Here is a 137,399-nt window from a genome sequence, read left to right as displayed (position 1 = left end):
GTGCAAATGGTTGTTTGTTTCTATGTGCCCTGCGATTGGCTGGCGACCAGTTCAGGGTGTACCCCACCTCTCGCCCGAAGATAGCTGGGATAGGCTCCAGCACGCCCGCGACCCTGGTGAGGACAAGTGGTAAAGAAAATGGATGGATGGATGTTAATTGTAGAATTTTTTTTTTTTTTAATTCAAATTGGTGAAAAATATTAGTTTGCTCATTTCAAATGATGTGACGGGGCACTGAACTGAAATGTTTCATTTTGACAAAAGGATTTTCTTTAATTGAATACGATTTGTGCATGCATTGTGGGCATGGACAGAAGTAGCAATGCTGACATTGGTAAGAAAAATTACTAAACTTTGCATTTTAGGGACATTACGGTTAGTTTAAAGTCATTTATGTCTTTAAATATGTATCTGTCCTTGACTGAACATAATATGCAGCCCTTCAATCCAACTACCGTACTGGGGACGGGAGGAGTATCTACTTAAATGTAAATATAGCTCTCATATAAACCAGAAATACACCATAAAATGTTGTTAAATAGCAACAGTAAAAGCCTGTGCCTTGTGTGAAGCTTGTATGAGTGTGTGAATGTGTATGAACACTGAAACTCGCTAGCGTGTTTCTAAATTAAACAAAGCTAAGTTAGCAAGCGCAACAGTTTTGGCTTACACTGGTAATGTTTGTTCCAACATTCAAACATGGCTTACATGGGGGGGGGGGAAATCATTTTTATTGATTCGAAGCCAAAATATTAAATGTGACAGACTACTTCATATTTTTAAAGTTATGTTGTGTTTAATGTTTCCAGTGTGAATGTGTCATATACAAGGGTAGTTTTATTAGTATTCTTTCCTCACCTTCTGCTTTGTATCGACATCTAATTTGGACCAACACATGTTCATCTGTTTCCCCCCCCAAATATTTTTGGACCAGATTGTGGACAAAGAAGTGGGTGTCTGGAGAGGGTGCTCAGGAGGGGAGAAGGGGACGATGGGTGGGAGGCTGTTTATGGAGGTGAGTTTGAGGGGGCAAAGGTGGGGGTAGGATGTGTGTGTGTGTGTGTGTGTGCGTGTGTGTGTGTGTTTGCATCATCTGCATAAGGACATGCATGCACTCGTCTGCTGGTGAGACCATGTCTGTGTGCGCACTGCCAGCTTGTTCATTGGCCTGTGTGTGTGTTCGTGTTTGTGCGTACACGCGCGTGTGTGTGTGTGTTCTTTTGTTTTTCTCTGGGTTGCTGGGTGATGGGACCAGCTGGGAGGGCTGAAGCCATTCACTTCCCTTCTGCTACCCTGAAGGCAGCCAGCAGGGAGAGAGAGAAAAGAGGTCGGCAGACTGAAATAAGGGAAAAAAAGGAAAGAGGAAAAGGGAGCGAGAGTTTGTGTCGATGTTTATATCTCAAGGCAAAAGAGAACGTGAGCGAGGGAGTGATTCCAGTCACAGAAAAACGATGTGATGGCGAGAGCTCGAGAAGAAGCTCGTCATGAAGGAACTTGGTGTGACGCTGAGTGAGGGGTGGGCGTGGGGGGCGGGGGTAGCTAGATGAGTCGTGATAGAGCAGAGGAGCTGACTCAGGCAGTCTGCTTTGGCGTAGGAGGTAAAGCGTAATAGATGACCACCTATTTCACTGGATTACAGTAATCAGGTCACCACAAAGATAGAACACATCTGATTATGAAATCAACATTAACAGATTTTTGATGATAATCAGTATTTGCTTATTAAATTATTAAAACTGTTAACAGATCCTTTTAGATTATTCAGATTTAGACACCTTTATGGATTCCAGAGCAGGCAGTTAATTCGCGCCATTGATCAGTGTTATTAATCTGAATTGGCAAATACATTATATTGTAATATGATTACAATAAGTGAAGAGAAGCTGCTGAAGTTCTGATTGAAAAAGGAGAAAATTGGGCCATTTTGCAGCAATCCGTGCATCTTTAATACTACTTTGACAGGAGTCCCCAAGTGTTTAGAAGGGAATAATTATTGAAAGATTGAAGTAAATTGGTTAACATAACTCCAAAGTCCCACACCCTAGAGTCGCAAAATTTGGAACTCAACTAAACCTTTCGGGAAATCTCTCTAGGAGATCGCGGCACTGAAAGCTCTGTCACCAAAGTTTGGTGTTTGGGATGTTGGGCAGGCTAGTGTCAGATGACCACAGCTTCTGAGAATGGGTGTAGGCATGGAGGAGCCCAATGAGGTAAAGAGAAATTTGTTTGTAATTAGGAGAAGATTGAAGACTATGCACAGCTGGATTTGGAGACAGTGAAGGTGAATGAGGGACGGGGTGATGTGCTGACAGGGCTTTCGAGCGGGCGACGAACTCTCAGCAGTAGATTTAAGGACACATCGTAGCCTATCCAGGATATTGCTAAAAAACTCGGACTTGGTAAGGGATGTGGGATTGGAAAGATTAGTGCTCTTGAATAGCCCCTCAGATAAAGAATGGATGGAACAGCTGTGAGTGGTAATGGAGTTATTGATATTGTTAATACTGTATGTTGCTTACTGTAAACCACTGAATGTATCCTTAATGGTTTTATCAACAATATATAGTAATTTGAATAAATCTTCATTCGAGTGTGTTTATTTTAAGTCATACGAGTACTTCTACACGTACAGACGTGTCTCATGATGATAATGCTGTGAGGCCTAGAAAACATGAGACGATAATGCTGTCGGCCTGTGTGGATCCGCAGATAACTAAAATGCAATTTCAGTTATAAAATTTTATATAATGATTTATTTTGGTAATGCATTTTAAAACATTGCAGTTGGAAGAGAAATTCACACACACACGCACACATGCGCACGCAAACGCCACTGATTGTGATCATGAATCCGGCAGTGCAAAAAGAAATGCTCGGGAAGAATAGTTCCGTGTCCTTCTTGTGGTTTGGAAAGAAGAAGAGCACTGGTATTATCATGAAGCTGCCAGAGGGTGAGAAAAGGGAGAGACGATGGCAAAGCAGCTAAACTGTCGCTGCAGGCCCCTGAACTGCTCTGGCTGCTTCCTTGTTTTCTGACATGAGTCGCCACAAGATTAACGACCTTCCTGTTTTCAGCTCCAGTATCTCCCGCACAACAATTTTTTCAAGTCCACTTCCACATGTAGCAGAATGGATTGGAGGGTTCATATGCATTTATAAGAATAGCAGTAAAGCTTTCACTTTTACCAACAACTATTCTTTCCATGCCATTAACAGCACTTCTACGTGCTTATATGTCACCGATACTGGGTGTTAACAACTCTTTCCTCTTCTAGCAGTCCACAATCCTCAGTTGGCTCTCCTAATGTTCAGGTGAGTCACGGTTCAGATAACCTGTGACCTCAATTGCGATTAAACCAAGAGCCAAATCTCTGTAGCCATTCAACTCGTGAATGGTCCACGGTTTGTTTTTGTTCAAGTGCCTCCGGGTAGAAACAACTGGCATACATACCTATGTGCCTGCTACTCCTAAACTCCTACTAGAATGTGTTACACGCTCCACTTTGTTATGGAAGGCTCTGCACACAAGCATGCAGTCTACACACTGTAATCAAAGGCAAAATAAACAAAACAGACTTTTGAGCACTTTTAGATGGCAGTGTTACATAACTGATGTGTAACGCATAATGTTCACTACTTCAAATTTCCTGTTTGTTCAAACTATTCCCATAAGCAGTACTTTCCTCTTATGATTGGTTTTCAGTGCAGTCTGAAAATATTTCATGGAACTGGAGGGGAAGAGAAAAGGCATTAATGAAAGGAAGACAGTGCAAAAGTGAGTGTGTGAGAGAAAGAGACTTCTTTCCTGTAAGTCACCTGACAATGGAGGCGTTACATTGCCACGGGTAAACAACCCCCCCACCCTCTCTCTCGCGCTCTCTCTCTCTCTCTCTCTCTCTCTCTCTCTCTCTCTCTCTCTCTCTCTCTCTCTCTACGCGTTCCTGTATCAAGTTCATGTTAGAGAATGCAGGCTGAAAAGTTGTTTATCCTGTAATTTCTGCAGAGTATCCCAGTTTAGGTCTCTCTAAGCACTCTTCATTCAAGATCCAACACTATGTCGAACTTCCTCAAGCACTGCACGCTGTAGCCAAGATCGCTGATAGTGTTGGAGGCAATTTTCAACTGCAGTTTAACAGAAAGGCTTTACATTTGCAAATGTGAAGTTCATTAATTTGTTTCCAATAGTTCTTGGATAGCAGTGCAGCTTTTTTTTTACTGTGAGAGGTTACGTCAGGCGTTAGATAGACAGACAAAACAACTTGAAGGTTTAATCTATTATTATTTTGGGCCTTTTTATGATTGAAAGCATGGGATTAAGTTGACGCCAAAAGAAATATAGATCATTTCAAGATGATATACAGTAAATGCACGCTATATCGCGGTTCATCTTACATGCCCAATTTTTAAGCGATCGCTTTATTTTAAATGGGATTTTTCGGGGTACAGGCAAGTTAAAATTGAGAGTTGCGCGCCTTCAGTGTCGTTCCACGTTGTGCCCCGTGCTGATGCACGTAGATGCCACATGATTAAGAGAAGGTAGGAAGATGCAGAGAAGGACTACTACTAAACAGAAAGAATTTACTGTATGCCTGTGAATAATGTTGTTGTACTGTATGGTTGGTTGTACATGTTGATGTTTATGTTGGTGTTTAAACATACAATTTTGTTGTATCTGACGCTGCTCCATGTGTTAAAGTCGCAGTTGTTTGTTTATAATTACTGTAACATCTATACTAATGTCTGTTAGCCCATCTATGACATTTCACATGACACTGTATGATAGCTTTAAGCTAGCAGACATTTTTTAGTGTATGGTTTGGTTTAACATCCATCCATTTTCTACACCGCTTGTCTTCACTACGGTCACGGCTATGCTGGAGCCTATCCCAGCTAACTGCGGGCGAGAGGCGGGGTACACCCTGAAATGGTCACCAGCCAATCGCAGGGCACATGGAAACAGGGAAACAAAAAAACATTCGCACTCACATTTACGGGCAATTTAGAGTCTTCAATTCACCTAGCATGCATGTTTTTGGGATATGGGAGGAAACCGGAGTGCCCGGGGAAAACCCACGCAGGCACGGGGAGAACATGCAAACTCCACACAGGCGAGGGCGGGGATTGAACCCCGGTCAGATTAGAACCTGGGACCTCAGAACTGCGAGGCGTATGTTCTAACCAGTTGTTAACATTTTGGTCTTTAAAAATGAAAATGTTAAATTCTATTTTCTGTTATGTGAGTTTTTAGAGTACAGGGTGTAACACATCAACTTATTTGAGAAAAACAAAAAGAGTTTTGGAGAGAGAGTGACAACCAAAAGTACTACTCATATTTTACTAGTACTGTACTGGTAAGTAATACTTCAAACATTGTGTTTTAATAAGTTCAAGTGTATAATATGTTTAAGCGTATTTAAAACGTGGGAGTGGTAAAACTACTAAAATATTTTGATAAGTTCTCTCTATATTATGGTTTTCAAGGGAGCGTCTGGAACGTATCCCCCCCAATAAACAGTTGTTCACTGTATAGGCCTAATGAGCACAGAGTGCACATACAGGTACATGCAGCTTTGAAATATGTGCCAGTCTTAAAAATATGTTACAAAACTTGATACCGACCTACTTGTGTCTGCTGTTCAAGTTGACTGCTGTTGATACACGCCCGGGGCATTGGCACAATCACGAGCTTCTTTTGCAACGCCATCATAGTTTCAGCAAAATTATGTTAGTTCTTGTCATACAAGTGTTTATAATAATTTAATTACAATTAGTATTAAGTCAAAAAGTAAACAATACACCTTAATGAAATGCACCCATACGAGAGTAAAAATAAGTAACTGCGCTAATAACTACAGTTACTACAAAGGCATTTAGCATTTTTAACATTAACTGTCACACGAGTGGAAAAAGAAGTTAAATACTATGCATACAATGTAATGAAAAACATAACAAAACACTCAACCTCATAATGACGCATAGAGCAGCCTTGCAATGGGCGGGGTGTTAGCTGGCGGCTAGTGATATCATAATAATAAGTGATATCGTAACATTATATTATAATTGCATATTCTGCCCCTCCCGTGATGCATGAGCATCTGCCCCTCCCGTGATGCATGAGCCAATCGTGTTGCAGTGGGGCGTGTCCTGCCTAGAACATGACTGAGATTCCTAATAATGCGTCTATACATCATCACTCAGCGTGCCCGCTTGTCAAACAGGACAAACAGGTGGGACCTCAATGCCCAACACTAGTCGCAGAGCATCCAAATCAAGTTTTTTCCAAAAAGCTGGTTGATTCTGGATGCCAGACCACAAGCAGATTTGGTCGGAAGGCGGATAAAGAAAAGAGGAAGCACAAATGTTAGCAAGCATAAACCCATAACATAGATAGCTAAACATCACTTAACTGAACCAACTCTTCTGCTCAGGCAACCATGCGCCTACTGGCCTATCATCTCCCTCCTCATCATCTCCACCTAGCATACTGTAACACTAACCACTTTCACACTGCATTCCTGGTAAAATGGTGTTTCAGAGGTGTAACGGTCCAAATGGGAATTATTTTCCTGAAAATTTCAAAAACAATTGCTTTCAAAAGAAAAGGGAGATGGAAGCAAATCTGCAAAAGGGTGTAGAAAAGTGATGACGATTAATATCCAGTGGCACCTTGACTTGAGACTGCCCCAATTTACGACTTCGTTGAGTTACAAGCTGGCGCTTAGTCAATTTTTTGCTTTGTGTTGCGAGCCAAAATGTGGGTTACAATTTAAGAGCGAACTTCCGATAGGCTGCCGCTCAGATGAAGTGAAAATGAGGTAACTTGCAGGGAGTGTAATTCATTAGGCCACGCCCCTGGTAGGTACGTATCCAACACATGAATACTACAGTAGGCACTGTAATTACACATTATAAAACAAATTACTTATTTAAATTCTCTTTTATGATATTTCCATAGGTTAACAAAAATGATTTAGTTTTTTTTTTGGGGGGGGGGGGGGGGGCTGGAATGGTTTTATGCCATTTCAATTCATCTCATTGGGGAAATTTCATTCATGTAGTAAGTATCATGAGTTATGAGCCTGGTCATTGAAGGAATTAAAACCCAAGTCAAGGTACCACTTTGCTATTTTCAGTTTGCGTCGTTGAAGTGGTGGGGCCCGAAGAAGCATTTTTTTCCCCTCAGGCCCCCAAATCCCATCTGGCACTACTGGTCGGCAGCGAATATCCGGTGTTAAACTAAATTCACTCAGCGAGACAAGAATTAACGTGTGTAACGTGAGCTATAACTCTTTTTATTTTTGGCAATTTTGACAAACGCATGCCACAGACATTTTTTTAAGATATCGGGGAAAAAAAATCGTCTATTAAATGCGAGTCCACCGACTTTCCGGAGTATACAGCATTCTTCTTCTCCTTTCATATTCTTCTCTTAACAAGCCTCATTAAAAAGTGTTCTTTCAGGAGTGTCATAGTCACGCATTATATTATGTATCATATTATACTAGAGTGTAATGACTGGCTGACACCCCACTAGGTCTCAGTAGTGTGGGTGTACTTAGTTGTCCTGATATCATATCACATCTCATCAAACTAAAAACAAAATCTACCTTAATATGCAAAAACGACACATAGGTCAGTGAAAGATAATTTGCTTTTTCCATCTGTAGTTTTAAAAAGCCTACAAACTCAATAGACTTCATACAAACTACATATGTTCTTGTTCATTGTTGAATGTGCATTGCATGTAACATTCTAATCTGTGTTTGGTGTTCATGCAACAGCAGTTGCAGGAAACTATATAGTTTGTGAGCAGATATGACTAAAGTAGAAACACCGCAGGAGGTTTACTGACTTCTACTTCCTCTTTTTTTCGAAGTGTGTGAGACAACGTATTTGACAAGGATCTAGGAAGTGTTACTTTATTTGGAATTAGGGAAGATAGGGCTTGGGCTCCAGCACCCCGTGACCCTGAACAGGATAAGCGGTATTGAAAATGGATGGATGGATGGAAGATAGGGACTATGTAGGGCGAGGATGGCTGACCGGCGCTTTCCAGTTTTGTGTACGAGTGAGCGTGTAAAGCTTGAGGTACAATCTCCATGTTTTTTTACATTTTTTTATTAATTTCATTTTTTTTTAAATCACATATAATGATGGAAACATGCCGGTGCTTCTTAGAACCTATTAAATGAAATAAAGTTGAATGTATTGCTATAAAGTTTTCTTTTGCTGCATCATAGCAACAGCTTCAAGGCAAATTCTTCATTCACATTTGTAGTTTCAGTTCAAAACGTTTGCAACCTGTTTTTCTATTCTGCAGTGTGGCATTTGAAAATTATTCTCGTGGGAACTTTAAAAGCATCACATTTGATATCATCTATTCGTAATAATATTATTTCACAATTTGGCTTATTTTTCACTTCAGATCTTGTACTAAATACATTTACAACTTCCTGGCCATGTTTGTAAAAACTGATAAATGTATACGTTCATCGGAAGAAAGATCTGCGATTGGCTGGCGATCAGTTCAGGGTGTACCCCGCCTCTTGCCCGAAGTCAGCTGAGATAGGCGCACGCACACCCGTGACCCTAGTGAGGATAAGCGGTATGGAAAATGGATGGACGAAGAAACATTGCGTAATACTCATGTTTACAGATCAATATAGTGGAAAGCTTCAAATTTAAATGCCCTTAAAGTTGTGTTTCGGAATGCTAACAAAATTGCATCTAAAGTAAAAAAAGAAAAGAAAAGGTCATAGGTCAAACAGTCATCGTGTATGATGTCACATGAAACCATAGCACAGTGAGTTGGCTTTGAGGTATTTTCTTCTCTGATAGCATAATGGAAGGATAACTGTGTTATAAGAAAACGAGTGTGACCTTGGAAGCTGGAAATAGACATCACGCTCCTACCGCTCAGTAAAATGTTGCTAATGAGACAATGAGTCCACATAGAATCGAAGAACAGAATACACACTCCCATTTCTCATGGCATAATGTGAAGAGATCACCTTGCAAGCACACAAGGAGTTATGGCCAATTTGTTGATTTTAAGTTATAACTGTGGCGACCCCTAACGGGACAAGCCGAAAGGAAAAGAAGAAGAATACAACTTTAAGTCAAACGCCGCCATTTTGTATACGTTACACGTCAGCCACCCATTATCACAAAGGTACGTTTTATTTTACGGTAGCTGCTCTTTTATAGTTAACTTCTTTGTACACTGCATGGCAGGTAGGGATGTTAAAATGTGCAGTTCATAAAAGTTCTATAAAGATGACAGTTTTACTGCGGAACTGATCTGTTTTATATATTTGTATTACTTCCTATGGGACAAATATGGAGTATAAAAAACAATGAAAGCTGGCCAGTATCTTGCAACGGACGGTTATGTTCAAACTCAGAGGGTCCACTGTTTATGTTTGTTTATTTTTATGATTTATGTGTGTTACCTGGGGTAGTATGATACAGTGTATCAATTTGAGAGTGAAGATATGAGAGGAAAAAGAGTGATAGAGAGAGTGGGAATAAAAACAGATGGGTGGTTGGGGGGACAGCCCCCAAAGTCCCCCTTGTTCTTCACCCCAGCCTGACTCCCAGCCCCTCCTTCTCCTTTCCACCCCCAACCTCTCCCTCAATGTTGAGCTGTGACACTCCCTGTTTTATAGCATATGATTATCCGGTCCTCTTCACACATACTCCCCAAATCTATCTAAATTAAGGTTTTTTTTTTTTTTTTTTTTTGTATGTTAGAATGTCACTCAAAAGTGAATAAAATAATTTAAAACATATTCTAGATGTGTATATTTATGATAAACAACCATTTGAAAATGAATGTTTCTATCTGTGCGTCATTTTTCACATCTGATGCAAAGTTTCCACAATGGTCGTGTATATTGCAGATGCAATATACACGACCATTGTGGAAACTTTGCATCACACATATCTATGTGCAGATACGGTATTTACAACATGTCTCTCTCATCAGTCTGTGGTTGGAGACGTCGAACAGTTTAGTAATGTACCCCCACATTTCATATCATCCCTCCAATCCATCCATCCTGGGTCATCCTGTTGGGACTTGCTCAGAACACCTCAGAGAGGCCACCTCATCTACCCTATACTCCTGAAGCACTCCCCACAGGACTCCCAGAGGAACACTGTTGAACTCTTTCTCCAAGTCCACAAAGCTCATTTCGACTAGTTTGGCAACACCCGTGCCCTCTCCAGGACCCTGCTGAGGGTGTGGAGCTAGTGTGCTGTTCCACAGCCAGGGCGCAAATCACACGTCTCCTCCTGGTTCTGAGGTTTGACTTTCCAATGGAACGTCCCCTCCAGAACTCCTGAATAGACCTTACCAGGGAGGCTGAGGAGTGTGACCTGGCTAAAGAGCATACAAATAAACAGTAAGCTAGGGAAACTCAAGACATTTTGAAGGCAAAGAAAAGGAATGTATTTCAATGACCACGACAGTGGCAATGGCATGGTAGAACGTGGTTAGCCCACCTCCCTCACAGTCAGGCACTGTGTTTGAGTCTTAGCTTCTATGTGGAGTTTGCATGTTCTCCCAATGCTTGTGTGGGTCTTGTCCAGGTAATGATGATCTTAATCCAATAGAGTGCGCTTTCCACTCATTGAAGATGAAAGTGAAGGAAGCAAGACCCAGAAACAAGCATACAATGAAGTCCTAGCAAAGCATCCATGGAGAGGACGTTGGTGATGTCCATCAACTCCAGTCATTGAGCGCAATTTTTTTCTAAATGGTTATATTCACAGTTATATCAATTCTGTATTGGAAAATTGAGGTACAGACATAAACTGCCTGTACCCACTAATTGGTCAATTTTGTGAAGCCTTTGAATTAAAGCTGAAAGTCAACACTTCAGTCACATCTTCACGATTTTAATTCAAATCCATTGTGGTGGCGTATGAAGGAAAATTTATAGAAACGGCCAATGTCCAAAATCTTTTGGACCTAGTCATGCAAAAGAGAAAAAGGAAGAAAGAGGAGCAACCGTATTTCTCACCAAGGGGGAGATAAAAGAAGAGTCAGAGAAGTCAAGCTAAGGGGAGGGAGGGATGTTGTGGGTACAGCGCTCCAGTTGGTGTTGCTATGGCCCTGCCTTCCCTGCTCACTGAGCCATTTCCTGTTTTTGTCCTGAAATCTTTATTTAGCGCCATTCCTCCTCGCTGCTCAGCATTCATGACTTGACTTGAAGTCCAGAGGGATGAACACTGTAATAAAATGCGATCTTAGGCATTAGTTATTTGGTACTATAGTGACATTAAAACTATTGTTTGACAAGAGTTGCTTGCTTGAATTTTATTTTATTTAATTTTTTTTTTGACCAGTGACAAGGCTTTATAATTGGTAATTAATAAAAAATATCCCATATTTAAAATATGTTTTACGAAATCGACATAAACCTGATCCCGGATGCTGGTAGACCTCTGAGTTTGGGTCCTTAAAATGAGGATCTCTGTAATCCTTTCCACACTCAAAGTGTTACATCAAAAACCTTATTATTATTATTTTTTTTTAACTTTGCAGGCAATACTTGAAGTTGCATTGTGACATTCAAGTATACAAAAAAATTAACCACTGTTACCATCCATCCATTTTCTGAGCCGCTTCTCCTCACTAGGGTCGCGGGCGTGCTGGAGCCTATCCCAACTGTCATCGGGCAGGAGGCGGGGTACACCCTGAACTGGTTGCCAGCCAATCGCAGACCACTGTTACCTTCTAGTTGTGAAAATAATATAATGAATGTCAACCATTGGGAATTACATTTTGTAGATAAAAGAAATCTGTATATATTCCTCACTTTTCAGCTCTTCTCAGAACACCCGTCAGTGCGGCTGCTCCTTATTTTGGAATAAGCATTGCAAAAAAGAAAAAAAAGAAAGGAAAAAAAATAAAAAATAACACACACGCTGTGTGGAGTTCAAGTATCTATGCCAGCGAAGTATAGTGACATGCAGAACAATTTAATGTTCTTCCACTAGCTGGCAGAAGGTACAATTAGCTTCTTTAACCTTTGGAACCTTGGGTTACAAATTTAATTTGTTCCGTGACCCCCTTCTCAAACTGAAACATTTGCAAACCAAGTTAATGTTTCCCACTAAAATGAATGAAAATGCAATTAATCCGCTCCAGCTGCAGAAGGACATCATATTTACCTTATTTTGATCATTGTGTGGTTAAAAGTAAACACTGCAATATAGAAACGGGTGAAAACACAATTTATGATAATTAAATAACTGTGCCTTTGCCAGCAAATCACTGTGCAGTGTCTTTGCTTTTTTGTGTTCGGTAATATTTATGTTCACTGTGGTTACTGCTAGCCCTAAATTGCTGCCATGTCCCACAATACAGCGCAGCTTTTTTGTTGCATTTAGGGGACATTTCTTTTGGGGGGGGGCATGCAGTAGATACTTGATTATTTTTATGCGGCGCGAGAAAAAGCACTAAGTTCTGAACCTTCCACAGCCGTGCCAAGACTGAAAATAGTCTGTAACCCGAGGCAATTTTCCTTTGAAAAAATTGTTCATAAACCAGGTCGTTCGTAAACCGAGGTTCCACTGTATATTGAGACAGCAACATTATTCAACATATATACTTTTTGTAAAAAAAAATGTTTGGTGGTGTGCCAAGAGATTTTTATCATGAAAAATAGTATGCTCCTCGGCTGAATAAAGGTTGGGAAATACTTGCATAGAAAATGGATGGATGGGTCATTAGTTCCTATTTAGTCCCAGTAACAGTCCTTAAATGGTTAGTGGCAATATCTTCATTGTAGTCTCAAATTTCCCTAATGGGATTAATAAAGTACCATATACTGTATTTGTGTATCTAGCCTGGCATGCTCAGCGTTGTGAAATTGCGTGTAAATGAAAAAGTTCATTAGTTTACTGTCAGGCCACGTCCACACTGCAGGGCATGATGCCCAATTCCTATTTTTTCTTCAATCCAATCTTTTTATGTTGTCGTTCATATAACTGAAAACAAATGCGGCTTCTACTGTGAACGGAGCGCGCTCGTGACATCAGACGCATGCCCACAAAACAGGAATCACATTACGCATGTTCACAAATACGAGTCGCTGTGCTGACAGATGTAAATATGGCCCCTCGCGGAGGTCTTGCCATGACGCACTTGTGGCGATTTGAAGGTTTTTGTTGCAGCCGGAGCCAACATTTTCTTACATTTAATCAGTTGGAAAGCAACTTCTTTTCGCCACTGACTGTTTTCTGCTCTGTTTTGTCGAACAAGTGTGACGGTTTTCCCCGTTTGATGACCTTTGGGTCGGATGCGCGACCCGTGAGGGTCCATACTGCGCTCGCGTTGCACACATATCTGATTTATAGCCACATATGAAAGAGGCCTCAGTTGGACATGAAAAAAAATCTGAATTCTGCTGTTCACATTGACATATGACAAAATCAGGTGTTACATTGGGGGGGGAAATCTTAGAATTGACCTGCAGTTATGAACGTAGCCTCATTTTGGCTTTGACTAACATTAAGTGCAGAGGAAGGAACGAAAAAATGTTTTATACTGTCAGATCTCAGTGATAACTGGAGTTGCTATGCAACTTCCAAATATTTGTGGCATTGGCTAGCATGCCATTGTAGGAATTTGCACATAATACGATGATAATGTGGCTTTGTTGTGTTGCTTTTCTTTTCATGCTCTTTAAGAGCATGAGCTGCATAGTTTGCAAAATGTCTGTCGCACTTTTTACAAATGTGAGGCGTCACTGTGCACGTTTCATGTTTGCATGTTCCTCATATCAGTGCTAATGGGCAAACCCTGTGGTCCACTTTTCACCTCTTAACTTTAGTTGCTGAATAAAATCAAATAATCATATGAACAAAGACAAACCCTATAGTTCAGAGTTAATACTAGTTAATATTGTAGGAATAAGATTTGAGATTTTTTTTCTCATGCTAAATATTCCATGGAATAATTAGAATTCAGATGGAATCTAGTGAACATGGATGGATGGTTCTAAATATCCTGCTCAATAAAAAGTGTAATCCTTGTGACAATAGTCTTGGCCAAAGTCTGTCCTGAGAGAAGACGCCCTGTCTGGACAAATATGGAGATCAGCATTGTTCCTGTGAGTTTAACAGTTCAACGGTGAGTGTGCAGTGTGGGAGGTAGTACGTGCACACTTTCGGTGCCCCGTCTTGTGCCATCTCATGGCGCACTGCTTTTTTTTTTTTTTTTGTCTGTGCAGGCAGACAACTGCCTATGTGTAAGTTAAGTGGTCACCTGGCATCTGCTAATATGGGATTTGATTTATTGGCAACACAGTGACCACATCAATAACACAAAAGCCATCATCATACTTATAGTAAGAGCCAGTTTAAAACGCGATGGGGCGGAGGGGGTGGAATTGGGGGTGGAGTAAATGTAATGACGTCACATGCTTGGCAGCTGTTCCTGCTCTGCCTTCTCGTCCTCCTGTAAGTCTAGTTAGCCAGTGGCTTTTGACAACAGTACAAGGAATCTCTGCTGTGTAAATTTTTTTTATATCAAGCAGCAGTCAAAAAAAAACAATGGCAGTAATATTTGCCTAAGTGGTGGCCTCACAAATGTCTTTGTTATCCTCAGTCTGGAATTTTTAAAAGGTGACAGATGATGAGATTGGACACATGGAAAATGAAAACACATTGCCCTCAAACACATCACATATTGATCATGTATAGGCTATGTAAACAATGCAGAAGGTGCTTGCCTATTGGTCACTGACCTTTTTATGTCTATGAATCGTCTCCGGTTAACATTTGTGTATAATTATTGCTCATTCTACATTTCATGCGTGCCGTGCTATATCATAGGTCTTTTTGACCGCCTCTTTCCACTGGCGTCTCAGTTCAACGTCACAAATTAGGCAGTGTGCAGGCAGTTTCGAAATGTGTCCGACAGTCCGTGAAGGCAGCAGCGTTCCTACTCGCGAGGCACTTTCTCCCTCCTATCAGCGCCATTGTGTGACACAATCTCCAGCAGTGAGGACGCCTTGTTTTTTCTCCCCTTGTCGAGTGGACTCTTTAAATACCCCCATGTTTCTCTTCCAAACTCCGGCGGACCTGAACCCGGTAAGACATTTATTCTCACTTAAAATGCGTTATATCGCAAATCCACGCCAATGGTACTGTACAGAGAGCACCGCCGTGTTCCATACACTCCGGTATTTGTACTGAATAATAACTGACACGGGAATGTTGTCGTGTTCGTTAGTGTGGTGACTGATGGGACCCGAGAGGCGAGAAAAGTTGTCGTATTAATTGTCTCCCAGCCTCCCCCCGCCCCCCGCCCGGCACCCCCGGCACCCCCAGCTATACTTATATCGTCCTTCTGTCTCGATACTCCTAAAGAGCGAAGACAGCCGAGGCTGGCGCCGCCACTTTCTAGTTTATCACAGTCGAGAAAAGTGTTTGAACTTTTCCACTCGCCGAACCGTTTGTGTTTCGGCACCAGCGACCGATATCTTTCGCCAGCGCACCCTTGTAATTCCTATTGTAGCGTTGTCGGCCAGCAAAACTGCCCGTAGCGAAGTGTTTTAACGCGATTCGGTGGGACTGTCTCAGTCAATGGACGGGGAGGGGGGTCGGGGGGGGGGGGTAGGCACACACACACACACTCACTGGTTTGGAACTTGCGCCACAACACAGCAGCCCGGATAGAATGACTGCTCATTCTCAAGCGTCATATACTGTTGGCCGTGTCAAAGCTTGGTAGGTGTTCCCATCAGACCACCGAGTCTCGAGACTGAGACTTTTTCGAGGTGCTGCAGGACAGTCGTCGGAGTGCATGTCTCCATGCAGCTCACGTTCCATACAGAACACTGGCGACGGGCTATAATATCCACTTGTAGTAAACCTTACATGCATGTCATGTTGTATGAAAGACTTTTCTGTTGAGGTCAAAGAAGTGACCGTCTTCACTTTATACATCCCAGTGTAACTGTGAAGTTCAAAGCTTGAATCTTGGAGAAGTTTCAACAGTTTACTCATTTACAAAGGTGCCAAAATATGATGCTGCTTAATAAAAATATTTGGGGGGGCAACCAACATTTCCTAATTTGCTGTTGGTGTCCTACGGCACTAAAACAAGGAAGAATGTTGGAAAATAGTGAACGCTTAACAAGACTAGAACACAGCCTTTAAAATTTCCCTTTTTTCTTAGCTTTAGAAGAAACATAGGTGAGTGACAGCTTATTGTTATTTGTCTATCTCCAAGGCTTTAAAGCAATGATTCCCAACCACGGTAGTGTGGCACACTAGTGTGCCGTGAGAGATCATCAGGGGTGCCGCAGGAAATGATAAAATTTTCCTTAATTTGTCATAAAATTATTGTTTGTTAGAAATCTATCTGTGTGAACAATGTATAGTGACGGGCAGACCAATTAAATGCTCTTTCATTCGAGAGCAGAAAATACAATTAACCTATGTATCCACCTGTTGCCATTCATGCAACAGACTAAGTCATGGTCATGAGACAGGTGTACAGCAGAAATACCATAGTACTGAGAAACCTATTCTGCAATAGTAAATATAAGGTAGTATAATGCAGTAATAGTGTAGTTATAGAGCAGTATTAAAACTGTTGTACTGCAGTGGTAAGACAGGTATGCTGAATTATTAAAACAGGTATACTGCAGTAGTAAGGCAGGGACAGTGAGCAATAAGGCTGTAACTGGAGTAATATGGTTGGTATACTGAAATATTAAATCACGTATACTGCAGCAGGAAAACAGGTGTTAGATATTAAGACTCTTATGCTTGAGTAGTAAGGCATGTATACTGCAGTAGTCAGGCAGCTATTGAACAGAGAGATTGAAATTGTGCATTGTAGTAGTTCCTGGGGCAGTTGCTGGAAGTGTCAAGCTGTGTTTCTCCAATCAGAGGCTAGCAAGAAAGAGAGGAGTGCTCCACAGCATGCAGACACGTCTGCTGACCTAAATAAATCTGCTCAACTCTTTTTTTTTTTATTTTTTTTTTTCATTATACACATAATGTGTGTTTATGGAAAGAAACCCTTTAGTGATTTTGCGGCAATTATTGTGAATGAATGTCATTTTAAAAAACACTTTTTTGTTCAATGTTAATATACAGTACTCATGGTGCTCCATGCGCTTTCTGCTTAAATCAGAAACTGAAAAAAAAATATGAGATACATCTAGTCAACGTGGTTGATTGAAAACCCTCCAATCCTTGTGGCTGTCAACAGACGTCTATGTTGAAATCCATCCATCTTCCATCCATCCATCCATCCATTTTCTATACCCCTTATACTCATTATGGTCTTTCGTGTGTTGGAGCCTGTCCCACCTGACTTTGGGCGAGAGACGAGGTACACCCTGGACTGGTCACCAGCCAGTCACAGTGCTCATATACACAAACTACTATTCACACTCACATTCACACCTATGGATAGAGTCTTCAATGAACCAAACATGCATATTTCTGGAATGTGGGAGGAAGCCCGAGTCCCTGAAGAAAACCCACACAAGCACAGGGATCACATGCAAGCTCCATGCGGGAGGATCAACGCCCAGATTCGAACTCCTAACCTCAGAACTGTGAGGTGGATGTGCTAACCACTCACTGTGCTGGCCATTTTGAAATCTATCCTCGAAAATTCATAGGACATATTTGTGTTATTTTGAGTATAAATCACACAACCGTTTTAATTTAAACTAGCATATAGACAAAAAAAATACAAATTCTGTTGTACCTAAATAAATTTTATATTCACTTGTGAACATCTCTGTCCACTGTCTCCACATGAATGGGATTCTTCAGGTTGTCTAGTAGAAACTGTAGCGCTTTGTAACCGAGCCTGTCATTATGCAAGACACTGTAGTTTTGTGAATTCACTGTCTGATACGCAGCTGACCTCTGTCATGTGAATGTTATCATGATGAGATAGAGAAACAAACGCATACAAACACGCACACGCACGCATGCGCTCACGCACACATGCTCACGTGTGCGCGCGCGCACACACACACACAGCCAAAGAACACAAATATTGTTCAGGAAAAGGCTGTGTCAATATAATTTTAACTGTATACAGGGTACTTGTTTTGATAGGTCTATTACTTAATCCTGAATACATATTTGTAATTTTTGGTCACCAGAAATACTCACACAGTGGTACCTCAATTTACAAGTGACCCGACTTATGAGTTTTTCAAGACATGAGCCGTCGCTCAACTGATTTTTTTGCTTTGACTTGCGAGCAAAAATTCAAGGTATGTTAGCTAGATTGTTTAGTGAATAGTGAACAATTCTTAAATCATGAAGGCAAGTGCTTGCTTCTGTTTATTGCCACTCTCAGTTGAAGTTTATGGTCAAACTTAACATAAAACAAATAATTTAACTCATATTCAAAACAACCAGATAACTGCCTTAGGAACTCCGCTACCTTAACGGTAACACAGTGTAAAACGCCATAGCAGGGCTCATGAGTAGCATCAACGTTGGGGTGTTTGAACCCTTTTATCGACAGAACAAACGGTGTAGTAGCAAATGTCGACAGAAAATATAGTCTTACTCATAGAGATATATTCTTTATTCTCTGAGAAAAGTGACTAATTACTGCATCTTACTGAGCAGTTGTGACCGTCTCCTTTGTGTATATCTGTATGTCTGTATTATACTGCCCCCTGGTGGGCAAAGTGCACACACTGGAATAAGCCCCACAAAGAATTAATCATCCATCCATCCATTTTCTGAGCCGCTTCTCCTCACTAGGGTCGCGGGCGTGCTGGAGCCTATCCCAGCTGTCATCGGGCAGGAGGCGGGGTACACCCTGAACTGGTTGCCAGCCAATCACAGGGCACATAGAAACAAACAACCATTCGCACTCACAGTCATGCCTACGGGCAATTTAGAGTCTCCAATTAATGCATGTTTTTGGGATGTGGGAGGAAACCGGAGTGCCCGGAGAAAACCCACACACGCTCTGACGCTCTAACCAGTTTCCACCGTGCCGCCGGAATTAATCATATAAAGTGCTATTTTCTGATCAAAAAACACATTTCAAAAAATTTTGTTGACGTTTTTTTAAGAGACTAGAACGGATTAATGGAATTTCCATTAATGTAAATGAAAAAGATAATTTGATAAGGAGCATGGTCACGGAACGAATTAAACTCATAAATCAAGGCAGTACTGCACTGTATTTCATGATGAAACACTATGAGTGGAGTGGGTTTGTTCAGGAGACAACGACAAGAAGCTCATCCTCCTATTTTTTTCTGGAATGTGTTTACGAGGACCACATTGTGCGTCTCATTCACACACGCGCAGACGCACGCTTAGTTTAGTCTTCAGGTATTGAGCTGCACGTCTGAGTGCAAAGCAGCGCAGTTTGAGCGAAGTCATGACTGAATCCGCCACTCAATGTGTTATACTACATTCATCCACCTGCAGTAGTGTCATATGTGTGTTTGTCTGTCTTTACTTTGTGAATCCAGAGAACCTAAAATAGCCCAGTATACGCGAGGGGGAGGGGTGGATGTGTAGCACAGGCATGGAAACCAGGGTATCCGGTTACAGGATCATAATATCACTGCAGAGTCCATCCACTTGCACTGCACTACTGCACAATGCGTTCATACACACTCACTCCAGCTGAACACACTAAGGTATGTATGTATTGTATACAAATGATGTGTGTGCATGACATTTATTTACTGTATGTTCTGTTTGGTTTTATTTTTTATAAATTTAAGTTAAGAGTGGCCACCTAGGAGGCACGGTAGCCGACTGGTTAGAGCATCTGCCTCACAGTTCTGTGGACCGGGGTTCAATCCCCGGCCCTGCCTGTGTGGAGTTTGCATGTTCTCCCGCCGTGCCTGCGTGGGTTTTCTCCGGGCACTCCGGTTTCCTCCCACATCCCAAAAACATGCATGGTAGGTTAATTGACAACTCTAAATTGCCCGTAGGTGTGAATGTGAAGGGTTGTTTGTTTGTATGGGCCCTGCGATTGGGTGGCAACCTAGTGCGAACCAGTTTTACACCGTGCTGCCTACTTATAATCAGTTTATTGTTAATTGTTTTTTAGTGAGTCCTGCACACGTGATCGAGTGCACACAGTTTTAGAATATTAGTATTACAGTAATTCATTTTCATTTATTTTTATCTTAGCACCAAATACTAAGTGTAAAGTGTGTTTTCTGTGTACTATTTATTTAAAATTGATATATTTAATTTCAGCAGCAATCTTTTTTTAATGGTTTTATCACTTTAGGATAGAAAAGAAAAATAGAACAGCATTTCATTGACAAAGTATTCACGCCACAAACAAATTTAGAAAGAAATAAAATCAAGTACCTACACTTTAGGGATTTATCTGGAGTTTTGCGTGCATCTAGGCCTTAGCTGACATCATTTTAGTTTTTCTTCAGACCATTAACTAGTTGAGACTGAATAGACAGCTCCCGCGACCCTTGTGAGGATAAGCGGCTCAGATAATGGCTGGATGGATGAATAGACAACACTACTGCTGGTTGCCGCCAAGTAGTGCAGTCCATTTTGCCTTCCTTGCTTCAAGAAGCAATGATCTCAGTGGGTCCAATAATTGGTGATGTCAGAGATTTAAAAAAAAATAGTATAGAGTTCAGAAAACTGGTTAAATGAAAAAAAAAGCTCTTTAAGTTATAAAGCTTGTTTTATCCTTATTGAAGATTACCGCCAGCAAAACATTGCTACAAGGTAATCAGTTGTAGTATACAGTACTTATTTTTTTAATACAGCAAATTAAAGGTGACATATTATGCATTGGGCGGCACAGGGACCGAGTGGTTAGCACAACCGCTTCCCAGTTCTGAGTCACAGGGTGCCCAACTGAAGTATTTGGTATCTGTAAATGTGTTTGCATGAAAAAAAACAGACAGTACATTGCAAATATTTATTTGTGAACGGAAGGTTTGATATTTTTTTCCCAACACGACTGACTAGATGGCCCGTCAGAGCGTCCCAGCCGGCCAGCCTCACGCCGGTGTTCGTCTCCTCTGGGAAGACGCACACGCCTGCTTGGGCTCGAACCTCCGCTCCTTAGCGGAACCGAGTCTGCCAGCGGCGGACCTTGCGAGCCTGTGGTGAGGTCCGCCGCTATCACGCTCGATCGGTGATTCAAAGTTTTGCTTTTCAGTGTATTTTAATCCTCTTATTTCAAGCCTTGCATAACGCCGCATAATGACTGCTCTGTGAATGAAAAAATAAACGCCTACAGAGGTCTGTCACCCAATCACGTGTTCGTTAGCACAGCCACAGCCCCCTCCCCAAAAGAGTTCAAGGTATCTCTCGGAAGACCCTATCTGCCAGAAGGAATGAAATGCAGGTAATCCAAGGAGAACCTTCTGTACAATGGTAGTTTTTTTCAGTGGGGACACAGGGGGAACTCAAGCTACCAGGGTAGCGAGGGAAGTTCCTGCAAAGATTCCTACGTGGAAAAGGCCTTAGAGTGACCTTTGACCTACTATTTAAAAAAAAATAATGCAGGGTCCGAAAAATGCGGTATCGCATCACCAAATTCGACATAAAATGAGAGCTTTAGTGATGCATTTGTCAGTTTCCATCGCTACAATATGCAATGCATGTTTTGAAGCCTTTATTTCTTGTAACTCAACAATGAGAGCGTGGATTGATTGGAAGTAGAAGTCACTCGCTTTACGCCGCTGCTGTTGCAGCCGCTGTTTGCTTGAGTCGTCATTGTGTTTGGCTTCTGTCCATACGATGCGAAACACGCACAGTGCCTCACAGTGGCCAAGAGGTGAATCGAGTCAGCAGATTTCCTCAATCGATGTCGAATTGCGCTAAAAAACTGCCAGCCAAACTGCCAAAGGTGAGCACCGATTTAATAGTCTAAGGAGGGAGCCCTTCATCATCGACACATTGCCTAACTCTAAAACAACCGACTTGACATCGACAATTCTATTTTCCAGTTATCAGATGTTAACTGAGCTGGTAACACTGTTAGCTAATGATAATCTATGCTAACAGCGCATTTCTTTTTGATTGTGACATAGTAGTGGTTCCATACAGGGCCATTGTTAAAAATGGGGGATCTTTGTCCAGAGCCCCGATTAGCTGCCAAGTCAGGGGCGGAGAAATTTATGTGTGAGCGGTATTATTTAAATTACCCCACTTAAGTCACATTGGGGAAAAATTCTGAACAGTTTGTTCACAGACACATATTTGAAAATAGAGATGCTAACCAACTTATGAACATTAAAGTTATGAACATCTGGACATATGAACGGAGTGGCATGTTAATTTAAATTTTATTCACAATACTCTTCACAAGTTTTGAGTTGTGTGCCCTCAGTGTCGTAAAACATTTTGCTGCAACCCATGCCGGGAAGCACAAAAGTCTACTCCGCCAAATCCACGCTGCGCCATCCCGACAGCGTCAGTGTGATAACTCGATTGTCCTGTCGCTGTTCGGAACATTTCTTTGTGGGGTGTGTTTTTCTTGGTTTGTTTTTGTTTTTAGCAGAGATGGGCACTGCTTAGCCTCATGCTCAGACAAGAGAAGGGGAAGACAGGCTGGGGGAGACAGTAATAGTGAGACCTTTTCAGAGAGTTTAAGAAACATACCAATTTGCACCACATCTGTCAAACTAATAATGAAGGTAAACAATAGAAAAAATGGCCATCACGATAGAAACATTTCAAAATAGGAACTAACGGACAATTAAACATATGAACAGTCTTCTGGAATGTAACGAATGTTTAATTTTGAAAGTTTAGTAGCGTCTGGAGGTAGATAATAGTTTTTTTCTGTGTTGTGGGCGGGCACTCCAGCGAGCCAGCTATTTGTACATAAGCAATTACAAAGTACATATTCCACATGTAATTTAGACCCTTATTTGACCATTGTTGCCACAATTTAATCAGTTTGCTAACAAGCATTGGAAACCTTGTAAAAAAAAAATCAATATACAAACCCCTATTCCAATGAAGTTGGCATGTTGTGTAAAACATAAATAAAAACAGAATACAATGATTTGCACATTATTTTCAACCTATATTCAACTGAATATATAACAAAGACAAGATATTTAATGTTCAAACTGATAAACTTTATTGTTTTGTGGTAAATGTTCACTTATTTTGAATTTGATGCCTGCAACACGTTCCAGAAAAGATGAAACAGGGGCATGTTTACCACTGTGTTACATCATCTTTCCTTTTTACAACACTCAATAAGCATTTGGGAACTGAGGACACGAACTGTTGAAATTTTGTAGCTGGATTTTTGTTCCTATTCTTTCTTGATGTATAACTTCAGTTGCTCAACAGTCCGGGGTGTCCGTTGTCGTATTTTGCGCTTCTTAATGCGCCACACATTTTCAGTGGGAGACAGGTCTGGACTGCTGGCAGGTCAGTCTAGTACTCGCCCTCGAGGTTTTACTCCAAAGCCATGCCGTTGTAACATGTGCAGAGTGTGGCTTGGCATTGTATCTCTGAAATAAGCAGCGACGTCCCTCAGAAAGACGTTGCTTTAATGGCAGCATATGTTGTTCCAAAACCTGTATTTATCTTTCAGCATTAATGGTGCCTTCACAGATACACAATATACCCATGCCATGGGCACTAACACGCCCCCATACCATCACAGATACTGGCTTTTGAACTTGCCGCTGGTAACAATTCGGATGGTCCTTCTCCTCTATGGCCCGGAAGACACAACGTTCATGATTTAATAGTATTAGACTCAGAATCAGAACTTTCACTTTCAGAAAACAAAGTGGTATGTCACATTGTAATTTGAAAGATGAATTGCTCTGTTGGCCAATTTGCTGCACATTTCTTTTAATCATTGTCGTTGTTCAAATGTTGTGTATTGATAAGTATACACTAGGAAGTTGACAAAAACAGTAACCCTCATGAAAATCGGTTGCGAAATTAGCAAGTTATAACTTCATTTCAATTGTCTATGCATTGCCTTCTATGGGAACATTGCCCCTGCCAATATGGCTGCAACGTAGGCACGTGGGGTAGCCATGCTGCTGCTGCAGCGCACTGGCGTATATACTGTTCATATCTATAGTGACAGCTTTTTTGACACGATTACACAGACATTAACTGTTCGTTGTCTTAATTAAAGCGATGCTACAGTTCAACAAATACTGTAACATACATACTGTAAATAGTATTTTATGACATAAATAAAAAATTAAATGATTTCTGGTCTTATTTTACCACGTCAATCACAAAAGCTATTAGATTTGTGATTGGATGATCGAGGATGTGGAGGCGCAACTTCCGCCTAGAACAGATTTCCACCTTATGCCACAGCTCACTCCACTAGTTTTCAGTTTACGGCAATGCGTTATGCACAGAGTCAATGATCGTCACGCAGCGCGAGTAGAAGCACAACATAAATCCTTCCGTTCTTCCATACCAAGACCGTTCGTAAACCGAAAAGAATTCGTACGTTTTCTGCAAAAATTTTGGAAGTTACCTGAATTGTTTGTAAACTGGGTCGTTCATAACCCGAGGTTCCACTGTATCTTGTCTTTGTAGTGTATTCAATTCAAAATAGGTTGAAGGAGATTTGCAAATCGTTGTATTTTGTTTTTATTTGTTTTACACATTCTTCCAATTTCACTGGAATTGGGATTTGTATGACATAAGGGGTGTTGTCCTGTGCGAGGAGTGTCTTTGCTAAAAATACTTTACTTTAGAGCTATGCATCTTTAGTTATGATGGATCTCTCTCACCATAACATATCAATTTTGGTGGTTATATTTTTCTCACTGAACTTTCATGCAAATTATATCATTAACCCCCCAGGCTGCATGTGCGATACTTTTCACTTGAACATTTGATTCTTGAGACAGTATAAGATACTGTACTAAGTCGTCAATAACAACTATTAGAAAGTAGATGGCACATTCTAATGATTAAGAACATGGTTCAGATTGACCCAAATGGCATCCCTGTTGGAGTGCTTTCACCTTATGTAGATCATGGATACATAAAGGAGTCTTCATATATTGGATCATAAAGTGTAGCTTGGTTCTGAAACTGTGAATGGGAGAAGAGTGTGTTGGTGAGATGATGAGGAGGGGTGGGATGAGAAAGATTGAAAAAGAACAGAAATAAGAGAAGAGGTGGGGCAAGGGAAAGGGAAGAGGAGGACACTGAAGTGGAATGTAAGGGGTGGGGCACCTCTGGTATGTCAGCCCTGCACACTGTGTTGGAGTTTGACTTCAAACACCCTGACATGAGTCAGAGAGGCACACATGCGCAGCTGCTTCAGCACTCAATCGCACATTAAACTGCTTTGAAACTCTGTCGCTCATTCTGTTACTCTCTTTATGTGCCTCTGAATTCACCATTTCGGAACTAGAACCCTGTTTTGACTTATTTAGCAGACACTAAATAAGTCAAATCAGTAGCTTCTGACGCTTGTAGCTTTCACCAATGCTATCACAAAGAACAACCATCCTAAAGAGATTCAATGATAAATCAATCAGACTTTCAATTGTTGGTGACTTAATGTTTTTTTCCTCCGAAAAAGCAAATGTAAAACATGATGAGATACTCGCTGATCTGAAGACCTATGAGGGTCACTGTGGTCTTGCACAATATGCCAACTTCAAGTGTGCCGTCATTCATGACGGTGGCTCTTCGTGTTCCAAAAGCAAAAGAAAAAGCAAAACAGCAGCAGGATTAATCCTTTCCTTAATGTGTTCCGAACTGAGGTCTTTGGAGAGTTTGTATCATATGATAACATCTTTCATTATGGCATGCATCGGAACAGTTCAATTTGAAAGATTTTAGAATTATAGAAGCATCCCCTCCAGAGAATTAACACAAATACCTTAACATAAAATTCTGCTGTTATAAAGATAATAATGCTTAGTGTTAATTGACATTATTGGAAGGTAGTAGTTAGTTTGCTTGTTGTTTGTAGTTTGTTGTGTAGAACTGCATTGCATTGTACAAAGAGCTAATTTATCTGTCAGATTATCTACAGCGGAGACAAGCATACGTACTTATCTTGAATAATATTGAAATAGAAAGTTGACACTCGGCAAGACAAAATTAATTGGGGAGCCTTCTCTTTTGGGTCAGGTTTAATGAAGGAAGAAGCCTCAGTTCTATTAAAACTATCGTAATATAATGTGTTCCTCCACCTTTAGTTGACTGAAGCAACTGCATGGTAAATTAAAATGAGTATTTTGTTATGTCATTTGCCTGACAGTTGCTCTTTTGAAAATGTTGCTCCTTACATCCCTACCTTTGACTCCACATTCTTTTCCTCCTCCTCTTCCACCTCCTGCTCTTCCTTCATAACCCAAAGCAACCCCCACCACCATCTCGTTCTTTGTCATCTCTTTGGGTGAATTCCCATCTGACTCTGTTTGTCATGGCAACCAACCAGTCATGGTGACTGGGCCTGCAGCTCACACTTCCTGCGTGTGTGTGTGTGTGTGTGTGTGTGTTTGCGTGCATGCGTGCGTGCTTGTTTGTGTGTGTATGTATAGCGGCTGGCTCTATGAGCCTGTCAGCCTGGATTAGAATCAAACGTACTGCAGCGATGCCTGTTTTTGCTCTTTCGCTCGTCTCAGTTTTTTCTCCTCTTGTCCAGTAGCGCTCTAATCAGACAAAGTATCTCAAACTGCATGAAAAGTTGCACTTATGAATATACTGTGGCTCTGTATTATTGTGTGTTGGTATGTCTTGCACACTGAGCGGCTCTGTGCTGTATTGGCATAGCAGGAGGGTGGAAGGGGTTTGACTTAAAATGTGGCCTATGATCTTTTGCAAGAGCAGGGAACACTGCTATTACATAACCTGTGCGTGTGTGTGTGTGTGTGTGTGTGTGCGTGTTGGGCCCCAGTCTGTACCAAAGACGCTCCCTTTCCATCTGCTCTTTGGTTTAAATGCTTTGTTAAATCTGCTGTTGTAATAAACCTGCTGCCTAAAAAAAAAAAAAAAAACAGCTTCATGAAACTGGATAATGGCTTCTGTTGGGGGTGCAACAATGCCACTTTTTTTCAGACCGAGTTACTTACATTTGGGTACTCACCTATACCATGTACTCAATACCAATGCCATTACATCTTGCAATTGAGATGAAAATGTGTTTTATTTCATCCGTCCATCCATTTTCTGAGCCGCTTCTCCTCACTAGGGTCGCGGGCGTGCTGGAGCCTATCCCAGCTGTCATCGGGCAGGAGGCGGGGTACACAAAATTCCATTTTAAAAATTACATTGAGTAATTGATATAAATAAATTAATGTAAACTGTAATATCAAACACCTTAAAGGCAATTTCAATAAAAATATAATAGCTTACTTAAATAAGAAATAGGCACGGTGAACGACTGGTTAGAGCGTCAGCCTCACAGTTCTGAGGACCCGGGTTCGATCCCCGGCCCCGCCTGTGTGGAGTTTGCATGTTCTCCCCGTGCCTGCGTGGGTTTTCTCCGGGCACTCCGGTTTCCTCCCACATCCCAAAAACATGCATTAATTGGAGACTCTAAATTGCCCGTAGGTGTGACTGTGAGTGCGCATGGTTGTCTGTTTCTATGTGCCCTGCGATTGGCTGGCAACCAGTTCAGGGTGTACCCCGCCTCCTGCCCGATGACAGCTGGGATAGGCTCCAGCACGCCCGCGACCCGAGTGAGGAGAAGCGGCTCAGAAAATGGATGGATGGATGGATAAATAAGAAATTTAAATTTTCTTGCAGAGTTTGCCCTCTTCACTGGAGCATTGAATTGTACATGGCTTCCTTCCTATTGCAAAGCTTTTTGAAAATTTTAAGTCCACAGAATCATGTCCGTTAACAGATATTTTGAAGCAGGCGGCCAGGTGTTCTCGTTGTAAGTGATTAATTGAAAATATAACTCTTAAATAACTGTTAAAACTGCACCGATTAAAAACAAGTTTGTTTGTTTGTTTATTTTTTGTAGTCATTAAAATGATGCTCTTACCTTATTCCAAGTAGTCTTTTCTGTAAACTTCTGCTCCAAAATCAACAAAGCCCTCTTTCCTCAGCCTTTCTTAGCTGTCGGCCGTTTGTTGTGGCGCCTCGGTGGGCCAGGCGGACCAGCCTGGGTCCCTCGGTGTAGGACTTGTCCCGTCCGCCGGGTTGCTCTCGGGTGGACTCCTGGGCCCGATCCCGCCTCTCGATTGATTGGGTGGGGTCCTCAGCCACCGCGGTGCAGGCAACAGCGTCAGTCATTGTGCATGCGAAATGGTGTCAATTCACTTGCATGTGTCCGCAGGCCCACACCCCTGGGACCTTTTCGCTGGGTGTGGGGCCACTCGCTTATTGCGACAAATAACTCATGAATATGCAAATCGCTTGGGTATCCCTTCACTCACACTCTCGTCCTAGAGACGTTTATAATTTACATAGCCACTCCCACCACACTTCAGTTGTGCAGGTTCACGACCCTTGTCCTGCATGCTTCGTCTCCTGCCCTTGTCCTGTCCTTCCCTCACAGGGTATAGCACTACTGCCCCATACAACACTCATATCTAATGTGTCATTGTTCTAGATATATAAGGATTTACTTTTCTCATCTTGTTTACAGTTAGTGCTTTGTCTTTTGTCTTCTTTTGTCACTCCCCTCGAGAAACTTTGTTCTGTTCCACTGATCGACACTGATACTCAATAGTTATCCATTATACCACTAAGAAACCACAGCGGCATCTTAAAAGCTCCACTGTGACACAGTAAAACTGTTCTGACATTAAAGAGATACAGATCCTCCATTCTGCTTGACCTAACAACCGAACAGGACAGAAATAAACAAATAAATAAACAAAAGAAATACATGTAGAAGTGGGAAACACTGTACTTTGGAGTTGGCTTTGCCGCTTTTGTGTTGTTATCCTTGTTTACCTTAAATGTCCCGTATTTTACCAAACCAACTTTTTTTTCTAGTATTTGGGATGTAATATTGGCTCTATGGTGCCTCAGTAAACATGTGAAATATGAATTAAAATTGTCCACGCATTCCTGAGTACCAGACATTTCTCTTCCAAGAGGACTGAAATCAGGTCATACGAATTTCTTGAGCTTATCTAAGTCACTAACGAAGATCTCCACCTACAACTCTGCTCCCAAGCCAGCGCCGTAAACATAACAGGTGTAATCTCACATGTGGGTCTTCTATGCGGACTCAAACAATCAGAGGAAAGGGGGCAGTCTTAGCCAAATGTGGACAAAGCAGATACAAAACTGGGTCAAACAAAAGTCGCTGTCAGAAGGGCCTTTTCTGGACACTTGAATGAAAAAAAAACCAAGGTCTTTTCTTTTTTTTTTCTTTTTTTTTAAATGAAATTGACACTTTTATCCTAAGTCCATGTTAGAGAATCACTCTATGGCGGTATAAATAGCCAAAATATGGAACCTTTACAGTTTCTCCACACAACTAACATGGCTCCTGCTCCACCTCACCAGAAGGTAAATGTCAGGCTGTTAAAGTGAAATCGGTGTTGTAGTATTGGAGCATTTCTACAACTACGAGTACAGACGTATTGGCATCAAAACCGATCCTGGTATGGGTATCGGTGCATCCCTAGCTTCTGTGGTTCTGCATTGCTGCACCCCATTTGAAGTAAAATGTAATACGTATTTTAACTACTTCACAGATTTGAAATGTTCAGCAAGAACAATGATATTCTTAGATTCTGACAATGTTGGAAAAGGTCAAATGAATTCAGGCATTATTTGCTGCCTAACCCTAACCCATCTTTATTCATCTCACAAGTAATAAGAAAATGATATTGACTCAGGTATTTAGAGCATTATTTCAATAGCATGATGCTTGTTGATCGCATGATGTTTATGCCATTAGTTCAAGATCTGAACTAAATATTTTCAGTATTTTAACTTACTGGGGTAAAACAGTTCTCTCTATTCCAACACACATCAGTAGGGCCAGAAAAAAAACTGGTTTAACAACTATAATTCCACACATTCCAAAGTAAATGCAGATGTTTGCAAATGTTTTATTTTGATTAAACACAAAGACAATTAGTCTGCTTTCATGGAGGACTACAGAAATCAGAGAATATTTTCTGTTGAGAGGCTGAAATTACGAGGATTTGGACAATTTTAAGTGAAACAATGGTTTTAAATGAGTAATTGATTTTAAAATTAATTGATTAATTGTTGCGCCTCTATTTCAATGAGGAAAGTTTCATATAACATATGAGCAAGTCAAGGTACCATTGGACTTGGTGGTTTAATTTCACACTTGGTGGGTGGGCAGGTGCTCCAGATATTTGCATAGCAATAAAAAAAAAAAAAAAAAAGTGCTCTTCTATAATAGTTCCTCTTTTGTGTTTACTTTCCAGATTTATGTTCAGTAAAGGTGCCAAGCGAAAACTGGATGAGGATGAAGAGGTGCTGGAAGGCAAAGCGCTGGAGGCATCGGTGGCGGGAGGAGGATTCGGCCTGGGCCACGAGGGCTTGTCTAAGGTGTCGTACACCCTTCAGAGGCAGACCATCTTTAACATCTCCCTCATGAAGCTGTACAGCCAGCGGCCACTGAGCGAGCCCAGCCTGGAACGTCGCGTCCTCATTAACAACATGCTGCGGCGCATCCAGGATGAACTGAAGCAGGAAGGCTCCTTGCGGCCGTTGCTTCTGCCGCCTTCGCCGCCACCCGACGACCCGATGGACGAGGGCTTCCGCGAGGCACCGCCCTCGTTTGGAGTTCTGTCAGCTGCGGTGACGGCCCAGGTATCCCCGCCTTCTGCTCTGCTCATGCCAGTGATCATTCCTCCGCTTTCGCCACATCCGCTGGTGCCTCCCACCTGCCCGCCCCCGCTGGATGCCTGCCTCACTCCGGCTTCTTTGCTGGAGGACGACGGTGCAGATTCCTCCTTTTGCGCTTCATCGCCACCCACGCCTCCTCTCTCGCCACCCCCGTTACAAAGTCAGACGTCCGCCACTGCCTCTTCGCCTGCCTCGTCCAGTGACGTGAGTGGCATGGATTTACATCCTCCTACAGCCATTACTAGGACAGCAGCAGCAAATTCCATGACAGTAACTACCTCCCTTGCTCCCACAACACTCACCCAGCCCCCCCACTTAGCGGCCTTGTCCCCTGCACCTGTAGCCCCAGCAAAAGACTGCATGACCTCGGGCTGTAAAAGTGAAGCAGCTTGCGTCTTGCTAGCGGAAGGCTGCTGTGCCGAGCTTCGACCGACAGCAGTGCCCCCTGTTGCCTCGGTGGACATTTACCCCTCTCATCCCACCCCTTCCACGCCCTCTGGGTTTCTCACAGACCTGGCGCTGGACGACGTCCTGTTCGCCGACATAGACACGTCCATGTACGATTTCGATCCCTGCATGACGGCGGGGGCGGTCGGCGTGACGGCCGGCGTCGGCCTCGCCAAAATGTCACCGGTCGTGACGGCGGATGACCTCCTCAAATCTCTTGCCTGTCCGTACAGTGGCCCCACCCCCCAAGTTTCAGCCAATCAGCCTTTCAAAATTGATCTGACAGAACTTGATCACATCATGGAAGTGTTGGTTGGTTCATGACAAGCAGGTGCCCCCACCTTTTAAAACAGACACTTCAATCCAAACAGGAGACGGAAATCAATATTTTCGACAGATCTGGGATTTCTTTGTCATTTTGTGTTTTTCAAATTTACAATTGTAATTTTCAGTCGTCATATTTATTATGACAACTGTTACTACTACTACTACTTCTTCAACACTGTGCATGGACTGTCCTCACCTTTCCAAACACAGAAATGAAATTATTGGGAAACAAAGATACAAATCAGTTTACATTTCTATACTGGTGAGGACCGCCAACAAATTAATTTCCTAATATGAACATACGTAATCCTAGTTCTAATCTGTAACATTGACCTAAATCATAGCCTTCAACGTGTTGCAGATTTTTTTTTTTTTTAATTATTATTATTATTTTTCTTTTTTTTACATCTAATCCGAGGCGGATCCTTACTGGTACAAAAATATATGTGAGTGTGTATGGATAGAAATATGGAGACACACACACACACATGCAGTCAAAGAGGGGGAAAAAGAGCCAGCCTCGCATTTTGCTTGTGTGGATGAGTCTAAATGTCCACATGTGTGCACATGTCCAGACAGTAAAGCTGGGATGTTAGGGGATTTGCCACAAAACTATAGAAGGACAAGAGCGCACGCATGCACACACACACGCGTACGCACGCATGCACACACACACACACACACACTGAATGTGTCTTTTAGCAGATGAGTGCCTTCCAAAAAATGACCACTTATTCAATTCTTGTTTTTTTTTGTTCTTTCCTCCAAGTTGTTCCTGCATAATATTTTTTTAACTTATTACATTTACTGTTCAGTCAGTGAGGGATTGCCTCCCGATCAAATAATAATAATTTAATTGTCTTTTATTACATATGCTTTCGTGATTAAAATGCAAGTCAGCTCCATATTTGCTCGATGATGTAACCATTCTTCGGTTATATTTCGGACACTCTTCAGATCGGTCATGTGATGATGATCTCAGTTCAGGTCTGGCTTTACCAACTTGCTGGTGCAAACCGGTGCAGGATTCTCTTTTATACAGGCTTTTTTTTATATGGGGAGCTTTGCAACAGAATTCTGATCAGCTATATTGTAGGGTTGTTGTTTACATTAGAAACAGTTGCGGTATTTTGTGCTTCGGTCAGGTGGGGAAGAGCTCTACAGTCCAAACCAAAACAGAGACATGCACAAGAACTGTAAACAAATCAGCTATCACATATTGCACACAAAGCCATTGTGGCACTATTGTGATTCAATGATTTCCTTAAAATTGTACGAAGACTAACACATCAGTGTATTTCTAGATATGCCTTCTTTTGTTTGTTTTTACAAGCGATTTTGTATCTTGAGTGACAGACAAATTACAGCACAGCGTACAGTATTACACAAAGTCTATTTGCACAAACTGTTGCTTTCAGAATAGAAGCCCATATTCACGAAATCTCAGGGTTTTATTGTGGAGCACCATTTTGAGGTTCACCCCAAACACCCTGGACGTTTAAAAACATATACACAATTCCTGGAGGGCTATATCTGACCAGTAATCATTTTCAAGGGAGGTTAGAAAGGTAAGACTCAAGACCTAGTTGGTGTGCAATCCTGGACATAAAGCATTAGTTTTGTCTCACAAAAAACTTGTATGATTACAACTTTGCCAATGTCAGTGTCACATATTGAATACGGTAATTGCCTGTTTATCATAAGTGTGTAGCAAAACACTCTATGAAATTTAGTAAGGCACTTAGGCTGGGTTCATGACGGTACTTTTGTATTTTGTCTGGTTCGCCGAGCATTCATATTGGTATATTTATCATCTGATCAAAAGTGTATGCATGAAGTCACAACTGCATCGACTTTAGTTTTATGTGACTAAACTCCAATTTTCCAAACAAAATGGCTACCGAGACCACCTTTTCAAGCGGGGTTCGTCTGCTTGATTTGGCGCACAACAGGGACGGATGACGCGTGTTCACACTTGACCAAATGAAGGGCACAACTGGAGCAATTGCACGAGAGTTCGTTTTAACCAGCCCAAATTGAAAGTTTGTATACAGCCTTAGTCAACGCTCTCTTCACCCGGGGGAAGTCCTCCCTTCACATAATACGAGTCAATGAAACATTTTTTCACACTTTAAAACAGTTCCCAGGTGTCTTAATAAAAGGCCTCTGATATTCGGACACAAGAAATTACACAAAGAATAAAGAATTACTGCACACACAACACTCTTTTTATAAAAAAAAAAAAAAAAAAAAAAAAAAAAAAAAAAAAAAGAAATAGGCAGCTACCAAGATTTACTTGTTTAATTTCACATTTGATGGGTGGTAAGGCACACCAGAGACCTATTTGTATACAAACAATCCATTTTCCATAGGTCCGCTACAAGCTCAATATACAGTATACTATCATCCCAACATAGAACTCGCAATTTCCACAATGCATCCATTTGTCTTCTTGTTCTCGTCTCTGCTCAGTACTTAAAGAAGTATTTGCCTGTAGTTTCCCCAGTGAGCCTCCAACCAGCTGACGTTTTGAGCGCTCTGTGGCAGCTTCCGAGATTGTTTGCCAGAAGAGAATGAATGCCTGAAGGTGCGCAACACTGAATTTCCCTTGTGCAAAACAGCAAAGTAGACATTCAACATCATTAATATTTGCAGGAGTATTGCTATAAACACATGGATAAGTTCCGCTTTAATATTATTATAAAACACCCAAGCATGGTTGATACTGATAGATAGTATGAAAATGGCAAATGTTAATGAGCTTTTAGCTAACTCTGGTCCAATTTCTTTTAATTGTGCATTGCCCTGCAAAAATAAATGTTTTTTTATTTTTTTTTAAAGAAATCAAGGGAGCTGCCAACAGCAGCTATTGTGTTCATGGGGTTGTAGTGGCTGCTGAGACACTGTGCTCATCTTACTGTGTTAGCCAAAAGCGACAGGTGTTCAATTGGCGCAGCATGGCTTTGCCAGTCCGTCTTTGACCTCCTGCAGTATGTAAACCATCAGCACCACTTCTCGTTTTTATAGACAACTACAGGTTTCTGTCCCTATTTTGGGGTGTTTTTTTTTTTTCCTCTGTCAATGAAGTTATTTATTCTTGGTTTTTTTTTCCTGCTCTTTGTAAATATATTTATTTTCATTTGAAGTGAACCTTTGTATTGTAAATAGTGTGTACAAAAAGTGTAGTTGGAATGTACTCTGCTTCAGATAAGAATGTATCTGTGTGGAATTGCTTTTATATACATGGGTCTGTTTTGTTCCTTTTTGTATGTGTTTTCTACTCTTTTGTTCACAGTTTTTCAGTTGAAGTGTTTATGCAGCAGTATGCAAAAACAAACAAACAAACAAACAAAAACATCTGCAACCTTCAGATATCAAGATTCTAAAGCTTGTCATAGAAGCCTCGATGCCAAAAGTTATGTATATAGTATGAACGACAAATGAGCTCCTGGGACTTCACGGATCAGTTTTTCTTACTGAATTTGTTCTGCGCTGCCCAAGCATGCGACACAGCACTACTTCCTGGGATAGACTTACCAGAGTCAAGGCTGAGTTCCTCCAAAGGCTGTATTTTTCACAGACCTTTGAGTTGTGCCTTGTTCTATTCAATAGAACACAAAACTCTCTCACTCCCTCTCTCTCTCTCTCTCTCTCTCTCTTTCCCTCCCGCCCTCCCTCCCTCTAGCTATCTCTAGCTCTCGCCCGCCCTCTGTAAACGAGAAAAAAATGAGATAAACTGACTGCTGACTATGAATTTGAAAGTCTTACTTTTGTAGTTTTATATACGAATATATATATATATATATATATATATATATATATATATATATATATATATACATACACACACACACACAATAAACAGTAAAATATTTAACATGACTCGTGGTTTTCCTTATAAAACTGAGCAAGCTTTCCATTTATATATATATATACAGTCGGCCTTCGCTAATCGTGGGGGTTAGTGACTGGGTCAGGCTGCGATTAGCGAATTTCTGAAAATAATTGACACCCCCTATAAGTGATGTAATTTGTGACAAGGTGATAAAGTTATAATTGCCTATATTATTTGTTTATAGCTGTGGCGTTGCTAGCCTGAAGCCCCCCTAAAAAAAACCCTAAAAAAATATTGTTCTTCTCTGTGACTAAGTTTAGGGCTGCACCTCAATAACCCCCCCGAGTCAATAAAATTATTTTAGGGGGGGACCTAAGCCACCCCAAACGTCAAAACTTAGCGACGCCCCTGTTTTAAACTATAAATACATGTACAGTGGACCCTGCATACTTGCGGTTCGGCACCCATAGATTCCCCTATTCACAGATTTTATTTTTTTTCAATTTTTTATTTCAGTTTTGTATTTTATTTTTCTTTCTTTTTTTTTTTTTTAGGGGGGAGGAAATCAATCCCGAAATCGCTTATTGGCAGTGTGTCCCTGCTTATTCAAGAATTTTGGGGGGTTAATTTTATTTTTTAACCCGATGCAATTCTAATGGGCGTCAATTGTACGTGGATTTTTGCTACTCGCGATCCGACACGGTCCCTATCCTCTGCGAATAGCAGGGGTCCAACCATGATCTCAAAACACTTTACAGTGTTTTAAATATTCAAACATTGCTGTCACCTTCAAAAGCTCTTTTTTTTTTTTTCCCCCAGCTACTCACCAACTTTGTGCGCTGCATTTGTTTTGCAGACAGAATAGCCACGCTAAGCTAAAGAAAGCCAAGCTAAAGGCTAAAGCCGTCTTACAGTATATAGACACACAGACAGTCATTCACACTCACATTCATACCTATGGGCAATGGAAAGTCTTCAACCTAACGTGCATGTTTTTAGAGCATGCAAAAATGCTCCACAGAAAGACTGGAGCTGAGATTCTAAGTCTGACCCTCAGAACTGTGAAGCAGACGTGATAACCACTAGGTCATCTTGTGCTTTTGTGTGATGTACAGTATATTGTTACACCTTTGTTGTGTTTTCTTTTGTTATTTGGCTGCTTCATAGTTAGCATTGAGTGATATCCATCCATTTTCTATTCCGCTTATCCAAGTCAGGCGGTGAGTAGAAGCCTCTCCCAGCTGACTTTGAGGCAGGGCACATGGAGACAAGCATTCAAACTCTCATTCACACTGAAAGCCATTTTAGTCTTCAGTGAATCTAACATGCATATTTTTGGGGGTGGGGGGAATGTATGAGGAAGCCAGCCGGTGTACCCGCCGAAAACCCACACAAGCACAGGGAGTCGGAGCCAGGATTCGATCCCCCTGACCTCAGAACTGTGAGGCGGATGTGCTGAGAAATGAGTGCTTGAGATTCAAAAAGATTTCAGGACTGTGGTGCACCGGCTGTTTGTCTTTGCACCGAATCTTAACTGGGTCTGGATAACACACTCACCGTGTCTGCGGGAGGGAAAAAAAAGCTCAGCCTTACAGTATGTCTTCCACTGTGTTTGCTCTCTCTTCTGGTTTACAGTGGCACAGGACCAACATTTGCCACTGTTCGACAGTCATGACTTCTGATCCGCAGGGCTGCCGGTTATTTCCAGCATTTAGGCCACAGCTGTGAGGGGAAGGGGGACAGTCTGTCTCTATTGGCAGAGGGAAGGAGGGATAGTTTAGCTCAACATAGCAACAGCCCAGCTAAGGTCAGCGAGGACAACGCAGAAGACAGGCAGAAAGGGAGGCGAGGACATGGCCGGGGGGGGGTCTTCTCAAGACAGAGACCAAACGTCTTTTCACCACACCTCCATAAAAACATGAATGGGATGATCTGTCGCTTCATGTCTGAAACATTACCATAATCATGAAACATGTACATTTAAAAATGCAGCAAAATATTAACCACTCTATGCTGCTTTTTAATAATAAAACAACACGAAAGAATAACCGTAGAACTACGACTACTTAGAGCTTACTACTCGCCTAATAAATATATATGTTTTTAAACGCGTTGGATGTAAAACGTGCAGATAAAAAATATATAGCTATGACATAAGGCATTGCTTCTCAAGACAAGTAATCAATAATGATGATGGATCATGAACTGAATTCACGAAGGGGCGCGTGACTGTTAAACTGCAGCGTCATTCTAGCCCCATCTTGTGGCAGACTGGGGTGCATCACAGTCACATGTACAGTCCCCTCCAAATGTATTGGAAGGGCAAGGTCAATTCCATTGTTTTTGTCGTATACTAAAGACATTTGGGTTTCCCATCCAAAGATGAATATGAAACAAAAGTTCAGAATTGCAGCTTTTCTTTCATGGTATTTATGTCATGGTCTGTGTTTTGCTTTGGGTTGTTTTTGGTTTTATTTCATGTTTTCCCGTGTTCCATGTTTTTCACATCTTGTGTGCTCATTGACTGATTGTCCACCTGTTCTCGTCAACCCTCGACCTCGTGCCGGCCAATCAGCTCCCTCCAGCCACTCGTGTCTTGTCCAGGTTTTCCTCGTTGTCTCGTCAATCTTTGTTCTCTAGTTCCCTGGTTTCGTTCAGTTCTTGTCGGGCCATTGTCTCTGTCTGTGCCACGTCATAGTCGCGAGTTATTTCACCTGTCATGTTTTGTTTCCAGTTTTACGTTTAGTCAAGTGTTTCTTTGTTACTTTGGTTATCACTTGTGGGACTTTGTTTAGTTTGCGTTTTCCATGTTCCTTGTTTGTCTTTTTTGGGAAATTGAAATATCATTTTTCGAGACTCCTGCCTTGCTTCCCTGCACTTGGGTCCTCCACGTTTCTGCCTTCCCTTCCTTGCCTTCAAAAGCCCTAATCGTGACAATTGACATCTAAATTTGTTAACTCAGGACAGAGAACCTTGTGTTTGAAGCCACCACTTTTCAAGTGAGCAAAGGTATTGGAACACACATCCATCCATCCATATTCAACACCGCTTATCCTGGTTAGGGTCGCGGGGCGCCGGAGCCTATCCCAGCTGACTTCGGGCGAAAGGCGGACTACACCCTGAACTGGTCGCCAGTCAATCGCAGGGTACATACAGACACGGACAACCATGCATACGATACCTGAGTGGGAACTGAACCCACGCTGCCCGCACCAAAGTCAGGCGAGTGTACCGCTACAACATCAGTGACTTGGAACAGACATTATCAAATCAATTTAAAGTGAATAACTTCATATTTGGTGGCAACCCTTACTTGCATCAAGCATGTGACCTATTGACTTCACCAAACTGTTGCATTCTTCATTTGAAATGCTTTTCCAGGCCTTTACTGCAGCCTCTTTCAGTTCTTGTTTGTTTTGGGGGTTTCTCCCTCCAGTCTCCTCTTCAGGAGGTAATATGCCTGCTCTATTGGGTTAAGGTCCGGTGATTGACTTGGCCAGTCTAAGACCTTCCACTTTTTCCCGCTGATGAAGTCCTTTGTTGTGTTGGCAGTGTGTTTTAGGTCATTGTCCTGTTCCATGATGAAGCTTCTTCCGATTAGGTTGGATGCATTTTTTTCTAAATTGCCAAACAAAATGGTTTTGTAGACTTCAGAATTCATTCTGCTGCTTCCATCATGAGTTACATCATCAATAAAGACAAGTGAGGTTGTTCCATAGGTGTCCAGCCATGCAAGCCAAGCCATGACATTACCTCCACCATGCTTCACAGATGACCTTGTGTGTTTTGGATCATTAGCAGACCCTTTCCTTCGCCATACTTTGGCCTTTCCATCACTTTGGTAGAGGTTATTCTTGGTCTCATCAATCCAGAAAACTTTGTTCCAAAACTGTTGTGGCTCATCTCTGTACTTCTTTGCATAATCCAATCTGACCTTCTGATTGTTTTTGCTGATGAGTGGTTTGCATTTTGTGGTATGGCCTGTATATTTCTTCTCTGGAAGTCTTCTTCGAACAGTGCATTGTGATATCGTCACCCCTGCACTGTGGAGGCTGGCAAACCATTTTTGCCTGGCAATTTAAAGAAAAATGCATCCAAACTAATCGGGAGAAGCTTCATCATGCATCAAGACAATGACCCAAACCACACTGCCAACACAAAAAAGGACTTCATCAGGGGGAAAATGTGGAAGGTCTTAGACTGGCCAAGTCAATCACTGGACCTTCACCCAATACAGCAGGCATATTACCTCCTGAAGAGGGGACTGGAGGGAGAAACCTCCAGAAACAAACAAGAAATGGAAGAGGCTGCAGTATAGACCTGGAAAAGCATTTCAAATGAAGAATGCAAATGTCTGGTGAAGTTAATGGGTAGCCGGGTTGATGCAGTTATTGCAAGGGTTATGCCACCAAATATTAAATGTTATTCATCCATCCATCCATTTTCTGAGCCGCTTCTCCTCACTAGGGTCGCGGGCGTGCTGGAGCCTATCACAGCTGTCATCGGGCAGGAGGCGGGGTACACCCTGAACTGGTTGCCAGCCAATCACAGGGCACATACAAACAAACAACCATTCGCACTCACAGTCACACCTACGGGCAATTTAGAGTCTCTAATTGATGCATGGTTTTTTTTGGGATGTGGGAGGAAACCGGACTGCCCGGAGAAAACCCAAGCAGGCATGGGGAGAACATGCAAACTCCACACAGACGGGGCCGGGGAGTTCAAACTGATAAACTTTATTTTTTATTTTTTTTTTTTTTTAGCAAATAATCATGAACTTAGAATTTTATGGCTGCAACATGTTCCAAAAAAGCTGGGACAGATCGTAAATAAGACTGAGAAAGTTTAGGAATGCTCATCAAAACACCTGTTTGGAACATCCCACAGGTGAACAGGCTAATTGGGAACAAGTGGGTGCCATGATTGGGTATAAAAGGAGCTTCCCTGAATTGCTCAGTCATTCACAAGCAAAGATGGGGCGAGGTTCACCTCTTTATGAACAAGTGCGTGAGAAACTAGTCGAACGGTATAAGTCCAATGTTCCTCAACGTACAATTGCAAGGAATTTAGAGATTTCATCATCTACGGTCCATAATATCATCAAAGGTTTCAGAGAATCTGGAGAAATCACTACATGTAAGCCAACATTGACCAATGTCAGTAAATACAGTTCGGTGCTACATCCGTAAGTGATACTTCAAACTCTACTATGCGAAGCAAAAGCCTTTTATCAACAACACCCAGAAACGCCGCCGGCTTTTCTGGGCCCGAGCTCATCTAAGATGGACTGATGCAAAGTGGAAAAGTGTTCTGTGGTGCGACGAGTCCGCGTTTCAAATTGTTTTTGGAAATTGTGGACGTCGTGTCCCCCGGGCCAAAGAGGGAAAGAACCATCCGTACTGTTATGGACGCAAAGTTCAAAAGCCAGCATCTGTGATGGTATCGGGCTGTGTTAGTGCCAATGGCATGGGTAACTTACACATCTGTGAAGGCACCATTAATGCTGAAAGATACATACAGGTTTTGGAGAAACATATGCTGCCATCCAAGCAACGTCTTTTTCATGGATGCCCCTGCTTATTTCAGCAAGACGATGCCAAACCACATTCTGCACGTGTTACAACAGCGTGGCTTCGTAGTAAAAGAGTGCGGGTACTCAACTGGCCTGCCTGGAGTCCAGACTAGTCTCCCATTGAAAACGTATGGCGCATTATGAAGCGTAAAATACGACAATGGAGACCCTGGACTGTTGAACAGCTGAAGCTATACAGCGAGCAAGAATGGGAAAGAATTCCACCTCCAAAGCGTCAACAATTCGTGTCCTCAGTTCCCAAACGCTTCCCATGGGCTCACCACCTGTGGGAGGGGCCATAGGGGGTCGGGTGCAGTGCGAGCTGGGCGGTGGCCGAAGCCGGGGACCTTGGCGATCACTGCAGAAGCTGGCTCTAGGGACGTGGAATGTTACCACTCTGACAGGGAAGGAGCCCGAGCTAGTGTGTGAGGTCGAGAAGTTCCGACTAGATATAGTCGGACTCGCCTCCATGCACAGCCTGGGCTCTGGTACCAGTCCTCTCGAGAAGGGTTGGACTCTCTTCCACTCTGGAGTTGCCCACGGTGAGAGGCGCCGAGCAGGCGTTGGTATACTTATTGCGCCCCGGCTCAGCGCCTGTACGTTGGGGTTCACCCCGGTGGACGAGAGGGTAGCCTCCCTCCGCCTTCGGTTGGGGGGACGGATCCTGACCGTTGTTTGTGCCTATGCACCAAACACCAGTTGAGAGTACCCACCCTTTTCGGAGTCCTTGGAGGGGGTGCTGGAGAGCGCTCCCGCTGGGGACTCCCATTGTTCTGCTGGGGGACTTCAATGCTCACGTGGGCAATGACCGTGAGACCTGGAAGGGCATGATTGGGAGGAACGGCCCCCCCGATCAGAACCCGAGCGGTGTTCTGTTATTGGACTTCTGTGCTCGTCACGAATTGTCCATAACGAACACCATGTTCAAGCATAAGGGTGTCCACACGTGCACTTGGCACCAGGACACCCTAGGCTGCAGTTCGATGATAGACTTTGTGGTCGTGTCATCGGACTTGCGGCCGCATGTCTTGGACACTCGGGTAAAGAGAGGGGCGGAGCTGTCAACTGATCACCACCTGGTGGTGAGTTGGCTCCGATGGTGGGGGAAGATGCCGGTCCAACGTCGCAGGCCCAAACGTATTGTGAGGGTCTGCTGTGAACGACTGGCAGAATCCCCTGTCAGAAGGAGTTTCAACTCCCACCTCCGACAGAACTTTACTCATGTTTCGGGGAAGGCGGGGGACATAGAGTCCGAGTGGACCATGTTCCGCGCCTCCATTGCTGAGGCGGCCGACCGGAGCTGTGGCCGTAAGGTGGTCGGTGCCTGTCGTGGCGGCAATCCCCGAACCCGTTGATGGATACCAACGGTGAGGGATGCCGTCAAGCTGAAGAAGGAGTCCTATTGGGCCTTTTTGGCCTGTGAGACTCCTGAGGCAGCTGATGGGTACCGGCTGGCCAAGTTTAATGCAGCTTTGGTGGTCGCAGAAGCAAAAACTCGGGCATGGGAGGAGTTCGGTGAGGCCATGGAGAAAGACTTCCAGACGGCTTCGAGGAAATTCTGGTCCACCATCCGACGTCTCAGGAGGGGAAAGCAGTGCACCATCAACACTGTGTATAGTGGGGATGGGGCGCTGCTGACCTCGACTTGGGACGTTGTGAGCCGGTGGGGAGAATACTTCGAAGACCTCCTCAATTCCACCGACACGCCTTCCCATGAGGGAGCAGAGTCTGGGTTCTCTGAGGGTTGAGGTCTATCTCTGGGGTTGAGGTCACCGAGGTGGTTAAAAAGCTCCTCGGTGGCAAGGCCCCTGGGGTGGATGAGATTCGCCCGGAGTTCCTCAAGGCTCTGGATGTTGTAGGGCTGTCCTGGTTGACACGCCTCTGCAACATCGCGTGGACATCGGGGACTGTGCCTCTGGATTGGCAGACTGGGGTGGTGGTCCCCCTTTTTAAGAAGGGGGACCGGAGGGTGTGTTCCAACTACAGTGGGATCACACTCCTCAGCCTCCCTGGTAAGGTCTATTCAGGGGTGCTGGAGAGGAGGGTCCATCGGGAAGTTGAATCTCAGATTCAGAAGGAGCAGTGTGGTTTTCCGTCCTGGCCGTGGAACAGTGGACCAGCTCTACACCCATTGCAGGGTCCTCGAGGGTGCATGGGAGTTCGCCCAACCAGTCTACATGTGTTTTGTGGACTTGGAGAAGGCCTTCGACCGTGTCCCTCGGGGGGTCCTGTGGCGGGTGCTTCGGGAGTATGGGGTACCGAACCCCCTGATGCGGGCTGTTCAGTCCCTGTACGACCGGAGTCAGAGTTTGTTCCGCATATCCGGCAGTAAGTTGGACTCGGTCGATCTTCGTTCCTACCCTCACCTATGGTCACGAGCTGTGGGTCGTGACCGAAAGAACGAGATCCCGGATACAAGCGGCCGAAATGAGTTTCCTCCACAGGGTGTCCGGGAGATAGAGAGAGAGGGTGAGAAGCTCGGTCATCCGGGATGATCTCAGAGTTAGAGCCGTTGCTCCTTCACATAGAGAGGAGCCAGATGAGGTGGCTGGGGCATCTGATTCGGATGCCTCCCGGACGCCTCCCTGGTGAGGTGTTCCGGGCACGTCCCACCGGGAGGAGACCCTGGGGACGACCCAGGACACGCTGGAGAGACTACGTCCTTCGGCTGGCCTGGGAACGCCTCGGGATCCCCGTGGATGAAGTGGCTGGGGAAAGGAAAGTCTGGGCGTCCCTGCTGAAGCTACTGCCCCCACGACCCGACCTCGGATAAGCGGTAGAAGATGGATGGATGGAGTTCCCAAACGTTTATTGAATGTTGTTAAAAGAAAAGGTGATGTAACACAGTGGTAAACACGACCCTGTCCCAGCTTTTTTAGAACATGTTGCAGCCATAAAATTCCAAGTTAATGATTATTTGCTAAAAACAATCAAGTTTATCAGTTTGAACATTAAATATCTTGTCTTTGTCGTGTATTCAATTAAATATATGTTGAACATGATTTGCAAATCATTTTATTCTGTTTTTATTCATGTTTAACACAACGTTCCAACTTCGTTGGAATTGGGGTTGTAAATACCATGAAATAAAAGCTGGAATTCTGTACTTTTGTCTCATATTCATCTTTTGATCTTAAAGCCAAATGTCTTCAGTATACAACAAACACAAAGGAATTGACCTTGCCGTTCCAATACTTTTGGAGGGGACTGTATTACATAATGAGCAACGCATTTTGGCTGTTCTTCATTAGCTATAATATAGTCCATCTGATCTGTTTGGCTGTGCAATGCAGTCTGTGCCTACACAGCATTGAAACTTGCTATAGCGCCCCCTAGGAGACTGAGCGCTGGCCATGGTGCTGAATGCTGGTCGTGACTAAATGTTTTAAGCTCATCCCAAATGGATTTTTAAATGCATGTGGAAAAAAAACGTTTATCAATTTATGAGTGGTAGATTTTAAGGGGCACCACGGTGAACTAGTTGCTCGAACTCATGCCTCACAGTTGAGCGGTTCTTGTGCGGAGTTTGCATGTCCACTTGTTTCTCTGGGTACTCCATCTTCCTCCCACATTCTAAAAACATGCATGTTAGGTTATTTGAAAGTGTGAATGCGGTCGTTTGTCTATATGTGACCTGTGGTTGACTGCTGACCGGTTTAGGGTGTGCTCCGCCTCTCGGCCAAACGCTATGGCAACTTGTTGGATGGTGTATGTAATAAGAATTGAATACATCTTCACGGGTTAAGCATTATGCTTGGGATTGTTTTTTTAATTTATGCTTTCAACTAATGAGGACATATCTTCAAAATAACTTCACTTTCAAATGTTATACTAAAGGTTGTTTAATTTGTAATGCATACATGCTGCTGATTGCCAGGCATTAAGTGTCAGTCTTATGTGAACCCTGACAAAACTCCAAGCGAAGAGGGGAACCCACAGCTCCGGTTATCTCACGAGCTAGCTGGTCGCTTGTTCCTCGAAGATAACGATGCAGTGAGATATACTGTATTCCAGCCACCAGGAGCTTTACGGAGATACATTATCACGGCTCAAACATGTAGGAATGTGTAGGCCAGGGGTGTCAAACTCTTTTTTTGTTGTTGTCTCGGGCCGCATTGTAGTTATGATTTGCCTCAGAGGGCCGTTAGAACAGTGAAACCATATAAATGTTTAATCATCACCAACACATATTATAACCATTACACAACAAATTGAGGGATAGCTAGTTTTGAAATCAGAAGACAAGGATAATAGTTTGTTCAAGTATTGTTTAAGTTACTGTAGAAGAAGGGTTTGGTTAACAGAAAAATGCAATATCTCAACATTTTTGTTTATTATTATGACAATTTGGGTACATATTTTAGCAACAATCACGGAAGTTGACAAGCATGATTTGCTTTCGCGGACCACTTAAAATGATGGTGTCGGCAGATGTGAGAAACAAATTCTGAAGCCTCATTTTATATATTTGGCTTTTTTTTTTTTTTTTAAACCATTCAAATTTGACAGACTTAACAACACTATTCTCTGTGGTGTGTCAAATGTAATGCATTTTTCATTTTTACTTGACACAGATATTAAATGAACATAACAGACATGTTTGTGGAATGTGTGAGGAACACAGAGTACCTGGAGAAAACCCACGCAAGCGCAGGGAGAACATGCAAACTGTGACTGGAGGGAGCTGATTGGTAGACATGAAGGACAGGGCTAATGAGAACAAGTGGAAACGAAAACCTTACAAACAAAGATGAACACGGGACACAGGAAAACAAGACATAACGTGAAAACAAACCGAATATAATCTAAACGGCGAAAGCGCAGAGCGTGACACAAATGCGCAAATCGTCATGTATGTGAAAAACCTGGAAAAAAAATAAATAATAACAATAATAATTAGGCCCTAACACTATGTCGAACTTTGCTAAAGCTTTAGTTAATCATCTCAATAAACTACCTTAATATAAACATTTTACCTTTAATGTCACGCTGCTCAACCGTAATACAAATTGAAATAATAATAATAATAACAACAATAATCATCCAAAACACTACTGAAGGCTGTTTTGACTGTTAATTGCTCTTGGGCGCCCCCTACTGGTCTCAGGGCCCTAAGCAGATTCAGCTTATTCAGTACGGGCCTCATATTTGCTCTGCATGTGCCGTCTTGTCCATCCAGTTCTAAAAGAGGGACTGTAAAAAAAAAAAAAAAAAATCCCCAGAAGATATAACCCACGATTGCTCCTAAAATCATGAGCACATGCATTCATATATTTTTCTATGAAAAAAAAAAAAGCGTTTTCCACAGTTGTCATTGTTGCATTTATCCCACTTGCAGCATCTCGAGCAATACTCTGCCACTCTTGCATCATGAGGAGCGACCGGCGGGTATTGATAGTGCGCATGATCCCGGCAACGCGATTGGATCCGCGACCCCCCCCCCCCCCCCCCCAGCCCCCACCCCCCACCCCACCCACTGCTGTTGAGTTGTTGAGTACCGCGCTATCGGAGAGCACACACGAGGAACTTCCCCACGCTGCTGTGTCCAGAGAGAGGAGGAGGGGGGAGGGAGGGAAGATGGAGAAAAAGAGCGAAATCAACGGCTACGCCATGCCCGGCTCGGCAGAGCGGCTCCGGGAGAGAGGAGCCCCGAGAAGCACGCGGGAGAAGCTGATGGAGTTCCTTAGCCGCAACCTGCTGGTGATCATGACGGTCTCCGGGGTGGCGGTGGGGGTCGGGCTCGGAATGGGGGTCCGCAACATGCACCTGAGCAAGGCGCAGATGACCTACTTCGCCTTCCCGGGTGAGATGCTCCTGCGGATGCTGAAGATGATCATCCTGCCCCTGGTCGTGTGCAGCCTCGTGTCCGGCGCAGCCAGCTTGGACACCCGCTCCCTGGGCAAGCTGGGGGGCATCGCGGTCGCCTACTTCCTGGTGACCACCCTCATCGCCTCCGGGATCGGCGTATCCTTGGCGTTCATCGTCAAACCCGGCGTGGGTGCGGGAGCCCTCAACACCAACAGCCTGGGTCTGGAGCGCGTCAGCGCCAATAAGGAGACCACCGACTCATTTCTGGACCTGGCCAGGTACTGTGCTTGCGTGAAAACCACTTGATCGACATTCGTTGCAATTTGCACTGCACTGTACACTAGAAAGTTTTTGACTTTCTTTGCTTTGTGTCTCGCTGTAGACGTACAAGCGTATGGCTACGACAAAAAAAAAAAAAAGTTCAGCATCACGTAAATACGTTAAAAGCTTATACTTTTTTTATTTTATTTTTTTTACATTACAATGTGAAATTATCATGATATTTTAAGATATCACATTGTCACGTTCAAATAAGCTTAACGAGCAATCAGGCACGTGCACTTATAGACACCAAGTGGTGCTCAAGCACCTGCCCTTTTTTGGGCTGCAGACCACTTTTTTCCCCCCTTCATTCATCACAAGTTAAAAGAAATAAAAAAAAATCTGAAATCTTTTTTTGTTTTGTTTTTGTCCTGTCCGACTGTTAGGTCAAGCAGAATGGAGGATCTGTATTCCTTTTATGCCAGAACAGGTTTACTGTGTCACAGTGGAGTTTTTAAGCTTCCGCTGTGGTATTATAATTGAATTTAGAACAAAGTTTCTCGAAGGGAGAGAGAAACAACGAGAAAAGACAAAGCACTAATTGTAAAGAGGATGAGCGAAGTAAATCATTACATTATCTCCAACAATGAAACATTAAATATGATTGTTGCATGGGGCTGCAAGGACAGGATAAGATGGAACAGGACAAGGACAGGAGAAGCAAGCGTTCCAGTTTCTCACGTGATACCTTTAAAAAATGAATTCCCCACCCCGATCTAATATTCATCTGTATGTACTTGAATAAAATGCCAGAACGAATATGATTTCTGTCCATTAGAGAATTGCTCAAACAACTATTCTAATGAAGATTTACTGATAAACCTTTCTAGCCGATGGAAAGTAAAATATATATTGGATAAAGATTTACATCTTAACACAGGACAGCACTGATAGGTGGTGGTTCGCATGTCTGCCTCGTAGTTCTGAGGTTCTGGGTTCTCAACTCCTGTGCGGGGTTAGCATATTGCAGGGTTTTTTATTTTATTTTTTATTTTTCTTCTTTCGGTGTGAGATGCCAAAATGAGACCGTCAAGGAACTATTCCACAAACATGTTCAGAATGGTATTCAGCACATTCAAAAATTGTGGAATCGGTGTTTACATTCTCTTGTGTTTGGACTGAGACAAAGCTAAAAACCTGCTTAACCAGAAGATCAGCCATTTCTGTTGATTTGGGAATCAAGACGTAATGTTGTGCTACGGGGAGGAGCATTTGGGGCTGTGTGAGGGAAAAAACATTGCAATTTCCTTGAATTAATCCTTTTTTAATTGTTTAATTTTTTTGCCTTGGTCATGTGCTGGAAACAGAACCATATAATGATGGAAGTAGAATTTGCATTGAAAACTGCGAGACAGCTCAATAATATTCAAATCATTTCTCAGTGGCTTTACAGTGGATGTGAGATGTAAGACAACTGAAGGGTTGTCCAGATTTTATGTGCTGAATCCCTCAGACTTACTAACTGTGGGAATACATGTGGGAAAAAGTGATGCTTCTTTGCACAATGTCGTGTGACCTCCGGGGATAAAGTTACCCCACACACACTAATACGTGGAAAGGGCCCACAGCTTCCAGTAATCCTCTGTTTGTATTACTGATAACAATGAAAGTAGACTCAGTGTGGTGTCTGGGAGGGAGCTAAAAAAAAACAGATGGGGGGGGGGGGGGGAAGCCCAACGTGAACCATTTTAGAATTTGTGGCGCTCTGAGATACATTGAAATACATGAAGTAACCCCGGTGAAGTGACTTGCATAAAATACCTGGAGGTGGAAAGGTCACAAGCATGCAGATTTACAATTGAATAAGTGGCGTGAGAATAAAAAGCAAACCTTTTTATTCTCTCGGAGGAAAAGCAGTTTGGCCTCCATCAAGTACAAAAGGTTAAAGTTGTTGTTGTTTTTTTTTATCAACTTTTAAAAAATACTAATAATATTTTTTTGCATGAAGCCCACAAAGTAGCTAAGTACTAGTAAAGTCTGGTACTTTTTTAAAATCTTACTAAATTTTTAGGCAAACAATCCAACATCATGCCAAAAAAATAATAAAAAATAATAATAATAATTCCCTTGTGTTTCTGCGCTTAGTGTAGTTGAGATGGCCAACATAGCACACCACACACATATTGTCAAAAGCGCCACTGACAATTGCCAGTCTCCTTTCCTCAAACCATAAGTCTGTGTTATTACCAACAATGACCACTGAGAGGCAGCACCTTGTCACATGGCATCTAGACTGACAGAATAGAAAGAAGAAAAGTAGTCGGAGTACAAGAAGAAGAAATGGAAGAAGCTAGGCTAACCGCGAGCTTATCTGGTAGACTAACAACAATACGGTGACATGTTTTGGTCAGTGACTCGGCTGACACGTTATTGCAGACACTCAACACAACCCGTTGCTACTCCATTTACGAAGGGAAAAAAAAAAATCAATCAACCCGCACAGGGCAGGATAAACTTTTGGGGCCTCTGATAATTGGGTCACTCTGACTAAACCAATAGTCCTCTGTGGTTGAAGCCAAGTAGTGTACTGTAGTTTGACTATTTATTGAAGAAATAATTGATAAATAATCAATTATACACCCATCAGGGATATCCAACCATCATTTTCTAATCTATTATGGCCATGACTAGAAAAAAAAAAAAAAAGGTCCAAAACAAGAAAGTTTGTATCAGTTTTTAATTTGAATTTTGTCATTCATGCCCAAATAAACAGACAGATAAACATAGTGCCGCTGTTACTTTTCTACACATTTAATATTTTTGGGGTGGAAAAATTTACTTTCTCTTTTGGCTGTTTGAATCATAAAACTGCATCTGTTTCCCCAACCAGAATTTAAAATGTCACGGTTCTGTCATCGTATGTAATCCTCCATTATCCTCCATTATAGGTGGCCCGCTACATGGAGGAACAAACATAAATGTAGTATCATTTTTAAACATTTATTAACAGCTTAACACTGTTTAGTGTAACACACTAATGAGTGACTTTCTAGTTCTCCATTTGTTTGAACTGCCTTCGTGCTGTGGGTAAAATGCTACATTTATATTGAATAGTTTGTTGTTTAAAATCCCGATCTGTTTCTCAAATAACAAGCTCAAGTAACGTGTAAACCTTTTAGTGATACATTGTCTTTGTTAACATGTAGCACCAGAACAGTGCCAGAAAAATTGCTTTGTCAGGGAATATGAGGAGCAGTGGACATGAACCATCCCTGTAAAAGAGCCAATGAGTAAATAAAACTTTCAATGGATGAGTTAAAAACAATTAGATTGTGGAAGGCTCTTTCAATGTTGAGTTAGTTGAGTTTGCATCAAAGCTGACATTTTTTGTAAGGCTAATTTCTTTATCTTTTACAGGAACTTATTCCCGTCGAATTTGGTGGCTGCCGCTTTCCGCTCTGTGAGTGCCGCGCTTTCGTGCACGGGTCACCCGTTTTTCACTAGCACCTGTCTCATGTATGGATTATTCAGCAGAATTGATTCCTCTGACACCATCGATACTACTTCATGTTCATTTAAAGTTGCTGTAAATCCTTACTGGTGTGCTCGGTCTCACAATGACTCTTAATGAGGACTCCTTGGCTTGTCCCCACCAGCCGTTTCCATGGCAAAATCATTCCATTCGAGCCAGCCTAGCAACCCACCTCGCCTCATTGCTTTTGAACGCGGCCCACTTCCTAGAATTATTATGTCTGCTCTATTCGACTATAAAATAGAAATAAGATATGGTCTGTATTTTAGCTAAAGGGATGGAAGATTGGGTGCAAGATGGAGCACCCATCAAATGAACGCATACACGCATATCAGCGCATAAAGTCCCGCAAACAAACCGGCGATAACTGGGGAGAGTTGAATGAGTTTCAAAGTGCAGCCAGGTCAGTGAGTGCAATTCCTTCCACACCGTCCACATCTCAATGCACATCCAATTGTGGATTAAACCAAGCAAGCAGAGAGGCACAGCAATAACATGCAGATAGTATTATTATAGTCTTTCTTTGCTCTATCAACACACAACTAATATGCTGTAAAACGCCCGCGACCCTAGTGAGGATAAGCGGTACGGAAAATGAATGGATGTATGATCGTTTTTGTGTTTGGTAACGAACGTAATTACAAGTATTGAACACAGAAACTTTCCGATTCCTGCGGTTACACAACATGAAAGCCAAGGTGTCTTGTCCACTGACATTTGTCATTCCTAAAGTACACAACAACAGAACAACAACATTTTTTGAAACCGTTATTTTAAAGGTAAAGGTTTCTTTACGTACAGCGTAAAAAAACATTCGGTTTGCTGTATACAGTACATGATTTAAACATTACCAGAATGAAAAGGTAGAAACATTACACTTCAGTCAATAACCAAACATAGTTTTGGCAAGTTCATATAATATCAAGCCATTAAGTAATCATGTTAATGACTAAATTTCTTGACTAGAATAATAAAAAAAAATATATATATATATATATGACAGCAAGTTTTCTTCCTCTTTGTGACGCAGTATTCCACCGACTACAAGATAGTTGCTTCAGGCAATGACACCAATGGGACCACCCTCTATCAAAAGGTAATAAGACCCTTGACCGCCACACTTTCTTACACTTACATGCACACACTTACAGGCATTTGCAAGTAGTAAGATTAAAAAGTGAATGCGTGAAGCCCTGTTTGCTTTGACTCTGTGTGTGTGCGCATGTGTGTGTGTGTGTGTGTGTGTATGTGTGTTCATGTGTATGCCCATATATTGGTGATATGTATAAACCCCTGCTGTAGAATGGGTTGTTATATGACTAGAAAAGTCAAATAGTAACTTGAGGGAGTGGTAGCCATTTTTTTAAAATAAAAGCCGGTGGAGGTGCTACGGGTCAAATTTTCTCCTTTCTGTGCGGCCCACAAGTGGCGGTGGGGATTGCTGCTTTTAAGGCTTATACAGTGAAGCCTCTCTATTTGTGGGAGATCGGCACTGAGCAAATGACGAGTCTCTTAAAACGGGCTCGTAATTGCCTATAAATGCCACATACTGGTGTCAAAGCACTTCAAATTGTGCTGCATAAATTGATAGTTAAGTAATGTGTAGTTAATTCATAGATCGAGAGTAAAATCCGTTCATTCTACTTCCGAGCTATCAAACAAAAGAATAATTTTCTACATCACAATTTAAATGGTGGTTCTGCATTCGCTGATTGACCATTACCACTTATTTGCTGTATTTTTTCCTGATCCCCTGCTTATTCATGTTTTTTTTAATTGTTTTTTTTTGTTTACCCGATCTCCTGCTTATTTTTTTTTCCTAAAAGCTTATTTTTTTTTGGGTGACAGTTATAATAAATGTCAACAGTGTTAAAGAACACACACACACACACACACACACACACACACACACACACACACACACCGGTCCATTTGGATTGCTTTATTAATAATTTGGTCTGTGACAACAGAGACAAAGAATAATCAGCGACGCATCAACACCATGCATCTACAATGTGCACAATCATGAACACATGTTACATAAACGACTGTATTCAGTAGTTAAATAAACATAATCTTTCACATGACTCATCAACAGTATTGGACTGAAAACTATAGTGGAGGCTGTTCCACGCTAGATTTATTGCCCATACTGAAGAATGGAAAAAGAAGAAGAAAAAAAAAGATGATCTTTTGCATAATTTAATGCCGTGTAAGAGATACAAGTACAGTAACTGTTTTCAACTGTATAAAACTTAACAATAAAAACAAACAATGAGTCCCCATCCATCCATTCTTTGTTTTTATGTGCACATGTGTACAACGAGTTTACAGTATCACATCATTTAACAAAAAAAAAAAATAATAATTATTAGATAAACCTGTTATTTTGATATGGTTGACTTGACTTTCTATAACCACTGTATGCGCATAGTTTAGGGTGAGACAGATTTTCAATTTTTAGCTTTTAACTAATTGCAATTCAGAATCACAGCTCACCTCTCCATAATCTCCCCACGTTGTCTCTTTAGGTGCCCTTTGGGACAGAAAATGATGGCATGAACATCCTTGGTTTAGTGTTATTCGCGATGGTCTTCGGTGTGGCACTGAGGAAGCTTGGCGACGAGGGCGAGGAGCTTATCCGATTCTTCAACGCTTTCAATGAGGCAACCATGGTGCTGGTGTCCTGGATCATGTGGTGAGTGCTTACACAAGAGGCTTTGAACGAACCTAAGTGGTGGTATTTTAAAAACAAATTTTGTTACATAAACTCAAAGGTGCTGTATAGAGAAATTAAGACCTCTGTCAAGATATTTTCAGAAACTGAACCCATCCTCCACTATCTTCCCAGGTATATCCCTTTTGGCATTGTGTTCCTGGTGGGCAGTAAGATTGTGGAGATGGAGGATGTGGTTCTACTGGTCACAAGTCTGGGAAAATACATATTTGCTTCCATCCTGGGGCACATTATCCACGGGGGCATCGTCCTGCCACTCATCTACTTCGGCTTCACGCGCAAGAACCCCTTCAGTTTCCTGTCAGGCCTCATTACGCCCTTCACGACTGCCTTCGCCACCTGCTCCAGGTATAGCTCTATTTTCTTGTAGCACTAAAATCCTCAGTGGAAGGAAAATGCTCTACTTCTAGCTGTCTGAATAGCTGTCTTTTTCAAAGTCTGGGGAGTTGCAGCTGCTTGAGAATTATAAAATGATATATTGTAGGTCTTTTTTATCGAAACTGACTTCAGCTGAATTCAAGGCAAAATCATTCAATAATTAGTTCCTGTTTCTGTGTGTTCATGTGACCCAAAAGGGCAACCTTTTCATAGCCTATGAATTCTGTCCATTTTATTGATGATAAAAAAAAAAAAAAAAAATCACCATTGAGGTTTTTATACTTGATGCAAAATCTCTCACAGCTCAGCGACTCTTCCCTCCATGATAAAGTGCGTGGAGGAGAACAACGGCGTGGACAAGCGCATCAGCCGCTTCATTCTCCCCATTGGTGCCACAGTGAACATGGACGGGGCGGCCATATTCCAGTGCATAGCTGCTGTCTTCATCGCTCAGCTCAACAACCACAATCTTAACGCCGGGCAGATCTTCACTATATTGTGAGTGCACTGCACAAAGTTCAAAATGTCGTGCTAGCGATAGCCTGAATTAATAACATTTTCTTAATTATCCTCACATTATCTGCCACAAGCAATTACCCTAGCAAGTTGAAGGACGGTTATATTGAATGAAATTATGCATCGATTCAGCAGCAGGGTATAAAGCCAGAGATGCGCGTTAAACGTGCACCAGGTTACTGGCATGTATTGCGGTCAGAGCAAAAGAAATAAAAAAAAAAAAAAAAAACTTTTGGATATCCATGATGTAGAGACCCAGTAAAATAAAAACACGTCTTAAAAAAATAGTTTTACCCCTCCCACAACAATCTGCCATATAGCGGCGGCGTGAAGATTGAACCCTGATATAGCGGGTGCACACTTTACTGTAGAAACATTCTCTCTTCCTCTATGAATTATGGTAGGGATTTTTGTTTCTAGGGTGACAGCCACGGCCTCCAGCGTCGGGGCTGCAGGAATCCCAGCTGGCGGCATCATCACCATTGCCATCATCCTGGAGGCCATCGGGCTGCCGACCAATGATCTGTCTCTCATGCTGGCTGTTGACTGGATTGTGTGAGTAAAGTTGGTGAACTCACATCGACTTCGGCATGGTAATCCAAACTAAGAGGATGGTTTTGAACGGAAGGTGGATAAAACACGGCCACTTTGGCCATTTGCGTACATGATAACAGGGTTTTTGGAGTCTTAAAGCGGATCTACAGTATGATCTGAATCGTTTGTGTACAAATGGGTCTCTGGAGTACACCCACACTGAGTTTCTCTCTCTCTCAGTAAAAATGATTGATTGTCTCAAGGGGCGCGTGCTTTTTTCCACACCAGGCTTTGCTCGAAGATGCTTGCTTGCCTGTTCAATCCTATAACTCTACCATTATGACATAATAATCCATACTGGCCAGCAGTATATGAGGCAGGGTGTCCAGTAGGTCACTTACATGATGAGTTCTCGCAAATGGGCTAATTTCAGCAAGGCATGAAATAGGGTATGTAATATGTACTATAATTCTTAATCCTTGGGGTATTTTTGACGAAGGCATGTCACAGACATTTAAATGCATTATGTCTCCTTTAACGCACGCACATTTGAAAATGGGTCTCATTGTGAGTGTAACGTGTAAATGCTGAAAATGTTTAAAAACACTGAGGGTGCGTGTATGTGTGGTTAAGTGTTCAGCATTAATATATGGATATCGCAACAAAAACAACAATAGTGGACGAGAGCTTTTTGCTTCACAGCACAGTGCACGTTACACTATTAAACGTCTTTGTTTACATATCACAGATTTACAGCTGAAAGGTAAACAAAAGACACTTCGAAAGACATTATTGTTTGTTTGTAGTGACATTTGAAGAGACACATCTCAAATTATAGCTGTTAGACAAAATTGTTGACACTATGTTTTTTCACCTCCCTTAAGGTCCATGAGAACTGGAATTGTTTTGACATGATTGAAGTCCAAATGCAAAACCTTTCAAACACAGAGGTGTAAAACATTTCCATTAGAAGAAGCTGCAGGACAGGAGATAAACTGGAACCTCAGCTCAGTGTGGTGTAACAGCAGGTTAAATTGTATGAAATGGATACTGGTGGCACGCTGGGTTACTGGTTAGCACATCTGCCTCACAGTTCTGAGGACCCGGGTTCAAATCCGGCCTTGCCTGTGTGGAGTTTGCATGTTCTCCCCAAGTCTGTGTAGATGTTACTCCGGTTTCCTCCCACATCCCCAAAACATGCATGCTAGGTTAATTGGAGACTCTAAATTGACCGTAGGCGTAAACGTGAGTGCGAACGGTTGTTTCCATGTGCCCTGCGATTGGCTAGCGACCAGTTCAGGGTGTACCTCGCCTATCGCCCGAAGATAGCCCAGCACGCCCGTGACCCTAGTGAGAATAAGCGGTAAAGAAAATGGATGGAAATGGATACTTTTATTGTGTCACCCAATGCGGTGAGAAATGCTGTTGAAAAACATAGTCCTGTTTTGAGAAGATAATGTTTACTTTGTATCATTTCTGTGCAGGGATCGCACAACCACCATTGTCAATGTGGAAGGTGATGCTCTGGGTGCTGGAATCCTGCATCACATCAACCAGCAGATGAAAAAGCAGCAACAGCAGCAGCAGCAGGAGGAGGGGGAGATGGAGGAGGGAGAGGAGCTTTCTGAGGTGCGGGTGGAGACGGTGGCCAACATCCGGGCGCAGGAGGAGACCTCGCCTCTTGTTATGCACAAAACCAAAGCTTCAGAAGCCGTACCGGAAGCCATCGAGTCAGTCCTGTGAACTCATGCAAGTTATTTTTTGTATTCCTTGTCAGACCTGTTGACCTTTGTACACTGTTGATCTCGCTGCTGTTGGAACACTCATCTGAGTCAGTGAAGAAGATAAGGACACGAGTTGGCTAATGTTCACCAAGTTCTAAAAAGTTTGGTTTTCACCATTATAATTCATGTCCAGTCTATAGTATTGACAGATGTGTGCCAATTTACATATAAACATTCCAATCAATGTGATACTAATGTTTCTTAGTTCCTGACGTACATTTCTTTATTTTATTTAGACCAATGCTATCTACAGACCTCAAATAAGAACTTGACAGGCATATGTCATGTGCCATATTATAATTATACCAGGGTACATTTTTGAGACAGGTACTTTTAACATATGTAAAGAAAAAGGTCTCAAAACACAGTCTATGTCACAATCAAATGTGAACATAAACACCATGAGTGAGGAGGTTTTGCTGTTTGTGCTACACACAGATGTTAACATTTGTTTTTCTGACCAACATGTCAAACATTAACCCTTGGAATGAAGGCGTCTGGCCAGTTTCTCCACACTAACTACTCACCTAGTGCCACATTGTCACATTTAGGGAAGCGGAATATGTAAGTATTTTAAATTAACCAAATCCCTAATACCAATACTACAGTGACCACAATAACAAATAATTTGATTACGTATTTATGTTAGTTTTCCTTCCTCGACATTTCATTGCCATCTAAAGGCAGTTATTGTTCAGGTTGTTCTGAAATAATGTAGTGCACAATTTTCTACAAACTGAAAGGTGATTGCCACATTTTTTTTTTTTTTTTTTTTTAGCTGGCACAAAGCAAATCAAGCAACCTTTGTCAGCTACTGCATTCACTGTAGATAGTCTTTTGTTAGCTTTCTACTCTGTTTGTGACTTATATACAACTTCTAAAAGAAAGAGAAAATAAATATCGTAAAAACAGCAACAGAAGACAGTTCTATTACGCATGAATGTTTTTATTTATAGGATACTGTGAAAGGCTCGTGTATCGGCTATGGATTTGAAGTACTGTAAGCGCCTTGTTTGTTGAGCCTGCTCTCTGAATACAGAAGCAGACGATTGTACGAGAAATATTATTGGGTCACTTTGAAAGTTAAAAAAAAAAAACTATTTTATGTACTCTAAATGCCTGATTGCTCTAAAATCATAGTGTTTCATTGCTAAATATAGTATTTTCAGATAGGCACGATGAGGCTCCTGTTATTTTATTTTATTTTTATACATGCAAAATAGTACATTCTGAACGTTATATGGTGCTTAACGTTTTGCATAATTTATTTCTAACTTCCCGTAAAGTCATGCTGGAGAGAGCCCCACTTTTTTATATAGATTATGAACTAAATATTCAGCAAATTAACATAGAATATTGTTCCAATTTTTTATTTATTTTTTTAAAATCCAACAACAGACATGACGACACTAAAGTGATGTTTAGACTGTCGACCCACAATAATCTCTTGCTGCCCTGTGGTGGTAACCAACGGTACTATTCCCTTGAGGACAGTTTGTCAAGTAGTTTTGCTGAAGTTACTACACGTGATACTGTTCCCATTGATTTAATTAGCATTTTCATTCATGGGCAACATTTGGTGTGAACGAGGACTCTCATTTTGCTGCCACCGTAAAGGTGCTCAATGTGATGTCTTTAGGTGTTGAGTCATGTGTTTAAACTGTTTTAAGCAGATTGTGAATTCGTATGCTGTGAAACGTGCACAATCATTTCACTTGACTATTCTATCGCAACCACTTCTGTCTTATCAATTTTGTATTGTCTATCTTTTTTTAATATAGCTGATGTGACACGCGTACTTATGACTCGTTATATGTACTATGATCTACAGTACGGTACTTTCTAAAAATGAAATTCTGTGCTCGTGTACCTCTGCTGTTAGAAACTACCTTTACTTGTGTTTAAATGAAAAGTTTCATTATTTCCTTGCCTGTACTACAGCACGTTGTGCAGCTGTGTTTTAGCATGTGATTCATTCTGCTGTTTGTCACTGTTATAAAGAAGTAAAGTTACATTTGACTGTAACCCAATTCGGAGGCCCAACTGGTTGTTTCTTCCTCGTTATCACTCAATTTACTGCTTGTCTTCGTTGAGCATGAGCCCATTCCAGCTGACTTTGGGTGAGAGGCAATGTTGTACACCCTAGACCGGTTGTCAGTTAGTTGCAGGGCACATCGACAAACATTCAGTTCAGAGTCTTTCGTTAACCTAAAATGGATGATTTTTGGAATGGGATAAACATGCAAACGCTGCGATTCCAACCCCAACTGTACGAGGCAGACCGCTGTGCTGCCAAATGGGTGGAATAGATCGTGCAATGATTTCCAGTGTTTTCTACAGCAATTTTGAAACTTCTATGTAAGCAATTCCCTCTAAAATGGATTGACTGCTGAAAAATGTTGCGTCTGACAACAAACAAAATCAGTGTTTTATATCACAGCATCCCCATCTTATACCATTCAAAAATGCACCCTACTGGGGTTGCTAGTTTCAGAGAGATGACTTCAAAGCAATTTATTGACTGCACGGCAAATGCTAAATATATATATATATTTTTAAAAACATGAAACAACCAATACATTTTCTGGTGAAATTAGAAGTGGTATTTAAACAGTCGTCTTCAACAAGCAGTTCCCCTTTTGACATCGTGAGACCAAGACGACGCCTAACAATTCATCAACAGTACCTTGCCATTGCGAGTCTTGATGTTCCCAGAGGGAAGTTGTGAAGTTTGCATTTCAACTTTGTCAGAGAAACGCAAGTTGTGCAAGAAGGACTTGAAACACCGAATAGTCGGACATGTGCATTCAGTAGTTTAGAGGAGGTCAAATTAAGTTAACCTGTAATGTATTTTAGGTTCATCCTGAAGTTTGAAACAAAAGCCTGAATAACTCTTAACTTTTTGTGAGTAGTGCATATATTTCGGAGACAGTACACAACTTACAGTCGTGGCCTTTTATTTGGCTTGTCCATAGCACAAGTGTGCAATAACAAGGCACCTTCATCAGCATCTTTAAACCTGACCTCATCACCTGATAGATCACTATATCATTGTTGCAATCGCGTAGCAGTCTTTGATTTACTTTTTCCCCCCCATTTTAAAAATAAACCTTATGTTTAGATGAAATATTGTTGCTTTCTCTCATTTAATTTAAAATGGGAGCCGAAAGGTTGTGCGTCCACCTGGGTCGTTAAAATATCCGACGATCGTGAAGGCAGCAGGGATGCTGCCCTTTGTTAGCAGGTTGGATGCTAGCAGTGCACCAACAGTGAGGCTGAGCTTCACGGGCATGACACAAGCCTTTTAAGAGCAACCTGTTGTCCTGTCGGTCATATTCCTCGGCTGTCCACATCAACGGACTAACGTCCACACTCGAGCCGCCATGACGACGCGTTCTGAAAGGGAAAAAGCCCAGAAACTGAATGAGCGGCATCAGGCCATTCTGTCGAAACTGCTGAGAGAGGACGAGAACAAGTATTGTGCTGACTGTGCGGCAAAAGGTAAAGTGTGCATGTTTTGCCCGCTCGAATAACAAATGCCTGTGCGAAATATCCAAATGTTGTTGTGTGTGTTTGGTTGCTTGATCACCGTCTACTAAAGCCAAAAACACAATGTCGTTTCTTAAGTGTCCATATACTGCCACAGTTTCCTGTCCTAATTGTTAAATGTTAGCGTGACAATAGAATTTATTTGTCCATCATCGACCCCTTTATGCTATGGCGTGTAACCGGAACTGGTAAGTAGCAATTGGAAGGTGCGATTATTTGAAATGCTATATTACTAAAAGGTATAGGTTCACAACTCCATTTAATATCCATCTTCCGCTAAGTATCTTAAAAGTAAAAGCATTGAGCGCCTGAAGTGTAACTAAAACAAAAGAGTTATTCTCAGATTTGACTATCGGCTAACTTAGCACAAGACCTATCGTGTCGTGTGTCTATATATTTTTTCAAGGATTGATTTGAATAAGTATACTTCATTGGAAGTTTGTTTTAGTTTGAAATCGATAGTTTGTTATTTCCGCTTTTGGTTTGTCAAACTGCCATTAACTTGACAGTGGTGGGCGATGATGTATCGGTGTCACGGCCTTGGCTGCTGTATTTATGAGCGGAAAGCGTCCTTCTGCTTTGACACAAATGACGCTGATCTACCTCCTCTCGTGTAGAGAAATAATGTCATGAAAATACCATTAGACAAATCCAGGGCAGTTCTTCACAACTACAAACCATTAACTCTCTGACAGCGCCAAACAAAACCACGCGTTATTATCTTTGTAAGTGGTATTGTTGATATAACCTAAGCAGATGTGTAGGTAAGCGGAAAACATGATGATGTGATTTATTCTAAGTTATATGTACATTATATAATGTTGTTGCGTGTATGAAACCGTCAGTTATTTGAAGACAAATGACATTGGAAAATTAAAGTTACGGTTTCGAATTATCCAAGTGATGAATTGAATGGTAATGATAATCGCCATTATTTTTCTTATTTGTGCGTATGTGAAGAGCTACAGTATTTTGCAAAATGCTGTAAATCTACTTGGTTATTGTGGGAAAAAATATATTTATTTAACCAGATCTGCACATTTTACAAACTTTATTTTTATCTCATTAGATCAATTAATTGGCAGTACAAACTGTAGGCCGGTCCCAAGCCCGGATAAATGCAGAGGGTTGCGTCAGGAAGGGCATCTGGCTTAAAACTTTGCCAAACAAATATGAGCGTTCATCCAAAGAATTCCATACCGGATCGGTTGTGGCCCGGGTGGAACGGTGGAAATTCAGCCACTGTGGGTCGAAGTCGAAGAAGAGGTGGAAAGCGGGTTCTTCGGCAGAAAGAGAAGATGAAAGCACAGAGCCTAGAACTGAATGTGGGGACTTTGAATGTTGGGACTATGACAGGAAAATCCCGGGAGTTGGTTGACATGATGATTAGGAGAAAGGTTGATATATTGTGTGTCCAGGAGACCAAGTGGAAAGACAGTAAGGCTCGAAGTTTCGGAGCAGGGTTTAAATTGTTTTACCATGGTGTAGATGGGAAGAGAAATGGAGTCGGGGTTATTTTAAAAGAAGAGTTGGCTAAGAATGTCTTGGAGGTGAAAAGAGTATCAGATCGAGTGATGAGGCTGAAACTTGAAATTGAGGGTGTTATATATAATGTGATTAGTGGCTATGCCCCACAGGTAGGATGTGACCTAGAGGTGAAAGAGAAATTCTGGGAGGAGCTAGACAAAGTAGTTCTGCGCATCCCAGACAGAGAGAGAGTCGTGATTGGTGCCGATTGGTGTATCTTGGTGTATCTTCTGGCAGGAAAGGAGAGAAGGAGAATTGGTGGTGGAACCTCACAATACAGGAAATCGTACAAGGAAAAAGGTTCGCTAAGAAGAAGTGGGACACTGACAGGACCGAGGAGAGGCGAAAGGAATGCATCGAGATGCGACACAGGGCAAAGGTAGAGGTGGCGAAGGCCAAACAAGAGGCATATGATGACATGTATGCCAGGTTGGATACTAAAGAAGGAGGAAAGGATCTATACAGGTTGGCCAGACAGAGGGATAGAGATGGGAAGGATGTGCAGCAGGTTAGGGTGATTACAGATAGAGATGGAAATATGTTGACTGGTGCCAGTCGTGTGCTAGATAGATGGAAAGAATGCTTCGAGGAGTTGATGAATTAGGAAAATGAGAGAGAAGGGAGAGTAGAAGAGGGAAGTGTGGTGGACCAGGAAGTGGCAATGATTAGTAAGGGGGAAGTTAGAAAGGCATTAAAGAGGATGAAAAATGGAAAGGCAGTTGGTCCTGATGACATTCCTGCGGAGGTATGGAAGCATCTCGCAGAGGTGGCTGTGGAGTTTTTGACCAGCTTGTTCAATAGAATTCTAGCGCGTGAGAAGATGCCTGAGGAATGGAGGAAAGGTGTGCTGGTGCCCATTTTTAAGAACAAGGGTGATGTGCAAAGCTGTGGGAACTATAGAGGAATAAGGTTGATGAGCCACACAGTGGGAAAGAGTAGTGGAACCGAGACTCAGGACAGAAGTGTGTATTTGCGAGCAACAGTATGGTTTCATGCCTAGAAAGAGTACCACAGATGCATTATTTACCTTGAGGATATTGATGGAAAAGTACAGAGAAGGTCAAAAGGAGCATTTTGTGTCTTTGTCGATCAAGAGAAAGTCTATGACAGAGTACCGAGAGAGGAACTGTGGCACTGCATGCGGAAGTCTGGAGTGGCAGAGAAGTATGTTAGAATAATACAGGACATGTACGCGGGCAGCAGAACAGTGGTGCTGTAGGTGTGACAGAGGAATTTAAGGTAGATGTGGGACTGCATCAGGGATCAGCCCTGAGCCCCTTCCTGTTTGCAGTGGTGATGGATAGGCTGACAGATGAGGTTAGACTGGACTCCCCGCGGACCATGATGTTTGCAGATGACATTGTGATCTCCAGTGAAAGCAGGGAGCAGGTGGAGGAACAGTTAAAAAGATGCAGGCATGCACTGGAAAGCAGAGGAATGAAGATTCGCCGAAGTAAGACAGAATATATGTGCATGAATGAGAGGGGTGGTGGGGATGGAGGCCAGGCAAGAGAGGAAGACCAAAGAGAAGGTTGATGGATGTCGTGAGGGAAGACATGAGGGCAGTTGGTGTTTGAGAGGAGGATGCAGGAGATAGGCTTACATGGAAAAGGATGAAATTCACTTTTAGGAGATTGTCTTTTCTTAAACAGAAGAACATCTGGTCTTGCAATGTTAATTAGCATGAATTTTTTAAAAATGTAATTTTTCAAGTTTTCCAAACCACATGATCAAAGTACGATGAATTTTAGTATTTAGTCCAGTCAATATTATGCCCTACAACAGAAGTTACGTAGCGTTTAATGTTGGGCACTCACACCTACATGCAATTTAGAGTCTTCAATCAACCTAGCATGCATGTTTTTGGGATGTGGGAGGAAACCGGAGTACCTGGCGAAAACCCACGCAGGCACAGGGAGAACATGCAAACTCCACACAGGCGAGGCCAGGATTTGAACCCGGGTCCTCAGAACTGTGAGGCAGATGTGCTAACCAGCTGTTCAGCGTGCCGCCTATGCTATTTTGAATTGTTTTTAAAAATATTTTAATTTTATTTTGTTTTTAATTTGTCTGGCAGTTTATGGGTATATGCGGTTTCTAAAGGTGACTGTCTGGTAGTTTGAAGTTTTTTTACAATCAATATTTCCTACGACATGGTAAGGTGTAGACTTTTCTATATTTCCTTTTATCTATCCTTTGGTCTTTGCATGTCTGAAGTACTACTGGTGTGTTTCGACTAAAGTTACATTTGTTTGCTGGTTAACGTGATCACATTAGCGGTGGAATTTCCATTGAACCTTCATTTACCCTATTCCACAATGTAGTAGTGGAGCTGTTATTTTTCAGCTATGGTCTGATCTCATTCAATGTGGTTTGCCTGTAGATGGTGGCACTGAATCACACTAAAAGGCCAGAAGGGGGCAGCATAGCCTTTAACATCCGTAAGACATGGGGTTTGCGTCACTAAAGTGTGTATTTTGTAGGACTGAATGTTGTGGCATTATCTGTGGAAAGTAAGTGGAGTTTATTTTGAAGGGAAATACAACTATATTTCACAGGAATGATTTTCTCAGCTGTTTTCTAGAGCACAGTGGCAAAGAAAAATGAAGTACAGAAAAAAATTGTGTGGTAAAATTTTGTTTTACAACAGTTTTATGAAAAAAAGTAACCATGTGACTGTACTTCCCTACGTTAGTGTATTTACGCCTGAATCTTTCAGTGATTATACATTTGAGAACAAGCAAGAACAGCACGTTGCAGTTTAGTTAACGAGAGGTCTACAAATATATGAGGCTTGACTTGACCTGCAGCAGTTTTGTTGACACATCTCTGTTGTTACGAGGATGACTCATCTCTCTGACTGGGCTTGAAAAGAGGATGTGTTAGAGTTCCAAAGAAGTTTTTTTTCTTATGAGTTATTTATTTGGGAAGTCTAAATGGATTCACAATTTTATCAAACTTCCTTCCTCTCCATGTGGAAGGTCACTAAAAAACAAGTCATCTTGTTTTTTAGTGACCTGATGTGTATCGGGTCTACAATAGAGAATGTTTTTGCTTTTCCCCTATACTGTATGTGTCAGTGTGAACTGTCTAGATATACGTATTATAATCCTAAACAAGACAGCACGGTGGAACATTTGGTTAGCACACCTGCCACACAGTCAAAAAAGTTTGTGTTTGAATCTCGGCTCGGACCTTTCATTGTGGAGTTTGCGTTTTTGTGGGTTTTCTACAAGTACCTTCTACATTCCAAAATCATGCATTTTATGTTGTTGAAGTCTAAATAGATGTGATTGTGGGTGTGAATTGTTGTGTCCTGGGATTGACCGGTGACCAATCCATAGTGTAACCAGTAGTGATGCACCGGAATGAAAGTTCTTGACCGAAACCGAAAATGTGGAACCCAGGGCCGAAAAACCGAAAGCTGACCCATCGAGTGAATGAGTTGTTTAATATACATAGGTATACTGTATGTACCATTTGTTTAACCAAACAATAATAATAATACTAACTGGCTTTTGAGCGTCATAACTTCCTAAAAATGAAACGGATCAAATTTGGGTCTGCTGTTGAGCTCACTTATGTCAGAAACGCACAAAACACGATGCAAATGAAACCATGATTTGTGTTCTGCACACAACACTCTTGGCGGCAGTGTCGGATGGACAACTGTGAAAAATGTTTTTGCTGTTTAGGGTTAGGGTTATAGGGTATGTTTACATGTGTTCATTGCCAGTTTATTCAGTTGAACACTTCTGGTTTCTGATTGGTTGCGTCAGAACAGTGGCATAGCTCATTACAAAGGCGCACACACACTCTCACCGGGTGTCGGGGCTTTAATTTCATGCTCTGCTGGCTGCCTCCCTCCTCCATGTTGTTGTAGAGCTCCACTGTCCCTCATCAAGGCTCCATGGTGTATGTGTGTTTGTGGTTCTCTCAGCTCTGATGACTTTGTTTGTGATGGCGTGTGTGCAATTACTCAATGTATTTATGAGTGCCAGTACATGTCGCTTTGTGTCGGTGTCTTGTGCGCATTCATACGCGAGTATCAGTTGGTTTACTTCAGTTGACAGTTTTACCGTCAGCGAGAGTGTATGGCCTCGTTTTGTCACTCTGCTCGATTTGCACAAATTTACCTGCATGAAAGTGCGAGTGTATGAACGGAGCTCATTTTGTTGACTCAGGTCAGCCGTCAACCTGTTTATGCGCATGTATATACTGTAAAAGCACAGCAATATTAATTTCTTACTGTGTTTACATGTTCGCGTAATGACTTAAGAGCGTTGGGGATGGTAAGGTTGCACCAGAGGTACTTAACTGATTCAGTCGTTCTCGTGCAGCTAATAGACTGATTGTTTTTTGTTTTCTTTACTCTGATACTGTTTACCAAGTAGTTGATCTTCTTGTTGTGCGGTCAAAGGTAACCACCACATAAAATGACCCAAATGCAGAGAAAAATGTGTTTTTGAAAAGATCTTCTTATATGGGCAATGATTAGTCCAAAAGATGGACAGGCAATTTGCATTATATCATGCGAGATGCTGTGCAAAACATCAGTGTCCTCATTTAAGCAAAGCAAAACTTTTTAAGATAAATGCAAATGTTTTTCTATCCTCAAATTCAGGCACTTGGTCCTTGCTACCATCCTGACCATTGTATACAGGCTCTGTGGTGTACTTCCATGTATTTTATTATGTAACCTTTTCATTTCCTTAAATCACATTTTATAAATACTGGAACCCTTTTTGATAAGAAATAATAACAAAAGGGCTTTGTGGTAACACTTATTTGCGGCCCTGTTTAATGGTCGCTGAATACATTCCATTTCACAGACTGGCAGAACATTTCAGGCTTTTTTCCATCCATCCATCCATTCATCCATTTTCTGAGCCGCTTCTCCTCACTAGGGTCGCGGGGGGTGCTGGAGCCTATCCCAGCTGTCATCGGGCAGGAGGCGGGGTACACCCTGAACTGGTTGCCAGCCAATCGCAGGGCACATAGGAACAAACCACCATTCGCACTCACAGTCATGCCTACGGGCAATTTAGAGTCTCCAATTCATGCATGTTTTTGGGATGTGGGAGGAAACCGGAGTGCCCGGAGAAAACCCACGCAGGCACGGGGAGAACATGCAAACTCTTTTTTTCATTTTATAAAATGTTGTAGTGCTGTGCCTCGTGGTCCGGCACATTGATTGCCAATTTACAGCAGATGTCGAATTGTCAGACTTGACAAATGAGTCCATTTCATCAGTAACAGAAATTCTAACTTTGGGCCTGCCTGTAATTATCTGCGCAGTTTCACCTGAACTCATGATTCTTGTTGGCACTTTGCCTTGCTTATTTTATGAGAAATCGCTGAAAAGCACAAAAACATGGGGTGTAATGCTCATTTAAAAACGTTTTCTGAGAAATAAGACATGCTTAGTTGTGAGAAAAACATTATTTACCTGTTTGAAACTCCATGAAATGGTGTGACACATTTGCAGTAGGAAAGAAAATACGTAGTTTATGGCTCTTCTTGCTCTTCTTTTACAGTTTTAAGAGAAAAATCCAACTTTTTCTGATACAGCGCTCCATCTGATTACAAAATTAATGGTTTTCTGTGTTTTGATTGGACTGTCAACCACTTCAGTGATCATTTTAAATAGTCCTGTATGAGTCTCCTACAGGGACAATTTCATGCATGTGGTGTCTTTTTTTTTTTTTTTTTTTTTTTTTTTTTTTGAGAGCGCAAACTAAAGTAAAGCCAGATATCCAACAGATAGAGTCCTGCTTACGGAGGCTCAGCTTGTTGATTTAGGCTTAACACTCAGTCATCCCTGCTTTAATGCCCCTTTAGGCCGTCAAGCGTATTAGTGCCACTGAATTAACATACTGATGTTCTTACCAGAGACCGGCATGCCCACTGCTCTGTGCACAATTCGGTTCTCTTCCAGCGGGCACTGCTGCGCCAATATTTTGTATCCTGGATCTATAAAAGTCACTTCAATTTTGTCAGGCTTCTAATCTGATTGCCCTGGAATACAGTGCTGAGGGTCTTTAGCCACCAAGCCATTCAAGTCATTTGTCTCTCATTTAACGGCCCTGTACTATTAGTTCTGATGATTATTCGAGTGGTAGGATTTCCTGAACATATGCAAATAAGGGAAGGGGACACCTGAACAATGCTGAGGACTATATAGCATGTCTCCAGTACTAACATTCACATTTTGGTCCACAGGGCAATTCGAGCACTCAACTGCTTTGCTGAGCACTCTAAAAAAGCACTTTGTTGGATGACAATTTAAAGTGCCAGTTCCCCCTGAGTTGTGCATTCCAAATTTGTATTGTTTCTTTTAAAATTAATTCCTCATTAACCTTCAGTATAAGTGTCTGTTTGAAATTGGCAAATTCCTTCATTTACATTTCTGGGCCAGAACATCAGTATTGAATTATTTAAACTTGCTTGTTTTACCTTAGGACATCATCTGAACACATTGAACATTAAAAAAACTAAACATTAACTAAATGAGCTTGAAACAAAACCGTAACGTTTCCTTTCGTCAAGTGCATGTCGGAAGGGATCTCCACCTCACTAAAGGCCTCTTCTAATATACAGTGGTGTGAGTAAGAGTCAATAAAATGAAAACAAATGTGCTTATATAATGATATTGAATTCCACACAGGTCCAGTTTCAGATTAGCTCACCATGGTGCAGTTTGGAACTGTAAAACAGGCTTTTTTCCTGGCTTAAAGTGAGACAGAGGTGGTACCATTCAAACCTTGCGCACGTGTGCGCATGCCATGCCCCCCGACTGGGTTGGTTTGAAGCTGTTTAAATGACCACAAATTGTTTAGATTTTTACCTCACTGAACTAAGAAAGGCTTAATATTTTTCTGAGAAATAAGACCTGCTTTGTTGCAAAACAAACAGTATTTACGAGTTTGAGAATCCATGAAATCGCCCAACTGTTTTGCATTATGAAAAAGAAAATGCTTCAATTGCAGCTCTTTTTCTTTGAGGATTGAACTTTCAACTGCTTCTGATCCTGCGTCATCACGTCACCGCTGCATAGTACCGCAATTGCAGTGAAAATTGACACCCAGTTTAGTGCAGCGATGGTCAAATGATAACAGTTTTTATGATGTCAGCTGTTGTAGAGCATCAGGCAGCCTGAAATTGGGCAGAGATGGCTGCCTCCAAGTTTTGTATGCAAGAAAAACCCTAGTAAAGCCTGACCTGTGTCCTGTGACCTTGTTTTCACGAACGTGTACAGGCAGCATGGCAGCAGCAACACAAATAGGGTGACAGTGAATTGTCATTATACTCATTAAATAATAATTCAAAAAACGAAGTTAAACATGACACAGTACTCTGCTTCCTATTAAATTCTTACAACCCCAATTCCAATGAAGTTGGGACGTTGTGTTAAACATAAATGAAAACGGAATACAATGATTTGCAAATCATGTTCAACCTATATTTAATTGAATAAACTACAAAGACAAGATATTTAATGTTCAAACTGATAAACTTGATTGTTTTTAGCAAATAATCATTAACTTGGAATTTTATGGCTGCAACATGTTCCAAAAAAGCTGGGACAGGGTCATGTTTACCACTGCGTTACATCACCTTTTCTTTTAATAACATTCAATAAACATTTGGGAACTGAGGACACTAATTGTTGAAGCTTTGTAGGTGGAATTCTTTCCAATTCTTGCTTGATGTACGGCTTGAGCTGTTGAACAATCCGGGAGACAGGTCTGGACTCCAGGCAGGCCAGTCTAGTACCCGCACTCTTTTACTACGAAGCCACGCTGTTGTAACGCGTGCACAATGTGGTTTGGCATTGTCTTGCTGTAATAAGCAGGGGCGTCCATGAAAAAGACGTTGCTTGGATGGCAGCATATGTTTCTCCAAAACCTGTATGTACATTTCAGCATTAATGGTGCCTTCACAGATATGCAAGTTACCCATGCCTTTTGCACTAACACAGCCCCATACCATCACAGATGCTGGCCTTTGAACTTTGCGTTTATAACAGTCCGGGTGTTTCTTTTCTTCTTTAGCCCGGAGGACATGATGTCCACAATTTCCAAGAACAATTTGAAATGTGGACTCTTCAGGACCACAGAACACTTTTCTACTTTGCATCTGTCCATCTTAGATGAGGTCGGGCCCAGAGAAGCCGGCGGGGTTTCCGGGTGTTGTTGATCAATGGCTTTTGCTTTGCATAGTAGAGTTTCAAGGTGGACTTACGGATGTAGCGCCGAACTGTATTTACTGACATTGGTTTTCTTATGTGTTCCTGAGCCCATGTGGTGTTGTCCTTTACACATTGATGTCGGTTTTTGATGCAGTGCCGCCTGAGGGATCGAACGTCACGGGCATTCAATGTTGGTTTTCGGCCTTGCCGCTTACATGCAGTGATTTCTCCAGATTCTCTGAACCTTTTGATGATATTATGGACCGTAGATGATGAAATCCCTAAACTCCTTGCAATTGTACGTTGAGGAACGTTGGCCTTAAACTGTTCGACTATTTTCTTACGCACTTGAAGAAAGGAGTGAACATCGTTCCATCTTTGCTTGTGAATGACTGAGCAATTCAGGGAAGCTCATTTTATACCCACTCATGGCACCCACCTGTTCCCAATTAGCCTGTTCACCTGTGCGATGTTCCAAACAGGTGTTTGATGAGCATTCCTCAACTTTATCAGTCTTTTTTGCCACCTGTCCCAGTTTTTTTTGGAACGTGTTGCAGCCATAAAATTCTAAGTTAAGGATTATTTGCTAAAAACAAAGTTTATCAGTTTGAACATTAAATATCTTGTCTTTGTAGTGTATTCAATTAAATATAGGTTGAACATGATTTGCAAATCATTGTATTATTCTGTTTTTATTTATGTTTAACACAACATCCTAACTTCATTTGGAATTGGGGTTGTACATTCCATTGTATACCATCCATTTTCCAAACCGTTTATCCTCACGTGAGTCGCGGGCGCGCTGTAGCCTATCCCCCGCTATCTTCGGGTGAGAGGCGCAGGGCACACTGGTCGCCAGCCAATTGCAAGGCACAAAGTAACAAACAACCATTCACACTTTCAGTCACACTTCCGGACAATTTATAGTCTTCAATTAACCTACCATGCATGTTTTGGGGATGTGGGAGGAAACCGGAGTACCTGGAGAAAACCCACGCAGGCACGAGGAGAACATGCAATCTTCACACAGGCAACGCTGTGATTTGAACCCCGGTCCACAGAACTGTGATGTAGATGTGCTAACCAGTCATTCACCATGCCCATTGTATACCAAAGAAATGCAATTCTATTGATTTATTTATTTATTTTTAATTAATGAATTTATTTTTTTTTGGGACATTTTAATTGACAATTGACTAAAAATTGCAGACTTCAAAACACAGCCAAACTGTAATGCTTCGTAGAAACATCACTTATTTAGTATGCTGAATGAAGTACCTTGTTAATTGATAACATCTTTTAATATTCATCTGTAGTTTCAAGAGAATTTTTGAGACATGACTGAAAATATTCAATGCTTCAGGCTCGTGCAGCAGTGTCTTGTGGGATAATTTAAAATGTCCATCCCTCCTCTCCCGAATTTATGTCAACAAGAATACAAATCCAGCCTGAATCTGCCTGGAGGTCCCGGACTTGCTTGAGCTGTGCAGCATTCTCATGGCATTGTTTCTTCTTCTCTGCTAAGACTGTTACGTAACTTCATCTTGGTTGTTCAGCACCTAAGAACAGACCAGTCGATCCATACAGATACAGATACACATACTTGATTGCAACCAGCAGAGGTGCTGTTGATTCAGTCTCAATTAGTTTGTTGTCTACAGAATAACAGCTATGGGAAATTGAGATACAGTGGAACATCGATTTAATGTACTAATGTGGGGGGTTGTCATCCGATAAAGGTGTTTGTCTGTTACATTGAAGCACATTTTTTTTTAATATGGACCCAGTGCAAAATTATTGTTTTGTAGATTTTTTTTATGTGGCCTAAAATGACCAGTGCAGTACAAAGTTTCTATAAATAAATATAAAAAAAGCTTGGAAATGTTTGAAAGTTTCACATTTTATCCAAACTTACCACACTGGTGTGCTTGGTCATGGTGAGATTAACGTACACTACTAATCATAGGCAAGTCGCAAGGCATTAGTGTGCTTCCCAGTTCCAAATCTGTTGCCAAAGGCGAACAGGCTTGACAAAATAAATGAATAAATAAATAACTGTTACTGGACCAAAAATAGCATGCAGAGTTGGGTAGGAATGCACTACATTTACTCTGTTACATTTACTCGAGTAACATTTTCGAAAGATTTTATTGGTCAGAGTAGTTTTAATGAAGCATACTTTTTACTTTTACTCAAGTATTTAAGTTAAGAAGAAACAGTACCTTTTACTCCTTACAATAATCTACATGCCATTCGCTACTTTCATTTATTAATAATTGCGTGCACAATCTATTCTTAGACTTTCCTTTTCGACTTCCGCATCTGGCGCCGTTGCTCCAATCCACAGTGATTACCACAGTGATGTTTGACTCAAGTTCACCAATCAAACGACACAAGAAAGTAACATGTCCGCACACAGTCTTTTATTGGGCTTCGCGGGCCATTCAAAGTGAGTTGTGACAGCTGCGCATGACTCGTGTTTGCATTACAGACGACGGAAAAACAACAGCTTTAACATGCAGCGTACTTTTGTCACTTCCCAAACTTGGATAGTTCAGCCCGGTTCTAATTTGGGAAAACACCTTGCGGTAAGTTGCAGATGTTTTTGTTGTTGTTTTGGCTGTGCATATGGCAACATTAGCCCTATTTTATGGTCATAAGTAACTGTAAAACATGCGTCTTGTGTTCTCTCAGTCTCACTCTCTTTCTCTCACTCACTCACACACACACAAACACACTTTATCAATAAGTCTGGTCAGCAAAGAGCTTCTTCCTTCAGTCATTTTAATGGATAAAGCAAATTATGTTTCTGTAAGGTCCTATGCATGTTTTTTTTTTGAACTTTTTTTGAACTTACAAATGGTGGCAGGTGTGTGTGGACTTCCATTGAACATGAGTTTGAATGTTATCTGTTATTTCTGCACACAACCAGATTCCAGTTATAAGAGGGAGTGGATCCTTGTGCAGTCAGATTTATTTTATTCAAACTTTATTTAACAAAGTAAAAGACCAGTTAAAACAGAGCATCTCTTTTGCAATGGTGACCTGGCAGCAAGTTAAACGTCAAGTCCAAGTCGGTCACATTCATGTTTATTTTTACATCCCCTCTCAAAAAGATTCAGATTATTTTTTTGACATTCACGCTCTGTTTAAAAGAGAAAAAAAAAGAATCAGAAGTTACTCACTAGTTACTCAGTACTTGAGTAGTTTTTTCACTGAGTACTTTCTTACTCAAGTAATTATTTGGAGGACTACTTTTTACTTTTACTGGAGTCATATTATTCTAAAGTTACAGTAATCCTACTTGAATACAATATTTGGCTGTTCTACCTACCTCTGATAGCCTGTTCCAGACTCCAAAGACTTGGAGGTTTGTATTCCTCAGCGTTAACGCCGCAGCCATGCCGCTCTCTCTCTCTGCACAATGTTCTATGCACAATAGACAATAGATATAACCATCACGACATGGCCGGCACGTCAATGCCCCACATTCAAAGTGGCCGCCACGGGAGGCACGTCTTTTGGAATTGGATGTAGTCACATTGTATAGCTGTGACCCGGAAATTTCAGTTCCATTCTCTGCATTGCGCCACAGCGCCAGTAAACAACAGTGGCCAATTCTGGAACTAACAGACTTTGTCAACAGCAGTTTAAGGTAACAAATGGAAACTATTTTTGGACACTTTGTTCAGTCCGACAGTCCATTTTATCCGATATCCGTTCAATCAGGGTACGTTTTATCGGGTTTCCACTGTATATCCATGTTATTGCCATTTCATGTGGCAGCATTATTCTTCTCCATGCAACACACCATAATACCGGAACATTTAGAAACTTTCTTATCCCATTAAACATATATATTAATAACAATGGATTGATAGTTAATTTTGCCATAGTTAGTTAGTTAGAGCTCTCAATGCCATGAGGCACATTAAGCTGCAATTGCGGTTTCAGTAATCTGCATTTCCTTTTTTTTTTTTTTTTTTTACGGGAGCGGGTGATTGGCCCACTGCCCAACCCCAGCACCTGGTATTCCGAGGCGCTCTCCCATCTAAGTACTAACCAGGACCGACCCTGCTTAGCTTCCCAGGTCGGAGGAGATCGGGCAGCATGTGGGGAGCGGGTCGGCTTTGCCGTAGTTGGTGCCATTTTATCAAATGCGTACAGTTTTTGATGAATCCACGGGTTAGTAAACAGTGTTTCCAATTATGTTGACAACCCTGACAATATCACAAAAAAAAAGCACCCCCGGTGTTCTAAAACCTTTGACTGGTAGTGTAAGTATAAGAGGGAATGAGACATTTCTTTGATTATGTTCCACCAAATCTCTCAACTACTTTGTTTATGCATAAAAACAACAACAAAAAACAAACAAAACAGAACAGAAGCAGAACAGAAAGTAGCAAGCAGTAGTAATCAGTAGTAATCCCTTTCACTGTTGAGTGCACAAGAAAAGTGAAAAAGTGGTATACAGTAAAATAATCTCGTTTTAGTGATTCTGGTAGAAAATTGTAATTGTAAGCATTTCAACATGGAGGTTAGTGGTATTAGGTGTGCAGCTTTGAAGTTTACCAAAAGTAGATAGTAACGCTTATCTCCGTGTCTGTGTTTAATATACGTATATATCAAAAGAGCCATAATATAGTTAACTTGTAGGAAATTAAAGATCACCAGTATTTAAAAGCACAATTTGGTTTCTTCAAAATTACTTTGAAATTAAGTTTTTTGGTTTTGAAAAGTAGACTGAGGGTCTTCTGTACACACTATTACAGGTGTTATTGCGTTATATCATCAAATGATGCACAACTCACTTTACGCCTTTGTAAAATCTCAGTAAGATAAATCATATCTGCTCAGCTTTAATAAGCATATTTTTCACACTTGCCCTGAGTTTAACTGTGTTTTGAAATGCAGCTGAAGTTTTTCAAAGCATTATACTAAGCTTTTATAACTCTGTTAGACTTACTGAGAGGTGAACCGCCATTGCATGTATTTGTCTATTCAGTACAATTCCGTTTAACATGGTTAAAGCACAATGAAAGCGAATAATGTGCTGCTGGACAGTTAATAGCTATTGCAGGTTTTCTGTTCCTGTCTGAGTTGCTAGGTAAATTTGCTGTATATACAACATATTATTTAGCAACAGAGAAATACAAGCCCACACTATTACAATACAGTACACCACACAATAAAATGCGTATTGCTGACGAAGTTTGTTGAGGACTTTGGCCTGGTATACTGTAACATTGGAGAGACAATGAAAATGGGGACATTACAAATGTGTAATATTGCAATTGGGATGAATTTGCCTTCTGTATTACTGTTCCACTGATGTTAGTTACACAATTAACACAGCAAAATATTTTACACTAACTAACTATAAAGTGCTGCGATTGGCCGGTGACCAGTTCTGGGTGTATCCCGCCTCTCGCCCGAAGATTGCTGGGATAGGCTCCAGCATGCCCGCAACCCCTGTGAGGGCTAAAGCGGTACAGAAAATGGATGGACGGATATTATAAAGTGCGGTTTGAAAGCAATATTTTTTTTCTTTTCCCTCTTTCTCTTCCAGGTCCTCGGTGGGCCTCATGGAACCTCGGAGTGTTCATGTGCATCCGCTGTGCTGGCATCCACCGCAACCTGGGCGTCCACATTTCCAGAGTCAAATCTGTCAATCTGGACCAGTGGACCCCAGAGCAGATTCAGGTACACACCCACACACACACACTGACACACAAATTACACAGTTGACACTCATCTACCTCTAGGGGTCCAACTGCACGACTAAAGCAATTTTCTGTCCGTAATAATCATTTAATAGTAAAAGTAATATAGAAAGGACAAACCCATCTTTGAGTTAATAGTGAATGTTAAGCTAATGTGTGCATAGTGTCACACTTCTACATTTTAATGTTACTCTGAAATGACAGTTGATGTGAAAATGAAATGAGCTGGTGTATATAACCAGCGTGTCACATTGATTTGATCACACACCAGGCAAAGGGTGTGCATATACAGTATATCTGAAGCTCACTTCATTTAATCATTGTGATTAATACATCCAATTGTTTTGTTTAGTAGGTGTGTTGTACGTGTATTTGTGTGTGAGAACGGGCTCAAACGATCTGTTGGGTCAGAGGACAATATCACCCTCTGAATGTTAATTGCCGATTTCAGTGAATAATTAATTATAGATGAGTGATTATTCTGACTTGGTCTCGGCTCCAGTTATCATCACCATATTTATACTTGTCCCAATCTGACCTTGACATAAGGGGCAAATGCGTATTCAATTCATTCATTTTGTTATCGGTCCGATGCCTTTTAAATATGTTATTATTGTTTTCTCTTCTCAGAGTATGGTGGACATGGGTAACAGTCTGGCCAGACAGCTGTATGAAGCCCACCTTCCAGAGAACTTCAGTCGGCCACAGACTGACCAGTATCCTCCTCATGCAACAGCTAGTGCTTGGCCTTTGCGTATTCAGACTTTAAAAAAAAAAATTATACTTCATACGGATCCTGTTCCTTTCGCAACATCTACACATTAGAGAGTGAAATGTTATTACTGTTAGGGCATTAATGCACTGCTAGCTCAGACTGTGTATAACAGTGTAACAAGTTTGCCCTTTCTGCTTTACAAGATGAGACATTTGTGCGGTTAACAGCAGCAGCAAATTTTCACATTTCCACCAGCGGACTGAAATAAATAATCATGGCGCTCTATGAACATACAGTATCTTGTATCTGGTAGGTTGGTGCGTGTGGCCATCGTTCTTCACTCCGTTGTAGTCTATTATTAGTCTATTGACAGCAGCACTGAAATGAGCTGATAGCAAATCCAGGATTCTGAGAGCTACAGATTGAAATTTCTGTGTACCTCTGTTGTTATTTGCTCCATTTTGAATTCTTTGGGTTCAAATGACAAAGTTCCGTTTCATTAATCCAGCATGTCTGTTCTCATCAAGTATAAACATTCGTGTATGTATCCATACATAATTTACACGAGTGAAGACTTCATTTTCATGGTGTGAATAATAGTCATTTATTTTTAATTAAAAGTAACAGTGCTGCCTTAAGTATTATAGAAAATTAAATTAGCACCATTGAATTTAATGTGTTTATGTTTATACTTTTTTATGATAATTAAAAATGTCTTTTATACTGTACATATGGAGCAAAAATAGGAGCAACGGTTTGTAAGAAGAGGGGACCGATTTCTGGCAATAATTACTTGTCTGTGCTTACAAATTTGCATTCTAATGACCAGAATTTTTGTTAGTTTATTTATTTTTGCTTCAGCCATGAATTTTACAATACACCCAAGAATGTAAATGGCAATTAGAATTGATTTTACCACAGTAGAGACATTTAAATAGACCAAACTCCATCTGAGGCAATAGCCAGCAATAGACTAAATCTTGCATCTTTGCTATCACTGTCCTCTTTCATTCCATGTTTCAGGCATGTAGCAATCAGACCAGCATAGTAAATGATGGGTTTGGCCCAAACAGTCTGCATATTTGGCAGACTTGGAAAATGCATTTTACTGTTCCTTGTGGTACCCTGTGGGAGGTTGTCCGGGAGTATGTGGGTCAAGACCTGTTCATACAAGTCATTTGGGCGCTGTACAGTTCGAGCACATACTTGATCAGCATTGCTAGCAGTAAGTTCATATACCAAGGATGCGCTGTGTCTGAATGTGTCGGTGCTACTAAGGTGTGGAGAGTGGCCTGAGGATCTCACCTCTGCTGTTTGCAGATGACATGGTCCTGCTGTGACCTTCAGAGTTTGCTCCTGTGTTTCACTGCTGAGTGTTTAGCTGCAGGGATGAGAATCTGCACATCCAAATCTGAGGCCGTGATTCTCAGTCGGAAAAGGATAGATGGAGCCCTCCGGTGAAGGAGTCAATCATGAGTGAGTCATGTTCATGAGGGGTGGAAAGTTGAAGTGTGACATTGACTGTGTTTGCATTAAGAGTTGAGTTTAAAGGCAAAGCGCTCAATTTATTGGCCAAGCTCTGGGGTACTGACTGAAAGGACAACGGAAACAAGCTGCAGAAATTGGTTTCCTCAGCAGGGTGACTGGGCTCTCTCTTAGAGATACGGTGAGGAACATACAGCAGGGACTGTGGGTGTGCTCACGCTTGCAATTTGGTTTTCTGGTGTGGACCAAAGCTGAAAATCATAGTATATTTGGTACTGAGTCACATAGCATTCACAATGGTCATGTTAACATGAGACAAACAGTTGTCCAGTGAACAGCTTATGGATAAAGTCTTCGTGCCATTTGACAGCACTTGGAACGTGTGATGTGTGATGAAAAACAAACTTGGTGCTGTGCTTAGCGCCGAGTGTGATAGTGCTGGCTGCTAGGTTACCTACACTTTTTTGATTTGTGTTTGTATTGTGTTTTTATATTGACTGTGTAGCGTTTATGGAATGAAATAACAATTGTGCTTAATTTAGAAGGAAACGATGAGTTGGAAGCGGCGCCTGCGTCACTTCCGGGTTATCGTAATTTTAAACTACAGAGTTATAAATCAAGATATTTGATAGATATGTGGGGCACCATGTCATATTTTTACAAGTTTAACTTGAGGCGGAATGACTACAAACCTTTTTCAATCAGTCAGTCGGAAGGTGGCTACATTTTAGGAACTTTGAGTTCTAGACTTTCTACAGGTTTTGTTCCAAACCCAAACATACATAATCAATGCAAGTGGTGAATTTGATAGCAAATTTAATAATAAAAAGGGGTTTCTACAGGATAAAACACAAACACAAAACAAGCAAGGTACAGACAAACATTGGCAAAGGAAGGGCTTTGTGACGTGAGATGAGCAGAATGGGCGTGTAGTGAATGCGTATGGCTGAGGACTCCTGGTCTCATTAATATAAACCCAAATATGCACTAATCCGTACTTTTAGTAGACCGCAATGTTGGACTTGCGTGTCTGGAACACGTTTGAGGCAGGCGAGTCAGGCTCCCGAGTGTTCGGCCGGTCTGGTCCGCACCGGGAACAGGTGGATTCGACGGATGGGAGGAAGGAAAAAGGAGGAGAAGCAGGAGGCCAACAAGTTCTCAGGCAGGACCTCTCTCGGGTGTCTCTGTTTGCCAGACGGCGGTAGTGCGAGGCTGGGGTGCCGGGTGGCATCTTTTGCGTGGCATGTCCGCTACAACTGTCAGGCATTTTTTCTTTGTAGAGACAGAAGATTACCAACTTACACTTGGCACTTCTCACGCCTCTACTGTCTGTTGTAATTTTCCACTGTTATTTGAACACGGGTCCGGACATCTGTGGAGGATTTTTTGCAAATTGACCGAGAGCTACTTTTATATTCTTGAACTGATGATGTGTTTGGTTAAGCACCCGGGTTGGGACAGGAGCGTTCAGGCATACTCTTTCAAACCACCCTATCAGAGTGATTGGAACCCAGTTCATTTTAATCAAACCTGTGAAGTGTGAGCACACCCTCAGAGCAGAGCTGCTACTCCACATCAAGAGCAGCCAGTTGAAGTGACTTAAGCAACTGAAGTTCTGGGCTTGTCCAACCGGGAAAATGGCCTCACGGCTGACCTGGGGAAGCTTCAGTGCCCCCACAGTGGAGGAAGAGGCTGGGGATAGGGAAATAACAAAGTTGAAGGGAAAAAAAAAAAAAAAAAAAAAAAAAAGATTGTTTAATTTGATAGAGACTTGTAAGAAGACATTCTATAAAACACCAAGATGCCAAACTTTATTTTTAAAGTATGCATATAATACAGAGTACATCATTTAGCTTTGTTAATTGTGCTGCTAAGCATAATGGTAAAGAATCCTACCTGTTGAGCAGACAAAACAAATCGCTGTTACTAAGTTGGACAAGTAATGATGGTGATAATGATGCAAACAGGGTCCCGAGACAAAGTGTAACATTGAACTGAATGGATCCCTGTCGTCTACTTAACAGAAAGTGTAATGCTACACATTATTCATTTGAATACAGATTTTGAGCGTGTCTAAGTCAACTTTTAACTGTTAATGTCATTTGCTGGAGAAATTCTGAAATGTCTCTCTTTTTTTCTTCTGGGTAGAAAAATAACATGAGATAATGAAAGTGTACAACATAAGGAATGTACCGTAGACACAAATAATACACGCACACAAAACTGAGGTAATCAATTCCAGAAATTACAAATAAAAGTCAAACGCTAATAAAATGCCATTAATTTACGGGAAATTTTACATTTCTATGCTGTAATTTGCAAATAACTACTAATGATTATGGTGTGTTAGTTTGTAACAAATTCATGTTTTCGATCCCTTCCCTCCTTTACATGCCAACAAAGCTAAAGGCCCTTCTGGCACAGAATTTGCTGTGGAGCACTTCAGCTTGGCATTGACACTTGAAGCTCTCAGTGGACCCGCATAGTGCCAGAGGCTCTGGAAAAGAAATCAATTTTAGATCCAGTCTCCCATTTCCTGGGGAAACAATGACTGCACGCCAGTGGCTTTAACCTTCAATGTCATGAAATCACTGGAGAGGATCAGAAATAAGAAGCTTCAGTTTGTGGGGAGTTGGGACCAATTTTCCGGAGAAATTACTAATCATTTTTGGGTATCTTTTGTCAATAATTCTTTTAAGATATGTACATTGACCAACATCAGAAGCAAAGGGGGGTTCATTGTCATCCTCTAGTTTACAGTACATTTTTAGTATATTCACCTAACTACATTCTGCATAAACCATCGATAACCTAGTTAACTGGTAGAAACTGGCGGAAAATTGGAGGTAATTTTTCAGTGTTGAATTTCATGTTAATATAATTGATGGTAAAAAACAACAAACTGAGCAACGGCTTTCAGTCCTGAACTAAAATTGTCAGGGCTGTGGAGATATTCATCCGTGACAAATATGAGAGGAAAAAATACTGTGACAAGGAGGCTCTGGCTACAGCTCTGGTGAGTATCGAAAATCGTATTATTTGTTATTGTTGACAAATCTGTATACAGCTGCCATGAGGTGAGCCCACTCCAGTATGCAGCATGCATGTTGCAATATCTGCCCCAAATCCCAAACCTTTAAATGTCAAACAACCACATTTGTTGTTTTTTTTTGGGCGGAATAACACACACACTATATATATGCATCTTTTGATGCATGTTTGTTACAACAGTCTGTTGTGTTCATTGTCTTTATCATTATTTTTAATAATGATGAAAGTATGGCTTTTAAATTATGACTGTAGCCAAGTAAGTCTGGGTCCTATTTTAAAGTTAAATCAAATACGGTATAATTGGGTACATTATGTGACAGATTTTAGGAAACATGGGTTAACAGGACCAGTACAGGATTCCCTAAAAATGCGTACACACTTTTAATAATTACAGTATAGAGGCTGCAACTATTGCATGTGAACTCATTTAACCTCTGCACTGATAGTCAGTAGAAGTAATTATGAATATGCTGTAAACGAGAGTTGTGAGAATGTGCATGTTGAAAAGGGGGGGGGGGGAAAACCCCAAAAAACCCCAAAATATTCTGTTACATTCATTACCTGTACATGTATCCATACACCGGATAGAAGTGGTTGGCAAACACAGGAGCAGATTGGCAACCAAGCCTTTTCCGGTGTGGTTAAGAATTGAAGTCGTTTAATAGTTTACATTTAAAAAGCTATTGTTGTGTGTAATACTATTCAATTTAGCTATAACTACAATACAAATTGTGTATTGTAGCCCTTAATTGTACTATACTGTACCACTTGTTGTGCTCAGAGTCACAGGGAGCTGGTGCCTACATGATCTGACTTCAGGCAAAAGGCAGACTGCACCCTGGACTCGTTGCCAGTCAATCACAGGGCACATATACAGAGAGAGAACAATTCCCTCTCACATTTGCACCGTCATTAAATGGGGAAGTGAACCCACACTACCATATAATAACAAATACATTTTGAAAAAAAAACAAAAAAAAAAAACTAATTACTAAAGTACGTGACCACTGCCTACACTGCTCTTCTCATGAATATTGTTCCCATTTGCACTATTTAAGTCATGTTTTTAGGGAAAGCGATGCCATTTGAAACTTGTTGATGGACATAATAACTTTAAATAACTGAAACTTGTCAGCCATTTGAGGAAGGGGTTCCCCAAGAAGCAGATGAAAATGTAAGTGTCAAGGAGATACAGTATGTTGGTCGATAATCAAGTTATACAGTTTTACTCTAATTTGAAGGTGTTTTTTGACCTATTTATTTTTATTTATTGATTTATTGATTTCCCAAAAAGGAATTTTTTTTTCCCGACTCATGAAACTCAATTTCTCCGGAACCATCATCTGATATTCAAAATTCATGGTGTGTTGTACTCCGGTTGAAGTGGCCCTTCCAACCAGACTCAGCATTTTGACAGATTTCCATTTTTGAGAAATCTTATGTCGACAAATTCAGTGTGGAAGAAGAATCATGTACTTATTATGACCTGTATGCACACATGCATACACTGGAGCAGGGGGCAACTTTAGCGCTCATACCCCACTATCACACTACAAGGAAGCTGCACACACATACACACATTAAACCGCACGCTATCAAAGTGCTGCTAAAAAAGTTCGACCATAAATGCACAAAATGTATTCACGTTTCCTTAATTCCAAGTAGTCTTTAGTTGGCTGCCTTTTCATCCTATGTTTATTTGATCTTTCAGGATATTTCCCTCATGCTGTATTTTCTGTTTTGTTTCCTTCATTCCTCACTCCTTTTTGATTTCTCGCGTTTTGCCTCCCTCTCTGTTTTCTTTGGCTTTCTCTTAAGCACTGCCAGCAGCATGACTGTGTTCGCAGATCTGTTTCTGCCAGTGGGCTTTTATATGCAAATTAATTATTTAAAACAAGTCATTATCACTTTAAGCACTAGTGTGTAGATAGATAAAATTAGAGGCGAGGCAGGCTGTAATAACCGCCAGCCATCGCTTTGGTGTGAAAGCTAGAGATTTTGTTGTTAATTCAAACAATTTGTTGTATGCTTGCCGCTTCAGCAGCGACATGCATTTGGTTCTGAATCTATTAGTAGAATCCACGTCCAGTCTTATATTGTCCTTGAGTTTAACCCTGGATATTGTCCATGCTGTGCGGGATTGAGGAACATTTTCATTTGTTATCGCAAACTTTGTCAATACAGAAATATTGACCTTAAAACATAATTTAGTAATGTGTAGTTAGAGCATGATTAGATGGCGACCAGTTCAGGGCATACCCCGCCTCTCGCCAAAGTAAGCAGTGCAGAAGATGGTTGGAGCAACCAATCTTTTTTTTTTTGAGTAGTGGCTGGGTATTGGGGTCCTGGCCGGCAATCAAATCCACTTCATGTACACAAAAGGGAGTTTGCATGTAACACTACACTACAAGTGCAACATTATTCTTCATTAGAGTTCGGCAAATTTCCCTCTGTGTTTGGGAAAGTCATTGATGTCAAAGTCTACCACCGCAACCATAAAATAGGCTTAATGTTCAAGAGTCCTCTTAATTTTCAAGTATTAATGCAAAATAGCAGCTCTATCCAGATACATTTTATTAAGATGAGATGCTAACGAGGGTCTTATTCAAGTGGGCCAAACAATGCAGGTTTGAAGGCTCCCTCACGTTCAATGAGCGAGGCTGCTCTCAGCTGTATACTAATGTTGTGCTAAAGAGACTGGGGTCACTGGGAGTTTAGTTGGAGAATTTTGTGCTTTGTAAAATTCTTGTGCTAAATATATTATTGCATGGTATACTAAGAGTATGTGTGGCATTTGATCAAATAGACAAATCTTAAACGATCCACAACAGCTTAAATGTCATGCGTGTGTGTTGTATCTGTAATGTTAGTTAATACTATATATTTATCATATTTTTAGTCTGTGTCTCCCCATCTGATCTCATTACCCCTTTATCTCACCTGTTTATCTAAAATTTAAATGGTTGAGTGAAAGAGACAGACTTCGAGATCTTCTCCTCCGCTGTGGCGTGCATGTACACATCTAATCTAAAGCCATCGTGAATAGAATAGAACAGGGGTCACCAACCTTCGATGTGAAGGGCTAACTGTTTAATACACACTTCTGAAATAACACATTTGCTCAAATTACATATAATTGGATGGATGGGTATGTTATTAATAGTTATTGATATTCATCAATGTGAAAACACCAATGATGTTAATGATATCTCACAATAATTTTCAACAATGATTCAACAAGGCAGGAAAGTGATCCATGGTGAACATAAATAAGGCTGTGTTGTCGCATGGAGGAAAAGATGGCATGTTAAGATGCAAGAAAGGGATTTGCAGGGAATCGTTAAGACCACAAAGCCTCGCTAACACCATCATAGTAAAATGAGGCTTCAAAATCATGAAAAATAGACACGTCCCACCAGCTGTCGGACGCTGTGGCCGTTTCAGCTGAATTCGCTGAAAACAAGCCCTGCTAAACTTCAGCTGTCACTGAGATACGTTTATACAGAATGTGCTGATGTATCAAAGGCGCTCAGTACTTAGATAGTGGTGGAAGTCATTTGATGCACTGTGAGAATGAAATCCCATGACGTGACCAGGAAGGGGGAGCTATGTCAGGGTTATAAACAAAAACCCATCATGTACATGGAATATACAGTATAAATCAATTATTTTCAAGTCATACATTATCATTTGTTATTCTCTGACTAAGAATAGTTTTTATGTTGCAAAATTGCCCATGCCATGCCACCAAAGTCCTCCTGACCTTTAACTGTACAATACTGAAATTATTGTACACAAACAGCACCACTTCTAAATACAATAAATCTAAGAACTACCAGAAGAGTTTAAACAATTTTTCCAGAATTGTTTTGTTTGATTGGTGTGGCTGTCAGTGGAGTGTAGTAATTAATCTTTCCCACACTCTTATTAAGCTCTGCCATTCTCATACAAAATAGTTTATACTCTTAAACATGCATATTAACAACATTAAATTTGATAAGGGTACTCACCAGTTGAAGTTGATGCAGATTTTGAATGTACTGCACAGATTATTTTAGTCCTTCTTTCCATACCGGGTGGAAGATTCATTGTCATAATGGCTGCCGACGGGCATCTGCATCTTTACTGCTAGTCAGCTGCTACTGCTACTATATTCCTCTTATGCCAAGTGCCAGGTGCCTTGGAAGGCACAGAACCTTTGGGTGACATCGTGGGCTTGAAATAAAGTATTTTAACGTCTTCCAATAATACACTCTGAGATGTTAGTCTATTTATTATCTCATCCATCCATCCATCCATTTTCTGTACCGCTTAACCTCACTATTGAAATGTAATGACACACGGTTACTGTGAGACATAACCAACGCCATCATCAAACTCTCTTAACTCCCCTGCCCCTTGGTTGCCCCCGCATGCTCAGTGAAGCGATGCGGTCAAAGACACTCGAAAATCTCAGTGCTCAGCACAACTCAGTTTAAGTACTGTACAGATATTTTATTCGTTGTAATATGAGTTTAAATGAATTTTCATTTTGTTTAATTGTTTTAAGATCAGAAATGCTTATTTTACCGTGAGAATTAAAAAGATATATCAAGAAATCCCGTTATATGGCGAATTAGCAGCAATATGATTTAAAAATATAAATAAATAAAAAAAATAAAAATAAAACATCTGCGATTTACTGAATTCGTAATAGGTGCACAGCGATATAGCAAAGGATTACTGTATATCAGCGCATTTACCAGTTTGTTGTGGGATGGACTATGCTCAACATTCATATCCCACATATTAATTGCACATATAATATCATAGCATATACTGTATATGTTCGGATCTAACGAAGACGGGGAAAAAAAACTGCATGCTTCTTAAGCCATTAACTTTGCATCATCAAATAGAGCCATTTTCAACTCTTTATAGATTGGGCAATCATTTGTAAAGATAACAGACCCATGTGGGGGCTAACCAATAGTATTAATTTGTGGATAAAATATGAAATTGACCAAATTTTGACATAGGAGGTTTGGGCCCGACACAAGCATTATTAAAATTAAATACTTTAAACAAGGCTTGTAAAGATAAAAACACCCAGTTGGTTTCCTTGTTGACTGTGGATTGTACTCAACTTTGTTTCTAGAGCACTTTAAAAGAAAACAACAGAGCTGTACAAAATAAAGGTCAAACGTACAACATTAAACACAATTAATAATAATAATATTTTGCGAAGAAGTATACTTCTTTTAAAACAAACTCCTGCAGCATCTCCTCAGTGTCTTAGGCCAAACTGTCACATTGCTTATTATAATTCAGGTTTTGCCCTCTGTCCATCTCACGGGTCAGTGGCAGGTTAATAGCGTTCATTTGTAATGTCTGTAACTTGCGCGTGTGTGTGTACTGAGACCCTCTTTCTCAGCCATTTCATATTTGCTGCAGAGATGCTGACTATAACCTTGGCTTTCAACAAAGTGAGCAACAGCACTTCACTGTAGCAGTGAAAAACCTCATTTGCTACGTGCCTGCAATTTCTTTTTTTAAACTCTATATTATCTTTTTTCCTCCAATCCTAGTCTTGTACTTTTTAGTTTTATTTTTTTTTCATGCAGTAGTCAGCTGAAGGTGCTCCTCACTCGTCTTCCCCGGGTGACAGGAGCAAACAGAAAGGAAACAAGTTATTCCTTGTGTTAAATGGTGTTGTGGGCCTCTGGTATACAATCTGGTATAATAATAAAAGTACTGTCACGAAACAGTATTGTTGTCATCGTTATTCCAGATTATGTACTGGAATAGCAAAAAACTTTTCACTATTGATAATAAATGGCCTGCTTGTGAATAATAATGTGTAACATCAAATCCCTAAGGCCATACAATTCACAAACGGTTCACAAAACATCAGCATATTGCACGACACTTCCCCACGAGAACATAATTCAGATCTGTATCAAGTATCAAACGCCTAACTGAACTTTTTCTTTAGCCTTTTTGAAACCAAAAGAAGGACCAGACACCAGGGGGGTTTAGGAAGATGTACATTATATCATTTACTTAACTCTTGCTGCCGTGTAGCTTACATTGCATGCAGATAATTTGCAGTAGAGTTGTCACGGATGGTAATCGTATGATGTTTGACTGGACCCACAAGCAGACTGAGGCAGAGGAAGTAGATGAGAATGGTTTAGTTGATAATAGCTCAGGCTAAGTATCTCCAAGGTGTGATGATGGACCGTCGGGACAAGGAACCTGCAGGAAGTGGTGCCGTGAGCAGGTGAAAGAGTTTGACGGCGTGGCTGGAGAGGACAGTGAGGCAAGGAGCATGGAAGGAGCACTGGGGACGAAGAAGTCAATCGCGAGGAGTGGAGTAGCTTACTCGGCGGACGTTTTATTGGTGTTCCTCGGGAGAGCAGGAAAAGATGACTATATCGTCTACGTAGACAAAGACAAATCGGTTGAGCATGTCACAGAGGACGTATTAATGGTTTGGAAAACGACCAGGGCATTGGTTAATCCAAATGGAATGACAAGGTATTCAAAATGTCCGAGAGGGGTATTGAAAGCAGTTTTCCATTCATCGCCCTCTCTAATGTGGATGAGATTTGGTGAATATCTGGGTGTCGCAGAGGGGTTCTGAACAGGGGTCAATAAGGGACAGTGGGGATTTATTTTTTTACGGTGATGTCATTGATTCCATGGCAATCTATGGAGGTTGCGGAGAGTTGTGTCTTTCTGCTCAACAGAGAAGAAGCCAGTCCCCAGGGGGGGAAGACTAGGGTGACTTTAGAAGCCAGGGAGTCACAGATATAGTCCTCCTTTTTCTCAAGGCGAGAAATATTGAGGAGACGGCTGGAGGGAAGTAAGGGCGGTGAGGGAGTAGTGAAATGGCAAGATCTTTACTGAAGACGAGAGAGGTCGTGGTATTCTTCCGGCACACGGGAGAGGTCGACAGGTGTGCCAGATGGATGGCGTTTGCTGGAGTGTGGAATGGCAGAAAGTACTCCACCCGGTGATCAATGGGTGGGTCCAGTCGATAGTGGGGTTGTGCTTCATGAGCCAGGGGATTGCGAGGACAAATGGAGTCTTGGGAGGGAATGACAAAAAGCTGGATGTTTTCACGGTGATTACCTGAGATGAGTAGTGTAAATGTAACTGTTTGGTGGGTGACAGGGGAGATGATTCACTCATACAGGGCTTTAACCTTTTTTGGAGAAGGGAGGGGTTCGAGGGGAAGCTGGAGCTGACGTGCTAAATCCTCACGAATGAAGTTGTCATCTGCGCCAGAGTCAATGAGGGCTTTGGCGGGTATTGCAATCGGAGCTAAGGATACACAAGGGAAAGTTCATACGGCAGGGAGAGCAAGGAGAGGTGTGGGTTTGGCTCACCACGGCGATCTCTGGTTGTGGTGAGCCCGGTCTTTTTGTTTTACCAAGCAGGTGGCGATGAAATGACCTGGCTGTCCGCAATAAATACATAAACGTTACCTGTAACGGCGGTGACGTTCCTCCAGGTTCTAATTTAGTCTTGCCGAGTTGCATTTGTTCCTCTAAAGCAGTGGGAGATAACGCGGATGCGGCCGGGAACAATTCCTTGGACAAGGCAACACCCGCAGGCCTCGAGAGGAACTGCAAAGTCAACTCGGCTGGACGCTCATTTGATGTTTAACCATATTTCATGAACTCTGCAGAAATATTCGAAATGTATGCCTTGATGTCTGTGTCAGTGTGTCAACGTTAAGCTTTTTCAACTTTTTCAACTTTTTCTGAGCAACTTTTTCTGAGCAACAATTTTGAGGATTGTTTGTCTTGTTGTGACTCCAAACAGCATGAAATGTAATTTGAATCATAAGCAGTTGATTGGCCAAAACTAAAGTGTAAACATTCTATGTGATTGACCTGTGAGTAAAGAGAGTACCCAGTTGAGGTTATTTTATATTAATATATGATTTTAAACCCATTTTATCAAATTTGTAGACCAGATTCAAGCAGCAACTTGACTGCGGTTGTGAGTAGATGCGACAAAACTTTTGCCAGACTGTACAATATTGGTAGCTAATAATTGCGGGGAAATTACTAGCTTCAGACAAAATCTCAACTTTGTCCTCTCTCTCTCTCATCCGGAATGGACGCGCTATAGAACAATAACACGATGTTCTATTTCCCTTTTCGTGTGCCCATTTTCCTTCATTTGATCATTATTAGTGTTATTTTCTTTCTTTAGTTAGACCCCTTTGTGTGCTTCCCTCTAGATCCCTTGTATATGTCATTAAATATACCATAAAATCCCACTCTTGGTTGTATTTTGTGTGTTTTCTGATTTTAAGTAAACCTCTGTCATCTAGAACTCAAAATGTCATAGTGTAGCATACTTCGGATTACGAGACTGATAAAAAGGATTCTCGTCCACGTAAAAAGTGATGTGTTTCCCCTTTTAATAGGTAAAATTAGTTTGATTTTAACAATTAAACTTAAAATTACGGTAAACCGGAAGTAACGCAAGCGTCTCTTCCGGCTTATTCTTTTCTCCTAAATTAATTAGATTTTTTTTACTAATTACTAACCCTCTAAAATAATGTCCTCTTTACAACACACGTTGTTAGCAATGCATAAATAAGTTCAGTGTTTTCAAACACACTGTATACATTTTCTAAAGAGTGGGGGACAGTGTCTATGTATAGTTGAATTATGTACATCATTTGTGGATGATGATGTCCACTGCTTTTGTAATGATAAATTGGAGTGTATCAACTGGGTAATGCAGCTTGAGTAAAAAATTGTCTCATTGGCTCCAGATAAAGCAAAAGGCTTGGATGTAATTGATTCACTAACATATAAACTGCATCCTCTATCGTAAAGTTCTTTGAACAAACTTAAGAATACTGTACGACCACATACATTCTTTTCAGTCTGTAGAAAGTGTAAGATTATGTCCTTTATGCTGACCAACCATTATCATGCTTGTGCTAAAAAAAAAAAAAAAAGTTAGTAATTCCAGACTCACAATTGCCGTTAGTGTTCTTTTGTTTTGAAGACAACCATTTTAGCTGTGTCTCTAATCTGACAATTAATCAACTCTTGTGAAATAATATAGACAGACTGTCATTTTTCACATGGCCATGTCTAATTTATTTGCTGCACTTCTGCTTTTCTCTCTGAACTGACAGTTACAGTATACAGTAAAAGATTTTAATGTAATGCAGAAAGACAGCCGTTAGCCTGCGCTACTATTCACTATTAACCATCTAGATAGATACTTTAAAATTAAATATCTCAATATCTAGCCGGCACGGTGGATGACTGGTAAGCACATCTGCCTCACAGTTCTAGGGCCCGGGCTTCAAATCCCAGCCCCGCCTGTGTGGAGTTTGCATGTTCTTCCCGTGCCTGGGTGGGTTTTCTCAGGGCACTCCGGTTTCCTCCCACATCCCAAAAAGGGATGCGTGGCAGGTTGATTGAAGATTCTAAATTGCCCGTAGGTGTGAATGTGAGTGTGAATGGTTGTTTGTTCGTATGTGGCCTGCGATTGGCTGGCGACTGGTTCAGCGTGTACCCCGCATCTCGCCCGAAGATAGCGGGGATAAACTCCAGCAGCTCGTGACCCTAGTGAGGATAAGCGGTAAAGAAAATGGTTGGATGGATCTCAATATCTACGACTTGTCTGCGTATTCAAATCTGCATGACATCATTAATAAAGGTGTATGAAGTAAAAGTTTCTGTCAGACAAATACATCATATTGAAAGCAGCTGCCAAAAAGCCAGTGATTTGTAGCAAGCAGCTATTTGAAGCTTGTGGTGTCTTTGGAGTCCCAACAACCTTTCTGTAGGATTCTCCAGAGGTTTGCAGTCCTGCATCAAGCGGTATTTTGGCCAAAATCTCATGAGGATTAACACCTGCGGTGGGCTCACATATACCTTTAGACAGTTTTTGAATGCTGTGCTACTTTTAAATGGTCCAGATCAGGGGTGTCAAACTAATTTTTGTCATGGGCCACCTAATTGGTACGGTTTACCGCAGAGGGATGTTATGACCGTGAAACCATATAAATGTGCCATCAACTCCTCATATTATTACATAGACATAATAAATTGACGAAAAACTAGCTTTGAAATCAGAAGTCAAGGATAATCATTTGTATTATTGTATTATTATAGTATTGTTTAAGTTACTGTAGAAGAAGGGTTTGGTTAACAGAAAAATGCAATATCTCAACATTTTTGTTTATTATTATGACAATTTGGGTACATATTTTAGCAACAATCACGGAAGTTGACGAGCATGATTTGCTTTCGCGGACCACTTAAAATGATGGTGTAGGCAGATGTGAGTTACTGTAAAAAGGGGTTTGGTAACAAAAAAATGCTTGCACTATATTAATGCTACTTATTACATGACATTTTTACATATTTCAAATTTTTATACCGATTCTAGCAAGAGTCATGGACGTTGACACACATGGTTTGCTTTAGTGGACCACAAAATTATGTGGAGGTTTGGATCTGGTCCGTGTGCCTTCAGTTTGACACCTGTGAGCTAAAGCTTCCATTTGTATCTTTTGGAATGTGGGATGGTGCATTGTATTACATGAAAAATATTTTGCGGCGGAAGTCATAATGGCCCTCGAAGCAATACATGGAGTGGCAATCAACTTTTGTCATCCGCACAGATTGAAGCATTTGGAATGGTATTCTGATCTGCTCGGCTGAAGTGCATGCTTTGATCATGCCAAAAACTTAATGATGGCACAAGATGGCACCAAAGCATGTGCAGTGTTTATTTCGGCAGACTGGTAACAGTTCTCCAAATGGAGTCAAAGGGTCTTTGCATCAAGCCTTTTGTCATAAATGTTCATTCATAATACTATCAACACAGCGTCACTGCCATTATTATTAGCCTGACGTAAGTATGCTAGCTTAATGCTAACACACTATAGACGGGCTATTACTGTCCTTTTTAACCATCAAACAACTTTTACTTTAGTCTAAACATAAAAGTCCATCCACCCATTTTCTTCTGCTTAGCCGAGGTTGGGTCGTGGGGCAGCAGCTCAAGCAGGGAATCCCAGACTTCCCTCTCCTAGGCCACTTCATCCAGGTCTTCCTAGGGGATCCCGAAGCGTTCCCAGGACAGCTGAGAAACCTAGTCTCTCCAGCGTTTCCTGGGTCGTCCCCCACGAACACCTCACCAGGGAGACGTCCGGGAGGCATCCAAGCCAACTGCCCGAGCCGCTTCATCTGGCTCCTCTCAATGCGGAGGAGCAGCGGCTCAACTCTGAGCCCCTCCCGAGGAACCGAGGTTCTCACCCTATCTCTAAGGAAGAGCCCAGAAACCCTGTTTAGGAAACTCATTTTGGTTGCTTGTATCTGCGATCTTGTTCTTTCGGTCACAATCTACAGCTCGTGACCATAGAAGAGGGTAGGAACATCGACCTGTGAATCGAGAGCTTTGTCTTTCGGCTCAGCTCCTTCTTCACCACGACAGAGCAGTACGTTGTGCGCATTACTGCAAACGCTGCACCAATCCGCTTGTCGATCTTCCACTCCATTCTTCCCCTCACTCGTGAACAAGACCCTGAGATACTTGAACTCCTCCACTTTGTGCAGGATCTCTTCCCTGACCCAGAGAGGGCAGTCCCCCCTTTTCGGACTGAGGACCTTGGCCTCAGTTTTGGAGGTGCTGATTTTCATCCAAGCCGCTTCACACTCTGCTACGAACCGCTCCAGTGAGAGTTGATCATGGCTTGAAGAAGCCATCAGAACCACATCATCTGCAAAAAGCAGAGACGTAATACTGATGCCAACAAACCCTCAACACCTCGGCTGAGCAGAGAAATTCTCTCCGTAAAGGTAATGAACAGAATTGGTGGCAAGGGCAGCCATGGTGAGTACAACCCTCACTCGAAAGGAATCCGCCTTACTGCTGGCAATGTGGACGAAGCTCTGATACCGGTTCTACAGGGACAGAAGAGCCCTTACCAAGGGGTCTGGTACGCCATACTCCCGAATCACCCCCCTGAGGGACATGGTTGATTGCCTTCTCTAAGTCCACAAAGCACATGTAGACTGGTTGAGCAAACTCGAATGAACCCTCAAGGACCCTGCTGAGGGTGAAGAGCTGGTCCACTGTTCCATGGCCAGGACGAATACCACACTGCTCCTCCTGAATCTGAGAGTCTATTTTCCGACAGACCCTCCTCTCCAAAACCCCTTAATAGACCTTACCAGGGAGGTTGAGACGTGTGATCCCGCTATAGTTGGAGCACACCCTCTGGTCCCCCTTCTTAAAAATGGGGCACCAACAACCCAGTCTGCCAATCCAGAGGCACTGTCCCCGATGTCCACACGATGTTGCAGAGAAGCATGTCAACCAGGACAGCCCCACAACATCCAGACCCTTTAGGAACTCCGGGCGAATCTCATCCACCCCCGGGGCCTTGGCACCGAGGAGCTTTTTAACCACCTTGGTGACCTCAACCCCAGAGATAGGAGAGCCTGCCTCAAAGTCCCCAGATTGTGCTTCCTTATGGGAAGGCTTATTGGTGGAATTGAGGTCTTCAGCTCCTTTTTCAGCTTGAAGGCATCCCTTACTGTCCACCAACGGGTTCGGGAATTGCCGCCACGATAGGCGCGGACCACCTTATGGCCACAGCTCCGGTCAGCTGTCTCAACAATGGAGGCGCGGAACATGTCCCCCGCCTCCCCTGGGACATGGGCGAAGTTCTGCCAGAGGTGGGAGTTGAAGCTCCTTCTGACAGGGGACTCTGTCTGACGTTGCCAACAAACCCTCACACTACACTTGCTTCTGCCGGGTCGGACCAGCATCTTCCCCCACCATCGGAGCCAACTCACCACCAGGTGGTGATCGGTTGACATCTCCGCCCCTGTTTTCACCTGAATGTCCAAGACATGCGGCTGCAAGTCTGATGACACGACCACAAAGTCGATCACCGAACTGCAGCCGAGGGTGTCCTCGTGCCAAGTGCACGCGTGGACACCCTTATCTGAACATTGTGTTTGTTATGGACAATCCGTGAAGAGCAGCATGACGAGCACAGAAGTCCAATAATAGAACACCACTCGGGTTCTGGTTGGGGGGCCATTTCCCAGTCACCCCCTACCAGGTCTCTCTGTCATTGCACATTGAAGTCCCTCAGCAGCACGAGGGAGTCTTCAGCGGGAGCGCTCTCCATCATCCCCTCCAAGGACACCAAAAATCGTAGGTACTATGAACTGCTGTTTAGGCCAAAGACCAAACTGTGACAGAAAACCAGTATCCAGTACTTGTTATTACAGAGACAAAGGATTCTTTTCAGGGGTCTTACATCACATGGTGGACTGCCTGTCCCGTAAGCCTGCATATTAGTGTTCTAATCTTTTTTCAACGGCTCAGAAGCCTTTCAGTATCAGGGCAATATTTCACTGCACAAGCAAAATGTGGCCCTCATAGCAAAATAATGAGTATATAGAAAACTGTGACAAATAGTTGAAAAATCAGTGTCAGTTTGAGAGGACTGACAGTAACTTCAAACTGAAGGAAACTGCAATTGAAAAAATATGGTCAACCCGATACAGATAATTTTGTGTATGTTATGTTGAGAGCATAGAAATAAAAATTGGAAGTCCAATTTTTATGAATTTTTTTTATATATGGGAAATGTTTCTTCCTCTCCAGGTGGAACGAGAAAAGAAGAAAGATGAGAAGAAAAAAGAGGACTTTGACAAAGCTGATCGACTCAACATGAAGGTACTGTTTATCATCCGTTTTCTGTACTGCTTATCCTCACTAGGGCCGTGGGCGTGCTGGACCATATCCCAGCTATCTTCAGGCGAGAGGCAGGGTACACCCTGAACTGGTCGCCAGCCAATTGCAGGGCACATATAAACAAACAACCATTTGCACTCACATTCACACCTATGGGCAATTTAGAGTATTCAATCAACCTACCACATTTTTTGGGGATGTGGGATACTGCTTATCAGTGATGGATAATTACAGTTCACTCTAGAAATAACTGGACAGTTTTTTTGTTTTTTTTTTGCCTAAAAAAAATCTGCTAGAAAGCATTTGAAATAAAGCAATCATTATGACTATAATATAGATTCCCAGTTTCAATTGAACAATTTTACCATTCAGGAATTCATATCGAATACTCCGTCCATTTTTAGGGGCTATCATTGGCCATAATTGTAAGTATAAACATACAAACCCCAATTCCAATGAAGTTGGGATGTTGAGTAAAACAAAAACAAACAAAATACAATGATTTGCATATCATTTTCAATCTGTATACAATTGAAGACAGAATATTTGCAAAAAACAATTAAGTTAATCAGTTTGAACATTAAATATGTATCTCATTGTGAATTTGATGCCCTCAACACATTCCAAAAAGCTAGGACAGGCGCATGTTTACCACTGTGTTATTTCACCTTTTCTTTCAACAACACTCATTAAGCGTTTGGGAACTGATTACACTAATGGTTGAAGGTCTGTAGGTGGAATTCTTCCCCATTGTTGCTTGATGTCCAACTTCAGCTGTTCAACAGTTTGTATTTAAGTCTGCAGAGTGTTGATGCATGTCAGGCTTTTGGTAAAAAAAAAAAAAACTGACCTCCCTCGGGTTTATTGTTCTGCCCAATTGGGTATATAAAGCAATAGATTTGCTTTCCAAAATCAACATCTATACTTGTAAGCATTGAGCAAAAAGGTTGATACATTTGTTCAAGTAATCCAATATCAACTGATCACAAGCAAATGTGCACATCAATTTGTAGTAGAGGCTTTGCATGCAAGTCAACTTTACTATCCCACAGTGATGTTTAGATGTTGACGAGTCGTTAATCGTGTGCTTTTGTCTTAAGGAGGAGGCAGAGCGCTTGCAACAACAGATGAGATAACAAATTAGTCTGTTAGTAAAGGAGGGGGGGAATCGAGCTCCAGCAGGGCTAAATGGAAGGAGAAAGGAGAATTATTCCACCGCACATGAAGAGGTCCATGATCATCTGCAAATACTGCAAATTCCCACAATGCAACAACTGCTGCTGTGGTTGGTCCAGAATGAGGACAGGTTTCCCCATTTGGCCAAATTGTGCAAAAGTGACCTTGCTGTCCCAGCGACAACAACACTGAGCGATCCAGCCCATGTCCTTTTGCTCTTGTGATTTTACCATTTATGGTCTGCGTAAATACTGTGTATGAGCTGACCCTCGTCAGTGAATAGTGGTTATTGCAAAACATGTAGTATTTGTAATTACAGCACTGAAAAAGTATCGGTCATCAGCATCGAGTCGACATCGACTCGACTTTCATAACCTTTAGTGTCAGTCTAAAAAAAAAATCGGAAGTGCAGCAGGCCCTACGGTAATTTCATCCGTGACTAGTGTATTTGTCTTTTTAAATTTCAGTTTAATTCAGTTAATGAACATTGTCACACAGACAGAAAATTCATTAGAACTTTAATGAAGCGATATAGAGAAAAGGTTTGGCAAGTTTGATACTACCTATACAATGGAAGTTATTGTCAAGGGTAGCAAAGAAAAAAAGAATCTGTTCTTTGTGTGTCTTCAATGCTTGACATAAATGTACAACTCCAATTCCAATGAAGTCGGGACATTATGTGAAGCATAAATAAAAACAGAATACAATGATTTGCAAATCATGTTCAACCTATATTTAATTGAATACACTAGAAAGACGAGATATTTAATGTTCAAACTGATAAACTTGATTGTTTTTAGCAAATAATGTAGTGCATGCAATTAAATATAGGTCGAACATGATTTGCAAATCATTGTATTTTGTTTTTATTTGTTTAACAAAACGTCGCAACTTCATTGGAATTTGGGTTGTATGATATGCAGCAACAGTATTTGTTATTTGTGAGTACTCACTCCGCTGCTGTGTTGCATAAACTAGATACTCAGGGGAATCACCTCGTAAACAATCTCTCACGGAGAAGTTTTTTTTTTTAATACTTCTGTTCATCTGTAAGTCATTTTCAAGGTGCGGATATGAAACATTTACGTATGTTTTCAGAACTGTAAAACTCTGTCGATATATGTGCATATGGCTGCTTTTTTTTTTTTTTTTTCAAACAATCTATACCACAGTACCTTAATACTGTATATTTAATGCTCAAGTGCATGTTGAAAAAGATCCACTCTTCAACAACAATGAAATGTTGTTTTTTATTTTTTATTTTTTTTCAGTGCAAAGGGCTCTCAAGCTGAACCACTCTCTTCTCGCTAATCAATTGAACGCTTCACTTCCGCGTCCACGCTTCAGTGGCGTAAGCGCGTTGTGTCATATACAGTACGTGACTGTCTGCTTCCGTCTTCGTGACCATCTTCGACGGTAAACCGCTTTGCAGCCTGTTTTATTGATGCGCCAAATTAAAATTTTGACCCGCAAACTGCGATACAAGACCGCTTAATTTGAGCCTTTCACAAATACAGTGCTACCAGAAAGTATTCACACCCCTTCATGTTTTCCACATTAAATAATATATATATATATATATATATATATATATACACACACACACACACAGTAAGTGCACACGCACATGCGTACACACACACACACACTTGCACGCACAGTATATATATATATATATGTGTGGGTTTTTCTTTACAAGCAAGTGTAACATATAGTGGGCGAATGTGCCTGTTTCTGGGTCATGGGCATATTTCTATGGTCGGGGAAGCAACAAGGGAGTAATGCAGTTGTCAATTGTGTGAGTGCTGCCGTGTACTGCGTGACTGTTCTATCTTCATGTGTGGTGTTGCATGATCAGATGCTACAGGGAGCAGAAATGTAACCCATGGCAACCCAACTATGTACCTAATAACACTGTCCTGTGCTCCGTAGCCTTCATTGCTTATTCTGGCTCTATGTTCTTTATTTATATTTTTCTTGAAACTGCATGTGAATGCTGAGATGCTGTCGCCTCACTTTACACATTTGTTTTGTTTGATTTGATCAGACGCTATCCTGTTGGTGAGGCCCTTTGTGCTTTAAATTTGAATAATCATATAACAAGCACATGCTAAAGTCATCTATGTCAAGAGACATTGCGTACTGACAAATTTCATGCTGGCTGATTCAATATACCCTAGGTGGTACCTGATACACTCTTTCTTGTTCTTACCTCATCTGTGGTTTGGATTTTTTTTCTTAAAGTGTTTTAAGGTTTTAAAGTTGTGACATTACTCTGAGCCTGTTCTCACGGTATAAGAACATCACCTGAAATTTTTTTTTTCTGTTGAGTATTATATATTATTTTTATTGCAAGTGGCTGGCGACCAGTCCAGTGTGTACGCTGTAAGTATAGGCTGTATAGAAAATGCCCGGATGGATGGATGATAGGTGGATAGTCGTTTTTAAATTATGGCACAACGTTTTTGTGTGGCCAAATACAGGAAGTCCTCGATTGACGAACGAGTTCCGTTCCTACGCTGGCGACGTAATCCGAATTTCTGCGTAAGTCGGATTTCACCGTTAAAGTCAAAATTTACGTCGAAATACTTCTGTTACGGGTTTTGTCCCACGTGATTGTGACAGCAAGCTCAGTGTGTGTGGACGTGTGCATCGATGTGTGAGTGAGACGGGACTGCGCAGGCGTCGTCCAGCGGTACTGTGAAAGGAGGAAGGAGTGCGCACAGGTGCGAGTGTGTGCAGTGGCAAGTGTAGTGACGGCGACCGGGGAAGAGTAGCGATTAACGGAGGACCCGTTGACGTTGAATGTGCAGAGGAGCTAATAAAGCCATTAAGGCAGCAAATCGGTGCGTCGTGCCTTTATTGTTGCCGCCACCCAGCTCAGCTGTGCAACGAGAGAAGGGAGGACAACATCGGCCCTGGAGAAGGCGTCTCCAACTGCGTCTCCCGACCACGGTCAGGTGACCGTAGCAGGAAAGGTTAACACTTTGTATAAAGAAACTAAAATACATTAAAATAAAAAAATAAGATGCTGTACTTACCATTACTGCTGAGATTGTGAAAAAAGGAGGGTGAAAAAGGCAAAGATACTCCCGGCGCGCACACACAGACAAGCACTATGCACGAGCTAAGCAGAAACACTACGCTGCTGGGGACAAAATGGCGGACGAGGCACGCCGTCCTAAAGTCGAAACGTCGTAGGTCGAGTACGTCATAACTCGAGGACTTCCTGTAAAGTGTTGTTGAGCAGCATGTTTGTCAAATCTATTGAATGGATGGATTTTTGCATGATTCTTCCGCATATAAATGCAGATGTTGCTAACAAATGTCAGATTACGAACAAAATATTAAATTATATTTACAAATTTTCTTTTAGCACGCATGCAATATTCAATAATCTGAGCTTCATCCAAAGGATATAATTTCCTTTTCTTCTCTTTTCCCATTCATTTCCTTTCCTATTTGAGGTTGTACATTTAGCACTTTGATTTATTTTTCTTCATTCATCTTCCATTCTGCACCCTTGAACTGCTTGCCAGCCAATCGCAGAGCGCATATAAACAAACAACCATTAGCGCGCACATTCACACCTAAGGGCAATTTATAGTCTTCGATCAACCTAGCATGCATGTTTTTGGGATGTGGGAGGAAACCGGAGTGCCCTGAGAAAACCCACGCAGGCACGAGGAGAACGAGGAGAATATGCACGATTTTGACCCTTTCATGGTACTTTAGGATGGCTGGTATGAATAAAACTGCAGGGATTCCAGTGGAGAACATTTTGATGTTTCCATATGTGGCAGCCCTTGAAGCATGGACTTCTAGGACTTTATGTATGTATGTATCAGTGGGACATGATATTCCATATAGAAAAACATTGTTGCTAGTTCCAATGTAAATACACTGCAAATGCACTTGCGACTTATTAGTTGGAATTGGAGTAGAAGTGGAGCCTTCGTAAAGAAGTGGGTGAATATTGTTCCCAAACATTGTGTGTGCCCAAACATTTCTTGATGCCTTACCAGCACGAAATTTTATGTCTATTGTTCCCCGTAAACCACTTGTCCCTGCTCCTTCTTGAATGGTTTATACTGCATCTACTCTATGTCCTCTTCTGCTTCAAATCTTTTTTCTTTTTTTTATTATTATTTGTTTTTATTTACCCTGCTTCCAACTGATAGGGGTGGATTTTTGATTCTCAAACCTGGCACAATATATACATTCGTGCCCTTGCCAGTGGTTCATTGTTATACCTGAGGGCCAATCATTTTGCCACCGAGAAACAATATTTTGTCAAGTTGGTTATTGAGGTATAGCATTTTTCCGCAGGTTGTTGTAAAGACTGAGTGAGACTTGAGACTGAGCTGCTGGGATTCGACGTTGTTACTCCGTGACATACTGTGCACGATGCAAGATGGTATTCAATCTGTAGAACACATATTTGGACAATGTTAAAACAATATATTTGCTAAAGTGGGTAGTTCTTTGTGAGATTTCCAATTTTTCAGGCACTACTGTGAACATATCTTTAATCAGGGAATTCAATTGTTTCCATCACACTACAAATCAGAAATACCTTTCAGGATGTTGAAGTATTTTAATTGTTATCAGACTGACTTACAGGCTAAAACCAGTCAATGACAAGCTCAAGCTATCATGTCTATCTGTATCCTGTTCATTACAAAACAATACTTATAAATGCCAACCAGCTCAGTGGACATGGTTCCTTCTTTTTGAGTAACTGGTATATAACAGTCTCAATGGCATGTATGCGCTGCTCCATAACAGCAGGGGATTGTGCCAGTTGGGGGAGGATACATGTGTGTATTTATGATTGTGTCTGTGTTGTGCATGCGTTTCTTTTCTTGGAGGCAGGATTGGCTCTCCTTTAGCAGTACAAATCCATTTTATTGATTAGCCTCATTGTGGCTAAGCTATCGATCCTTCTGACTGCCAGACCTCAAAGAGCACTGCTGTGATGGGCGGTGTAACGTTATGAGTCACAGATTGCTGGTTGTCGGCATGCCCCTTGCACCATCAATCAAACACTGACCAGCCAAAGATCTGTTTGGTTGGCCATTGCACTTTGCGACTGTTACCCAGGCGTTTTTCGACTGCACTAGTCAAGTCATGCCTTAGTGATGAAGCACTCCTGTCACCCTTCATGTATTGAATGAACAAAGACTCACAATACCCACAAACTCATTCAAAATCACTCTCATTTGTATATCTGACAAGCCAAGTGCCTTCCATGAACTGGAGCAGCATCTTGTTCTCTTTGATAATTTATTCATGAACTCAAAGAAAAAGACAACATATGCCGGCAGTCTAATGGGATGACAGTGATTTAGTGTCTGTAAAGAGAGCCACAGACATAAGAAGAGCAAAAAAGAAAGATGAGAGAGAGAGAGAGAGAGAGAGAGAGAGAGAGGTGGGAGAAATGAAGGATGAGAGAGAGTGAATCAAAGCAAGGGAGTCAGTGACTGAAGAGAGTGATGGATTTGATATTAAGGGTTCTACCGTGAGGACATTTTCCCAACTAGAATGCATTACAGACAATTTTTTAAAGGAGCAGACATAAGTTTGGTGATTATTTTTAATTCACCATATTTTATCAAAACAAATGGTTGGGGTATTGCTTCGACAGTATTTTTTTTATTGTATTATATAACCTTCCTCCTATAGCTGCATGTTTGCCCCTTACAGACACAGAACCTTTCATCCCTTTGGAGCCTTTATGGCACAGTGAAGCATGTGGTGAGAACAGCTGCTGCACAGCAAGGTAGTTCTTAGTTTGAATCTCGTTTTTGACCACTAGTAGTCATGGAGATGGGCGAGCAGAAGCAGCAGCAGTGAGTGATCATGGAGGTTGAAGACGTGGTCACAGTGGATTTGACCACGAACATTAACAGATGAATTCAAATTCCAATATTTCTTAATGGAAAAGCCGATTCTGACATCGAAACAAATTAGATGTATATGCCTGTGAGTGTAAGTGCAGGTATGTGAAAATATACAACATGTTTGCATCATGTGGCAACTAAAATACTGTGTGTGCGTGTGTGTTTGCATAGCCAGCTGAGTAACACGCTGTGGTGAATGGTACAGAACTATAGCAATCCAGCACACATTTTTCCATGTCTTAATTTCATCAGCATTGCTTTTGTCGTTATTTCCTTCCACCTCCCCCTTCCCGCTGTCGTCATCTCCACCTGCTATCGATCTTCTTTCATTGTTTTTCTGGTCATCCTCATTGTTCATATCCTCCCACACTCGATGCCTATTTCTCCCTCCCTCCATCTCTCATCACTGTTACTTCACAAGCAACATTCTTGTCCTATAACCCTGCATCACTATTCTTTCCTTCTTTATATTTCGTCTGTCATTTAAGGAGACCTTCTTTTCTTTCCCTTCAGCCACACCATTTTTTTCTGTCTCAAACTCCACTGTAGGTGTCTATCTTTGGTATTATTGACTCATCTAGCTCATGGCATTTTTATTATTCTCTTTGATGGTGTTAATAGGCGGCACGGTGGATGACTGGTTAGAGCCTCAGCCTCACAGTTCTGAGGACTGAGGTTCAAGTTCTGAGGTTCAATCCCCGGCCCCGCCTCTGCGGTGTTTGCATGTTCTCCCCGTGCCTGCGTTGAGTTTCTCCGGGCACTCCGGTTTTCTCCCGCATCCCAAAAACATGCATTAATTGGAGACTCTAAATTGCCCGTAGGTGTGAGTGCGAATGGTTGTTTGTTTCTATGTGCCCTGCGATTGGCTGGCAGCCAGTCGAGGGTGTACCCCGCCTCCTGCCCGATGATTGCTGGGATAGGCTCCAGCTTGCCCGCGACCTTAGTGAGGAAAAGCGGCTCAGAAAATGGATATATCCATAATGTGTATGTGGTTTTTTTTTCAAATGCTGATCCTGCATTATTTGTCCGTACGCAGGGTCTGAGGAGGTTCTAATTTTGTTCGCAGAGTACGAAGAGGTACGAATACATGTTTATAAATCACAGATTTTAGCGTCAAACGGTTAGTGAACGAGGTCCGATATTTGGGATTTGGGATAAAACACAAATGTTACTTTTACCCAAACATGCATTTTAATAGCATAATGAGAGAAACTGATCATTTTGCAGAGTTCCCTTAATTTTTTTCCCCCCAGAGCTGTATATCTGTAACATTAGATTAAACTGATCCATAAAAACATGAGTCAGACAAAGACAACATAGTGGTGACAACAAAATCTTGTACATTTGGACAAACATTGTTATTTAAAGAATCATTTGCAGTCTTTAATGCTTACACTCCTCAAATCACGCAATCCAAGGAGGAGACACATTCACACATTCATTCATACATATGAGCAGTTTAGTCATCAATTAACTCAACGTACAAATACAAGGAAAACATGCAAAACTGTACAGAATGGCCAAACGACAGTGTCTCGCTGAACTGTCCATGAAAAGACATATAATGTCGTAAGCCTCATTTCACAGCGATTAAGATTGCACAATATTGCTGTTGATGGAGTGTAGTGGCAATCCCTTTTAATGGATTATACAGCATTTATAAAATCCGGTGAAATGCCCCCCTAGCATGAGTGTGGCATTTTCCAAACATTTCAACAGCATCTATTCAAATGGTGCAAATGTACACAGGCTTCCATACAGTGGTGATGCTATCTAAAAATGATGGTGCCACAAAGTGTGCACAACTGTGTAAGAGGGGGCTATTCACTCACTTGCATGCCCTTGCAGAATATCTAATGTGAAGAGTGCCCACTTACTCATTTGCTGCGCTCTCTGTTTTATGTCCCTCAAATGCCCTCATTTTTTTCTCTCTCACTCTCTTATTTGTCCTGTATTTCCTGCCCCTTTTGTATTCATGCCCTCTTGGCCACTTGCTCTCCCTGCTAGCCAATTGACAGCCCCCGTCTCCTGCTCCTGTCCTTTCACTATTTGTTTTTCTCTCCCCCCCCCCGTCGTTGTTTGCTGTTCCCTGAATCATTGTTTTCCTCTGACAATCAAACCTTTGTTTTGTACTGTACGCATTAAAGACAGTGTTACTCAGTGGGGCTATAACTCTCAATATATTTATTACGTACAGTATGTATTTTTTTTCATTATGGAAAAAAAAACCTTTGGTATACTACTATAGAAAAATGTTTTAACAATTTGTCCCTAATCAAAGACATGCTAGTGATGCCAAAAAATATCTTTTGAACAAAATTCTCTTAGACCCTGTCCACGCAGAAATTAGTTTGTATGCATTGTAAAATGTAAATAAAAACAGAATACAATGATTTGCAAAACCTTTCAACCTTTATTCATCTCCATACACTACGAAGATATTTAAAGGTCAAGCTGATAAACTTTGTTTTTGTTTTCAGCAATAAATATCCTTCTTCTTTTCCTTTTGGTTAGTCGTCACAGCGTGTAAGCCCATCTCCCGCATCCTCTTCTCTAGCACCAACTGCCCTCATGTCTTCCCTCACTCCATCTATCAACCTTCTCTTTGGTCTTCCTCTAGGTCTCTTGCCTGGGAGCTCCATCCTCATTATCCTTCAACCAATAAACTCCCTATCTCTCCTCTGGATGTGTCCAAACCATCCCTCCCGTTTCTCTCTCTTTCTCTCTCTCTCTCTGTCTGTGTCTGGCCAACCTGTATAGATCTTTTTCTCCTTCCTTATTGTCCAGCCCAGCATACATGTCATCATATGCCTCGTTTGGACTTTGCCACCTCTTCCATCTCCATGCTATTCCTTCCTCCTCTCCTCGATCCTCTCAGTGCCCCACTTCTTCTTAGCTAACCTCTTTCCTTGTATGATTTCCTGTACTTCGAGGTTCCACCACCAAGACAGAATTGTCAGTCGAATACTCGATTACTAATTGCAGTATCTCTGGATGCAAATTCCTTTTTGTGACAGGTATTTTTTGTCACTTCAGCAATAAAATGAGAAAAATAAGTCGTAGCATAGCATTTTCATGGAATAACTGAAAAACTACTATCAATCTGTTTTGAAAGGGCAATAAACTAAACAACCCCTTGACAGTTGGCTTTGAAGGTGCAAAAATTTTGGTCATTCCCCTAGTTTTCTTGTAAAGGTTCAATGCACTATGAATATGAATCTTTAAAATATATTCAATATTTTAATACAATTATATAATATATACATATTTAGGCACCAGCACACCCACAACCATGGTTAGGTAAGTGGTATGTAAAATGGATGGATATATCTATATATAATAAAATATATTTTTATTTTGTTGGTAAAATGACTCGAAAGGACTCAACTCAAAGTTATAGGACTCGCGACTTGACTCGGGACTTGCAGGTCTCGACTTGAGACTTGACTTGGGACTCGCCTGTCTCGACTTGTGACTTGACTCGGGACTTGAGGGCAAAGACTTGAGACTTAATTGTGACTTGCAAAGCAATGACTTGGTCCCACATCTGGTATTATCTGACAATGGTTTTCTGAAGTGTTTCTGAGCCCATGTGGCAGTATCCTTTACACAATGATGGCCAGTTTTTAATGCAGTGCTGCCTGAGGGATGAAAAGTCACAGGCATTCAGTATTGGTTTTCGGCCTTGCCGCTTACTTGCAAAGATATCTCCAGAATTTCAGAATCCTATGATGATATTATGGACCTAGATAATGAAATCCCTATATTCCTTGCAATTGTATGTTGAGAAACGTTCTTAAACTGTTGGACTGTTGTAGCAACTCTTGTTGTTCACGCAGTTGTTCACAAAGTCTTGAACCTCGCCTCATCCTTGCTTGTGAACAACTGAGCCTTTCCTTTTATATCCAATCATGACACTCACCTGTTTCCAATTAGCATGTTGTGGAATCTTCCAAACAGGTGTTTTTTTGTTGTTGTTTTTTTTTTAAGCGTTCCTCAACTTTCCCCATCTTTTGTTGCCCCTGTTCCAGCTTTTCAGGAATGTGTTTCAGGCTTCAAATCCAAAATGTGAGAATATTTGCAAGAAAACGAACATTTGTCAGTTTGAACAGGTCAGATGACAAAGATGTTATGGGGTCAGTTAAAATTCATATTTGCATTATTTATATGTAATGTAATACATGCACGTAACTTCCAGCAAGTTTTCAACCATAGTTTAGCTAAAAATTAGTTTTGTATGACTCATATTGAGCCCTCCCCGGACATACCCGAAGCTCAAGACACCGGGGTGTGGTTACTCTATCCACCGCAAGGGCTACCAGAAGTGACGTTGTAATTGACAAACACAGCGCGCTAAACTTTATACGCAATGGCGAGCAACGTGTTGGAATATGAGGAGGAGGAGGAGGATTTCGACGTACAGGAGCACCCAACTGAACTTGGCATCCTCAAACCGTACATGTTTAAGACCATCAGTAGGCCGGAACAGTGACGACGACGAGCAGCCAAGTAGCATCTGTACAACAGAAAAAGAGAGTGGCCACTGGCTCGATGTGACAGTATGTCAAAAGCATGTGTTTTTATACAGTCATGGCTTGAAATAATGCCACCTCAAGGGTGCCAATATTTTTTAGCATGACTATGCGCATTATATGTTCATATATGTTTCAGTTACACAGCACAAGCTTTTACATAGCATGCAGTATTCCTATATATTGTGTGCCCCTCGCTCGAGCTGCGTTATAACACGCCGCACAGAAAGTCTTTGCCGTCCGTATCTTATTTCCAGTTATTTATTTGTGGATTGGATACTCCTCCATCTTTTCATGTTAGGTCAAGTATTAGAACATGTGACAGACAGGTGTGTTTTGTTGCCCACGATGTGTGTGTATACAATAAATAGCGCTGACTTTTCAAAACATAGTTTCAGATTTGGATTTTGCTTGGGAACATGACAGTAAGGCTGGATTTACACTGCATTGTTCAAGTGACACAATTCTCTCTCTCTCTCTCTCTCAAGTGGCACAATTTCGATAAGTGTTGGGGTAGCGAAAAAGAGAAAAACCTGATGGAATCTGCTGTTCTCAGATTTTAATCAGGCCTGGAAACTACACTCTAAATAATTGAATAAACATTACGCCTAGAAGGTGGTGACAGCAATTTGGAGAGCAGCTTATTATAGTCAGAGGTAGGGCAATTGCGCCCTTTGAATTTCATAATGAAAACCAAACAACTGGGTATTTTTTATTTTTTTTAAATTATAACTTACATCTCATTGCATCCACTTTCCCTTATTGAAGCTGTTTAGCAGCTGCAGGGGCTGCCATAAATCTACAAATGTCAAAGGTCATGTCACAGTGTGCATGCTGAGTCTGCTTTTTGTGCTTTTGTCTGTATGTATTGTAGTTTCATGTGTGAGCTGTCATTTTTGCCATCAATCATTTTGACCATTTTCTCTGCTTAGTATACATCTTCATTTGTTTGGTTTTGTCATTTTATTGCTTCATATATTTGTGATCAACTAACTACCAGCGATAGTTTTGTCAAAAAAAATGACAAGCGGATTATAATTTGTGGCAAACAAAAACTGATAGCGTTGTAGCGTAAGTGACACACGGACACATCACCAAAGGCAAACACGTGCCACACAAGTTAGTAAGTTCAACAATTTAACTGAGCAATCTAATAAGTGCTGCTTACTTCAGACACTCACCCTCCTAGCTAACTCTAATTTGTGCATCCAACAAAACTCAATGCAGGTCTGCTTACCTTGTGTGAAGCCAGCACTGCCTAATTTAATCATCCGTCCATCCACACCGCTTATCCTCACCGGGGTCACGTGTATGCTGGAGCCCATCCCAGCTAACTGCGGGCAGGAGGCCGGGTACACCCTGAACTGGTTGCCAGCCAATCGCAGGGCGCATATCAGCAAACAACCATTCGCACTCACATTCACACCTACGGGCAATTTAGTCTTCATTTAACCTACCGTGCATGTTTTTGGGATGTGGGAGGAAACCGGAGTACCCAGAGAAAACCCACGCAAGGACGAGGAGAACATGCAAACTCCACACCGGAGAGGCCAGGCTCCCTCAGAACTGTGAGGCGGATGTGCTAGCCACCATGCTGCCTAATTTAATCATATTGCAATTGTTGACAATATGTCCACTTTAATTTGAAATTAGGTTTTATACAGATTACGCATTAGACAGAAATGTAATAATACTATGAATCATTTTAACGCATTTTAGCTCTTTTTATTCTAGATAACATCTGTTCATTCGTTAACTTCACAGAAAAAAATGCCTTGGGGAAGGGTCTGCGTGCTCTGAGAGCTTTTTTAAATATAAAAGTACCATCTCATGCTTTAATGGAATTCGGATGCCACAGGAACGCTGTGGATCTTAGGTCCAGTTTCATATGCTTTATGAATATTTATAAATTAAATTACCATTTCTGGAAGGTTTCCCCAATCCTAATTATTCTACACTATCTCTGGGTATTTCTATGTTGGCTGAAGATGAAACAAAACAAAAAAAAGTAGCTTAATACTGTATTTGAAAATGTCTGAAGCTCGTGTCGTGTATATCAGGCATAAAACAACCTACCCAGTTAAGTGTGACAGATTTGGGAAGGTGTTTGTCCGGTGTGGATGTGACAACAATCAGATGCGACAGAAGATATTTCAGGCATTGCGTTCCCCTTTAAAGCCAGCATGCAGCACCTCGCCATCAACTGAGACTCTATTCACGTCGAGGTGAAGCGCTATCGATTTCTCTCCTCCCTTCCAATTCCTCTTTTCCACTTCGAAAAGAAATGATTGTGACAGTGTCTTGCAGTCCCTCGCTGACTTTCTCCTGGCGACATCACTCGATGTCACCCCAGATAACTAATTACAAGAGGTTTGTTCCTGGGAAAAACTCTTTCTGGGGCAAGAAAGCTCAACATGTTTTACGAACATGACATTGGTGTGGTCTTGTCAAATACAGACAGATATGCAAATTCTATGCAAATTCCCCAGGTTATACAGCAGGAAATTAAGCTTTGTATGCATAGATAAATGTAGAATTTTCTTGTCTCCATCTTGTTTCAGCCTCACAACAGCTACGGTTAAAGTTACATTTCGCAACATTATCTTAGTTGAATAACACTATCGGGTTGCCCCTGGAAGATTACTTCCGCTTCACCTATATGCACCTTTCCTCTGGAAGTAATGTTCTTTATGTACCTACAGAGTGAGGTTTTTGTTTTTGTTTAGTGATGCTTTTAAGTAGTTTTATTAATGTAGTTTTTTTTTTTCTTTCTTTTTAGTACCGGTACATTTCTTGGTTACTTATTTTAAATTCTTGATTTCAGCATGTCTGTCATGCCACTTAGACATATATCTCTGTTTTGCAGTATATAATATTTTAACCTCTGCAGGAACAACAATTAAATCCAAAAATCATGTTTGCAGTACTGCTGTAGTTGTAGTTTCATTACCTGTGTAATTTGTTTTATAATTGAAGTACCGGTAGCTGTCAAATAAAACAACAAAGTATGTGTGTGTGATTTTGTAGACATAATAAGGGTATTTTAATTTTTCTTCATATCCGAACCTAACAAATTGCTGATGTACAGTATTTGCCAAGCCAATTGAATCAAGACAGCAGCGGTTATGTTAACTGAAAAGCTGACCTTAGGCAATGTAACAAGTTTACAGTCTTACAGTGTACCAGATATCTTGACACACAACAACCAATTAAAAAACAACCACTGAAAATTGCTTCTTGCTTATTAAGTTGCGGTGTCATTTAGTGTTTTTATGAAAATGTTTTGGTTTTTTTCCTTCAGTTTGTGTTGGGCTACTTAATTGAATTAACTGTTTTGAGCCTACAAAACAATGATTTTCCACAGTTGACCAAGGGGCTGTTGTTTCTGCAGTCCCTCCACATAATTCACAACCAATACATTACTGATTAGACGTAGATACTGTAATTGTTTTCATTGTCTGGAATTGGAACGGTACTGAGTTTGTGGCCCATCGATCTTTTGTTGGGGGCAGAATTGTGTTTGTAGATGTCTTAAACCCCATGCAGTCACCCTTGTTACGCTCTCCCACATCAGTTTTCTCTTTGATTTCTGCATCAATATATTCCCTATTGTGTCTTCCTTGTTCATGTATTTTGATACCTTTCGTCACTGAATCTGCCTGTCTTTTTTGCGCTGTGCGTCTGTGGTACATTCAATTATTTATCCCAATTTATTATTTAACAATATTGCCATGGTGCAATTGACATTGTAAGGCATAGTTTGATAGGCTATTTGTTGTTGTTTTGTTTTTTTACATAGTCGGAGTCTAGAGCCAGTCCCAAGAAAAGTAAAGAGGCTGCTGTGGACCTTTTGGGCCTAGGTAAGACATGAGAAACCCTCTCACACTTTCATAAGAACATTTCCAAAATGTAACAATGTGACAAAGTGTGTTGAGTTGCTGTCTAATGTGTGAGATATGCAAATTGAACTCGATATGGGAAAAGAAGTCATTACAGTTCGAGATGAATATTGCTGTCATTTGTAGTCGATTAATGTCTGACATTAGAGAACAGTTGAATGCAGTCAGGATAAATGAGTTATGGAGAAAGCTTTTGTTATATGGTCTTCGTATATTATGATCCATTAACATTGAATACGGCATGCTTTTACATTGCTGTGTTCTTGCATCGTTGAGAAAAGGCCTCCCATACATGCCTACTATGTGCCATCCTAACTTATGGTCTCATCCTCCAGTATCAATGATTTGGTCAGTTCCTGACCAGGCAAGTGGCTAATTATAATTCTACAGCCCCACATTTTTTTCTCCATAAGTAATATATTAGATATTGCATAGAGAGGTGGCAAAACATCTAAGCTGAAAGAGTGATAATATTTGGTGGCCTGGTATGTTGGAGACGTTTTTTCCACAAATCTTTTTGAATACAAAATGGTGTGCTCGAATGACAAATTCTTTGAAATGTATAATTATTTTTTCCCCACCTTAAAAAGCTGGAGTATTGTTGTAGTTTATGAAGTTAAGGCAAAAATCGTAGCTACCCTGGCCAAATTTAGTTTCATGTTGCAAATGCATATCATTTAGCTAGAAATGGCATAAGTATGTGACAAAAAACTAGTTACTGATTAAAAAATGTATTTTACCATTCCTCTGTACAGTTATAACTACTGTTCTAAATTTATAGTTGATTTGAGTCCTGTCGTTTGGACTACAAATGACTACGACCTTTCAGAACGGCTCAAGCGATTGTGTTTTTCAAAATTGCCTGATCAAAACAAGGATGTGTATATTTGACTATTTTCATTGTATTTTATTTATTTATTTATTTACGAAGCACAGCGTCCTACATTCTTTTGCCACTTCTGTCGTTTTCCAGCTAAAAGATACGCATTCGCTTAATGAAATGATGGGTATGGATGATTTTGGTCTTAACTAGGGATGGGCGAGTACCAATAAAAGGTGTCGGTATTGAGCCGATACCAGCTTTATTTCAAGGTATCAGGTACTCAACAAGGCTGCTGACATGAGCCACTGACACTTAAGGCAAAAGAAATCTGACATTCGAGTAAGTCCTCCTTGCCTGTAGTTGGTGCTAAACTGTGGCGTATTGACACGTCGGCGACTCGTCATGTACGTCAGAAAGAATGAAAGGTCTTTGTTCACAATGATCTGCCATTGTGTTATTTGAAATTGTATGTATCAAAAGTACTAGTGTTATTGGTACTCGGTGTCGGTGAGTTCTCGAGTGAATACACATACTGGTATTGGTCTGATTAAAAAAAGTGCCATTGGACATCCCTGGTCTTAACAGTGAGTGATTATTTAGATATATTTATTATTTTTTTCCCTTTATGTATCCAGATAAGGCAAATGAGAACAAATTGTCATTTGCAATGCTGACCTGGCCGCAGATAACAGAGTTAAAGATATAAAATATGAGTGATGAAAAAATGTCAGATTTATATTTATTTATTTTTAACTTAATGCTAGTCTGGGGAAGATAACTTTTTGGAAAATTATGTACAAAACACCCTTTGCTCTGCACCCACTTCTGTTGAAATCAAATAGCTAATTTACTCAATTGACAAAAATGTGTACTTTTAGTTTCTTTACAAGACGTAAGAATGCTTCCACCTAGAACGGCGGCATAGCTAAAGGAACTGTGGAATTGGAGATGCTCTGAGGACTGTGAAAATATGCACAGTGCTGTATGAGTAACATACAAATGAAAAGGTTTTTCTGATGATTCAATGTTGTTTTTAGGAGAGAGCTGATAACGTATGCTAAAATATGACATATGTGTTGCCAGAATTGCTGTAATGATACAATGCTCAGAGGATGTTGTAAGACATGCAACATAGGCCACATGCTCAAATCAGACCCGTGACTATTTTGAACCATTTTGAGCTTCACCTCAGTGAAACTAAGAATGCTTGTTGACCTCAAAGCCAAACAGAACCAAAAATCTGTACAAGAAATGTGGAACATACAGCGTCTCCCAGTCCTTTTGACAGGATGAGATTTCATACATAAGTCAAGAACGTGGCAGTATTTTTCACGCGTACATACGTACGTACGTGCACGGGCACGTACACATACTATCGCTGCTACCTTGCAACTGTTGTCCTTTTGATAACTCGAGTGGGTGTGCAAAACAGACCTATGAAATCTAACTAAAAAAAAAAAATACTGTAATTCTTCATTTTTTTTATTTTTTTTTTACTGTAAACTGCGTTGCATCATGGGAAAGAGGACAGAAAAGAGAGGGAAAAAATGTATCGATATCCGGCATTTTCTTTTTCTTCCCTGCGAAGTAAATTATTCCTGCCAGCCAGCAAGTTGGACAACTTCAATTCGACATCTGCCACCTGCCTATAACTTGCAAGTTGGGTGTCTGGAAATCACGTAAGTCACATTTTTTTTCTACCTACCTAATGTCGTGTGAAAACGACATTTTTGTGTTACTGTATATCAATTTTGGGTTTTCAAAACCGAATGCCTGTTGAACGCCTCTGAAAAGGTTTGGTCCGCAGCGAGAGACGTTTGGTGCTATTTGAGAGTCTTTTTTTTTTTTTTTTTTTTTTTTTGGTTTGTTTTTTTTGGAGTCGTGTTTTTCGGCTGACAATAAATGTGAAATAAACAGACTAACGTTTCGACGTGTAGTATTGGAAGGCATTTGGCTTCGTTACAGCTGTGTCTTCGATTGCGTGTCCGGAGCGAGAGAGTCTTAAGTCATTTTATGTTCCTTTTTTGCGTTGTTTGTTGCCCTACAATAAACGAACTAACGTCTCAAAAGTGTTACAACACTTTTACAATTATTAATAATAATTTAAGTCATGTGACGTACATGCACTACCTTTTACATGCACTACCTTTTACTTTGTTTTTCTCAAAGCTGCGCTGACATAAATCCAGAGAGGGGAACCAAAGCTAGGAATGACAAGGCACCAAGCAAGAAGAGTGGTAGGATGCTGCAAAACAAGCCAGCAATCCACGTCTATAGACTGTTCAAGAAGCTTGGTGATTTCAAGTGGGACTATGTGATTTTATGCATACCCACAAACGCACAGGTTGTGGTTCTTGTTTTTCTTTTTTTTTTTTCCTTTCAGTTTACAGTTGTTAAATTCACGAGTGTTAATGCTGTTAGACTTTCAATTAAAAAAAAGTTTGAAAAGGAACTACCTTTCTTTGTCTTTATCATTGATGATGGTGGTGGTGATTATCATAATAATAATGACAAACATATAATTGTCACCAATAATAACTGGTGATAAAAATAAATATTGATGGATAAAAATAGTCAACATACTGTAAATATTCATTTATTATATAAAACAAATAAAGTATATTACTGGATCACTAAATATTACAGTATTTTACTGGCAGCAGTGATCCAGTAAAATGCTATAATTTTCTCCAGTATGTTGCTGTAATCAGTAATCTTAAAAAATACAGTAGTTTACTTAACTCATTCACTGGATGAATTCAAATGCTGTACATTTTACAGTAAGAGTTTTTATAGTATGTGTTTGTTAGAAAACCTAATCTTTTAGAGAGGGTAAGTAATGTAATGTAGTTGTACAAGTCTGCACACCCTCTTATAATTGGGGCTATTGCTGTGTTGAGAATTAAATTGAAACTACCCCATTGAAACTAATGTTAAATGTGAGTCAGCACACAACAGTCTCCATTACGTTTAAAGTGTCTCTGATTAACCCCAAATAAATTTCACCTCTTCTAGTAGGCTTGTCTTGACATGTTTGTCTGTCTGGCAGAAGCCTGGAGGTTTTGTGCTTACACTGACTGCTATATGGTACTGTTCATAATTCCCTCACCTTGACTAAGGCCCCAGTTCCAGCTGAAGAAAAACACCCCAAAAGCATGATGCTACTCCATGCTTTACTGTATGGTGTTCTTTTGGTGTTTAGCAGTGTTGTTTGTGCCAACATTTCAACCTTGTTTTTATCAGACCATAACACATTTTCCCATGTTTGCCTGGGAGATTTCAAGTATGTTTTCTGAAGAGGGGAGAGATTGTTGTCCCAATACAGTACTAAACAGCTAATACTTGCCAGGAAGCCAGCTCCTTCAGTGTTTCTGTGGGCCTCCTACCTTTCTCCCGACTCTGCTAGAAAAACTGAACTTGATTTCGGGTTCATCAGAGGTGCTTTAAATAGTGGCAGGAGTATGCTGACTCACATTTAATGCCTTTGAATGTTATTGGTTGTTGAATCCCTAGTTATAAGAGGGTGTGCAAACTTGTGCAACCACATTGTCTTTGCTGTTTTTTTGTTTTGTTTTTCATTTTCCCTCTCTACAATATTTAATATTTTTTGTACAGGTTATATTTAGGTCACATTAATGGTAAAACAGATTTATCTTTTTAATTTTTTTCATATCACAAAAAAAAAAGGCATTTCAACAGGCGTGTATAGACTTATATACACAGTACATGAGCTTTTACTGCCGTTAATAATTAATAAAGCACCTTCTTCCACACTGCTGTTTGGAAACACACTCCGATTGGATGCATCACTGCAGCACAACGCTGTGACCAATATTTAAAAAAATAGGAGGACATCTGACCATTACATGTAACAGTAAAAACATGTGACCACTTTCACATACTTATGTGAGTGACATTTTTGTGTTTGGGGGTGGAGGTGGGGGGGGGGGGGGGGGGGCTAAAGGAATACTGGATGTTTACAAAACACTCCCACATCTTGTACAGTTGGTCTGTTTCCATAGAAAAATTGAGAGGACTCTCGAAGCAGCCCCATTTCATTCTGAAAATGGCAGAGATGATGATGATGGGCCCTCTTCTCCGTGCAGCTCATCTCCATCAACCCACTTACAAATGTGGATAAAAATCTGAATATCAATTGATTATCTGCAAAAGATGTAGCATTAACAGAAAGTTTGGCTCTATACCCGTATACCTGTTTTGATTTTACGTCAAACTATTTTTTTTTTTTTTTTTTTTTTAATAAATTACTGACAACGTAAATCACAAATCCCAAATACACATAGTCATTTAGAGCATTTATTTGCAGAAAATAAAACATGGGCAAAATACCAAAAAATAAAAGGTCCGTTTTTTTTTTTTTTTTTATTTTTTTTTTTTTTTTTAAATGGTCTCCTATTTTTTTTCCCAGAGCTGTACTGTACTTGAATAAATGTCTAACCGAATTTCATCAAATTAGCAAATTCATGACAAATGAACACATGGTTCTGCACGAACAAAACACTCTGCTTAATATAAGAGAATACCCGCATTGTAGCTGTTACGTACATTTTACCCTCCTACAAAAAAAATCGAATAATTAAATTTGTACGTCTTTTAGTAGTAAACTTGCACTCAACAGTACGACATTGTGCACAAACACACAGTAACAACATTTGCACATGACATTCAGTTCTTCTTTAATAATGTTATTCGTGCTTTTCAGTATGCTTTCAAGGGGAATCCTCCATATCAATGACTCACGTCTTCTGCAGATCTCAGTAACTTCTCCAGTGATTTCTTGTCCACAGCTTCAAATTGTTTTAAACACCCAGCTGGTGTTAATGTACTTCATTTTTGTGTGATGTTAATTGTTAGCCTGTGTGGCTGTGGTGTTTTCCATCATACTTGTGTACTTGGAGGCTGTGGTTGTTTCAAATACACAACATGTCATTGTCTTTGTGTTATGCGAGTTTTCATGTGAACTCCAACTAGTAGTGGCAATGTACAACTTGAAGCCTTTTTTTATTTTTTATTTTTTTTAAATAAATAACTGCTTGTTTTCGAGTGAGTGGAGTCTCGTGCTGCCATACAGCACTCTTTTCGGGTTTGGGCTAATCGACGGCTCGTATCTCAAAAAACTCATAAGTCGGGTGACTTGTATCTCGAGGCACCACTGTATTTAGAAATAAAAACAACATCTAAAGTAATATTTCAATACAGCAATGAAATGTTACTTTGTTGATGCACATTTTGATGTAATAATAGCTGAGTATTTTCAGGTTGGAATCTGTTTGAATATGGCATGTTCTCCACAAATGATTCAGGAACTATTGGTCTTATAAATCAAAGTACAAACATATAAATACAATTATTTGGGTGGTCTTGTTGTTCTGTACTTTTTGGGGGGACATGAGAGATTCTCTTGTAGAACACAAAGAAAAGAGCATAGTACTGTACTTGCCAGAAAGTTTATATTATGTTGCTTGACAACCCAGCTACAACATTGCGGTCTTTTAGTCCATTTTAGATCAAGGTCCTGCAAGGGGTAATTTCACACTTGTGCCATATTTTCCCCACTTGGAGATGATGGTCATTATCTACTGCTTGCAAATTATTTTTGATTACCTCTTTTATTTAAAGCTCCCATGTTCAACTGTAGGTAGTCACCTCATTGTATTTAACACAAAAAAAAATCAGGACTTGAATTTAATTTTAAACTGAAATCCATAGGTGTTTTTTTGCTGAAGGAAAATATGGATTTCCTTTCTAAATGACAAAAACTTGGCTTTTTGTCAATGGAAGGACTAGTTAATTTTCAGCAATAACAACATTCCTCCTCTCTCTTTTAGATGTTCCAGATGGTCAAGGTAAAGGTTCAACAATCAGTGATGAACTGGACATCTTTGGACCAATGATCTCCAACCCTCTTCCTTCCTCCAACAACGCACAACAGGCTAAGGTAATATACACACAGACACCAAGTCTTTCATCATCTGGTTGTCTGTGTATGCTGGCTGCTTGAGAGAGAATCTACTGAGGCCGATGAAGCAATGGCACTCAAGCACACACTGGCATGGTCTAAAAATGCAACATCTCTTCAATAATGTATGTTTTGTGAAAATGCAGACACACACACAGCAGATTGTATCAAGGCTTTCTACCAGACTTTTTATTTTGTAAAATCAATATATCCTTGAAAAGGCCGATCTTACAAAGTCAGTCAATGGGATAAGGACATTTAAAAAATCAAACATAACAGCAACAGCAAATAATATATAGAGTTAAAGAAACAGTGAATCAATAAAATCACAAATCTTGCATTGCACAAATGGGGGGGGGGTTAAGAGGACCTTGTTGCAATAATAAGCTATATACGAGCACTGGAGGTAGATGGCTGTGCATCATCTTCAGTGGCAAAGAAAATATAAATATCCATCCAAAATATTTTGAATGGTCTTGATGTTGCATAGAAATATAATTTTGATATGAAACATGCATGAATTTAACATGTAAATGCATGTGCTGTCACATTAATAATTCAACTATTAATACAATAATAGTATCAATAAACAGTAAAGCGCATTTAAATGCACTTTGAGTACTTTTAGTGTTTAACCTTTTAGTAGACCGACACACAAAATTTGACCATTTTTGTACAAATACAAACTTACTCTTACTTTGATGTTAATTCATTTGAACCACAAAAAGTGTAGAAAGTCGCCACGTGGAATGTTTGATTTTTGAGCAGTACCGAGTCCTCTGTCAATTGGTTAGCTTGTTCTTAATTCAACACTCAGCAAGGCAATGAGATAAAATTATGGCCATGACACTTACGTCACTTTCTACCAACAATGAGCTAACATTAACTTCACCCCCAAATACATAGATCTTAAAACGTCATACATTCGTGACAACAATACCCTCTCACTTCGTTTATTAGCAAAATCCTTGAAGACCCCTTATAATGTGTCCACAAGGGGGCGCAAGTTCCCCTTACATGATGCCATTAGAAAACCATTTCACATTGCCGTCTCCTCCCAACCCGTCCCACCCCCTTCTAAAAATGCCACCCTGTACGGTCACACATATTGCACATAACAGAAGCCGCCACAGGTTCAGTGTCATAGCAGTTACAATGTAACCTCACAAGTAGGGCTGCCAAAAACTATTATTTTGATAGTTGTTTAGCTGCCGATTAATTATTGTTGCTGTTACTTGACTGATCAGATCATCCATTCATTTTGTGTACCGCTTATCCTCACTAGGGTCGCGGGCGAGCTGTAGCCTATCCCAGCTATCTTCGGGCGAGAGGCAGGCTACACCCTGAACTGGTCGCCAGCAAATCGCAGGGCACATATAAACAAACATTTTCACTCACAGTCACACCTACGGGCAATTTGGAGACTTCAATTAACCTACCGTAGGTGTGACTGTGAGTGTTTTTTGTTGTTGTTGTTGTTGTTTTTTAAACAATTGTGCAAATTACGCTTGGCTTCGTAGTAAAAGAGTGCGTGTACTAAACTGGCCCTCCTGCAGTCCAGACCTGTCTCCCATTGAAAATGCTTGGTGCATTATGAAGCGTAAAATACGACAACGGAGACCCCGCCCGGACTGTTGAACAGCTGAAACTGTACATCAAGCAAGAAAGGGAAATAATTCCACCTACAAAGCTTCAACAATTAGTGTCCTCAATTCCCAAACGTTTATTGAATGTTGTTAAAAGAAAAGGTGATGTAACACAGTGGTAAACATGACCCTGTCTCAGCTTTTTTGGAAGTCATAAAATTCTAAGATAATGATTATTTTTGGGAATGTAGTCTATCTTTGTATGTCACACTGGAGCTAAATTTAGCTTGGATTGTTAGTGGAAGGCCACATGTGCATGTTTTTGCTCTGTTGAGTGGCTATTGTAGCTAACAAACTACGGAGGTCTCATTATTCCTTGACAATTGGTATTTTTAGGGGTGGCATAAACGTGCACTTCTGGTGCATTTTTTTGTTTTCTAAATTAAATCATCTGTAAGTCATTTATTTTTAAGGGTAATGTTATAAGACGTGCGAATGGTTTGTTTAAATGTGCCCTGCGATTGGCTGGCAACCAGTTCAGGGTGTACCCCGTCTCCTGCCCGAAGATAGCTGGGATAGGCTCCAGCACTCCCGTGACCCTCGTGAGGATAAGCGGCTCCGAAAATGGATGGATGGATGTTATAAAACGGTTTTGAAATTATATCTGTTTTGGCATCTTGGTTTGTGGTATATTTACAGTTTAAACAATTAAAGTAGGCAATTATTAAAAAATTCAGGGGGAGGGCATCTATTGCATTTTTTTCACTCTTGCAGCAGGGCTTGGGTGAATACCGAGGCTTTACTGTACTACCACTGATTCAGCCGCACCATACTTTTTATACTTTCATACTTTTAAAATTATTTATTCAGGAGTCGTTGGTAATCTTGAAAGATGCAAAATAGCAACTATACTGTATTTTTTCGACTCCTGCTGGCAGTTTCATTTTGTTTTAATTTCACACTTTGAATTGTGGATTAAGAATTAATCATTAACAGAAATGAATTCTGAAGGCAGCAGACCATAAAATCAGCAAAATGTCAAACAAGTGCCCCTAAACAAGGCAATTTACGATGAATTCAGCCATTAATATTACATTTTTACTGCTGTTAAAACTCTCCTTGGTGTGGCTACACTAATTAAAACCATGAAACCGTAACAGCCACTTTGTAGCTGTAATAAAATCGTAAGTGGAGCGTTTCTTCTGGCAGTCTCGTTGTTTTCTCTAGAAAATAAGATTACAAACATTAACTCAAACAAAGATGATCTTGAAGCTCAAGAGCATACAAGTAAATGTAAAGGCAGACAAGATTGTTCGGTATTTTGGGAGTGAAGGCAACATGAAGTAAATTGCTAGTTGACCTATTCAGGTGGTCAATTTCAGTGTTAAACAGGATTTAAACCGTGACGAAAAATGGAAAAGCACTGGGGTGAGATAGGGATTAGGAAAAAGAGGCACTGCCGTTAATTGCTGAAGAGGGATTGTTGCGTGAAGAAATTGAATGGGGAAGACAAGTGATTAAATGAACTGGTGAATAGTGATTGATTCCCCCACCCCCACACCCCGTCCTCCCCTTTTTTCTGTCCTTTTCTGGTGTAACTCTTTGTTCAGGTTTCTTTAGTTTGTACACATCCACATAAACAATTTTACTAGAGCTTTAAAGACACAGATGGTCTAGCAGAGGGGTGTATATGGGTGTTTCAAGCAGTGATGGAAACCCATAGAGGACAAAAGTTAGTGTGTCTGTGTTTGTGTATATACGTGCATCCTCGTGTGTGTGTGTGCGTGTGTGTGTGTGTGTGTGTGTGTGTGTGTGACTAGCGACCACGAGGACAATGCTGTGAGAGATGGTAATTCCACTATACAACACAGCCTTGGTTGAAAAGAATGGAGCCTTTTTGTAGAGGCTTTCTATTACACAATGTGCTGCTAGGAGCCCCCAACATATCACACGCTATGTGGGTGTGCGTGCGCGTGCGTGTGCATGTGTGCGTAGGAGTGATTTTTTTTTCTCTTGTTCACTGACCTATGATGTCAGATGAGCAAATCTACAGTACATACCATCCAAAAACCCCTATGACGAACAAAATATATGGATCTAGGTTTCCCTTGCCCGGACGTGGGTCACCGTGGCCCCCCTCTGGAGCCAGGCCTGGAGGTGGGGCTCGAAGGCGAGCGCCTGGTGGCCGGGCCCGCACCCATGGGCCCCGGCCTGGCCCAGGCCGAAAGGGTAACGTGGCTCTCCCTTCCCATGGGATCACCACCTGTGGGAGGGGCCACAAAGGTCGGGTGCAGTGTGAGCTGGGCGGTGGCACAAGGGGTTGAGGTTACCGAGGTGGTTAAAAAGCTCCTCGGTGGCAAGGCCCCGGGGGTGGATGAGATTCGCCCGGAGTTCCTCAAGTTCTCTGGATGTTGTAGGGCTGTCCTGGTTGATACGCTTCTGCAACATCGCGTGGACATCGGGGACAGTGCCTCTAGATTGAAAGACTGGGGTAGTGGTCCTCCTTTTTAAGAAGGGGGACCGGAGGGTGTGTTCCAACTACAGGGGGATTACACTCCTCAGCCTCCCTGGTAAGGTCTATTCAGGGGTGCTGGAGAGGAGGGTCCGTCGGGAAGTTGAATCTCAGATTCGGGAGGAGCAGTGTGGGTTTTCGTCCTGGCCGTGAAACAGTGGATCAGCTCTTCACCCTCGGCAGGGTCCTCGAGGCTGACCGAACGCCCTGATACTTGCTGTTCGGTCCCTGTACGACTGGTGTCAGAGTTTGGTCTGCATTGCCGGCAGTCAGTCTGACTCGTTTCCGGTGAGGGTTGGACTCCGCCAAGGCTGCCCTTTGTCACCGATTCTGTTCATAACTTTTATGGACAGAATTTCTAGGTGCAGCCGAGGTGTAGAGGGGGTCCGGTTTGGTGGCCTCAGTGTTGCATCTCTGATTTTTGCAGATGATGTGGTATAGTTTGCTTCATCAGGCCGTGAGCTCCAACTCTCACTGGAGTGGTTCGCAGCTGAGTATGAAGCGGCTGGGATGAGAATCAGCACCTCTAAATCTGAAACCATGGTCCTTATTCGGAAAAGGGTGGACTGCCCTCTCCAGATCGGGGATGAGATCCTTCCCCTATTGGAGGAGTTCAACTATCATGGGGTCTTGTTCACGAGTGAGGGAAGAATGGAACGGGAGATCGACAGGTGGATCGGTGCAGCGTCTGCAGTGATGCAGACTTTGTATCGGTCTGTTGTGGTGAAGAAGGAGCTAAGCCGAAAGGCGAAGCACTTAATTTACCGGTCGATCTACGTTCCTACCCTCACCTATTGTCACGAGCTGTGGGTCGTGACCGAAAGAACAAAATGAGTGGCCTCATTCTGTCTGTTTAAGTTCAAATGCTTACTGTTGGAGTTTATTTCTTGTTTGCCTCAACTGTTCTCTTAAAGGATCTATTATGGATGTTCCACATTCAAAACAGCTCCCAGGTATATTAATAAAAGGCCTATAAAATGATTTGGTCAAAATACACAAAGGATATAGAATGATAGGACAGTTTACACCTCATTATTTAATTTTGCCTGTTTTGAGGGAGTAGTCCTGTCTCATGAAAATGAACGATGGATCACCCCGCTCCATATACTGTGGTACCGATGCAGAGTGCAGCTTTTGTGACTATTGATTTCATTACTTTGTTTCTTTTCAAGCTCAGGTTTGAATGAGGTAGGTGGCTTCTGCTTGCAGAAGTTATGTTCTTATTCCATTCTCCGAATGATGGCTCAGACCTTGCACTGTTTGTTTTGTCTAGGTGCTTGGGCCACCTCCCAGAGAACAAAACATGCATACTTGGGTAGTTGTTAGGGTAAAACAGGCATATTAGGTTAATTGAAGACTCGAAATTGCCCACTTGTGTTAATGGTTCTTTGCAAATGGACTGACTCCCTTCCAGCTGTATTTGAACGGTGAGGCTAATTTGTATTTACTGGAATATTTATATATTTACTCTTAATATTTGGGTTTTACATTCAATGATGAATGAGACAAAATCAGCATTCTCATGTTTATGTAGTTATCACTGCATCTGATACATAACTTAGAAGATTACATTAAGATAGCATTATTTGTAACAAAACACTAAATTAGTAGGTGAGCAAAAGTGTTGGGACAGACTCTACAGATTAATGGGACTCAGGACTGAATATTAAGTTGCAAATCATTTGCTTGCAATAACTGCATCAAGGCTGCGTCATTGACATCACCAAACATTTGCATTCTTCTTTTGTGATGCTTTTCCAGGCTTTTAGGCCACAACCCATTAGTTGTTCTTTGTTTTGGGCAAACTGCATGCTCTATAGCGTTTAATTCTGAACATTGACTTTGTAAGACTAAAACCTTTTACTTCTTTCCCCTCCCTGTCCCAGAAGGAGGCATGCAAGCCCAAGCCATGACTTTACCTCCACTGTGTTTCACTGATGTATGTTTCTATCTATTATTTTTGCTAATGAGTGGTTTGCACCTTCTTGTGTAGTCTCTGTACTTTTGTTCATGAAGTGTTTTGCAAACAGTACTCTGTGACACCTTCACTCGTGCCTTATGGAGGTTGTTATTAATGTCACTACCAGGATCTGTCTTTGTTGCTCTCCAAATCTTTCTGTTGTGAACTACTGTTATTTCCTGTGATTAATTGGCAACACATGCAGTGTGTATGCTGCCTCCCACCCTAATTAAGCTGGGATAGGATCTAGCTGACCCATAACTCTGAACATATAAACGGTAGAAAAGGAGTAAATAGTGAATGAATATATTATGACCAATCAAATGTTCATGCTTGAGTTGTAGATTGCCCAATGATTGCCTGAACAATGACTGAAGGTCTGGCCAATCACCATATAATATACAGTAAACTGTGCAGGATTTAACAAAAAGGAAGCCCAAGTGGAAGGGAAGAACACATTCTGACTGCAGTCATGAAATGCCACATGATTTAAAAGGTCGGCTGGACACTTTTTGCAGGTACTTAATCTCCGGAGAAAAGAGAATGTGCTCTCCCAAAGGTCAAAATGAATTATGACACACGAAACTGAAATTATGACAGATATATTACTCAAATGGTTGTGTAAAAGTAGTATGCTGTAATAGTGTCATAGCATTACTTTTCTAATACTTTACTTACTGTCGTAATTGGTTGTAACATGCTTTAGGGGGCTAGAAAACTTTTTTGAATGGGAACACGGGGCGAGACTTATCAGCAGGAACAGTTAATCTTGAGGATGCATATTAGTTTGGCTTCCAGGCTGGCAAATCGCACAAATTTTCAAACCAAAATCCTAATTAGCCGTCATAATCCAAGCTATGCACACCAAATAGTTAGTTTCCATATCTTAATGCAAACTTAATTAAACTTGTCATTCCTCCAAGCAGTTTTTATTACTCAACTTGTTCTATTAGGCATCAGACTACACCAGCTCCAAGGATTTGTGAGACACAGCCTACACTCTACAAATATTATTTCCAGGAAAGAATGAAGCTTAACGTCTGTCTGTCAATGATAATTTGAAGTCCGTGTGTTTTCGATGTGTGAATTATCTTTGGAACAAATTGGCTTTGCTCTATGGTTGACTCATATTCTATAGGCTGACATTTGGTGAATCAGTTCAAGATAATTTTCTTTACATTTTCTCCTTAATTTAGGGGCAAGGATGCTGCGTACTGTATGTGCTGCAGCTATTAATAACATCATGCTTTGGTGAAGATACTCCATCACTGGCATCTCTTCAAATAATTGTGCCTGTGTTTTTAGCTGCAGCCTATGCCTCTCCATCTTATTAGGTCAGGGGTTGGCAACCCAAAATGTTGAAAGAGCCGTATTGGACCCAAAAAAACCTAATCTGTCTAGAACTACAAAGAATTAAAAGCCTTATATCAACCTTGTAATGAAGGCAACACATGCTTTAAGTGTCTATATTAGACTACTATCCAAATGAGTTTAACTTCCATTATTGATGTTATGTTTTGTTGCATTGATGAAATTATAGAAATACAATAAAGAAAACCATTTTTTATGTCATTTTTATTTTGAGGATTCAAAAAGAACAATGGAACATGCCTCCTGTAATTTCAGACCTCCCCATGGAAATAAAATGCAGTCCTCTTCAATCCTCAATAATACAAACAATCCTCTTCTCTTTTGCCCGTTATCTGGGCAACAGACAGAGTGTAATAAAACGCAGCCTGCAATTATTAAAATAAAACACCAGCCTTTTGAAAAGGTAAGTACTACGAAAATAAGCCAGTTTCATTTCGATTAATAAAATGAAATAATGCACAGCCTGCAATTAAAACGCAGCCTGCTTCAATAATAAAACAGCAGCCTTTTGAAAAGGTAAAGTATATAAGATTAAAATAATACAGTTTAAGTTCGATTTCTGTGCATTATCCTCTTTTCTTTCGTTTTCTACAAATACTAAGTAAGTCAGTGCAAGGTAAAAAGCAGAATCCTCTTCTCTTTTGACACGCACAATACAGTACAGCCATCCTCGGACCTGAGCAACAAAACACAATAATACCCCTATGTGTCATTCCAAATATATACTGACAAAAATCAGAAACCGCTTTATAAAAACAGACACGTTGTTGCTAAATATGTTCTTACCCGTTTCATGTGACTTGTTTTCGGACATCACTGGACAGCTTCTCAACATCGGGCATGTAAGATGTAACTTTAATCTTGACATGACTGCAAGCTCTCATCTGTGACGCGGTTGCGGTATTTGGATTTGATGTAGTTCATGTTTAAGAATATCTGCTTGCACACGTATGTTGATCCAAAGATGGATAATACTCCAAATGCACATTTCTTCATGTTCCTATAACTGTCAGGAAGAGCGTTCCATGTTTTTCAAAAAGTTTCTCGGGTGTTGCGAAGCTTTCAATTTCGCTCCATTTGTGGCTTTGGGCAAGCTGAGCTTTCGATCCTCAGCTATCTTTGTCTTTTTCCCTTCGCGATCCATGGCCCATCACACACCCGCCGGTTTGTTTGTTTTGTTGTTGTTGTTGTCATGTTTGCCCTCCTGCAGAACCATATTAAAACAAAAAATATATTTTTCTCCCCCATCTTTTTCCATTTTCATACATTTTTGAAAAAGCTCCAGGGAGCCCCTAGGGTGCCACTAAAGAGCCGAGCCGCATGCGGCTCGAGAGCCGCGGTTTGCAGACCCCTGTATTAGATGTTCCGTTTAAACACTGCCCCAATGTATTTTAATTCAAACAATGTTTTTCTCCACCCTTCTCAACCTCTACTTTTTTCCATCATCGCTCTCGTGATCCTCTCACCATAGTCCTCCCTCCTTGCCTCTATCTTTTTCTTCTCTCTCCTCTGCCTTCTCTTATTTTCTGGTGCTTCCTCCATCACACCCACCTCTCCTTCTCCCAAGTTTTTCCCCTCTTCCCAGATTTGCTCTCTCCATATTCCTTTTTACCCTACTCCCTCTAGCTCTTGGCTTGCTTGTGTCTTCCCCTCTTCTAGTCAAAGAGAGTCAGCTGAGTGAGGCAGTGGAGTGCAGCACTGCCTGCTAAGTAGTTGAGCACAACATACTCTCAAAGTGGTATGTGTGTGTGTCTGTGTGTGTTTTTCAGTTTCTCACACTGTCTCCTCTTATCGTATCCACGAAGTCGCCTCCACTTCCCCTTTTACTTCACACTTCACTCATGCATGCACATACGCACGCATGCACGCACACTTGTACTGAGAGTCTAACTAATAGTGTTGGAGGCAGTCTAATTCAGATGTATTTTTAGAGGAAATGTCTTATTTTTTCTTCTGTATATTGAACTAAAATGTAGCTCTCATTACTGTTATTTCAGTCAGTATCCCTTTTTGTGTGACACATTATTACGAGCAGCAGTAATAATGCTGCAATAAAGCACATTGGCAAAACAATTTTTTTACGTCACCATGTACAGCGGTAACTCATTTAAATGCACAAAACGCAGGTTGGAATTCAGTTAAACAATTCTGGAAACGTATAGCTTAAGCTGTCTCAAAAACTTCCACTTAAAGCATATTGCACATGATTACAGGAATTCTTTTCTGCTAAGGCACAGTTACCAAAGCACTAGCCTGTCAATCCAGTTTTCATTGGAAGGGGGCGAAAATGTACAAGCCTTATACATTTTTGAAGGAAAACCTTTTTCTCTTCTCCCCAACAGCCTGATTCCAAGAAAGCACCTGAGGCATCAGATCACTCCACCTCTTCATCTTCCTCCTCTACCTCCACCTGTACCACCATAAGGGCAGAGGAGAAAAAGCTCTTATCTAAAGACTCTATCCTGTCTCTGTATGCCGCCACCTCAGTGGGCAGTCAGCCACACAGCCAGCAACAGCCTGCTACAGGGCACGGTATTTAAAACATATGCACAAACTCACCACTCCAATCAAAACATTACCTTTACAATTTCATGCTTGGCAGAAGGGATACTCAAATTTGTCATGTTGAATTTTTAGGAATTGTTACATGACTACGTCAGACTATACAGACTATTGTTGGATGAATGAAAACCATTACAATATTGTTGTACACAAATTGTAGAGCATCCTGGATAACAAAGATGCACACACACTTACAGTACACCCAAACAATAATCATAACAGCAGATCAGAGTGACGGCAGATGAAAGATCAGTGTGATGAAAAGCAGTAAGGTCCATTTTCTGGTGTCCAACATCACCAGAGAAGTGAAAGCAGACTTACTCTCCTCTCCTCCTTTTATTATGTGGGAAAAAATGTTGGTGTATGTTTGCATGTATGACTGCATATGCATGTGCATGGACATGCGAGTGTTCGTACACAAAGTGTGTGGGGAAACCACTGTGACGGGTTCGTTGAGGGGAGCAGGCAGTAGCTTTATGCTGCCTTTACATTTGCACATTGATTATATTGCTGTATGATTACACTGACTGATCTAGAGGATTAGAAATGGAAATAAAGATATAGGGCTTTCAGCTACCTCCATTGTCCGCCTGGAATCGAAATAAATGCTGATGAAGATCAAGGTAAAAATGGGCTAATGTTCCAAATCATTGGACTATTGTGTGTTTGTGCTATAGGAATACACATTTGCCAGCCTCAAATAACACAGCAGAGCTTCAACAGCACCATGATGGGAGGAGGGGTCATGGTGTCAGGCATGACTCTACCTAACGGCAGCTACATGGACATGCAGCAGAACATGATGTCAGCCAAACAAGGACAGAACTTCCACAGCATTCAGCAAGGGCAGTGGAGTGTGGGCCAGGTAATACAAGACAATTACACACATATACAGTATAGCTCAGTGGAATTACTTAAAATTAATTAGTCATTTAGATTCAGCAATGCCTCCCTACGGGGACCACAAGCCACTGCAAACTGTAGGTGAGTCCCAAGCCCATATAAATGTCAAGCTGGATAAATGTTGCGTCTGGAAGGGCATCCAGCTTAAAGCTTCGCCAAACAATTGAGCGTTCATCCACAGAATGTCAAGCCGAATCGGTCGCGGGACGAGTTCACAGCAACCGCCATTGCCGGCGTTAACTGACAAGGCACAGGTGGAAATCCAGCTACTTTGGGCTGAAGAAAAAGGAGAGGTGGTAAGCGGGTTCATAGGCAGAAAGAGAAGAGGAAGAGGAAATCAGTCTAAAACTGAAAGTAGGGACTTTGAATGTTGGGACTATGACAGGAAAAGCTAAGGAGTTGGTTGACATGATGATTAGGGAGAAACTGTTTCCAGGAGAGCAGGTGGAAAGGCAGCAAGGCTAGAAGCTTAGGAGCAGTGTTCAAATTATTTTAACATGGTCTGGATGGAAAAAGCAATAGTTAAAAATGTAAAATGGAGGTGAAAAGAATGTCAGCTCAAGTGATGAGGCTGAAACTTCAAATGGTGAATGTGTTTAATGTAAATAGTGGTTATGCCCCACATGTAGACTGTGAACTTGAAGAGAAAGACAAATTCTAGAAGGAGCTAGGCATAGTAGTTGAGAGCATCCCAGGCAGAGAGAGAGAGTTGTGATTGGTATAACCTTTAATGGAGATGTTGGTGAAGGAAATAGGGTTGATGAAGAAGTGGTGTGTGCATTTGGTATCCAGGAAAGGAACTTAGAGGGACAGATGGTGGTGGACTTTGCCAAAAGAATTGAAATGTTCTGTAGTGAACACTTTTTTTTCCCAGAAGAGGCAGGAACATAGGTTGACTTACAAGAGCGGAGATACAGTAGAAGCACACAGGTAGATTACATCATGTGCAGATGATGTAATCTAAAGCAGAGTAATGACTGTAAAGCAGTAGTTGGGGAGAGTTTATCTTGATAAAACAGGATGATGGTGTGTAAAATGACTCTGGTGGTAGTGAGAAAGATTAAAAACACTAAGGCAGACCAGAGAAACGCGGTGGAAGCACAGAAAGTAAGAGTAATGTGCGGCTTTTCAAGAAGAGGTGAGACAGGCTCTCTGTGGACAGGAGACGCTTCCAGAAAATTGAACCACTACAGCAAAAATGATCCAAGAGAGGCAGGATAGTGCTCGGTGTGTCTTCTCGTAGGAAAGGAGAGAAGGAGACTTGGTGGTGGAACCTCAAAGTACAGGAAATCATACAAGGAAAGAGGTTCGCTAAGAACAGATGAGACACTGAGAGGACCCAAGAGACCGGAGACAAGAATACAAGGAGATGCAATGTAGGGTGAAGGTAGAGGTCGCACAGCCCAAACAAGAGGCATATGATGACATGTATGCCAGGTTGGGCAGTAAAGAAGGAGAGAAAGATCTACACAGGTTGGCCAGACAGAGAGATGGGAAGGATGTGCAGCAGGTTAGGGTGATAAAGGATAGTTATGGAAATGTATTGACTGGTGCCAGTAGTGTGCTGGATAGATGGAAATAATACTTTGAGTTGATGAAAAAGGAAAAATGAGAGAGAAGGAAGAGTAGAAGAGGTAATGTCCTGATGACATACCTGTGGCGGTATGGCATCATCTAGGAGATGTGGCTGTGGAGATTTTGACCGGGTTGTTCAATAGAATTCTAGAGTGTGAGAAGAGGCCTGAAGAATGGAGTAAAAGTGCACTGATGCCCATTTAAGATCAAGGGCAATGTGCAGAGTTGCGGAACCTACACAGTAATAAAGTTGATGAGTCAGCCAATGGAATCATGGAAAAGAGTAGGTTATGTTGTGTTGTTGGTGTGACAGAGCAGTTTAAGGTGACGGTAGGGCTGCATCAGAGATCAGCCCTGAGCCCCTTCCTGTTTGCACCGGTGATGGATAGGCTGACAGATGAGGTTAGACTGGAATCCCCATGGACCATGATGTTCGCAGATGACACTGTGATCTGCGGAGAAAACAGGGGAGACTGTGGAGGAACATTTAGAAAGGTGGAGGCATGCAGTGGAAAGGAGAGGAATGAATATTAGCTGAAGTAATACAGAATATATATGCATGAACGAGAGGGGTAGGAAGGAAAGAGTGTGGCTACAGGGAGAAGAGATGCTGTGTTTGGATGTCTTTTGAATACTTAGGGTCAACAGCCAACAGCAATGGTGAATGTGGTAAGCAGGCAAAGAAACTGAGTCAAGCAGTTTGGAACAGGCGGAGGAAAGTGTCAGGTGTGTTATGTGATAGAAGAGTCTCTGTTAGGATGAATGAGAAGGTTTATAAGACAGTGTTGAGGTCAGCCATGATGTACGGCTGTGAGATAGTGACACTGAAAAGACAACAGGAAGCAGGCTGGAGTTGGCGTAAATGAAGATATTTTGTTCTCTTTCGGAGTCATCAGGTTTGATAGTATTAAAAATTAGCTCATCGGAGGGACAGCCAAGGTTATATGTTTTGGAGACAAAATTATACAGACTTTAGTAGTGAGTATATTGGCAGAAGGATGGTGAGGCCGGAGCTGGTAGCAAGAGAGCTAGAGGAACACTTAAGACAAGGTTGATGGATGTAGTGAGGGAAGACATGAGGGCAGCTGGAAGTGACATACTGTGGCGATCCCTAAAGAAAATGAAGAGTAATTTAAATTCATCAAGTAGCTATTCAGTAAGTAGCAAATTTGAATTCTACTTTGAACGTAAACCCTCCATGTGAAGGATCATGTAAGTATGCCTATCAAGATTTCTTAATAGAGTGCCAAAAAGTTGCATTATGCTGGTACAGGGGCAGTAGCTTTAGCAGGGAGGCCCAGACTTCCCTCTCCCCAACCACTTCATCCAGCTCTTTCGGGGGGATCCCGAGGCGTTACCAGGCCAGCCGAAGGACATAGTCTCTTCAGCGTGTCCTGGGTCGTCCCCGGGGTCTCCTCCCGGTGGAACGTGCCCGGAACACCTCACCGGGGAGGCGTCCGGGAGGCATCCGAATCAGATGCCCCAGCCACCTCATCTGGCTCCTCTCGGTGTGGAGGAGCAGCGACTCTACTCTGAGATCCTCCCGGATGACCGAGCTTCTCACCCTATCTCTAAGTGAGAGCCCGGACACCCTGCGGAGGAAACTCATTTCGGCCGCTTGTATCCGGGATGTTGTCACACAGCTCGTGAGCATAGGAGAGGGTAGGCATGTAGATCGACCGGTAAATTGAGAGCTTCGCCTTTCGGCTTAGCTCCTTCTTTACCACAACGGACCGATACAAAGTCCGCATCACTGCAGAAGCTGCACCGATCTGCCTGTCGATCTCCCGTTCCATTCTTCCCTCACTCGTGAACAAAATCATCAATCAATTGAAATCATGTTCAACTTATATTTGCTTGAATACACTACAAAGACAAGATATTTAATGTTCACACTGATAAACTTTATTGTTTTTAGCAAATAATCATTAATTTAGAATTGTATGGCTGCAACACGTTCCAAAAAAGCTGGGACAGGTGGCAAAAAAGACTGAGAAAGTGGAATGCTCATCAAACACCTGTTTGGAACATCCCACGGGTGAACAGGCTAATTGGGAACAGGTGGCTGCCATGATTGGGTATAAAAGGAGCTTCCCTGAATTGCTCAGTCATTCCTAAGCAAAGATGGGGCGAGATTCACCTCTTTGTGAACAAGTGCGTGAGAAAATAGTCGAACGGTATAAGGCCAATGTTCCTCAACGTACAATTGCAAGGAATTTAGGGATTTCATCATCTACGATCCATAATATCATCAAAAGGTTCAGAGAATCTGGAGAAATCACTGCATGTAAGCAGCAAGCCCGAAAACCAACATTGAATGCCCATGACGTTCGATCCCTCAGGTAGCACTGCATCAAAAACTGACATCAATGTATAAAGGACATCACCACATGGGCTCAGGAACACTTCAGAAAACCAATGTCAGTAAATACAGGTCGGCGCTACATCCGTAAGTGCAACTTGAAACTGTACTATGCAACGCAAAAGCCATTTATCAACAACACCCAGAAACGCCGCCGGCTTGTCTGGGCCCAAGCTCATCTAAGATGGACTGATGCAAAGTGGAAAAGTGTTCTGTGGTCCGACGAGTCCACATTTCAGATTGTTTTTGGAAATTGTGGACATCTGGTCCCCCGGGCCAAAGAAGAAAATAACCATCCGGACTGTTATGGGCGCAAAGGTTCAAAAGCCAGCATCTGTGATGGTATCGGGCTGTGTTAGTGCCAATGGCATGGGTAACTTACACATCTGTGAAGGCGCCAATAATGCTGAAAGGTACATACAGGTTTTGGAAAAACATATGCTGCCATCCAAGCAACGTCTTTTTCATGGACGCCCATGCTTATTTCAGCAAGACAATGCCAAAACACATTCTGCACGTGTTACAACAGCGTGGCTTCGTAGTAAAAGAGTGCGGGTACTAGACTCGGCTGCCTGCAGTCCAGACCTGTCTCTCATTGAAAATGTGTGGCGCATTATGAAGCGTAAAATACGACAACGGAGAGCCTGGACTGTTGATCAGCTGAAGCTGTACATCAAGCAAAAATGGGAAAGAATTCCACTGACAAAGCTTCAACAATTAGTGTCCTCAGTTCCCAAACGTTTATTGAATGTTGTTAAAAGAAAAGGTGATGTAACACAGTGGTAAACACGACCCTGTCCCATGTTTTTTGGAACGTGTTGCAGCCATAAAATTCTAAGTTCATGATTATTTGCTAAAAACAATAAAGTTTATCAGTTTGAACATTAAATATCTTGTCTTTGTAGTGTATTTAATTAAATATAGGCTGAACATGATTTGCAGATCATTATATTCTGTTTTTATTTGTTTAACACAACGTCCCAACTTCCTTGGAATTGGGGTTGTAAATTGAAAGACAAAGTGTTTCTGCAGCTTTCTGAGCTCTTTTTGCTGCTGCTATCATGTCATTATCATCAATCAAGATTAATGAGCCCATCCCAGAAGAAGCCATGCAAGCCCAACCATGACCTTACCGCCACAGTCTTTCACAGATTTTGTATGTTTGAGATTATAAGCGGATCCCTTCTTTCTCCTTTCTTTCTCAAAGCTTTAGCTCTTCATCATGTTAATCTTTGTCACTTTAGTCCATAAAACTTTATTCCATAAGTTTCAAGGTGTCTCCATATTTTTGGGCAAATTCTAGCCTGGCCTTGCTATTCTTGATGCTAATGAGTGGTTTGCTGCTTCTGGTGTAGCCGCTTTACTTTAGTTAATACAGTCTACGAACAGTGGCTTATTGTAGCTTCACTCCTGCTCTCTGGAGGTTGTTGTTCATCTTTTAGAGTCTTTCTTTTTAGCTCTCACAATGTTTCTCTCATCAACTGCTATTGTTTTCCTTGGTCTACCCATTCAAGGTCTTTTAGACAGTGGTTTCTTTCTTCTTCTTCAGGACATTCCAAATGGTTGTCCTGGCTCTGGCGAATGTTTGCTCAACAGCTTTTTCCACCTTCTCTCAGCTTCACAATGCTTGTTTTTCATAGACAATGCTCTGGTTTTCAAGTTTGTGACACCAATGAATAGTTTGAAAGCAGTTTTCATGAACAAAACCAAACTCTGAACCTGAGCATATAGTAGATATTCAGTGCTATTTACAGTATTGTTTGACGAATCATCCCCTCCTTTTTTCTGTGGAACTTGTCCTCAGCTATTTGCTGAAAAAGCCACATATTTTCATCTTGGTATAACACTCTAAGATGCCACAAGATAGCCCTGGTTAACAGAAATGTAGTATTGGGTGTCAAAGAAACTCTCTCATAGAAAGTCTCTCTCAACTGTGAGACTAAGATCTTTGTATGTCGGGGAGGAGCAAAATTTAGTCTGAGTTTCTGAGAGCCTTTGCCCCATGTGCATGTCCACACACACTTCCGGTGCATTTTCCCAAAATAAAGTAATCTGTAAGTCATTTATATTTCACGGTAATGTCAGCTCATGTAATTACAGCTCATGACGTAATAAATGTCTCCTTTTTACAACGTAATAGGCCCATAACGTAATAACTGGCCACCAACAGTCCTGAACCTGAACCTACAGACCCTTTCCAAAACATTAGAATATCATGTAAAAGTATGTTTATTTCCATAATTCCATTCAAAAAGTTTAACTTTCATGGATTCTAGATTCAGGGCCCACAATTTAAACAATTTCAAGTATTTATTTGTTTATTTTTACATAATTTGGGCTTCCAGCTCATAAAACCCACAAAATTAAGAATTCAACATACATGCAAATCAGTCGCCTTTCAGTGAAATTTGCCGTTCTGAACTCAAAATAGGCCTTTCAAGTGAATCGTAACGATCCGATGAGTTTTTCCGGAGGGGGTTGCCGTTGCTGATGTCATAGGCTGTTTCGTACTCCTTGAACGCTGGCAGCTAAATCCATTTCATACATCCACCATCCACACACAGATGGAATTTCTGAATATTACTCCGCGGTGGACTAATGTGCGAGTCACAGGAGTTGATGAGACCAGAAAAAAACGCCGCTTCTGCCAAGTAACGGTACTTATACTCCGTTACAATGATCTAAATGTCGCTCGCTACTTTTATTTATCAATTATTGCTTATTTATCGACTATTTTGTGCGCAAGACTACGACTTCAACTTCCGCAACGGGCTCTGTTTAAGCGCTAGTGACGTTTAAGTCTAGTTCACCATTCAAACGACACAAGAAAGTCACATGAAGTCACACAACCTCTTCCATTGGGCTTCCTGGGCATAGGTATTAACACTAGTTATGCCAGCCCGGCTGATTGTCGTGCCTATGTGGCGGCCATGTTGGGAAGGTCATCGTTACCATGAACGCAACGGCGCGCTACTTGTGTTTAGATTTAGACAAACAAAAACAACAGCTTTCATGTATTGTAGGATTTGTCTTGCACTGTCTGCCCAAACGTGGATATTTCAGCTCACTTATAACTTGAGAAAACACCGGGCAGTAAATTGCAGATGTTTTGTTGTAGTCTTGACTGTGCATTTACACACACAGCATAATCACAATTTGCACATTCACATTTTATTTTGTTTATATATATTTTTTAATTGATATTCATGCTGTGGTTAAAAAAATCTGAAGTTACTATTTACTCAGTACTTGAGTAATTATTTCACTGTGTACTTTTTACTCTTACTCAAGTAATTTTTGGGAGAACTAGTTGATCACATTCCTCACTGTGAGGGGCCTCATCCACTGCAAATTCTTGCTACAGGGAGATGCGATCACCAAGCACATTTACAAACAGATTCTGATTCACCATGAAAATGCACCTGCTCTCAATGCCCTGAGCATCAGACAGTCACGGGCCGTGAAGAACATCGCAGTGCTGGAGCGAGAACCGGCTCTATGTGATTTTTTTTTTTTTTTTTTTCTCATTCATCAAGTGGACCAGTTCTGAAAACGTGATCAACATCACGATGGCAGGACTACGGAGCTGCATAGAATCCCGGAAGAATCCTTTAACAAGTGACTAAAGGAGTGTCCGAGAAGGCTGGGAAAGTGAATTCGACTCCACGGGGATTACGTCGAAGAGGAAAGCTTGTAGTTTGCGTTTTAAATATCTTTTGTAACACCAGTCTAAAACTTTATTGACACACCTCGTCCAACGACCAGCCAAAAGATTATGACCGGGCAATGTATTAATATCCAATACAGTACAAGAGCTGTATCAAATATTCTGCCTGTACAAACTTCAGCTTTGATTGTGACTGTCAAAGAGATGTAAATCCAATACAAATACAATCATATTCTTTTAGCTTGTGATCAACTGTACTGCATTGCAGTGAGAGCTGTTTACGCTCTCACGTAACTAACGGTCCTAAAAATGTTACTTATTTATTGTCTAGCTTGGATAGGCTCCAGCAGCCCGTGACCTTAGTGAGGATGAGCAGTAAAGAAAATGGATGGATGGGTACGTTTTTGTGGCATCGTGGATGACGTTAACGTGTTGCATACACTACTCACCCCAATGCAATGTTTTATCACTCACCTCCTCCACGTCTCTTCTTTAGTTGCTGTTATGCTTCTTTTTCTGGTTGACTTGTCTGTAATTTGTCAATATTGTTCACGGACCGGTGATGTTAGATAGAATCATTGACACGCACAGAATGTAAGACGCTTCCTGTCAAAGGAGTTTGAAATATCTGGATTGTTAGAAAATGCTGTTGACATGGAGCTTGTAGTGTCTGATTCCAGGTGCATGCAGGTCTTTAATACGAGCATTAGAATGTCAATCCATGTGCGTCTTTCTGCTATGCGTGGCTTTATGATTGGTGATAGAGTGGGAGCTGAGGTATAATGACTGAAAGCCGGTGCATACAGTATCTGAGATCGCATTGCCTCTTTGTGTGTGTATTTGTGTGTTTTTCCTTACTATTTCTGGGCTAAATATCGCTGCTTTTAGTCGTATGAACTCTTCCACTCTCGTGTCTCTGCTTTCCTCCCTCAGTTATCCCGGCAGATGTCAGGCATGGCCACAAATGGAGGCGCGCCACCATCAGGCGCCCCTGCAGCCAGTTGGTCCGCAGCACCAGCAGCTTCCGGACAGACCCTCAGCACTCAGCTGTGGAAGTGAGCAGCCCAGAAAATTAGCAGTGCAGCCTGTGGCACCTACTTAACAACCCTCCACCGTAGCATCCCCAAGGTTCCTTTAAAAAGCCAAGACAATACACTGAGCGGGAAAAAAAAAAACAACAACAAAAAAACACTGGCAGCCATCATGTTTTCTCTTAATTGGATCTCTTTTTGATTTCCTGTCGGTATTGTGTGAAGAGTAGGTAGAGTTACAGCACAACAAACAATAGAGGACACTGCTGGACGGCGTATCCGCTGTAGTAATCTTATAGTCCTATAATATCATGACTAAAATGATTAGATAGTTAATAGTCATTGACTACGTACAGTAGATATGAACCCCTTGTGGTGATTGGTCTCCTCTCTCCGCTGTGTATGGTATAATCATCCCACACCTGCCCTCTCACCTTCTCTATAGAGGTGGGCAGGTCATATTCTGGCCAGTACTGTATTTGTGTGAAAAGGATATGTGAACTCCAGAGCCGTAGCCAGTGGTCACGTCAGTCATTCATGCTGTTGTGTTTTGCACTTCCGGGCCACCGTATGTTTCTCCTTTACACTTGGTGTATAAATCTCATCCGAGGAGTCGGTCCTTACAGCCAGCTGTGCAATGTGAAATAATTCAAAATGATTACATTTGTAAGTTGATTTGGTAAAACTGTTCTGAGTGTTTAGTCGTCGATTCACACACACGATATATAGATAGATAGATAGATAGATAGATAGATAATATATATATAATATATATATATATATATATATATATATATATATATATATATATTATCTATATATATATATATAATATATATATATATATATCTATATATATATATATATATAATCTATAGATATATATATATAGAGATATATAGATATATATCTATATTATCTATAGATATATATAGATATATATATTATCTTTATATATATATATATATATATATATATATATATTATCTATAGATATATATATATATATATATATAATATATAATAATAATATATATATATATATATATTATATATCATATA

General features: G+C 41.2%; 3 protein-coding genes across 5 annotated transcripts; all 3 read left to right on the top strand.

The window, feature by feature from the left end:
* Positions 1 to 14,944: 14,944 nt before the first annotated feature.
* On the top strand, positions 14,945 to 33,823 carry sertad2b (SERTA domain containing 2b). The gene is made up of 2 exons (XM_061690894.1): positions 14,945 to 15,105; positions 30,351 to 33,823. The coding sequence occupies exon 2, from the start codon at positions 30,355 to 30,357 to the stop codon at positions 31,543 to 31,545; it is 1,191 nt and encodes a 396-aa protein (XP_061546878.1). The 5' UTR covers positions 14,945 to 15,105; positions 30,351 to 30,354; the 3' UTR covers positions 31,546 to 33,823.
* Positions 33,824 to 46,529: 12,706 nt separating this feature from the next.
* slc1a4 (solute carrier family 1 member 4) lies at positions 46,530 to 58,493 on the top strand. Of its 2 annotated transcripts, none has more exons than XM_061690713.1 (8): positions 46,530 to 47,044; positions 50,445 to 50,487; positions 51,590 to 51,655; positions 53,091 to 53,257; positions 53,411 to 53,644; positions 53,978 to 54,172; positions 54,611 to 54,745; positions 56,209 to 58,493. In XM_061690713.1, exons 1-8 carry the CDS (start codon positions 46,536 to 46,538, stop codon positions 56,465 to 56,467), a joined length of 1,608 nt encoding a protein of 535 aa, XP_061546697.1. In that variant the 5' UTR covers positions 46,530 to 46,535; the 3' UTR covers positions 56,468 to 58,493. The 2 variants fall into 2 exon arrangements, with proteins under 2 accessions (XP_061546697.1, XP_061546698.1); XM_061690714.1 differs by lacking the exon at positions 46,530 to 47,044 and adding an exon at positions 49,331 to 49,433.
* A 1,250-nt stretch (positions 58,494 to 59,743) lies between these two features.
* On the top strand, positions 59,744 to 136,498 carry LOC133409719 (stromal membrane-associated protein 1-like). Of its 2 annotated transcripts, XR_009769454.1 has the most exons (11): positions 59,744 to 60,009; positions 75,345 to 75,478; positions 76,129 to 76,214; positions 80,639 to 80,714; positions 94,406 to 94,477; positions 109,906 to 109,966; positions 116,678 to 116,787; positions 126,580 to 126,769; positions 127,477 to 127,664; positions 135,638 to 135,702; positions 136,240 to 136,274. XR_009769454.1 is itself a non-coding variant. In XM_061690124.1 (10 exons), the coding sequence occupies exons 1-10, from the start codon at positions 59,892 to 59,894 to the stop codon at positions 136,363 to 136,365; spliced, it is 1,161 nt and encodes a 386-aa protein (XP_061546108.1). In that variant the 5' UTR covers positions 59,744 to 59,891; the 3' UTR covers positions 136,366 to 136,498. The 2 variants fall into 2 exon arrangements, 1 of the variants encoding a protein (XP_061546108.1); XM_061690124.1 differs by lacking the exon at positions 135,638 to 135,702 and having other exon boundaries at positions 136,240 to 136,498.
* The last annotated feature ends 901 nt before the right edge of the window (positions 136,499 to 137,399 follow it).

This window comes from Phycodurus eques, chromosome 11 (assembly GCF_024500275.1).
Source record: "Phycodurus eques isolate BA_2022a chromosome 11, UOR_Pequ_1.1, whole genome shotgun sequence".
Lineage (NCBI taxonomy): Eukaryota > Metazoa > Chordata > Actinopteri > Syngnathiformes > Syngnathidae > Phycodurus > Phycodurus eques.
The sequence above is the reverse complement of the archived record's forward strand: the minus strand, read 5'-3'. Positions and strand labels throughout refer to the sequence as shown.

What these genes read in the sequence shown, in the direction of transcription:
- sertad2b (XM_061690894.1), top strand. Translation starts at nt 30,355, where the DNA reads ATGTTCAGTAAAGGTGCCAAGCGAAAACTGGATGAGGATGAAGAGGTG.
- slc1a4 (XM_061690713.1), top strand. Translation starts at nt 46,536, where the DNA reads ATGGAGAAAAAGAGCGAAATCAACGGCTACGCCATGCCCGGCTCGGCA. An exon ending in TGGCTGCCGCTTTCCGCTCT is followed by an intron (nt 50,488 to 51,589) that starts GTGAGTGCCGCG and finishes TTTGTGACGCAG; the next exon opens with TATTCCACCGACTACAAGAT. An exon ending in CTGGTGTCCTGGATCATGTG is followed by an intron (nt 53,258 to 53,410) that starts GTGAGTGCTTAC and finishes CTATCTTCCCAG; the next exon opens with GTATATCCCTTTTGGCATTG.
- LOC133409719 (XM_061690124.1), top strand. Translation starts at nt 59,892, where the DNA reads ATGACGACGCGTTCTGAAAGGGAAAAAGCCCAGAAACTGAATGAGCGG. An exon ending in AGTCGGCCACAGACTGACCA is followed by an intron (nt 76,215 to 80,638) that starts GTATCCTCCTCA and finishes TAAAATTGTCAG; the next exon opens with GGCTGTGGAGATATTCATCC. An exon ending in ACAACGCACAACAGGCTAAG is followed by an intron (nt 116,788 to 126,579) that starts GTAATATACACA and finishes TCTCCCCAACAG; the next exon opens with CCTGATTCCAAGAAAGCACC.